The following is a 143,114-nucleotide window of genomic DNA, read 5'->3' on the forward strand; positions in this document are numbered from 1 at the left end:
GCTGCTTTAGTATGAAATGTTCTGAATATATCTGTTAAGTCCATCTGGTCCAGTGTGTCATTCAAAGCCATTGTTTCTTTGTTGATATTCTGTTTTGATGGTCTGTCCATTGTTGTAAGTGGCGTGTTGAAGTCTCCTACCATTATGGTAGTACTATCAATGAGTTTCTTTATGTTTGTGATTAATTGATTTATATATCTGGGTTCTCACACATTTGGAGCATAACTGTTTACAATTGTTAGGTCTTCTTGGTGGATAGACCCCTTGATTATGATATAATGCCCTTCTACATCTCTTGGTACAGTCTTTATTGTCAAGTCTAGATTGTCTGATGTAAGTATGGCTACTCTGGCTTTCTTTTGTTGACCATTAGCATGATAGATGGTTCTCCATCCCCTTAGTTTCAATCTGAAGGTGTCTTTAGGTCTAAAGTGGGTCTCTTGTAAACAGCATATAGATGGATCTTGTTTTCTTATCCATTCTGTTAACGTATGTGTTTTGATTGGAGCATTGAGCCCATTGACGTTTAGAGTGCATACTGAAAGATATGAATTTACTGCCATTATGTTGCTTGTAGAGTTGGAGTTTCTGGTGGTGTTCTCTGGTCCTTTCTAATCTTTGTTGCTTTTGGTATTTATTTATTTATTTATTTATTTATTTATTTATTTATTTTTTCATCTTTTCTCCCCTCAGAGAGTCCCCCTTAAAATTTCTTGCAGGGCTGGTTTAGTGGTCACAAACTCCTTTAATTTTTGTTTGTCTGGGATACTTTTTATCTCTCCTTCTATTTTGAACAACAGACTTGCTGGATAAAGAATTCTTGACTGCATATTTTTTCTGATTCCGGACATCAAATATATCCTGCTACTCCTTTCTGGCCTGCCAAGTTTCTGTGGATAGGTTTGCTGCAAACCTGATCTGTGTTTCCTTGTAGGTTAAGGACTTTTTTTTCCTTGCTGCTTTCATGATTCTATCCTTGCCTGAGTATTTCATGAATTTGACTATGATATGCCTTGTTGATGGTTTGTCCTCAATATCACTGATTCTCCGTTCTGCCTTATCCATCCTTGCCGCCACGGCATCCATCTGTGATTGAAGCTCAGTTATAGCATTTTTTATTTCATCCTGACTAGTTTTTACTTCTCTTACCTCCACAGAAAGGGATTCTAATCTATTTTAGGCTCCAGCTAGTATTCTTATTATCGTGATTCTAAATTCTGGTTCAGACATCTTGCTTGTATCTGTGTTGGTTAAATCCCTGGCTGTCATTTCTTCGTGCTCTTTCTTTTGGGGTGAGTTCCTTCAAGTCATCATTTTGAAGGGAGAAAAGGAATTAATGAGGTAGAGAAAATTAAAATTAAAAAAATTAAAATTAAAAAATATTAAAATTAAAAAATTAAAAACACACACAGAAAAAAAAATCTAATAAATGGTGGTCGATCCTGGGTGTGTTTTGGTCTGGGTGTTGAAAGTTGCTTGGTAGATTAGAGAAAAAAGTGGGGAAAAAAAGACAAAAAAGGATATCATTTGAAAATTTGAAAAAATGAATACACTGTAGTAGACTAAAATGAAATGATGGAAGTAAAATAGAATTTGAAAAAATATACACACTAGTAAAGAATATAGTAGAAAAAACTTAAGGAAAATATTTTTAATATAAATTAAAAATAAAAATGAGCTTTTCTCCTTCTGTATTCAAGAAAAAGAAAAGAAACGAAAATGAGTAAAAGAAAAAAAAGGAAATCATTTGAAAATTTGAAAAAATGAATACACTGTAGTGGACCAAAATAAAATGATGGAATTAAAATAGAATTTGAAAAAATTTACACAAAAGTAAAAAATTTGGTAAAAAATATTAAAGAAAAATATTTTTAATAAAAATTGAAAATAAAAATGAATTTTTTCTCTTTCTGCTGAATTCTGTGGTTCAGGTTGTGCAGATTGCTGTGTTAATCCTCAGATCAGTTTTTTAGGTGTGCAGGATGGTTTAGTGTTGGTCTGGCCATATTTCATGGATGGGAGACACATAAAAAACTTCCATGCTGTTCCGCCATCTTGGCTCCCTCCGAGAAGCATTTGTCTTTTTAAAACACTCTGAAAGCAGATGTATTTATTACTGTGAATAGTCCCAAAGAATTAATCACTAATGACTGAATTCCAATATCTTTCGAAATATACAATAAAGGCATTGTTACCGAAGACCCCATTCAGCTGCTGTTTGCTGGGACTGAGAGGAGATTTGGGAATATTGCATCAGCAGGGTGGTTTTTAGTCTGGAACAGCAAGTGAAATCACTAACTTCTGTTTCCTTGAAAGGAAAAACTTGGGGGCTGGGCACACTACCTGTCTTGTGGGGGGCGGGGAGAAGGAAGTGGCTCAAAGTGGCACACAGCAGACCCAAGTCTAACACAGTCCACGCCTCCTGTTTTCCCAAAGCTTGAAAACTTTTCTCAGCACTGGAAATTTGCATAATTAGAAATTCTTTTGCAGACTGGGTCTAGAAACGAAGACATTTTCAATTAATAACGATGTCGCATGCAGCCAAGATCAGAAATTAGGAGTTTGGATAGAGAAGTGTTCTTTACTAACAGTTCTACGTGTAATGAAACATGTTCCATCATTTGTACTGGTCCGGGCTCAATCAGGGAAGTTGAACAGGGTGAAGATTGTGGAGTAAGGACCTTGGAGAAAGTAGGTCTTTTCCAATTGTGGGAGATACTGGGAGAGCACGAGCCTGGAAAGGGGATTTGAGGTATCACAGAATAGTTCCTAACCAGCCCTAGTGCTGGTAGATGAGCTGAAACTTGCAGGGAAATCTGGAGGCAGGGCACACCCCGAAGCTGGAGTTGCCCCATGGTGGGGGCTGGTGTAGGAGTGTGTGGAAGGTAGAGAGTTCAGCGTGGTTATTGCTGTGCAGGTTTGAAGCAAGGTGCCTGGTGGTGGGAGGTGGCATCACTACTGGTCCACAGGACTGGCAATAGGGACAGAGAGCTACAAGAGAAGCTGGTCGCGGAGTGGGAAAGCCGCCGGTACCTTTGTGGGTATCTCTCACCTCTTCTAAGAGATGAGGCAATGGCTGCTGCTTCTGCCCCTGAGACCCATGACCAGATCGTCAGGAAATTTTGTGATACAGAGTTCCCAGCACACCCAGATTGATGACAGAACAATCAAGTACATGTGTCACCAAATGTTATTATTCTTTAGAGTTCCTTTTTTTTTCAATCATTCAAATGTGTAAAAATTCTTAGCTTGCCTATAGCTGTACAAAAACAGGAAGCAGTTGGGGTTTGACTCATGTGCCATGGTTTGCCGACTTCTGCTTCAGATGATCCTCCATAAAGAGTAATTTTTAACTGATTAAGAAAGTGAAAGGTGAAGGGTTTGAGGTTAGTTTGGAGAACACTAGCTATAACTGCTATACTGCTAACTATGATTCCCATAACAGAAAGCCTTCAAAGTCTCCGGCTTACCAGAAGTGTCTTTCTGCTACTGTACTGTCCAAGCAGGTGTTCCTAATGAGTGGGCGGCTCTCCTCCAAAGGGTGACTCAGGGACTTGAGCTCTATCCACTTGGTGGCTCCACTCCCAGGCAGCAGATGGGGGAAGACAAGAAGATGGTGCACTTCCTTCTCAACCACAACAGCCCAGAAGGGGCACACACAACTGGGCCACATTTAGACACAAAGGGTTGTATAGGAGAATGCTGACAAAGACAGTGGCTTTGTCATTTGTCTGGCAATGACGCTCTGTTGTGGAAGAGTGTGAGAGTCTGTGTTGGATTATTAGCAGACCCTGCCACATGGATGTTCTTGGGCAATATCTTGAGTGTAGATAGGGAAGCTGATTAAGGGTGATTCTGTGAGCCAAGCTGAGGACAGAGAGGACATTCTTCTGTGAAATTTAAAGCTACTAATCAGGCCATATGCCTGCCATACAGGGGGAGCCAAGATTCCCCTCTGAGAAGTACCCGCCCAGGACAGGCTCCACATGTAGGTGGAGTAAGCTTCAATGTTCTTCACACAGATGCATGACTGTAACATATTTTGTCTGGAAAAGCTTCAAAGAGATGTGACCAATTGCCTAATATAGCATTAAAAAAACATCAACAAAGAACTCAGGGAACTTATAAGTAATGAAACCTCCTGTTGAATCTCCCAAAATACAGTCATCGTAAAATGTATTTCCAGGTAAATCAAGGATTTTCCACATTGGCACTCTTTACGTTTTGGGCCAGATAATTCTTTGTTGTGGGGGCTGTCCTGCTCACTGTGGATGTTAGTAGCTTCCCTGGTCTCTACGTACTAGATGCCAGTAGCATCCTCTGCCCCTTTCCCCAACTGTGACAGCTAAAAATGTCTGGACATTGTCAAATGTCTCGGGGGGGTGGGGGTGGGGGCAAAATTGCCCTGGATTGAGAATCACTGAGTAACTGAATGATAGAACTTACTGAATACAATTATTGAAAATGAGCCAACTAAGTGTAGGAGTGCACATAAATGACAATGTTGATTCTGTTTGGGTCATGCTTTCTGACAATAATTAGGAATTGGGCTGATTTGGTAAGACCTCTCTTGGTAAAAGATCAGCAGCATAGACAAGAATTTGTTGCCTTCAATTCTCAGTAGCAGGAGGGCATTCAGCTACACATCCCAAAGTGGTTTTGTGTCAATAATTTAAAGTAAATAAAATAAAGGGTATGGAATTGGGGCTAAAATATGCCAGAATTAACTCGCTTGAAACTATCTTATACTCTATGAATTTGTTCCTACCAACTCTGACCCTGGAGGTGGCTTTAAGTCACAGGTTCCAAATATATGAATACTGTTCAGAGCCCCTGACCTTTATGATTTTCTGGCTGCAATCTCAAAGGCCAAGATATGATTAATAAAGGCTGAAAGCTGAATCCATTTCTGAGTGCATGTGCTATAGAATGATGGAGAATGCACTTAGCCTCATAGCTGAAACAAAATAAAAATGGTTAGTTATCATTGTCATTATTATTATTATCATTATTGTGATAACAATGGCCAGTCACAGAGTGGCTTTGCCAAAAGCTTGCATGATGGATGTGTAGACTATCTCCCTTGTCTCGCCCTGCTCTTTCCCTGGCTCACCGAACTCCACCCCCTGGGCTTTGTCAAGCTCCCTCCAGTTTTGCTGATTTGGCTTCAGGAGGTTTGAGGTGGGTCCAGGAACAGATACTTTTTTAGGGTCCCCCATTGGTTCTGATGGGACCGACAGATCTGCAAGTTGTAAACACGAGTTGTGCTCGGCTCACACCTCACCTGGCTCCAAAGCCAGGTAACTGCTAAGTAAGGTAAAAAGCAGGTGCCCTTTGAAGCCAGGACTTTCTGTCCACGGATGGGGAGGCTGGCGTTAAGTAGCAACATGGGCTAAGGTTGGAGTTGTTGAGTGAGGGAGGCAGACGGGACATGCCCCGGAAAGGCAGAGTCTCTACTGGGCAAAGCGAAAAATGCAGTTTCCCCTCAGGACATCCCTCTCCTAATTGTGAGGGATGGGGTGAGCTCAAGGCACTGGCTCAGAGCCAGACACTCGGAGTAGGGAGTGGAGTCTCATGGGTGGGGGGTGGTTAGCACTTAAAGTAAAACTTTCCTGCTGTGAAAACACCTTGATAAGGCTGTTGTAGGGATTAAAGAGAGAGTTAATATATGTGAGGCTCTAAAGCTGTACCTTACACATAGTCAACTCTTTATGTGTGTCTTTTGGATTAAAATCCTTTGACCCATTTGACTCCCTCATTCCTTCTATAACCTTCTGGCATCACTGGTCCCCATCACAAACTCTCTTTCAGTTCCCTTTGGGGTTGCTTCCATCCATCCCCTGTTTCTTCTACTTCAGAACCTCCAACATTTGCTCGTACTGGGCCCTGGGAAGGCGCTGCCCCATCAGCCTCCCTCCAGTCTCCTGCTGCTTTAGTGGGGCTGGGGTGGAACCCGCTGCTGCTACTTGAGACCAGTGCATCTTGCACTTGCTTTTGGGCTTGAACTAGCCACGGACCTGGAGAGCCCAGTGGGCGAATGCATGTTAGTAATGAAAGCAGGACTTTAGTGACTAAAAAGCCATAGGCAGGGGAAAGAAGAAGAAAAGAAGGAAGGGAAGAAGGGATGAATTAGAAGTGTAGCTGAGGCTGTGGAAAAGGCTGGTGACAGTGGCAGAGATGCAGCGCTCAGAGGGCCTGGGAGCCAGCTCAGCCAGAGACTAAAGCAGGTCATTGCCACCCGATGTCCTCTGGGACCTTCTAGGGCATGTCAAAGGAAGCTCAAATGGGGGTCTAAGGTGGGTGGGGAGGAAACCCATTCTGCAGGGAGAATGATGAAAGATGTCCTAAGCTAGAAGGAGACCAAACACATAGTCACTGCTGCTCAGTGGGACCAAGAACCGTGTCTCACTCCTGACCTGGACACTTGTACTGCAGTGTGGTCTTGGAATTGGCACCTGGGAAGCTGTCAGCAGTGCAGAACCTCAGGCCTTGCTCAGACCTGCGGAATCACAAACTCTGGGGTGGGGCTCAGGAACCTGTTTTAACACACCCTCCGGTGACTCTGATGCTGCTCCTGTCTGAGAGCTTCTCAAACAGCAAGTGAGGTGTATAGAAATGTAGGGCCATCTCTCGACTTCATGATTCTTAACCAGTGTCTGATAGCAAAATACAGAAAGAACAGTTGGGGAATGAATGAGCTGTTGAACAAAAATTACTGTATGATTTATTCATTTATTTAGCAAATGGTTATCGGGTCAGGCATTCTTTTAGCACTGTGCCAATAACTGTGAACAAAATAGACAAAAGTTTTTGCCTTAATAGAGCTTACATTCTTGTAGGGGGACTTAATCATTAAGATGAGAAATAAAATATGTAGTATTTAAAAGATGAAATATGCTAAAGAGAAATAGAGAGCAGGGAAGAGAAATGGGCAGTATGTGGTGGGGGCAGTGAGAGCCTTTGCTATTTTAGACAAACTGGCCAAAGAAGGCCTAAGTGCAAAGGAGCACTTGAATAAAATCTTCCAGGAAGCAAGTGAGGAGCCATGCGTATATCTAGAGGAGGATCATTTCTGGCAGCAAGGAAACAGCAGGTACTATGTGTGCATGCCGAGGCGCTATCTGTGTGTCTGTCTGCTGGGAGGAGGCTGGGGGAAGGGAGCAGGGACATTTTATAAGTAGAACAGGGAGAAGAATGTATGACATTGTGACACCTGGACCCAAATCGCCTCGGGAGTGTTAAGGGCCTGCTGATAATCGGTTATCTTTAGCTCTGACTACCTTCATGACCATTTTTCCCCTGTGACTCCAAAGCCTCTCCCCTGTCACAAGCTTATCCTTTCTCCTTGGTCTGTAAAAATACTAATGAGAGTTGCTTAAATCTATTGCATGCTTTCTCAATGTCACACCCTTAGGATTATCCACAGTGTACAGATAAAGAAACAGGTTTCTTGCCTCAGATTACTCACTGAGTGGGGGGATGGCTTCCAGGCCTCCAGCTCCAGGGTCCCTGGGGCCAGATGGTCCCCATAATTTCCCACCACCCCTTGCTACCTGGTAGTTTAATCGTGACGACCTATCAAGGTGAGGAGGAAAATGGTGGGAAGGAGAGAGGGACTGGCAACAGGGCACAGAGGTGACAAGGAGATAGTGTCTTGAAGGTGAGGATTTTGACCTCCCTGCAGTCTCTGCAGTGGGGACAGTGGGGACAGAGTGGGGGAGGGTGCACTTCTACCAGAGAAGAAACTTCTAGAAGTGGCAGAGAGTGTGTCTGTTGTTGCCAAGAGACCACCCCAGGAAATGGTCGACCATGCTGTGGTCACAACTGTGAGACCTTGGTAGGAAATGTCACCGTGGAAGAGCAGATTCTGGAGCCAGAAGACCAGAATTTGTCTTTTTTTTTTTTTTTAAGTTTATTTATTTTGAGAGGAAGCAGAGAGAGAAGGAGAGAGAATCCCAAGACTCCATGCTCAGTGCAGAGCTGGATGCGGGTCTTGATCCCATGATCATGAGATCATGACCTGTGCCAAGGCAGATGCTTAACTGATGGAGCCACCCAGGCACCCCAGAATTTCAGTCTTGACTTCTGTTTGTTAAACCTTGAGCAAGTCACGAACTGTCTCAGCAAATCTTTAACCCAAATAAGACAACATATGCTGAAGTGTTTTGTAAAATGCCACACAAGAACAAGACATTATTGCAAAAATTGGCAGACCTTCATTTAGGAGGGCAATCCTTGTGAAGTGAGAGAATGTCTTATACCACCTTTCCTGAGGCAATGGTGCTACTGCTTATGCTTGAGCATTTACAAGCAGGCACTTGAGAGATTTATTTGTAAGATTTGCTCCAAAGTAACTTGCTGGCAACTCAATTTTGTTTTCTTACCAGACATACCCAAAGGTCTGTGGCAGTTATCTCTGGGTACAGAATTAAGTTGATTCTTACTGTATTTTTATATGGTTCTGCATCTTTTAATGTTTATTTATTTATTGTGAGAGAGAGTGAGTGAGCAGGGGAGGGGAAGAGAGAGGAAGAGAGAGAGAATCCCAAGCAGGCTCCACACTCTCAGCCTAGAGTCCATTGCAGGACTTGATCCCACAAACTGTGGGATCATGACCTGAACTGAAATCAAGAGTTGGACACTTAACTGACTGAGTTACCCAGGCGCCCCTGTATGGTTCTGCATTTTATAAAACACAGGCATAGACATCTGACATAGTGAAGAGGGTTTGGGTAACCAAAAGATGTCAGGTGTGGCTGGAAGGCAGGGTGTGTGGGGAAGTCATAGATGGGGCAGGAGCCTGATGATAAGAGACTGTGTTTGTAGAATCATTTTGCCAAAGGCCCTATACTGTTTTGCTCCCAGTTTAAAGCTGTCAGTCTCAAAGTGTGCTCCCCAGACCAGCAGCATTGACCTCACTTGGGAACTTGTTAGAAATGCAAATTCTTAGTCCCATCCCCCAGATATATTACATCAGAAACCCTGGGGATAGAGCCCAGCTCTGTTTTATTAACATGCCAGGTGATTTTGGTGCATGTTGAAGCCTGAAAACCACTGGTTTAAAGTGGTCCCAAGTTGGGACAAAGCTCTCTGCCCCCAGTGATCTAGCAAAAAAGACCCAATTTCTTTGATTATCGATTAGCCTCTTGTGCGGGTCCCCTGGGTTGGTTGTCTAAGCCCTAGAGAGGTGCTTTTCCTTGGCATGGCAGCAGTGAGGTGAGGACTTGGCTCTGAGTGATTAGTTAAGGTCTTATTTACCGTCAGAGAAGCATCTGGGAGGAACAGGTTCACAGTGCTTGCTTAAATGAGTTGCTTCTCTCTTTGAGTTAAAAAGATCTAGAAGTTACCCAAAAGAAGTCCTCCAAAGGCACTGGGTCATCTGGTTCTGAGGTGTTACATTGTGTTTCCTGATGGTTCTCCAGACTCTGTGGCTGTTCTCTGCTTGTTCCCATTATCCAAGGACGTAGCCTCCCACCTGGCCTCCCACAGAACAAGGAGGCCAGCAGTGTTTTGAAGTGCTGACTCACTCAGGGACAGTCCCAAACTTTGGACTCTCAGATCCCTCACCTGGAAGGCATCTCTGCTTCACCTATACCTACTTTACTCCCAAACTACCTGGTATTATAACCATCTCTGTATGTCTTGTCTTCCTTATAGTCTGGAGTGCTTAGCAAATAATAAAAAGCTCATTAAATAATACTATTATTATTTTTGCTATTATTTTGTATTAAATAGGAGGAGAAGAGGGGAAAAGCATCCCAGACAGAGGGAACAGGGTTGTAGGCTATATAGTTTTCAGATCTTGGTGCAAAGTGAGAATGTGAGGTCTGGCTAGGGAGCTGGGAAATCAGTCTTTCCTTCCCATGGGCTCACTGGCCCACCCCATGTTGATGGTGACCCCCTCCCCCCACTCCCAAGAGACTGTGATCTCTGCACAGGGCCACGTTTGAATCCTGGATCAAGGATAGGTGAGAGACCCCCACTGAGTTACCTGCCAAAACTCAGCCCAGGGCAGGGATGGCTGCTTCCATGTCCTGAAGGGATTATGCACCTGGGCTCTGGCCGAGGATGGAGGGCAATGGAGGAATGACTCAGTTGTCACCCAGGCAGAGGGCAGCAGCTGCCATGGAGTGGGAAGGGGGATATCAGACTCCAGGGGCAGAGAGCAGGTGGTCAGAGAGGTGGGATCACACATGAACTGAGGCTCTAAGCCCCTGGCGTACTTTTCATTGCCTCGTTTGGCTTCCCTTATAAATTCAGAGACAATTAAAAAATTTAAGGCAGCACTTATAGAGCATTACACTCCAAGCACAGGACCCTCTGAGTGTGGAAACTTGTGTGACGACACTGGTCCATGTGCTCATGAAGACAGCCCTGGGGGCCAGAACATGTAAAGACATGGCATGTTAGAAGAACTGCAAAATGACACTTTGCAAGAAAACAGTAAGAGTTAATTCTGAGGTGAGGAGGGGTAGGCAGATAAGAACACAAAATTTAACAGGTAGGCAAAAGGAGAACTATAAAACTTTTATTTTCAAGTTAAAAGAGTTATATATAATTGATACAGAAAAATTTGAAACATGGGACTGGATCAGTTTCCTAGGGCAGTCATTACAAATTACCACAAACTGGGGAGCCTAAAGCAATAGAAATTTATTCTCATAGTTCAGGAAAGCCAGAAGTCTGAATTCAAGGTGTGGGAAGGTTTGGCTCCTTCTGGAGTTGCTGAGGAAGAAACTGTCTGATGCCTTTCGCCAAGCCTTCCCAAGTCTCCTTGTTGCCTGCAAGGCTTGGCTTTTGTTGGCTTGTAGATGTGTCACTCCAATCTCTCTGCCTCTATTTGCATGACCTTTGACTTTGTGTCTCTGTCTCTATCTCTTTGGCCTACCCTAAACCCAGGATGATTTCATCTCAAGATCCTTAACTATTTACATCTGCCAAGACCTTTTTTCCAAATAAGGTCTCATTCTGAGGTTTTGGATAGACACAAATTGGGGAGGCAGGCATTATTCAACTCGCCAAAGAATAAAATCTCCCATGCTTCTGCTACCTAAAGCTAACATTGGTGACTACTTTAGAGTATATCCTTCCAGTGCATTCTGTGTATAGATTTAGTTTGTATATTTGTTTTGTTTAATGATGATCCGGTGTGCAGACTTTGCTGAGAGGAATTTTTAAGCAAGGAAGGTGATCTGCTCAGGTACAGTGGTGTGTTGGAGCAATTCATCCTGGCTCCCAAGAAAAGAATATGCCCATCTCGTCTCAATTTCCTTTTCAGTGAACTCATGTGGGTAGCTTGCAATCAGCCATGGTGGGAGTATTTATACTACAGAAATCAGGAAAAGGTACAAGTCAGGCCTTATTTATTTTTAAGAGAGCCAATTTACCAGTACATCAGTAGATTCTCATCTGTCAGAGTAAAGAGAAGAACATTCTAGGCAGGAATTATGAGAGACAAAGCAGGTAGGTATGGAGGCACTGGCTTGTTTGGGAAAGCCAATCCTCTGCTGTCCTACAGGGCTGACTAGTCAGTGGCAGGCACTGAGGCTGATGGAAGGATGGGTGGCTGCATTGAGATGGGCCTTGTGAGTCATGCAAAGGTACTGGGGATTGTATTCCAGGAAAACAATAACTGGTAGGAAACTAGTTGGTGGATGAGCATGCAGTGGGACTGGTGGCAGGAAGACTGGTTAGGAGATACCTATGAGAGTTCACAGAGCCTCACCAAGTCTTTGCTTGTGTGGGTCAAGACTATGTCCAACAGCACGATTTCTCTTTGGACTCGAGCCTAACTAGTCCAATCAAGCCTCAGATGTCTGTTAGACTCAGAATTCAAGTCCCATTCCAACATATCTCTGGAACCCTTAGTTATGGTAAACAAACCTCCTTATGGCCCAAATCTCTTTAAAAACAAACAAAAACCTTCCCATGCTTCCCTGATATCTGGTTCTTTCTGGAGAGCACTGGGCTGTTCATTGACCAATTCCCATTTAGGCGGTGGAGGCAGGTTGTCAGAATTCTTCTAGTGTTTTGCTGCTTTTGCCCCCAAATTTTCCTCTACCTTGTCTGGAACTCTCTGTCATTTGGCGAAGTACCAACCTGTTTTTCCTGCGTGCTCTGTGGATCTTCTGCCTAGTCCTCGAGGTCCTAGAAACTCAGGTCAGTGTTTTTGCCCAGTTCAAGTTCTGTGTCATCCTGGAAAACTTTAACTATGCAGTTGATCTACCCTATATCTGGACTCAAAGTTTCCTGATCTCATTATTGATTTAATAGATCTGTTTTAAATTTTGTATCTTACAGAGAATGTACTGTATTATCTGGCATTCCTGGGGGTATTTACCAGGAAGCAGAAGTTATCACTGTTCTTCAGACTCTTTCCTAACATAGCACTCCTCCATTGTCTCCTTTGTTTTTCAGAAACCAACTGTTTATTTATTTATTTTTATTAAAATTTAAAAAAAAATTTTAATTTACATCCAAGTTAGTTACCATATAGTGCAATAACGATTTCAGGAGTAGATTCCAGTGATTCATCCCCTATGTATAATACCCAGTCCTCATCCCGACGAGTGTCTTCCTTAATGCCCCTTACCCATTTAGCCAAGTCACCCATCAACAACCCCTCCAGCAACCCTCAGTTTGTTCTCTATACTTAAGAGTCTCTTATGTTTTGTAAACTTTTTATGTTTATTTATTTTTGAGAGAGACAGAGACAGAGACAGCACAAGCAGGGGAGGGGCAGAGAGAGAGGGAGACAAAGGATCTGAAGCAGGCTCTGCACTGACAGCAGGGAGCCTGAGGTGGGGCTTGAACTCATGAAGTTCAACATCATGACCTGAACCAAAGTCGGACACTTAACCAACCGAGCCACCCAGATGTCACTAAAAATTTTTTAAAAGTAATCTGTGTTTCTAATGTGGAGCTCAAACTCACATTCCCAAGATCAAGAGTTGTGTGCTTTTCTGACTGAGCCAGCCAGGGGCTCCAGAAACCAACTCTTTTGAGGATCATGCCATCTGATTCTGCCACTTTGTCTCATCACTGACATTGGTGTGACCTGGGTAGTCACCCAGGGCTCCACACTCAGAAGAGTCCCACAATTGGTTTAATGCTCTACTGTTGCTATCTTGAAGCTTTGGTTTTTGTTTTTGTTTTTGTTTTTGTTTTTGTTTTAAGCAGGCTTTACATCCAATGTGGGTCTTGAACTCCCAACCCCGAGATCAAGAGTCACATGCTCTACTGAATGAGCTAGCCAGGCACCCCATCTTGAAATTCTTAATAATTTTGTCTTTGAACTTGTGTTTAGCAAGTGAAGTCCAATATGTGAACATGCAACGTGTGGGTCTGCCATTCCTCACTGCCCCATGTGTATTGCACTCATGGTGCCGCATAAAAAAGGAATTTGGGGGACACATGATGTGTGGGAGTTCTGTGAGACTTAAAATGAATACTAGGTAAGTCTTATTTCTGTGTCTGAATAAGTGGGATTTTTATAGCCTCACAGGCCACACTTCCTGTTACACTAGAACTTGCTTCAAATGCAGGAAGAAGGTACTTTAGGGAGCAAAAACAGTCAAGGACCCCTAATCATATCCTTTCTTATTGTATCAGCCAGCCACTTATTCTGCAAATGATGACGCAGAAGGAAAGGGAAAGATCAGGAGACCCACAGTTCCTTTTCTTTCCAGTCCTTCCTTACTCCTTGGGAAGACTAAGGTAGAGAATGTTGGTAGATTGATATGTACATTAAGAAGTAAAATAAAAATGGGTAAGTTACTTTTATTCTGGTAAGAATGTGTTTGTGGGAGGGTTTGTGTCAGGAAGGACGCATGGCAGAACAGGGAGAGCAATGAATACAAACTTAAGTAGTTTGGACCAGATTTTGTGGGTAGTGAGTCTTGATCAGAACAATGGTATGGTTAAAGCAAGCAAGCAAGCAAACAAACAAACAAACAACTTCAGGTGATATGGGTGTGGGAACAGTGGCTCACATTAGGACATCTGAGGGTGGGGGAGGATTGGAGTAGGGCACTATCATGAAGGGCTTTGAGTGATAAGCTAAAGGTTTTAAGTGTTATCTTTTCAGCTAGCATTTTTTTCAAAAGGTTGTAAAGCAGTAGAACCCTTTTTACTAAAATAATCTTAGCAGAAGTCCAACATATCAAGCAGCCACAAGCAGCCACCAGGTTTGCCTATCTTGGAAGCCACTGGTGGAGGTGACGGGGATCCAGACTGGAGGGGGAGAAGGCGGAAGAGCTGGGGTCAGGGTTAGAAAGAGATGATGAGGGGTGCCTGGGTGGCTCAGTTGGTTGAGCATCCAACTCTCAATTTCGGCTCAGGTCATGATCCCAGGGTTGTGGGATCAAGTCCTGAGTCAGGCTCTGCACTGAGCATGGAGCTTGCTTGAGATTCTCTCCCTCTCTGCCCCTCTCCCCTGCTTGCATGCACTCACATGTGCATGCTCTCTCTCTAAAAGAAAGAAAGAAAGAAAGAGAAAGAAAGAGAGAGAGATACTGGCTTATGGAGGAGGCAGCAGAGATGAAGGGAACAAGGTGGACTTGAAGAACTTAGCAGGGAGAGGCAATAGGCAGGGGAGGGGAGAACCCAACCTCAGCAGGATGGAGGAAAGAGGGGTTTTGGTGTGGTGGGATGAGGCTCTTGGCTGCCACCAGGGAGCAAGACTTAGAAAATATCTGGTCCAGCTGTGTGACCACTGTCACAGATAGTCATTCCTGCCTGTACCCCTAACTTTGTTCAGTGCTGGGACTTTTTTGACGAATTTGTGGAATAAACTTTCAAATTTAGAGTCTTATGAGAATTGTAATACTATGTTCATGCAGTCTGACAATCTGCAGAAGTAAAAGGATCCCTCCACTTGGGCTGTTGGGGAGTTGGAAGATCCAACTGGCCTTGAGTCCTATTACATACACCATGGGTGCCTGACTGTCAAGAATTGTGAAGGGTTTGAGATTTTACTTTACCTGCAAGCTAATAAGCCTGCCTCATGGATGCTGGCAGAAGACACAAGATTCCTGTGTCAGAGATAAAGCACAGCTTATTACTTATAGCAAGAGCAGTAACTCAAGTAACATCACTTTTGCATTTGTTCCTCAAACCTCAGTTTCCATAGGGTAATACATGAAAGGACCAGGTAATGCTTGCGCAGGTAGGGGACTACATTATAAGAGAGGAATCCCAAGTTTGGGGAACTTGAATATTTTATAACGGACCCTAAGCCTACCTGAACTTTGCCCTGAAGGGAGATGCTATCTTTATTACACCAAACAGTAAACTTGCCAGTGCTCTAGAGGGAGACATTATCTCTGTCTTCCAAGGTGGTTTGCTATACCAACATCCTTGAAAAGATAGTCTCAAATAAAGTCAGGTAGTCCTCTGACCCCAAGATATGCAGAAATGCCAGAAAACTGTGGAGAGTTATTTCCTAAAATGACAAGGCTCTGATAATGGTGACCTGGAGGGATGACAACATCCCTTCACTCCCTAACCCTTTCCTCCTGGACACTATTAGGCAGTTGAAGAGAATAACCTTCCTTTAGGAAGGTTTAGGTTTAAAAGGTCCTTCTTTTTTTTTTTAATTTTTTTAATGTTTATTTATTTTTGAGACTGAGAGAGACAGAGCGTGAAGGGGGAAGGGTCAGAGAGAGAGGGAGACACAGAATCCGAAGCAGGCTCCAGGCTCTGAGCTGTCAGCACCGAGGCAGGGCTCAAACTCACAGACCGTGAGATCATGACCTGAGCTGAAGTCGGAAGCTCAACCGACTGAGCAACCCAGGTGCCCCTAAAAGGTCCTTCTAACCACCAGTCTTGTTCCTTTATAACCTAGCCAGACTGAAGATTCATACTTTGGCACTTTCAGATGAGGATGAATTGTGGCAATAGCCTGCAAGATGGGACCTGGAACTGTAGTTACTTCAAGCCAGTTCTCTAAAGGGTATATCCTCAGCTCCTTCAGAGGCTGGAAGACTCAAACAGAGGCTGTATTTGTTGTAGTGGTTCAGGCCTGTACACTGAGGGAAACTAACTAACCTCATTTCCATCACAGTGACTGGCTGCAATGGGGATCATTATCCATTACTATAGGCAACTAGGTATAGATTGGATGTCATGGAGCTCAACTTATGGCAGGTTGACTAGAGAAAAACTTAGCTCAGGACCCATATTGGGTGTGACAAACCAGCCCAAACAAATCCTCTCTATTGAAGAGTATGAATGTCATATCCACAGACAGATGCTGGCATACCCTTGGTAAGCAAAGCTATGGGTCATCCAAGTCCAGGATTCACTGGAACCCAGGAAAACTAAAGAGTTAAGGATAAACAGATCTTGCATGCCCTCACATTCCCTTGTAACGTCATCTCTGTTTCTGATCTATCCTTAAAATTTTGTACTGTAATATCGTGTCCTAAGATAATTAAGAGGCCTTTTAATCAGTGTGTGACTAGACCCAGAATCAGAGGTAGGGAATAAATGAAGGATTCCTACATGTGAATGAGCAGAGATGCTGGGAATGAGGCATTATGCTCTAGCCAGGACACCACAAATACTGAGTTGATCAAGCATCTGCTGGTAAGGAGAGAAGTTAGCTTCACTGTCTGCACTGTTAGAGACAAAGGTGAAGACGTGTTGCTAGCTGCTCCTGAAAAACTACGTGGTGTGGTCCTCAATGTATGGGAGACCTTGAAAAATTTTCAAGCACATTAGAAAATAAAACTCCTTTGTGCATACTCCCTCACTAGGGGATCTCACCCTTTCCCAAGGCTTTAAATGCAACCTTATATTGGGGTACCTGAGTGGCTCAGTTGGTTAAGTGTCTGACTTTGGTTCAGGTCATGATCTCATGGTCTGTGAGTGCAGAGCCTGCTTCAGATCCTCTGTCTCCCTCTCTCTGCTCCTCCCCTACTAGCACTCTCTCTCTCTCTCTCTCTCTCAAAAATTAATAAACTTATTTAAAAAATAAAATAAATGCAACCTTATGCTAACAAATCCCAAATGTATCTCCAACCACATTTCTGATATGAACACAAACTCATAAAACTGGCTACTTGCCATCTCTACTTAGATTACCATAATTATTTCAGCTTAGCGTGTCCAAAATGGAACTCAGGATCTACCCACTAATCCACTCTTCCCCATGTTCCCCTGTCTCAATAAGTGGTACTGCCCATTTGCTTAAGTGAGAAACCTGGAGTCATTCTTCGCCTCTCACATCCAGCCTACTAGCAAGTGTTCTCACTTCTATCTCCAAAACGTCTCTCTACTCCATCTATTTGTCTCTCTTTCTGCAGCTGTCATCTTTGACCAAGCCACTTTCATTGTTGGCCTGGTTGACTCAATGGCCCCCTAACTGGGTACCCACTTCTACTCTTTTCCAACCCATGCTCCAGATGGTAGCCAGAGTGGCTTACAAACCTTATACATTGAACCATGTCACTCATCTGCTTAGTATTCTTTAGAGTCTTCCCACTCAATTTAGAATAAAAATTCCACTTTCCTCTCATGGTCTCCCGTATTCTCCATGAATCTGAGGCTCATCTCATGCCTCCCTTCTTCTATGCTGCCCTCATCAGTACTTCTTGCAGTGGCTTGTGCTTGCCAAAATGTTTCCTATTCTCATGCCAGTGAGTATGCTTTCCCCTCTCCTGCAAGGCTTTTTGGTCCCAGTCTGCCTGGTTGATATCTGGGGATGCCAGTGTTTTCCATGTGCAATGTCCCCTAGAGCTGTACATCAAGGCAGCCCTCTTTCCTGACCACACAATTATATTGGGCTGCCAGCTTCTCACTCTCAGAGCACATTTTTTTACCCTCATAGCATATGTTATAATTTGTATCACATACTTATTTGGATTTTGCTTTTTAACTGTCCATTTCCTCCCCAAACTGTAAGCTCCATGAAGGTAGGGATCATGTTTGTCATGTTAACCACTATCTCTCTGGGCTTGATATAGGGCTTGGTGTTGAATGAATAAATGAATGAATGAATGAATGCAAGTCTATAGGGCAAGTGGCACAGGGTGATAGGGGGCTGGGTAAAGACAAATCAAGCAGCAGCACGGCACCAATACTGAGGGAAGCTTGAAGCTAGAGGGCACGGTATGCTGAGTGCTGCTCTGAGAGTCCTATCCCTGAAAGCTCTTAGAACTGTGTGCTGATCGTTTTCTAAGTGGGGATAAATATTAACATGCTATCATTACCCTGAATGTGAACTCAAGCTATGCAGTGCGAGTTGAAGGCTTTATCTCATGACATGATCATCAAACACACAAAATGAAGAGAGATCGGTAGTCTCTGCCTCAGTCACATTGAACCCTTGCCTTTTCACCCACTCCTTACGCCCCCACTCCAAACCCTGATATTCTTTGCTTTCTCAAGCCACTGTGTTCTGCCTCTGCTTTTTATCTATCTTTTTTTTTTTTTTTTTTTTTTTTTTGGTGCTCCCTTCTCAATGCCCAGAAGGCTACCCTTTCTTTTCAGTAAACTATATTCCATAGGGGTCTCAGACATTCTGGACCTTGACTTGTTGTTGAGTCGACAGCCTCTATGCTCCCATCTTTCCCTTTGGTCTAGCCAATTATCTTGGCTAGAGAGCCCCTGCTGTCTGCCTGCCCCCACTAATCAGCACGGACTCTCACTGATCCCTGCGTCATGTTGGCAATCTGACACCTTCTCTCAGAGGCTACACATAGTGATCTCTCAGGAGGGAGGGAGAGCCACTCCTCATGCTCCTGTGGTTTCAGAACATTACTTCATTAGTAAATACCTAGAAAAACCAAATTTCTGGTTTAAAACAGACCCTTTCTCTACAGTTTTTTTCTACTTCCTTTTAAACTTCCTTTTTTATTTGTTTGTATATATAGTCAACAGATGTTAGAACCAAAACATTTCTGCTGAAAAAACGTAGCATTTGATATATTTATTTGTTATTGTTATTTAAAATTTTATTACATTTTATAATGATGCCCATGCTATAAAATTGAATTGGTATGAAAGGTAAACACAAATGTTAAGTTTCCCTCCCATGTCTGCACTACCCCACTTCCCTCTAAGTTTCTTTCTTAGCCTCCTGGAGATCTTACATGCACTTGCAAGCAGGCATGTGTTTCCACTCTCCTCCTACCCCCACTCTACCTTGTTCTCTATCTTGCTCTCTTCTCTAAGTGCCGTATTCTGCATCAATAATCCAAAATCTCCACCACTTTTTATAGCTGTGTAGTATTCCATTACTTGGACAAATCATAATTTACATTAATAAAATACACATATGATGTCACATATATTCAAGTATATTTGTGAACACATTCCTAAAAGTCAAAGGACATTTTTAATTTGATAAAGGTTTTCAAATGATCCTCTGGAGAAATTGGTGAAGACACCTCTTTCCATACATCTTTGTCAGCTTAGTTTCTAAATCTTGCAATGTTGTCAGTCTGTGAGTTGAAGAATGCATTGCCATTGTGATTATCATTTTTCTTTTTGTAAGTGATCTCAAGTATTTTTTCATATATTTAGAGCACTTATGTATTTTTTTCTATGAACTCTTCAGATTCTTGCCCCCTCCTTTTTTTTTTTCAAATAGGAGGATGGTCTTTTTCTTATTGATTTGTGATTTATTATTTATGTTCTAAGGTAGTTTATTTATGGTGGGTTTGTCTTGAGGAATTAAAATTTTTTTAATGTACCTAAATTCATCTTTCTTTTGAGGTATCTGGGTTTTTGTGTGATGCTTTTAAGCTTTAATTGGTGATTATCACAAAAATTTTCCCAAGATTTTTTTCTAATAATTTAATTTTTTAACATATAAATCTTTGCTTCATCTGGAATTTATTTTGTTATAAGCAGTACGATAAGAATCCAAATTAATTTGTCTGCCCAGATGGTCACCCTGATGTTGAACATTTACTAGTTAATCCATCTTTTCCTTGCTAATTTGAAAAACCACCCTTAGCATATTCTAAACCCTTCGATGTCTCTGGGTCTGTTTCTGGGCTTTTTACTTTGCCCACTGGGGTCTGTCTGTCTAATCAAGTCTGGCTGCGTGTTTTAAGCCTTTTTACTTCTATCTTTATGTCAAAGGGGTTGCAACAATATTTTAGGCTAGTGTTAGGGGTGTTATTCATATCTGGCAAAACTAACTGGGCCATATGGAGACTGAATCCTTAATCCTGGCCTAAATCATTCTTTATTTAGTCCATTGCCAACTATAACAAAAGAGGTTCTGACATTAAGGGGCAATGGGCCTGGGAAGTCTAGATGCCACATTTTGTTCTCAGTTAAGCCTCACAACCACCCCATGAAGTAAGGTGTTCCTTAGGTTATTTTGGTTGCAAGAACTGGGGCTGGTTCAAATAATAAGGGATGCTTTATTTTCCTATATAAATAAGAGGGACATAAATGTCAGCCACCTCCTCAGGAGAAGCCACACCATAAGACCGTATAGGAAGCTCTTTTATTTTATTTTTTTCCTGTTTCTTTCTCTCTTTTTTTGATAAGTTGCTTATCATTTTTGTGATTTAAAAACATAAGCATACAAGGCTCATTTTACAAGGTTGAATGCATGCGTATTTAAGGACCTATGTCAAACATATTAGAGTGCTGACTTATGACAAGGGTTGGGGAGGAAAAAGAAATCAGTATCAAGGTTGAAGGGTTACAAAAAATGAAAACAAAAAGAAATAAACCACGAGTAGAGGGGCGTTTAATGGGCTGATGAGAGTGTGCTATGCAGTGAAGATCAGTGAACCATTTGCATCTGAGATCCTTTAAAAACTTAAAAGTCAAAATGTAAGACTCCAGGCAGAACTCATAGTTGCGTGGACTCCCTGAGACAGGGCTCGGGTTGTTGGGTGGGTTCCGAGGGGACTGAAGAGAGCTCGGAGAGGCAGTGGCGGGCTCTTCTCAGAGGAAGATTAGGAAGCACAGGGCAGCCACATCTCATGGACACTTCACTCATGTGACTCACAGTGAGGTCCAGGGGCATGGCCATTGCCTGGCAGCTAGTCAGAAATGCAGAAACTCAGGTCTGACACCAGATCCGCTTAATCAGAGTCTGACTTTTCACAGGATCCCCAGGTGATTAGACTAAATCATTAAATTTTGAGAACCTCTGCTCTAGGACATTGTTTGGGAAGTGGAAGGTTGCTTCGGATCCAGTGCAGTTCAACCTCCTGAGCCACCTCACTGTCCCTCCACTGTGGCCATCACAGCTTTGACTGCAGAACGGAAGCAGTTCTCAGTGGTGACAAGGTTTAGGATGTAACCTCAGAGCACAAAGAGGGTGGAGACCACTGGACTTGGAAAAGTCAGGAAGCTGGTGAGGCTAGGGCATTTTGTAATTGTCCCTAGGGTCACTGAAGTCTCCCAGGATTCTGTAGGACTTGGAGAAGAGAGGAAAACTATGATCCAGGCACCCAAAAGGGCAGTGAAAGAGGAGGAGTGACCAGGATGTGAATTTCACAATGAAATGTGAAAAGGCCTGGGGTGATCCAGCTGGTGGCCATGAGTCTTACAGGAATGGACCTTTTGCTTAAGGATAAAAGCAGAATTGACACTGGGAATACCAATATCACCTCCCAACCCTCAGGTCTGAGGTGTGGGAGAAGAGAGGCCTCTAGAGGAGAGCCAAGGTTCAGGTAAGGCCCAGAGGTGAAGGGCACACTCTGTGGAGAAGCTAAGGATGCAGGGTAATTTGTTTGGTGCAAATCTGGGGCTCCAGAAGGCACGATGTGTTGGGATGTGAAAAGAGAAATAGAAAGTTTGGTTCGAGAAATACAGGAAGGAGATGGAGGACACAAATGACTGGACAGGGGTCAACATGTGGGGAATTGTATCAGTCAGTATACAATAGGCTATCCTGCTTCAACAAATGACCCCAAATCTAAGCGGCTGAAAGCTACAAAGGTTATTTCTTGCTTATACTACTTGTCCATTATAGGTTGATGTGGAATCTGCTCCATGTCATCCTCATTTAGGGATCCAGGATGACGGAGGCTGTGTGTCTGTGCTTCCATGATAGCCAAAGCTCAATTCTTTTGTGTGTGCGCTTGCTGGAGTTTTCATTGACCAAAGCAAGTCACGTGACCACATCTAAATTTAAAGGGACAGGATTGTGCAAGTCCATCCTACCATGGACTTAGAGGGAGAACTAGAAATATTGGGTGGCTAGACTTAATGATTACCACAGGTAGTGACTAACTTATAGGGATATGAGCCATAGGGTGAATTAACCTGACTTTAAATTTCAGAAGAGAACTCTGGGATAGTTATGTTCGCGTGCAGACCTGCTGCTATCCACTGGAGGGTGGCTGAGTCCTGATGACACCAGAAGTCTGTGCCCATTCCATGGGCATGAGTTAGTTCTCAATATATTTCCAGAGGCTTAGTAATCAGAAATCTACACACATATATACGGTTCTTGGAATGGCATGTCAACCCTGTTCTTTGCTCTAAAAAGTTGGTCTTTGTAATTAATGGTTTTGTTTTCAGGCCAAAGAGATATTGGATAAATAATTGTTTCATCAAAAAACAAAGAACAGGGATATATTGTTCTTCTGGGTATTTTAGCTGATACTTTAATCTTGACTCCCTGAACTCCCATGTCTCCTTCAGATACCAACCAATGTTGTGAAAGGGAGCAGCCAGCCTCACATTTTTCCTGATTGCTAAAATCCATCTGAAAAGATTTAGAAAAGTTCATTTAGAATGTTCTTCCATTGGCCAGTGAGCAAGTATCCTGTGGCCATTTTGAGTGCCTAGCCTTCTAGTTCTGCAGAAACATGCATATTAAATTAAGAATGTTAGGGGTATATGGCAGTGGGTGAAAAGGGTGAAGAAAGTCAAAAGGTACAGACTTCCAGTTATAAAATAAATATCATGAGGATGTAATAAACAGCATGGTGAAATAGTTAATAATATTGTATTATATTTTGAAAGTTGCTAAGAGAGTGGATCTCATCACAAGGGAAGAAATTGTGTGTGGTGGTGGGTGTTAGCTAAACTTATTGTGATGATCATTTTTTTTGCAATATACACAAATATTGAATCATTATGTTGTGCACCTGAAGCTAATATAATGCAGGAAATCTATGCTCGACCCCAATACCTATGAAGCAGCAATGTAAGGAAGATTGTTAGCTGCCTAGCACATCCTTTCTTCTCCCTAAAAAAAACCCTGATATTGTTTGTGAGCCATCAAATAACTAAGGGAAGGGGACCCCATCCTCAGCTCTAGGGCTGGGCCCTGATTAGTCTCAGCCAGGCTGTTTCAGTCCTGGCAATACTGACATTTGAGCCTGGTAATTCTTTGTTGTGAGGGCTGTCGTGCGTGTTATAGGATGTCGAGCAGCATTTCTGCCAGTAGCACCTTGACTACAGTTGATACAAGCAAAAGTGTCTCCAGACCTTGTCAAATATCTCCTGGGAGGAAAAACCACCCCTAACTGAGAACCACTGGTGTGAGCCAACCATGAAAATCCTATTCTTCTTTCTAGATAACTAGTGTAAGAGTGGGTGTGTGACCAGGCGCCTGGATGGCTCATTTGGTTAAGCATCTGACTCTTGGTTTCGGCTCTAGTCACGATCTTAGTTTGTGGGATCAAGCCCCACTGTTAGCACAGAGCCTGCTTGAGATTCTCTCTCTCCTTCTTTCTGTCCCTCCTCTGCTTATGCTCTCTCTCCCCAAATAAATAAACTTAAAAAAAAAAATGGGTATGTGACCATTTGGCTAATGAGATTGGGGGAAGGAAAGCTGCTGAGGGTGGTGGGTTGAGGAAATGTTTTCTTCCTTACAAAAAAGACCCAAGAGGAGATAGTCCCTTTCCCTTTCTCTGGATCTTGTAGTTTGTGGCTGAAACCCGGACATGTTTGTAGCCGTCTTACTACCAGCATGAAGATGAAGCCAACTCAGGAAGCGAGGCAGAGCCAAGAGATTCTCAGAGAAGTATGGCCAGAGCCTTGATGCACCCAGCCAGGAGTCCAGTCCACCATTGGGGTGGCTTTTCATTTGACCAACAAATATGTTTTTGTTGGAGTCAGAGTGTTCTGTTCCTTGCACCTGAAACCATCCAACTGGCAGAGAGAGAGGTAGGGCCCTCACTCATTCCTGCTGGGACAAGGGCTCTCTTAAAAGTAATACATTTCCCATCACTGAAGTGACAGGAGGTTAGGAATTTAATTGGGTTTTGGCAAGTTGATAAGAAGAAAACTGAGCTCCTACTGTCTAGAGGGGAAGAAATGAGGCATCTATAAAGATAAGGACCAGATACCATGGGGCCAGGAAGGAACAGATAAAAAGATCAGAGAAGTAAGTGCAAAGAGATAGTGCTTAGTAGGTGGAGGAGTCAGATTTAGATGCAAAACTGATATAGGTTCAGGAGATGTTCCAAGCACTGAGACTAAAATACCCAGAGCCACGATGCAGTCATGGTTTTTGCGATTGGCTGCACATTGGAATCACCTGGGGAGCTTTAAAAAATACTGATGCCTGGGTGCCACCCCTGGACATCCTGATATAATTGGACTAGGGTGTGGCCTGGGCATTATTTTTTTAAGTTAAAATTTTTAATTTTTTGGTGGGTTCAGGTGTCTCACCCCATGTCATTTTTACTCTATTGTTCTGACTTTGATGCAGGCTGGTTGGGTCTGAGGACCTAGAGTGCAGTCTCACAGAACCAGCCAAGAGGGTCCTCGGCTTCATGCAGGATAGAAATCAAACTCAAGCCAAGAGGAAGTGAGAGCAGAGTTTATTGAATACATAGAGAGAGCTGATGCAGACAGGACATCTGGGAGACTCAGAAAGGAGAGTGAGTCTCATCTCTGCTTTGGGTCTGGGGTTTTTATTGAGGACTGTGGTCCAGTTCGTGTGTCTTCTCAGGCATCCAGGGACACAGATGAGTATTTAGGTGTCCTCCATAAGTCACTTATGCTCTGGAGCCAGGGGTCTTGGTGAGTCAGTGGTCTAGGAAAATGTTCCTGACAACCCTGCCTGGTCACTCCTTAGATGTTATCTATTGTGCTGGAAGCCTCCAAAGAAGTCATTAACCCTTTGATGTTTACAAGGAGGACATACATTACCTGTTTCATAAGGTGTGTGTAAGGCAGGGGTGCAGGTCCTAGGAAGAACAGAATCAGGAAAAGGAGAAAAAAAAGCAGTTTTTCATGATGTCCCTTTATTTTATTTTTTTTTAAGGTTTATGTATTTATTTTGAGAGAGAGAGAGAGGCAGAGACAGAGAATCCCAAGCAGGCTCTACACTGTCAGCATAGAGGCTGATATGGGGCTCCATCCCACGAACCCAAGAGATCATGACCTGCACCGAGATCAAGAATAGGACATGCAACCAACTGAGCCACCCAGGTGCCCCTCATGGGGTCCCTTTAGTTTCCCAGTAGATTCTTTTCTTAACTTCATCCCATTTTTTTGTGAATACTTGTACCCGGTACAGATGACTACTACACAATACAGTCTTCTCCCATGCTTGTCTTCCAGTCATTCAGTTCCTCTACCTAGAGGATAGTTTAGAACTAACACAGATAATATGTTTATTTTATTTCCTATTCCTTTTTATCTGAAAGGACTTTGTATGCACACTTTTCTACATCTTCCATTTTGACTTAACTGTATCTTACAGATTATTCCGTTTTAATACTTAGGGAGTATCTTTTTCTTTTCTTAATGTGCAGCCAAGTTATTCTATTATCTGGATGTGCTTTACTCTACTTAACCAGTCTTCAAATGATAGGATTTAAGTTGGTCCCAGTCTTGTTTTGACAAATGATGCCCCAGTGAATAACCTTACACAGCATGTGTAGGTATAGTTGTAAGAAAAATGGGCTCTCAGGGTCAATGGGCAGGTGTACTTGCAGTTGGAGAGTGTCAAGCAGACCTTATGGAGGCTGTGTTTTTCCATTAATAATATGCTGGGTGAAACAGCATCTCTTTCCTCATGGTAAGGTGTATTATCATTATTTGATTTTTGCCAGGCTGATGGGCGAAAAATGGTCTAGCAGTGTGTTTTAACTGTGTATTTTCACCATTTGGAGTGAAGTTTATACTTTTTTCATATGTCAAATAGCCATGTATTCCTTTCCTGTGAACTCTGTCTGTATTCTTTACCCAAAGGTTTTTTTTTTTTTAATTTTTATTTCTTTTTCTTATTAATTTGAAGAAGCTCTTTATACAGTAGAAAAATAAGCCTTTTGTATCTGATATGTATTTTTGTCTTGGTTGTCTTTTGACTTTACTCAATAGATACCCTTTTATGGGTCTTTTCGCTCATGACATTTAGATTTTCAGCCTTTCTCAGGAAGGACTTCACTACTCTGACATTAAAAAAGCAAATGAACAAGCTTCTTCCTGTGGTTTCCAGAATTTGGAGGATAGTTTTGTTTATGTTTCCATATGATGCTAGAATCAGCCTGTTTATTTTTTTAAAATCCATTACTTTCAGTTGGATCACATTTAAAGGCTACAAGTTTACCAGAGGAGTTGAAATCCAGGGAAGCAACATTAAGCCTCCCTACCTGTTCTAGGCATCCTGAATTCCTTGTAATTTTAACTCCTAGACTTTTTGCCTTTTTGTTTACTATTACGACAGAGGAAAAGTTGCCATTAACATCTGTTGATTGTTTATATGGCATCAGGATTTGTAAAAGCTTTCCAGATGACTCCAATAGAGTGGATATATAAGGGCAGGAAGAGGGGTTGCAGGGAGGGCGGTTAGCTGTAATCAGGAAGGCATACTTTGTCACTGCCATTGTTTAGAATTGCCAGCCCATGGAGATAATAAAAACCCAGACAGGCTAAAGGTTTATTATTATTTATATACTCTCTACAGCAAGGTACCCCTTGTTGTCTGTCCCCAGGGCCAACGGCCCCCACCCCTCAGCATACCATTCTTCCAGAGAACAGCCAAGAGTGAGAATGACCATTTTAGAGTCTTTCTTGTCCCCACCCCTTGCATTCAGTTATCTCTCATGTTCTATTTGAGCTACCTCTTACTTTTCTCACTTCTTTCACTTCCCCAACCTTTTGCCATAAACAGCGTAGAGGCTTTCAGCATCTTTCCTCAGGACTCTGGTCTCACTCCTCACCATCTGTCCTCCATGTTGCTTCTAGGCCAGGTGCTCTGACTTTGAGTGCCAACAGGATTCTAATATTTTCCTTTTTGTTGAACCCTCCTTGCCTACCTGCCCAACTTTCCTCCTGTCATTCCCCACTGAGATCAGCTCTTTAGACCAGAGTGCTACATACCATTTGGAACAAACCAATCTCTCCCATGTCCCAGAGACTCTGCATTCACTATTCTTGACGTCTGGATTTGTTTTTTTAATGTTTGTTTGTTTATTTTTAAAAATATTTACTTATTTACTTTAAAATACTTATTTACTTATTTACTTATTTATTTTGAGAGAGATAGAAAGAGAGAGAGAGGAGGGGTAGAGGGGCAGAGAGAGAGAGGGAGAGCGAGAATCCCACTGTCCAGGCAGAGCCTGATGTGGGGCTCGAACTCATAAAACATGAGATCATGACCTGAGCCGAAGTTGGATGCTTAACCAACTGAGCCACCCAGGTGCCTCTGGAATATTTATTTATTTATTTATTTATTTATTTTAACGTTTATTCATTTTTGAGAGACAGAGAGAGAGAGCGAGAGAGAGAGAGACAGAGCATGAGCGGGGTAGGAGCAGAGAGAGGGAGACACAGAATTCGAAGCAGGCTCCAGACTCTGAGCTGTCAGCACAGAGGCCAATGCGGGGCTTGAACTCACAAACTGTGAGATCATGACCTGAGCCAAAGTCAGACACTCAACTGACTGAGCCACCCTGGTGCCCCACCCCTGGGATTTTTTTAATCATTGAACTCTTCTTGCGTAGAAGACTTGATTATTATGAGTGATGTGTTTAAGAAACTGGTATTCAGGATCTGCTGTGTATCAGTTTCTGAACTAGAGTCTTTGCATATTCTATCTCTTGATTTCCACTTTGCATATGAGGAAACTGGGACCCAGAAAGGTCCAAGGCCACATAGTGTTGTCATGCGAGCCTCAGCATGTCCCCATGCTCTTCTCAAACTGTTTGGGGGATATATAGCTCTATGGCTTTCAAGATGAGAGCATCAGACTCCATAGCTCTCATGTTTGGGATGGCACTGGAGGGGGGCCTCCTGGCAATATTTCCTATTTTCCTTATTTGCTGGGACACTGAATACATCTGTGGGCAGGGACTGAGTTGCAGAATGTGTGTGGAGAGGGTGAATTATCCAGCACATGTCAATTTATTTATAATTGTTTTCCTGGTGCCATTTGGCCTACTACCTATTTTCTGTCTAGTTTAACTCCCGTCCAGTACAGATGTTCCATTTTTTAATTGTTTTGATATATTTTGGACTTTTAGGAAGCCAATTTCTCGAAGGGTCCTCTAAACTCTATCATGTAGCATATTCAGTGACTGCTGGGTGTGGTGGATATTTATAAAGTTTTGGGCCCATCCAGCCCTTTTCTCAAAGTTAAGATTCCTGACCCTCAGGGCTGCTTTCCCAGCTTCCCTTGCAGCAAGCTCTGACAACCAGCTGCAAGATGTCAATTTGGATGCAAATTGCACCAGAAAGGAGGTGCTGTGCAGAATTCCTTCTAGCAAGGATGCTGAGGGACAGACATTCAATTGTCAAAGATGGCTGTGGCCTGTCCTGGCTAATCCTGTGCCCAGCATCAGGAGTGTGGGCAGAGATGCCTGAGCCCAGTGGCCAGAGCAAGAACATTTCCACTAGCAGAGTCTGATGATATAATTTGGGCATCACTCTTGAATGTTAAGAGCTTGATTCTCTGGCCCTCCAGAAGATCCTGAAAGGGGCTAAATATACATCAGTTAACTATTTTTCTGCTTAAACTAGCTTGACTAGGTTCTTTTTGTAAATCTGACTGATAAAATGAGGTAGTTGTGTATCTTGTGGCTTACATTTTTCTGTTTTAACTGCTTTCAATGCCTTTTTTCCCTAATCTCCCAAATTCATACATTATAACTACGAAACTATGAACTATGAAACACAAGCGATTATGGAAATAATTAGGGCCCAAAGTTAAAGACAACACAATGCAAGGTTCCAAGTATTTACATTCAGGGAAGGACCACCCTCAGTCTTAAAATCCTCTGCATAACCTCATCACTTATAACTTGCTGCAAACTTGATAAATCCTAATAAGAAAAAGAAATATTTGGGAGATAGAGATCTTTTGGCAAAGAGGTCCCTTCCCAGGACGGCTCCCTAAAGGCTGATGGCCAGGCTTGGGTCAGTCCTATGTGAGGCCTGATATAAAAGCTGACATTTGTGTCCATCATACCACCCTTGGCTGACTCTGTCTCTGTATTGCAGCTCTGTCTCTTCCTCTTCTGAAACTCATATAGAAACACATACATGTTTAGCTCTCAGCAATCAACCTTTCCATTCTGCACTAATTGTTTTATGTGTTGGTTTTATATCTCTGATTAAACAATTAATCCCTCAGGGGCAAGGACCATGTCTTGTGTTTCTTTTATATTTATTACAGCATCAAACAGACTGTCCTGAACATTGTAAGGGTTTGCTTAATAAATATTTGCTGATTGATTTCTCTCTTGGAGCTGTGGAGTGTAAATTAATGGATATCTCATTATTCTAAAATGTCTGTGAGTGTATGTGTGTGTCTGTGGGCGTGAGAAGGGGAGAGAGAGAAAGAGAGAGAGGGGTCTGAGAGTCAATAAATCATAAACTCAAGGCATGGATTTTGGAGCTAGAAAAGTCAAAGACACAAGTCTTAGCCTTGTGAGAAAACCACCATTAGTTTGTCATGTATAAATTGTGGCTTATAACAATACCTACTCTAACTACCTCCTGGGATTGTGGGCTTCAGAAGAGATAGTTTGTATTTGAGACACCCTGTGATTATTACCTGGTCCACATGAAGTGGGACCAGAGAGGGGAGTTGAGAAGAGGCTCTAAAGTTAGTGTATAGAGAAGGGATCAGAGCTGACTTGACCCACTGGGTTTAGTCCCACTTGCCTGGGGCTAACAGGTTTTATAACACTGGACTATTGGGTTTCCAAGTATTTCCAGGTAGCAGGCATCCTCCTCTTTATCCTCCACTTCTAGCCAAAGGCATCAATTCTACCTCAGACTTTAAAACATCTAAACCTGTAGCCTGTTACCTTGTATCACTCCCACCTTGGTTCAGGCCCTGGTCCTACCTTACAGCTTAGGGCTCTTTCTGCCTCTGGTCTCTAACCTCCTCCCCCATGGCCCCCACATGGAGGACAGTTATTGGCCTAAAAAAGCAAATCTGATCACATCACTTCTCTATGAAGCTTTGTTGGATGTCTAAACCTATGTTGTTGGTTTTTTTTTTTTGTTTTTTTTTTTGTTTTTTTTTTTTGGTATTTCTATATCTAAAGAGGGAAGCCCAGTTATGAGGCTGTTTCAGTCAGGTGAGAGATGTTGGGTGTGTGAACTAGGAAAGATCTAGAGGTAGAAAAGATTAGACAAATAAATATTTAAAACTATAAACTCTTTCTGTGTATGCATGTGTGTACTGTTATATAAAACATGAACAATGGTTATTTCTAAAATTTCTTCTATTCATTTAGATATTCAACAAATATTTATTGTGTGCCCACCATGTGCTGGGAACCATTCTAGGCACTGCAGATATGAGGGAACAACATAGATACAGGTCTTGCCTTCTAACAGCTCACTGTCTAGTTAGGAAAGAAAGAACACACAGAAAATCAATAGGAAATCCATCAGGACCATGTGAGTGTGACTGGGGGAACCACTTGAGATAAACTGGTCAGGAGAAAGTCCTCTGAAGAGGTGATATTTAAGCTGAACTTCAATGAGGAGCAACAGTCAGCTAAACACAGATCTGGAGAAGGATATTCCAGATAGAAGAAAAACAAAGAGTAAAGGCCCTTGGATGGGAAAAGAGTTTGGCATTTTTGAGGACAACATGCCTGTGTGAATGCCAGGCAGTGTGCTGGGGAAAGTATCATGGGATGGGGTGAAAAGGGAGCCGGGGGCTATATCATACCATTGTCAGGATTTTGAATTTTATTCTAGGGTTAGAATCCATTAGATGGCTTTGAGCCAGGGAGGGAGAGACACAGAATGGTTTATCTTTTAAACAGGTCACTCTGGTCCCTGAGTAAGAAGACTGTGTAGGGGTCATGATGGAGGCAGGCATAAATGGAAGCTGCGACAAAATTGGCTGATGTAGTGTTGGCACTGGCTGGGTTGTTGATGGCTTGGCTAGGAGGTATCCAAGGACATGGAGAGAAGCGATCAATTACAGGGTTTATTTTATGGGTCAGACTGACTGCTTGCTGATGGACTGACTGGATATGAGGGTGAGTGGCAGGAAGGAATTAAGGATGACTTAGGGTGGATGGTGATGTCATTTGCTGAGACAACTGGGAAAGGCATAGATTAGGGGAAAATAGTTGTGTTTGGCTTTGGACATGTTAAGTGTGAGATGTAAGTCATTCAGTGGAGGTGACAAATGGTTGTTGGAGAAATGTCTGGAGCTCCTGGAGAGCTATAGATTTATATCTGTGAGTTACCAGCATGTAGATAATGTAACAGTCATGAGGCTGGGAGGGATCACCCCGGGAGAGAGCAAAACCAGATCAGAGGGTGGAGGACAGCCCTGGAATATTCCAGCATTCACCAGTAGAGAAAACAGGGTCTGAGGAGCTGGAGGAACACCAGGAGGGCGGAGCTTCCTGAACTCCCACAGAGGAAGGTGTGTCCAGATATCTGGAGGATGTGGTCAACTATGCACAGGTATCACAAGAAGTGCAGTAAGACAAGGGTAGAAGTGAGATAAGAACACAGGATTTGGCAACATGTAGGTCGTTATGATGAGAATGACAAAAGCAGTTTGGGACCCAGGCCTGAAGTTGGCAAGGGTACATAGCTTTTAAGAAGTTTTGCTGAGAGGATGGATCATGGATGTTTTTGTTATTTCTGTCTCTGTATTCCAACCATGAACATTTATTACCTACATAATACTACAATAATACATACTTTGCAGATAGCACCCCACTCTTTGGGAGAAGGAGAAACTCCTCAGTACAACACGGAAGCCCTTCATCTCCCCTCCCTTGCTACCTCTCCAACCCCAGGCTCGCTATTCTCCACAAGCACCAATCTGCTGTCTGCAGCAGTCTATATTTCATTCTCACTAGCTGCCACCGCGTATATGACCTCCCACTCCTCTCAGCATCTGTAAGCCACCCCATCCCGCCCCACACACGCATTCGGTTACACACGAATCACCCACCCAGTTTCACCCACACGTCCGTCCCACAGATGCAGATAAAGCTCCTTTCCTGCTTTCTCCTTCCCCAGGCCCCTTAGAGAGGTAGGATAGGAAACTAGGGAAGAGAACTGGGCCTCAAAGTCAGGCGGGTGTGGGTTCCTTCCTGCATCTGCCACTTACTAGCTGTCTGACTTTGGGCAAGTCTCTTAACGGCTCGTGCCTCAGTCTTCTCATCTGTAAAACGAGGTTAGTAAAAAACACACCCTATCCGTTTTGCGATGCCTGAGCAGCAGCTACGGTGCCTCATTTTGCTTCACCGTTGCTCCCTGTTGAGCCACAACAGGTGAGGACTGAGATGCTTCAGAAATGTGACCCGGCAATGGGGGCCCCTCACACGAGCCCGAGATACCAGAGGTGTCTCTCTCCCCGAACAAGGCACGTGCGGGCCGGGTGACCTGTCTTTCCAGTAGGCCCACACTCTGGATCTGTGATCACGCGCCCCCCACCCATAGCTGAGCCTGACGCGGCGGTGGCTCATGCGCCTTTCCGCCCCAGCCTCTAGCCACGGACCACACGTCCCATCCCTGCCGCCCGGCCCCGCCCCCTGCCCCGGGCGCGCCCCTCCAGTTTGCTGGCTCGGGTGTCGGAGGGGCCGCGCCCGCGGGCCGCGGGCGCGGATTGGCTGCGCCGCGGCGGCGGGCGGCCCGTGGGCGCACACACCCTCCCCGTGCAGCCAATGGGCGTGCGCGCGTCACTGACCGGGAGGCCCGCGAGCCGGCAGCCCCTCAATAAGCCACATTGTTGCACGAAACTCCGGAGCAGGAGTCCCGGGCCGCCGCTAGCGCCGCCGTGTCATCAAGCGAAGATCCGTGGGCAAGAGCAGCACGCGTGTTGAGCCGGAGAGGCCCGCTCGCCCAAGTGAGGCCGGACTGAGATTCTTCCCAAGTTGAGCCTTTGGTGATTCTGTGGTGAAGTTAGCGCCTTGGCGGCGGGGCCACCCCGACACGTCGCCAGGAGTGATTTTTGGGCTCCTTCTGGGAATTCGGACTCCCAAAACCTGTTTCTGGAGACCCTAGACTCTCCTGTCAGGCGTGCCATCGCCTTCTTTTTGTGCCGCCCGGATTCACTGCTCCCGGCCGGGCCGCCAAGCCCGGATACAAAGCGGTCGGACCGCGCTGCCCTCCGCCCCCGCACGCGCTCCAGCCTCGGTTTCCCAACTCGGCGCCGACGGGCCGCGGCACGATGATCGCCTCACATCTGCTCGCCTACTTCTTCACGGAGCTCAACCATGACCAAGTGCAGAAGGTAGGCAAGCGCGTGTAGGGGCGGCTGGCTCGCTTCTGACAAAGTTGTGCGGTCCCCGGCCGGCCGCGGGCTCTCCGTCTTGACCCTGCGGGGGACCGCTTCCTCCCCCATTCGGGGCCGTGGGTGCGGAAAAAGTCAGGGCTGCCGGGAAACTCCAGGGCTCGAGGAGCCACGTCCGCTAGGCACCGGCAGGCGTGTGCGCGCGTGCGAGGCGCCTGGGCTCGCGCTCCGCGCGGCTCTCCGCCTTCCTGACACCCTGCGCGCGCTCGCGCTTTTTTCTTTTCTTTTCTTTTTTTTTTTTCCGCTGGAGGGGCGGTCAGCCAGCACGTAGTCTGAGACTGAGGAGTCCACGTGGGTGGAGCCCCCCTTTGGCCGCCGGAGTTCCGGCGAGAGCACGTGTGGAGAATCTTGGCTGCGGTGGGGGAGGCTCCTCTGCCACGTGGGACTGCCAAGGGGCTCCCGCGCCGAACGAGCGCGTCTGGGGGACGTGCAGTTCCCCTCGGCGTTCCTCATGGCCTCGCGCAGGTGGGCTTGGGGAGAGGCCCCCTCCCCCGCCAGAGGGAGTTGGGACGGGGCCCAAGTAACTCCGCCCGCCGACCCCCCTCCCCGGAACTGAGGCGCCCGGAACTGAGGCCCCGCGAGGGGCGTACATCCCCCACCGATCGGCCTGTGGACCGCCAGGCCTGGAGTGGCCGGGGCCCGCCTCCAAGAAGGGGGCCAACTTTGGTTGATACTTCTGGTGCTCCTAAAACTTGCTCGAGGAGGATCTCTTCCCCCCCCCCCCCCCCCCCCCCACTTTACCGTCTTTTTAAGAAAAGTTTTTGTTATGTAAACGAGCTTATTCCTGCCTTAGGCTCCGACAGGTCTGCCTACCTAGTTCTCGGCAGGTTCATAGTCTCTCTCTTCTCTCTCTCTCTCTCTCTCTCTCTCTCTCTCTCCCTCCCTCCCTCCCTCTCTCCCTATCCCCCTCTCCCCCGCCCCCCCGTCTCTCGCCAGGTCATTTCCATAAGAAAGAGCTTCTGGCCCCGCCGGGACCAAGCTCTAGGTGCTGCGGGATATGGGGTGGGGGTGGGGGTGGGGGTGGGGGTGGGGCCCGGCCCAAGGTGCAATCACTCTAGGGAGTATTGAGTTTCTGAAATCCTGGGGATTTCTGGAGTGGCACCTGACCATGCACCTCAGCTAGGACTTGAGAAGAGGGGATGGGCTGAGGCGGAGGTAGAGGTGTCCAGACCTGTGAGGCAATGACAGCGTTGCTCAATTGCATACTTGAAGCTTCTGTGTCTTACAGGGAACACAATTTTGGGAGAATGTCTTGACATAAATTCGGTGCGGGGACCTGCTCTTACACCCATTCTGGGGATTGTGAGAGCAAAGGTGGGCTGCCATTATGGTGCTTTCAGAGCAGAGACACATGAACCCCCCATATAAAACATGGCTATACTCAGCCTCAGACTGGAGTAGCAAGCAGCGAGAGGCTGGTTTAGTTGAGTTTTACTCTGCTTATAAAACGGCTGTTGCTCTCTCATTCCTGGGATGTAGCTCTGCTTTGCACTTTAATGCAGTTTATTTAAGAATGTGTCTGTGAGCCGGCAGGATCTTGGCAACTTCTTTCGGCTTCTCTGCCCAAGAAGTGAGTTAACCCTTGGGGAAGACTCATCCCTTGGCAAATTCTAAAGCAGGAAGCTGGAGGATTATTAATCCAGGGGAGGTCTTCTCGGATGCGTGAATATCAGACCAGGACATTTTAATTCTTTTACAAATTGTCTCCTACTCCAGGGGAGGGAGGCTAAGACCTGAACCGTGTCATGGAATGGTTTGGGGGCCATCTCTTTGGTCCCAGAGTGGAGAGATTATTAGCCAGGGTATCTGGAAATGAGTTCTAATCTCTGTTTTATGGTTTATTAACCTCAGGACCTGAGCAAGTCACTTTGCCTCTTTGGCCTGCTGATTTCTTTTTGTGTCTTCAGCAGGCTCCACGCTCAGTGCAGAGCCTGACATCATGACCTGAGCCAAGATAAAGAGTTGGAAGCTTTAACTGACTGAGCCATCCAGGTGCCCCTGGTTTCTCTTGGTAAAAGGGGAATGACAGCAGTGGTCCTGTCCACTTTAGAGTTGTGATGATTAAGCACAGTAATGTAGAAACGTCTTTCTTGTAGATTACTCTTATCTACACTCACAACTTCCTTTTACCCTGTGAAGTATGGGGCGGGGGGGGGGGGGGGGGGGGGGGGGGGATGGGACAGGTGTATTTCCTCTAAATTACCAATGGGGGCAGAATAGAGTCAGGCCCTTAATTTACCAGGTGTCAGAACCTGGGGCTTGGCCTCCTGGCTTAGGTGAGCAAAGCTGTTTGATTCCAGCTGCAATTAGATAGGAAGTAGGAAGAGAATCAGAATATTTTGGAAGCATCTTTTCAAGTTGCTGCTACAAGGATGACTTAGGAAAGAAGGATGAAGCTTGAGTTTAATTTTAGAGTCTTTTGAAAAGATCTTGATTTGGACTCTTCTGAAATCCCCATTATCTTACATATTCTGGGTTGTGGTCTGAGGCATGGAAAACAGATTCACCTGCCCAGAACTGTCACCCGCCTCCCTTCCCCCACCCCCTGCCTCCAATTTGTATCCTGATGGACAAGCCCAATGTTTTGTACCATTAGGAGGAGAGTAAGCGTCGTTTGCTCACTTTTGCCGATTAATGCTTTGAAACTCAAGAGCAAATACTTACAGCATCTACTGTGTACCAGGCACTGGTTTAAGCTCTTTACATTTGTTAGCTTATTAACATTCATAACAACCTCACAAAGTAGATGCAATTATTGACAGCATTCCTGTTTTACTGGTGAGGAACGAAGGCACAGTAACTTGTCCAGGGTCACTAGCTTTTTTGTAAAACCTGGGAATTAAAGCCATGCAGTTGGGCTCCAGAGTCCCATGCTCTTGACCACATTCACCTGCTTCTGGGAACAATATTGGACTCCATCCTAGCCTGTGTCTGCATTCACTCTTGGATGCTGGCAGCACCCTCACTTAGCATGCCCAGAAATGCAACTAGCTCTTCTCTTGGTTGCATTAATGGCACCAGTACCCTCTGGCCATTCTGGCTGGGAGCTTTGGACTCATTTCATTGACTTTCCTTTCTGATTGCTACACATTTGTCAACCGGTGTCTGGCTTACTTCAGAGGCCTCCTAGGGTTTCTCTGTTTCCACTCTCTTTCTGGAGCCAGACTGGAACATTTCGAAGCCTTTTAACACCGCATGCTGAATGCCCCCTGACTCCTTCATATTCTGTATCTTCACTCCCTGAGGACTTGCCTGGCCATTCCTTTGAATGCCACACTCTTCACACTAGGTGCTTTTGCCTTATCATGGCATTTTTATCATCCCACTATGCATCAGAGTTGGTAGTTTTCAGTTCCAGTTCCTTCCTCAGGACAGGGAGAATCCTGGCTGTTCATCTTTGTAGCCACAGTTTCTGGCTACCAATGTACTCAATGAGTGTGAGGATGAGGGAGGGGACCTTCCTGGAGACAGCAGCTCAGCAAGGGCTGTGGGAAGGGGAGGAGGGTGAGAGGCAGATTGGGGGATGGCTAGTTCTGAGCTGAAGGGATGGGTGGATGGGGAGACATTAAGAGAGAAAGGCAGTGGGCTCTTCCTTCGTCAAGGCCCAAGTTGATCCTGAGAAAAGGTGGGGGGGCTGGGGGGCACCGGGAAAAAGGCAGAGGGTAAGGGTGTTTCCTGTCTTCCAGCAATCAAGGCTTTATGCTCTGTCTGTGGAGAGATAGAGGATTCTTTTTATTAATTGAGGTATAATTAATATTCAAGATACAGGGTTTTTGCCGCTTGGGAATGAGAATCAGTTTTAACCATGGAAGTGAAATGAAGTGTGCATGCCTGCCTTTAGTCATTGGCCAAATTATTTAACATGCACAGACTGGTGACATATTTTCACTCCAGTTATGGAATATAGATAGCTCATTCGGGCTTCTTTCTGTGTGAGTGAAGGGTGGCTGTCAACTCTGGACTTAAGAGTGGGAGGAATATCTTGGAAGCAGAAAATTCAGCAGAGCCCCTAAGAGTCAAGATAGATAAGAGTTTTAATGTTTTCTGAGAACTTATTGTGGGTACCAAGCCCTCTGGCTACTACGTGGGAAACTGAAACTAAGACCCCTTTCACTTGTCTGGTGAGATAAGTTAGTAGTGAAGAGAGGGTGCCTTACCATGGGGTGAGGAGTTAGAGACCTCCAGAGAACCTTGATGGGTATGCCTTGAGCACCTGCTATGTGCCACTAATCACACAGGAGTCAGTACTGATCACAACCTTACTGAGATTAGTTTTGGCTGAGTTAACTAACATTGACAGGTACAGTTTTGCGTTTGTTCAGCTTGTATGTACCACTTAGCATCCTAATACTGTCTCTTCCCTGCTCAGGAGCAGTTGATGGTGGTAGGAATATTTTGTAACTTTTGCTAATCATCCATTTTTTTTGTATCACCAAATTTCTATTTCAGAGAGCTCTGGGAAGCACTTTTCTTTACCATTGAACTAATTAAAATTCCCTTTGAGGCTCCTCAGATAAAGCTAACTTTTTTTTTTTTTTTTAACATCACTTTTCAAAGTTGAACTTTTCCAGCACTGTGAGGAGGGTGAGGGCAGTTAGGGGCCCTTTTCCAAGGGGAATCAAAACAACACAAACTGCAACAGTTTTCTCAAAATCTGGCAGCCAGAGTAAGGAGATCTGATGTACTAAAAGACCTCAGGAACCCCAGAAAACTGGCTTCCTTTGTTCAGATACTTCTTTAAAAGACGGCTCTAGATAATGGGTTCCTCATTATCATTGTTGAGTTTTGCAGTCAGCAAGTTTGGTTTGTTTTCCAACACTGTGTGTTGTCTGTCTTTTCCTTTCCAAAGCAGTGGGGGGCTGGGGGTTGAGCAGATCAGATCCCAGAGTTCATTGGCTGAGTCTTAATATCGCACACCACAGATCACAGGCTATGCTTTCTTGTACTGGAGTGGTTGTTTCTGCTTGCTTCTCAAGCAGGTCTTTCAACTGCAGGGCTGTTGGCATTTTGGGCCATGCAGTCTTTTGTGAGGGGTGATCCCAATCTATAGTAAAGAGCAAGGATTCCCACTGTACCCAAGTTGACAGGGGCAAAGCCTGTGTTTTATTAGTTTCTTTGTTTGGTTTTGTTTTTGTTACTGCTTCTTTTGAACCATAGTTTTCAACTATTGGTGATTTTGCCCTCCAGTGGACTTTGGTAATGTTTGGAGACATTTTTGTCTGTCACAGGTTAGGTAGGTGAGGATACGTTATTGCATCTAGTAGGTAGAAGCAAGGGAGGTGCTCAATCCTACAACACACAGGACAGCCCCCTTGCAACAAAGACTTTTTTGGCCCCAGATATCTGTAGGTTGAGAAGCTGTGTTAGAAGAGCATAGTTCATCCCCTCCTTCAGTTTTATAGCGCATTGTTCATGGTCATAGAGCTACTTAATAGCATCTGTAACTAGGACCTTGGCTGTCAGCTCTCAGGGTGCCAGGACATGGGACAGTCATGGTAGGAAGTGGTCTTTTACAAAAGTTGAATTTGAGGTGAAGTCTGCAGACCATGGCAGTCAGCAGATGTCCATGACCCCTGGATAATGGGTAGGTTACCTGGGTTACTGTTTTTCTGTATTTAACCAGAAGAATGTGGTCAATGTAAGCACTCCAGGAAGCCCATGGGAGAGAAGTCTGCTCAGTTATCCACAAGAGAATCTCACCCTGGTTGTTGCTGGGATTTTCATGGAGGCCAGGCATCCATCAGGCTTCTGAACAAAGCAGGCGGATGAGCTGACAGAACATGAGTAAAGGAGCTACTATAGCTGGGGGCAGAAGAGAGAGGCCAGTGATACCCACCAAGGGCCAGTCCAGCAGTCATATTGGGAGAAGCTGTGTGGTGAGTGATAGAGCCAGTCTCCTAGGGTTGAGTCCTGGCTTATGTAACCAGCTTTGTGAACTTGGGCCAGTTAATTTAACCTTTGTAGGGCACTGTTTCTTCCTCTTGTAAAATGGAGAGTTTTGGGATTAATGCCTTAATAGGGTTATTGTAGGGATTAAAGAGAGTTCATATATAGGAAGCTCTTGGAGCTGTGCCTGACACATAGTCAGTTCTTCATGTTTTAAATATTAGTACATAGAGAACTACAAGCATATAGTACTACACTCTTAGATATCCTACTGTGCTGTCATCTGGGCAGGAGCAAAAGAGGCCCTTTTTCTTTTTTCCCCGAGGGCTTTTAGGGCATATGGATTCTGGAACATTGGTGCTTTCTGTCAGATGTCGGGTTGGAGTAGAAGATAGGGAGGGCAGAAGGATACGAAGTTCCTAAATATGAGGACTAAGGAAGCATCCTCACCTGCCCTCTCTGCCATCTAAAACTGTGTCTTTCCTGGGCATAGGAGAACCATCCTTAAGTTCTTTGTCTAACTTGGTTTCCTCTGGGAAGTAGCATCTCCACTGGAGGGTCTCGGGGATGCCATGGCCACTGGTGAACCACAGCTTGAAGCATCCTCCGTGGAAGGCATGACTGATCACAGCATCAGTTCCACCCTTTTCACTGTAGAAACCTAGTCCCCTCCTCTTTAGTCCCTCCCCCAAAGGGCAGAGGCTCCCACAGCAGTTGCTGAGACCACTTATGCTGCAGTTGGCCAATGAGATGCTTGTTTACCCTTCCTTACATCTGCCCCAGACTCTGACTTCCCACTGGGAAGCCGCTTGGGGTGGGGGATGCCCTGGGCTGTTGAGTCATGGTAGGTTTTGGTCCCACTGATCCCTGGAGTTTCACTGAAAGGAACCATCAATCTCATGTTATTTTGGCACATCAGGTAGAGGATCTGTGGCCATCTTGGGTCTCAGCAGAGAGCTCTTTGCCCCTCATATACAGACTCTGGGCTGTCTAGTGTGGCCCTTCCTGACACTTGGGTACCCAGGGCCCTTTCTTGACAAAGCCCAAGGCAACCTTCTTTGTGGAACCCACACTTGCCTTCCCCGATCCCTGTATAGGCTTTGTCTTGTCCAAACCCAGTTGGGAGTCTTGGCCTTGTTGCCCTGAAATGCTGCTCTCTTTTAAGGGTGGTCATGCTTTTTGCACTTTTGTCTATGGGTCTCTAAGCATTTCCTTGATGTTCCTTCCTAGGAGTGACCTTGGTTAAAACTTACCTTGGAGTTAACCAAGAGAGTGAGTCAGGGCTGAGACCTTGGCCCTTGGTGCCCACCCATCCAGCCTTCCTGCCTCTTCTCACCTTAGCTCAGTGACTCCACCCTGGAGGTGGTTCATGTGCTTCAAAGGCCTTATTCGCAGACTCTTCCTTCTGGCATCTCATATTGTCTGATAGAGGAGTTAAGCCAGATAAGCCATCAGGGTTAAATGAGGGCATGTGAAGTTACACTTTTCCTTTTTCCCATTTGAGAGACTTCCTCCTCCTGCTTCCTCCCAAATTTTCCTGTCTCAACCCCTTCCAGGGAAGCTTTCTAGCCACGTCTCATCAGTTCCTCCATCAATACCTAAAGCTCCTAAAATAGCAAACATTTCTAAGTGCTGGGCTTTGTCTATGCACTCACACTCAGGCCATCCTGAAGCAGCCCTCTCAGGTTGACATTATTATTACCTATTGTTCAGATAAAGACAGCAGGGTACAGAAAGGGACAGCACCTTCCTTGTTCAAGGGCCAGCCAGAATTCAAACCCAGGCAGCCTGACCCCAGAACCCAGACCCTTAAGCCCAGCCTGGGGCTGCCTGGAACAACTGGAGATGGCCACTTGTGTTTCAGTTTCATGGGGCTGTGAGTCAGGTGTCATTTGGGACCTTTGGATCATCTAGTTCCAGTTCTTCATTTTATAGATGAGGAAACCAGGTGCTGTGTACCGAGTGACCAGCCCAAGTTTATATAGGACAAGCCCCAGAGCAAGAACCCACTTTCTTGGTCCCTGTTTCCCTTTTGGCACCAGTTGTGCAGCATGAGCTCTTCCCATCAGTCAGGCATGGGCTCCTCAAGAACAGAGGCAGGATTTGCCTTGCGGCCTGTACCTAGAGTAACCCTATAATTTATTGTCCAAACTGGGCCACTTTGGGTAAAAGGGGACACTGTTAATACTTACGCTGCTACCTCAGTGTAAACTGAGCTCGTTCTAGGCTAACTGGACATATGGTTGCCCTGTCCGTGGTGGCTGTGATTGTGGGGTGGGCGGGCAGACTGGGAAGGTCTGGGGCAGGACATGGTGCGCAGGGACAGATCCACAGGGGCTCAGTGCAGCAGGTGGACACCTGGCAGCAGGCAGGAGTAGGTCGTTCAGACACGAAGCTCAGGGGTAGACTCAGGTCCCTGGCATGGGGCTATCCAGGGAAGGCAGAATCTGACACTTCGGGGACCTGGGGGACTGACCAGGGCAGCCAGGTAGCTGTAGAGGAAACCATGCTGCTGCCAGGGTCATGTGCCGTCAGGGCTCAGGTGAAAAACAGGGTTAGGCTCTGAGCCCCTAGGCATTCTAGAATGGCTAGCTCTCCCCTTTACCCAGGTTACTCTCCCACTGCTTCGGCACACTGTAGCCCCTTGTATGTGACTGTGACATATGATTTGAACACCTAGTGTATCTCAGTACTGAGATAACTGTTGGCATCACAAGTGTGAAGTTGGGAACGTGTGTGAGTGCCCTTAGTCCTCTGGGACCAGCGAGGGTGGAAAGACACAAGGTATCAAAAATGTGTTGGCAGCTGGGAATTTGGGGAGACGCCATTTGTTCTGGGCCCTGAAGGGCAAGTGGGAGTTTGTTAGACCAGAGGAGGAGAACATTCTAGGTGTGGGGTCAACATGTATACCTTTGTAACCTTTTTGAGGCACTCCTTAGAATTCTATTGATGTGTGCATGATTTAAGGGATTGTAAATCTGTATTTTATTACGGTGAAAGGAACTGCCTACTATCTGCCCTTACTTTCAGTTTGTAATTACTTGCTGACATATTTGCCTCCCACCAATCGACTGAACCCCTTGCGGGCAAATACTGGGGTCTCCTTTCCCCTGGCGTCCTCTGCCCCTAGCACACTCCATTTAGCGCTCAATTAATGTGTGTAAATAACTGTGCCAGGGTCATGTACACCTGGGACATATCATCACCATGCTGCCCAACAGCTGGAACAGAATGTCTGAGTACAGGAAGGTCCCGAGACCCATCCATGTCCCAAATCCCATCTCCTGGACCCCTGATGGGTGCTGTTGCCTGAGGTCTGTCTGGCTGTAACTCCAGGCAGCTGAGGCAAGAACTGGAAGAACAGGAAACCCTGTGACTCACACGGAGGTGCAGCAGGATCCCGGAGGAGTGGCCTATAAGCCTCTAGGTCAGCTCCACACTTAGTCTGGCGCCCCAGGCTTGTGAGTGCGTGGTGCGTCAGCTGGAATCTCCCTGAGGTGGCATGGTGGCCCCAGTGAGGTTCTGCCTTGTCCCATCCTGAAGAAAGTGTTTTGGCAGATCTGTTACTTTTGGTTGGCTGCCTTTCAGAGGAAGGAGCCTTAAAGAATCCAGGATCTGCTGTGTCTTTGCCTCCTCAGTTTATCTTTTTTTCTTTTCTTTTCTTTTCTTTTCTTTTCTTTTCTTTCTTTTCTTTTCTTTTCTTTTTCCTTTCCTTTCCTTTCCTTTCCTTTCCTTTCCTTTCCTTTCCTTTCCTTTCCTTTCCTTTCCTTTCCTTTCCTTTCCTTTCCTTTCCTTTCCTTTCCTTTCCTTTCCTTTCCTTTCCTTTCCTTTCCTTTCCTTTCCTTTCCTTTCCTTTCCTTTCCTTTCCTTTCCTTTCCTTTCCTTTCCTTTCCTTTCCTTTCCTTTCCTTTCCTTTCCTTTCCTTTCCTTTCCTTTCCTTTCCTTTTCTTATCAGAAACATCTGGCCTTGGCTTGGCAACATTACAGGATAAACTTGCTGCTCTTTGCACAGCCTTGGTCCTCCCAGGAGAAGTCTGTGAAGGCATTATTATTAATGAGGTCACTGACAGTAGTTACCTGGGTTTCCCAGGATGGGCACACCTGTGCCCTAGGTTAGGGCACTCAGCTGACCACTGGATGTTGTGGGGCCTGCCAGGGACTTGGCCTGTGGTTTGGGGAAGCTTCTCCAAGCCTTGGTTTCCTTGTCAAAGATTTGAGGTAACACTGGCAAAGAAATAATGCAAAAATAAATTCTTTTGAAAACTAAGTTGCAAGCCTGTGTCAGCATGTAGAGTCACTGGAAGGCTGTGTGTGGCTGCATTTAGATTATGGCTCCCCTCTCTGGTCTGACCTCTTACAGACTTCTTTGATCTTCTTGGGCCCTCTTGACCATGAGTAGGGGGTAGACCAGGGCCTTGACCTTTATTCGTCCTGTATTTTAAAATTGTAGTATAATATACACAAGAAACTGAAAACAGCAGGTAACCACCACCCAGATACAGTAACCGATCATTACCAGCACTAAGTATAATCACTGTCCTACCTTCTGTCAGCATGGATCTGTTTCTGTACTTCATATAAATGGACTCATAAGGTATGTCCCTTTCAGTGTCTAGCTTCTTTTGCCCAACTTTATTATTTTTTTATTTCTTATTACAAAAAATTTTTTAAATGTTTATTTTTGAGAAAGAGAGAGAGAGAGAGAGAGCTCGAGTTGGGGAGGGGCAGAGAGAGAGAGGGAGACACAGAATCTGAAGCAGGCTCCAGGCTCTGAGCAGTCAGCACAGAGCCTGACACAGGCCCAAACCCGAGAACCGAGAGATGATGACATAAGCTGATGTTGGATGCTTAACCGACTGAACCACCCAGGCACCCCTCTTTCACCCAACCTTATATTGTGAGATTCATCTATGTATGTTGCTATATGTGTAGTAGGTGGTGTTTTTTGTTTTTGATTTTTTAATTTAAATCCAAGTTAGTTAATATATAGTGTGATAATGATGTCAGGAATAGAATTTAGTGATTCATCACTTACGTATAACACCCAGTGGGTAGGTGGTGGTTCTTAACAATTGCTGTATAGTATCCCTTCTCCTCTACCCCCAACCCTGTTTCAACTGTCTGATTTAAAGCAGATGAGACCAGTCAGAGCCCTTCAAGAGGGTGCAGACTTTCTGAAATTTCTTTTCAGAAACTTGTATATATACAAATATACAGGTCATCTGTGTAGATGGCCTGATTATATCTTTGGGACAAGAACGTGAGTGCTAGGAAAGTTAAAATTCAATCAGTTGGTCTGCTTGGGGTCTGGAAGAGGCTAAAGAGTAGCAGTCAGCTGCTGTCCCTCCAGCACCTCCTGGAGCCTGGGGACAGAATGTCCAGCAGTGCTTCCGGGTGGCCCTGACGTTACATGCCTGTGGAGTTGCTTTCTTATCCATTTTGTTCATTTGAATTCACACTTCTGTTGAAGAGGATGTGTCCTGTAGGGATGGCTGATGAGCATTTGCTTGATCATGTATTACTTATTATTTCTGCTTACTAAAAGGATTAGGTGATCTAGTTCAGCTTTCAGTAAAAGGAATAGACAAGGGTGACTACCAACACGCATGGAACTAGGGACGGTTCACTGGAGTGGAGAGCAGAGCTCTGAGTTTCCTGGCAGTCTGGGCAAAAAGGACAGCTGTCCTTGAGGCAGTTGTTTTCATTTCATGGCCTGTGTCAGGAAGCAGTGACTCTGGGCAGCCAGACTTTCTCCTGGCACCAAACCCTACAGAAATGTAAATGGTCAGTAAATAACACAGCAACTTTACACAGTGGGGTGACCTTTATGATCCTTCCTTCTCGTGATCCCATGACTAAAAGTGGTAGGTTTAAATCATACGAAGACATTGTAGTAGGGAGTTAATGTAATACAGTGAGGTGAGTAGTTTTCTGGTCCTAGAATTCATAATGTCTTTCCAAGATCTTGGCCCACACCTTCTGAGCCTTTTCACATAATATCCCTACTCTCCAGGTCAACATCTATCCACTGAAATGTATGTTGGATATGTGTTCTTAGCCCAGAACAGTCTCCCCTGCATGCCAGTCTCACCGGCCACTTACTCACACCTGTGACACTTCTGGGGCTGCCTTGCATTGTGCTCCCTTTGTTATCTACTGGGATCCATCCTCCATTCATTTCAGAGACATTCATTTGTTGGGTCTAAAATACGATTTGAGTTCTGTGCTATCTTGTAAAGTCTTAGAGAATAGGAATCTTGAGTTCTTTTAAAAAAATTTTGTTTGTGTGTGTATATATGTAATGTACCATTCAGTGGCATTCAGTACATTCACGTTGTCAAACAACCATCATTACTATTCATTTCCAGAATTGATTTCTTCTATTAATTTACTTATTTTTTAAAATTTTTTATTCATTTTTGAGAAAGAACGTTAGTTGGGGAGGGGCAGAGAGAGAGGGAGACACAGAATCCAAAGCAAGCTCCAGTCTCTGAGCTGGCAGCACAGACCCTGACGTGGGGCTCGAACTCAGCGAACTGTGAGATCATGACCTGAGCTGAAGTCGGACGCTTAACCGACCAAGCCACCCAGGCGCCCCTGATTTCTTTTAAAATCATGTTCCTGTACACTGTAGTGCTTTGCATGTAACTGGGTTTCATCACAGGCTATACAATGGGAGAAACTGGGGTTGAAGCAATGGCCAGAGTTCTGGGGTTGAATGATACAAATCTTACAGAGACAGATGTTGAAATTTAAGGTTTCTTCCACACTTCCCTTTGAAACCTCTTAAGGTATTCAACTTAGGATTTGTAATACTTTGTATAATCAACTGTCAAAATTAGAATATTGTTGTCTTCTGGATCTGACCAGTTTGGTCAGGACTGTTTTTCCCACTGGGATCAGACAGGGCGGCTTTAGGATGTAGGCAGTGGCCACCAGCCATTCAGTTGGAATTGGCCTGCAAGATGACATGGGCCCTTGTGGACCAGCAACAGGATTGTCATTTATTGTTTTTGACAATAGAAGAAAGTATCTGGGTGATTCAGATCGTAGTCTCGGCTGTGTGACCTTGGTCAAGTCTGCCCCCTTGGCCTCAGTCTTTCCAAGGTCCCTTTCTGGCTTCCACCTGTAGGCCTTTCCTTTCAGGACTTCCCCATGCCTGACCGGGGCTGTGTCTCCTCCACCCAGGACACTGCACACTTTTTGGTGGATCTTTTGTGAGGGTGACCTGCTCTCTCCATTCTCTGCATCATTGCTGTGCCATAACTTCCCCTCCTTTTAGGGCTAGTCTGGAGGAAAATGTGGACACTGAAGGAGACAGGCTTCTCATTTAGAGTGTTACTCATTTCATAAAGAGTATGGTATTAATTTCTCTTTAGAACTTCTCCTGCCTCTACTCACAATCCTCTAGAGGAAACAGGGATGTTGGACTGGTGTGTTAGCGGAAGAAACTGACCAAAATTGCCCAATGAGGAAGTTCTAGTCTCAAGATTGCTAAAGAGATGTCATTTAAAACTGCTATCAGGGCGCCTGGGTGGCTCAGTTGGTTAAGCATCTGACTTCGGCTCGGGTCACGATCTTGCGGTTTGTGGGTTCAAGTCCCACATTGGGCTCTGTGCTGCCAGCTCAGAGCCTGGAGCCTGCTAAGGATTCTGTGTCTCCCTCTCTCTCTGCCCCTCCCCTGCCCGTGCTCTGTCTCTGTCTCTGTCTCTGTCTCTGTCTCTCTCTCTCTCTCTCTCAAAAATAAATAGACATTAAAAAAATTTTTAAACTGTTACCACTTTTTCTTTAACACACGTGCTTGCCTCCAGGCAGGGAGGTGGCCTTCTAATACCTCAGCCAGGCTTTGCTTTCAGCCTGCCTCTGTTTCCCCAGTTTCTCCTTTCCCTCTTTCTCCCTGCTAGAGTTTTAAAGAGAAGCAGCCCAGTGTGATAGGTCACACATCCACCACAGAAAGAGAAAGAACAGTTTGGGGAAACAGCCTCTCCTTTTGTTAATCCTGAATGTGACTAAGGTAGGGTTAAGAAGTGTCACTGATTCGCTGACAGTGCCACTGGCCAGTGGGGAGTCTAGGAGAAAAAGAGAACGGTTAGATAGAGCTTTAGGTCCATCATAAAGCCATTTATGCCAGTGACTGCTGTGTGGCACATTCATCCCGTTTTACAGGGAGGAAACTGGGTCTCAGAGAGTGACTCATCCAGTGTTACATACCTGTACATATGCTACAACCAGGATTTGAATGATTTTTCTGATGCCACAGCTTGGCTAGACCATTTCTAACCATGAAATGAGGGTTGGCCTGAGTGATTCTGCTTTGATAGTTTCCAACCACCTGAATGTTTCCAACAAGTATACAGGGTTTAATCTTTCCAATTCCCAGCACCCAGGATCAACACAGGATTATTTCACACTTGGCCTAATGTTCTTATTAACTACTGACTTCCAAAGACTACAGGTAGAAAAATGGTAGAAATGACCTTAGGCAGTATTGACCAGAATATAGTCCACCATTCTCACATTATTGGCATGGTAGTACCAGCCTAAGGAGAGGGGAAGATGTTTGAACTTCTAAAGGTATCAGTCAGTTTGGTCAGTCTGGAATGAATCTCTGGAATTCTTAATGTTTTTAAAAAGCTCCTCATGTCAGTCATGCTGATGTGTCACCAAGTTTGGGAACTCTTATCCCACGTGGTAGAATGGAGACTAGACAGAAGTTCTCAGAAAGTAGATTTCTCTCAAATTGAGGAAACATTTTTTAACACCTAGAGCTGACCAATAGTAGCAGCTAACCACCTTAGAGTACTGAGCCTGTCATGCTTGGAAGCATTCAAACCTAGGCCTGATGGTTGTTGGGGTAAGAGAGACAAACCTGACAAACTAGACAAAACAACAACAACAACAACAAAAACCGCGTGATGCCCCAAGGGCATTTTTAAGGGTACTTTTTAGTTGCAGTCCTACTGCCCTGCGTCCATCTGATACCTCTTAAATGACTTTGTCCGTGATTCTGGGCCTGGTGCTCCCTCCCTTTGGCTGCACAGTGGGAGAGGTTGGCAGGATCTTGCAAAGTTGCATTCACTTTCTTCCCAATCTAGGAAAATCGTCTTTGTATGGAAGCCGTTTCTTGTTTCTGGCTCTTAGCTTCCCTTGGCCACCCTTCACCCAACCCAGCAGTGCCAGCCAAGGCTGGGTGGGCCCCGCAGAGTGTTTAGGAAACTGTAACTTTAGGCGATTAAGCATTCCTTCCTACTAAACTCAGGGTGGCCATATCATCGTGCTGTGAAGAAGAGGAAGTTCGGGCCAAGGTGCTCTTGTTGCATTTTTCAGAGCTGTCCCATTTCCTTTCTTTGGTCTCATGTGTTAGAGAGGAAATCAAGACCCCAGGGTCATCCAAGAAACCACAGGACAGGTGAAGTAAAGGTGGTGGTCCCAAGTGCCTGGCTTTAGAGCCAGATGCACCTCAGTTTGAATCCTAGCTCTGCCCCTCACCATCAAGTGGCTTGTAAAACAGGGGTGTAGAAGTTTTACAAAAGGGCAATGGCAGTCAAGTCAGTAAAGTCGTAGGATGGTGTCTGGTAGGTAAGAAATATTCGGTACGTGTTTAGCTACTGTAACAATCATCGTCATTGTTTTCATCTGTCACCGGACACTAAAAGATGACTATACTCTTAGGTAAAAGGCAGTGTGACTTGAATTAAGGCTGTTTACTTGTTAGTCTTTGAGGGTTAAGGATGAGAAGTATAGACTGGATTTCCAAGCAGCCTGTCACAGCTGAAGCATCAAAGTTAAATGAACAATGGCTGCTGTAGAACTGTGGCCAGTCCACCTTTGCTCTTTCGTGTACATGACCTCGCCCTCCGAGGTCGTGGCCATGCAGCCTCTTAATAAAGCAGTACAGGCTTTGCTTTCCTGGCTGGCTTCCTTTGTAACACCCAGAGCCATCCGTGCTGGCGGTGGGGCCAGCTGGGGCGGGATGGGGAGTAGGGGAGTGGGTCGCAGTGAAGCTTCTGGCACTCTACTTCTCTCTTTGCAAAAGTAGTAATATGGGAGCTCCAGTTTTATCATGTGGCAAACTCATGACAATGTCCAGAGACATGTCTGCTGCCTCTACTGCCCTCTGATCTGCCAGACCATTCCCCTGGGCCATGCTCTTTGCTGTTTGACCTTTGTATCTGCATCAGGGGATGACTGAATAGAAGATGGCCTTTTTAGTGGGCATGGCACTGTAGTGCCATTCGGCCTGTATAGTCTAGTCCCAGCCTGGCCCTTTGCATCTCTGTGACTGGGCACGTTGCTATCCCTTTCTGGTAGAGTGGAGGTGATAACATTGCCTACCTCACAGGGTTGCTGTGAGGGTTACATGAATTCATGGATGTAAAACCTTGAGAACAGTGTCTGTGCCACATATGGGTTTACTGTTATTACTCAGGCTGCTCTTGGACATGGCCCGGTGTTGGTCCCTGGTCTGGTGGCCCTGGGTTATGTACATTAGCTTTATCAGCGAGGAGGCAGTGTTCTGGGCCAGCCCAGGTATCCCCGTATCTGGAGCAGGAGGCCTCTGGGGTGATTAAAGTTGTCCTGGGCCCAGGGTCACCGGGGATTTGCCTCCCACCAACAGGGAGGGGACTTGAATGGTGTAGGGCTGAGGTTGTGCCCTTTTACCTCCTGGGGAGCCTCAAACATTGTGAGGGAGGCCAGGTATCTCAGGAGCACTCTGGCTGTCCAGTGTTATAGGATACCCGGATCAGTGGTGGGGCTGGTGTCCACACAGCCCTGAGAGGCTGAGGCTGATGGTGGGCTCATGGCAAATGACGTGCCAGGGGCCTGAGGTCAGCAAACAGAATGGGCGATTGGGTTCTTCCTGATATAGACCGATACACTTGGATAGTCTGTGGTGGCTTTTCAATAAATGCTGGCCACAAGCATGTTCTGGGAAATCCTCATTTCTGCAAATTTGAAACCCAGCCTGACAAGCTCAGTTCCTCTCTGTTGCCCGGGGAGGGAGAGAAGTGGCTGACTGCTTTTCTCTACTCCTACCTTGCTCTTGCCCACCCTGTGTAGGCAAGGGTCGCGTCTCAGTGTTGTGTTTTAACCACATGGTGGTTGTGGAGCAAGGTGGGCTGACTCACCAGAGACTCTTGGCCTGGCTTGTGGCTGTTTTTAGTGTTTTACTCCACACTCTGATCTTTCACCTTTGGGGATTTTATTTATTTTTAATTTTTCACCTTTTGGGATTTTTGAAGAATGATCAAAGATGAGTCTTGAGCAGGGTATTTGAAATGATCCAAGGAGGGCCAATCTTTTTGTTCTACAGGGGCAGAAAGAGGCCCAAAGGGGAGGATGTGCCCCAGACCCCATAGGGAGTTAGGATACAGCCTGGAATAGAGAAGACGTGAGTAGGGGGACTGTCTCTGCTGAACAGACTGAGTTCTTTTCTCAAAGGATTAAGCACCTTTTGCTGTTCCTCTGGAAATCTTAGGCTGCAAGTTTGGTTAAAAAAGAAATTCTAGACGGCCCAACAAAAAAGGCTGGAAACTGTAACAGGCTATAACGCTAACAAGCACATTTGTCTAGAAACTCTAATTATAAAAATGTGTGCTTCTTTGTCAAAGTTGAGCAAGGGCAGGGGCAGGCAGGTGCTTACTTGTCTCCCACAGGAATAACAGGGGCAGTGGTCATCAGCCAAGCTTTGCCCTTGGGGACCCTGACATTTCAGAGCAGGGAATAGCAGGGTTGCTTGAAGTCTCTCAGTTTGCTGATGATGCTGAGAGGACTGTAACCTTCACCCCTTGAGGGGGCAGCTGGGGCTTGACCCGAGGTCCCTGATTGTGTGTGGTCTACCCTTCCATGGACAGCAGTGTCACCTGTCCTGGACACTGCTGCTGAGGATAAGGGTATTGAGGAAACTTGTGTGCCTCCTTGGATGGAAGTCTATCAGACCTTTTCCTGATAGGAGAAAACTGGGACCAACCATGGCCAAGGCAGACTAGAACTTCCAAGGAGGAAACTGTGAGAGGGACTCCTAATGCCTCTTTGAGTAGTAAATCAAGTACATGTAACTTTATGTTGGGAATAAGATCAATGACATAAATAGGGAGAGCTGTCTCTGCCTCTGAGGACAGGAGAGCTTGTGTTGCTATTTATGTAGAGGCTCTATTCTGTGTCAGCCACATGCCAGGGATGCAGGGGTGAACACACAGATGTGGTTCTTCTTGGCCTTGGTGCTTATGGTTTGGACACCAAGAAATTCATATTATGGATGGTGTTGTGAAGGGAAAAGTCTGAGTTTTTGGAATAATGGGAGGCCTGACTGTTTCATTAGAAGGATGGGAGGCCTCCATGGAGAGAGGTCTGGAGGGGGCTGAAGAAATGGAATGGAACAAAGAGCTGTGAGGGCCCCTGTGCATGGGTTCCGAGGCAGGGAAGGACTGAACCAAGGGTAGGGTTTGCACAAGGAGTGCAGAGACATGCAGTGAGCTTAGGAGGTGGCGAGAGGCCAGATCATGTGGGGCCTTGGAAGGATTTCAGGTTCGGTTCTCATCGGAAGCCACTGGAAGGTTTAAGCAGAGGAATGGTTAGAGTCTGGCTAGGGGTAGAAAATAGACGAAAGAGGTAAAGGCAGAATTGGGGATTGTGTAAGTGAGGCAAGAGGAGCCGGCTGCTCGGCCTAGGGTGGGGGATAATAGGATTGCCATGACTGGCCTCGAGGTGTGTGGGGAGCAAGGAGGGTTAGTAAAGAACCCCAGCTCCCAGGATATTGTCACAGACCCTTAAACTCAGCCTTTCTGGAAAGAACTCTTCCTCTTCTCCACTGTGCCTTTCCCCTCAACTTCACCACTCTCCAGAAATAAAGTTAAACCTATTTTTTTCATTTGAGAAATTTGAGTTTAGTATTTTTTTTAACAGTCTTGTCAAATAGATTCCAAGTAAATGGTCTTTAATAATAATTTTCTGTACATAATAGACTTTATTCTTTTGAAGGGCTGAGTGATGTTCTACCACATAGATGGCAGTACCAACTGATTTAAACTACAGGTCTGTACTCTTGTTTCCCCCTTTGCAGGTGGACCAGTATCTCTACCACATGCGTCTTTCTGATGAGAACCTTCTGGAGATCTCTCAGCGGTTCCGCAAGGAGATGGAGAAAGGGCTTGGAGCCACCACCCACCCCACTGCTTCAGTGAAAATGTTGCCCACCTTTGTGAGGTCTACTCCAGATGGGACAGGTACTGCCCTGGGGCAGGGGGTGTTGGCTCTGGGTGCTCCATTGCTTGGGGAAGGTTTGGGTGGCCTGGCTCAGGGTCCCAAAGAGCGATGTGTCAGTGAAGGTTCTTTGGTTTCACGCATCAGAAACCAGCCCTGGCTAGGTTAAGCATACAGGAAATTTAGTGAAGTCTAGGGTGGGGTAGACAGGAAAATGGGGCAAGCAGGCAACCATTTGTTTCCTGTCCATGTGCTGAGACAGGCTGATTGGCACACTCTGTCCTCAGGGTGATGGAGGACAAACACATTTAAGGGGGTCACAGCCATGGGCCAGGGCAGTCACTCTACGTGGCACATTCCACAGCCTTGCTGGAGAAACAGTACAGTACAGATTGTCCTAGATTGTTTCTTGAACTCTGTGAGAAAAGAATACTTGAGGTCCACATACACTTGGGACAACGTGAAGAGCCACGGTGCAGCTTAAGGTATTAAGGGCTCTGAAGGTGTGCGCATGACCCCGCCAGGCTTTGTTTAATCCCCTTATTTGGATATAGACCCTAGCTTTCATGATGCAGCATCCAGGAAACCAGAGTAAAAGGTCATGGTGAAGGTAGAAGTTGGAAGGTAGGTTGGGCTAGATCACAGAAAGCCTTGCGTGCACACCTGAAACCATGTTTTTCTTCAGGGAGTAACCAAGTTCTCGAGGGGTGTGGGCAGAACGGCAGCAGCAGCAGTAGATGACGGGCAGCTGGTAGAAACAGAGTGTGGCCCTGGTGGGATGTGCTGGGCAGACACAGAGGACTCAGAGGTGATGCTGGGATGTCGAACCCTGCTGTCTAGGGGCGGCAACATCCTCAGAGAGGGGACGCAACTCAGTTGTGTCAGCACATTCACACTGCTTGTTTCACTTACTGCTCACAGTATCCATTCGTTTTAGGGATGAGGTACCTGTGGGGGCCGCGAGGGGTGAGCAGTGTGGGATAACTACCCACATGCGGAGGGTTGGGAGAAAGAGCCCCAGGGGCAGCTGCCAGGGCAGTGGAGGAGCCAGCAAGCACAGATTCCCGAGAGCCTGAGGGAGGAGAGGCTTATCCATGCACCATATGCCTTCAGATTTTCTATCCCATGTGGGCCGTTGAGGCTAACCTGCCTGAGAGCCTCTGGGGGCCTGGTTTGTCTGACAAGACTTTGTACCTTCCTACGATTTGTAAAACAAGTATGTTTACCCTGGGACTCAGCCTGGACCCGGCACTGAGGGTGTGACCTTGTTCAGGGTTGTTCTGAGTATATGTCTCAGCCCTTCCATGAGTTCCTTGAGGTGAGTGGCCTCCTCCAGTTCTTGGGTATCCCTCGTATACCCTCCAGATTGGCACTGTTTACTGTACCTGCCACTCCCTCTGACCCGCAGCCACACCCGCTTCTATTGTTTTATTTGACATTCTGATAAATTTACTAGCTCCTTCAGGCCAGGGACATTGTTTTATTTCAGATACAACCACAAGGCAAGTACCCTGAATATTTACTAAATTTTTGTGGGCTAAGACCTTTTCTGAGCACCTACATGCAGTAACTCATTTACTTTTGATAAAACCCTATAAGGTAAGTCCAAATTTTGTCTACTTTTTTTTTTTTTTTTTTTTTAAGAGGAGGAATTTGATGCTTGGATGGTCAAATAACTTGCCTAAGGTCACACAGCTAATGAGAGGCTGAGTCAGGATTCAAACTCATATATGCCAAAGGTCAGGCATCAAGACTGCACCCAGCCCATTGTGTGTGTGCGTGCACGCGTGAGCCTGTGCACTCAGCACCAGAGAACACAAGCGCAGCTGAAATTGTTTGAAATGTGGTTGGGGCTGGATGTCTGGCTTAAGTATAAGTAGGTGAATAAATTTGCTGAGGAGAACTAGGTTTGGGACCGGCGTTTAAAATTCTCACTGCTTTCCTGAGCTTGGAGGCCTGGACACCTCCCTCTGCCTCAGAGTTTGCATCGATTACTGTGCTATGTGGTCAGTGACTCTTCTTCCCTGACCTCAGGCTGGAGTCCTGGGAGTCCCGTCTGCGTGCCAGGCTGAAGCAGCAAGCATGTACTTAGCCTCCGTGAACGTGAGGTGCCTGGACTGAGGATAAGAGTCAGAGGCTGACTCTCGCAGCCTTCTGGAGCAGAAGGATCTAGGGCAAGATCCGTTTTGCCTGACCTCCTTTCCACACGGAAACAGAGATTTTACATGACTTTTGTGATACACAGAGTGCCTCTTGATAATGTCAAACTCTACAGGGTAAATGGGGATGACGTGTATTGGAATGTTTTATTCACTTAAGCAGAAGCAAGTTCTGCCTGAGAGTGCTGGAGACCAGACTGTAGGAACCCCAGCCCTCAGCCCCTTCGTTTCTCACTTGCTGGGGTCCTTGGGCCAGCTCCTCACCTTAGCTCTCCAGGACTCGGCTTTTTCTCCTTTGTAAAATTAAGTGGTGGATCTGGCAATCCCAATCTGTTCTACATTTGTACTAGAACCAGTGTGCTAGTTATCGATGTGCAAAAAAAGTTCTCTGAAATACTGTGATTGGGGAAAACCCCTTAGTGTCCATCAGTTGGGCTCTGGTCAATTCATGCAGAAAATAGTCCTTTGCACCCATTATAAAGCATGAGATAGACTTACCTATATTCATACTCTGTAAACTCACATATATTTATGTGTGTGTGTACAGGTACATAAAGTCCCAAGGACGCACACTGAACTATTAATAGTAGTTTTCCTGGTACACGAGGTTGGCAATAACTAGTCAAGTTGAAGGTATGTGTATTTGATAACTCAGTAATACTATGTCCAACTATATTGTCACTTGAACAGACTTCCATATGAACCCAAGGAGGCATGTTCAAGAATGTTCATAACACTGTTGCTTATAATGACAGCATATTGGAAACAGTTTATGGAATATCCCTGTGGATGGAATAACTATGTGGCATGTTACATAAATGAACATATATTAATACAGATACTTCTAAAAAACAGTGAGTGAAACATTGGGGAAGGACACACATCTCCTCCTAGTTAGATGTAACTTGAAAAAAATCCCTCAATGTCGTGCATTGCTTATGGACAGACACACATCATGAAATTATTAGGCTGTAATATGGAATATATACACAAGATGAATGATAGGGGTTGCTTTTGGAAATCAAGAAAGGAAAATGAAATTGGGGAGGAGAACATGAGGGAATGCAATTTAAAATGGTCAACATCAAGGTTTTATGCTTTGTTAGTGCTGGCTCAGAGTTATGGAATGTGGCATTAAGGACTGACTTCTTCAGTATGTAAAGCCTATGAAAAATGAAATTTCTGGGGGCGCCTGGGTGGCTCAGTTGGTTAAGCGTCGACTTCAGCTCACATGATCTCATGGTTCGTGAGTTTGAGCCCCATGTCGGGCTCTGTGCTGACAGCTCAGAGCCTGGAGCCTGCTTCAGATTCTGTGTCTTCCTCTCTCTCTGCCTCTCCCCCACTCATGCTTTCTCTTTCTCTCTCTTAGAAATAAATAAACATTAAAAAAATATTTAAACAATGAAATTTCTGCTTTGTTATTGGCACCCCAGTGAAGGGCTGAGAGGGGAGACCTTGGGGTCAGTTGTTTACAGGGATCTCTGCCTCTCCCCTAGATTGGTCACACAGCCCATGGGGCCTTGCTGCTGTGTTTGCTTCCTGGCCCAGGACACAGCCTGGGTTCTGTTGCTGCTACTGGTGGTTATGTGTCTCTCCCACAGAAGGCTAGGGGCTTTACTCAGGTGATGACTTTTCCACAATGTCCTTCCACAGCCTGTTCCTTGCCAGTATTATTTTTTGAATCTGGGTGATTAAACCTGGGATCTAAATCTCTGATCTAGAAGGACCTAATCTTTAAGTCAGTGGCTGTCTAACTTTTCTGGACTACAGGCTCATACCAAGAAACACATATGTATAATTATTTATGTACAGCTGGAACAAGTTTCAGGGGCCAATGTCTACTGTTAAGTGTGATGTAGTCAAATACATTGCAGTCCATTCTTTAAAAAAAGCTGCTAGTCAGGAGCTGCTGAGTTTTTTCCAGCTTGCAGTTTGAAAGCTACTGCCTTAAAGGCTCCTCACCCAGTCTTGTCCTAGACTGGCATTTGTAAAATTGACTACTTGGTGGGGAGGGAGGTGGTTTCAGGGGAGTGTGTCATGAGGGGTGAGGATAGAATTCTAGTTTAAATGGGGTTGAATTCAAGCTGTGTGCTTTAGAGCAGCTTAGAACAGGTTAGAGCAGTGTGTGCCCTGGTCCTCCATTTTCTCACTTGTAAAAAGAACCATCAGGGGGTTGGTGATCCATGAATTAAGGGGGATTGGATATGTGACCGTCTCATGTTCTGTAAACACGATTCTGTGTGGCCACAACCCACCTCTGTGAGGCATGGCCAGCACCAAGTTCACTGAGAGAGGGCCCTGCATTTTGGAGCGAGGACCAGGTTCCACCTCTTGTTTGTACGGGCCCCAGCTGTCTAATGGTAGTGAAACTCATGGTAGAAAATGTGGGAGAGACTTCAGGAAGTTTCAGGCCATCCATTTATGATGGAGGCCTCCATTAACACTGAAGAAAAATGAACCTCCAAGTCATGGTTTGAATTCTGTGTGAGAAGGAAGGGAATGCTAGTGGCCAATGAGCCCGTGGGGACCGATACTAAAACATCTACACTTCATAGATTGTGTGGACCATGCAATGCAAAGAAACATAGATGGCACAGATAAAGATGAAATATATGTAGATGGGCCAAGAATATCTTATTCACATGACTGTCAGTCAGAGTGTATAAAAAAAATTCTCCCTCTTCCTCTGCCTCTCCTTCCCCCTCCCCACCCCCACCTCCCATAAATAGTTGAAAGATTTCTATAACAGACATCTATATACGGACTATCTAGATTCTTCTATGTTGGTATTTTACTAGATTTGCCTTACCACACTCCTCAGTCCTAACCCATCAGTCCCTCTTGTTTTATTTGATGCATTTGCAAAGTAAATGACAGAAATCAGTTTATTTCAACCCTAAAACTTCAATATGCACATTACTAACTAGATTTCAATATTTGTTGTTTTTAATGTAAAATTTACATACAATGAAATGACAAATTGTAAGTATCATCTGATGAGTTGACAAATACATAATACTTGTAATACAGTGTATATATCTAATACAACCTCCACTGAGATAGTGGACATTAGCATCAGCCCAGAAAGTTCCCTCGTGTTCCTTCCCAGGCAATCCCTGTCCTTGACCCCAGAAGCAATAACGTTAAAATTTTCCATGTGTATTAGTTTTGCCTGTTGTACAACTCTCCATAAATATAGCCATTCGGTATTTACTCTTTGTGCAAGGCTTCATTTATCCATTATAATGTCGGCTTTATCCATGTTGTGTAAATCAGTATTTCATTCCTTTTGGTTGCTGATTTCATGGTATGATTGGAATCCTATATGACATGCATACTGATGGACACCTGGGCTGTTTCCAGGTTTCGCCTATTAGAACTAAAGCAGCTGTGGACATTTTTGCACGAGCCTCTTTGTGGACTCACGTTTTCATTTTCTTAGGTCAAAAACTAGCAGTGGGATTTCTGGGTCGTAAAGTTTGGTGTATATTTAAGAAACTGCAAGACCTTCCCCAAAGTGGTTGAACCCCATTCCATTTTATATTTTACACTCCTACCAACAATGTGAGAGTTCTGCTTTTCCCTTATCCTTACCAATATTTGTTTTTTATACCCTTCCCCTCCCTTTTGTTTTTTGCAGTACAGCATTGAATAAAGAAAGCATTCATTTGTATCTGCCAGGGACCTCATCATCTCTGACCTCTCTGGAGGCAGCTCTAACCTAAACTACGGCTGTGCTTGTGTTGTGGTGCAGCCCCACCCGCAGTCCTGTCGGGGGGCCTACTGCATACATCACAGGGATGTGGCTTTCAGAGGACAGTTCCGTCTTAAGAGTTAACGTATGAATAATTGATACCATTTAATGAGTATCCACAATGTCTGTGATACGCTATTCACATAAATAATCAGTTTTATTCTCCATGCAAACTCTGTCAGAGAGACATTCCAATTTAAAAATAAGGCAACTGAGGCTAAAAGAAGGTTGGTGATTGCCAAGGTCACACATGGCCAGTGAATGGCAGAGGTGAAGAGTTTGGGTTTAAAGATTTAAGCAGATGTAGTCTTCACTCCGTGCCCATTAGGTTCATAATTTACATCAGCTCATGTTGCTGAACAAAAGTTTCTAGAGCAAATTGGACTAGCATCTTTGTAAATACATCATAAATACGGGTTGGCTTTGTACCGTCAAAATAAGAAGCTCAAGTACAACCCACACGAGAAGCTACGAATTTTTCAGATGCAAGTCCCAATTTAGAAATAAAATATCTTTGTAGTGTTTTTATCACCCTCTTGTTAGGCAAGATTGTTTAGATATAAAAATGCCTTGTAAGGCAGAGTGAGTTGAAGGCTTTGCTGTATTGATCATCTGATACTTCCCCACTTCCCTAAATTGTTAATTATTTTCACAGGTGACTACATCTTTACTATCTAGCCAGATTGAACTCCTTGGAGAGTAGGGGATGATGATGATGACGATGATGATGATGATGATGATGATGGTGATATTATAACTGTAGGCTTATTAAATGCCAACTACTGTGCTAAGCACTGTATTTGAGCAATCCCATTGATTCTGACAGTGACCCAGTGGGAGGCACTATGAACCCCATTATATGGAAAAAGAAACCAGATTTGTTTGATTAGCCAACTTGCCCAAAGTCACATAGGGAGCAAATGGAAGCGTTTGATTTTAAGCCAGCCAGCTGTGTGCCAATGCTTGGGTACTTAGGCACATCCCAAGCGGTGAATTTTATGCTTATCTGCCACCTTCACCCTCCACCCCCTGCTAGCACAGTGCATTCATTCTCCTAGTAACTCAGGTCTATCTCTTCAGTTTGGCTCCAAAGAGTCCCCACCGAGTCTGGTCCTCTGTGAGGCAGCACTGTGCTAAGCTGCCTTGTGCCCTGCCTCTGAAGAGTGAAAATCGTCCTTGGAGAGGTAAGGCTTACACAGATGAAATGATTATAGAATGATACTCAGTCATGTAATGCAAGCACATGATATGATAAAAACTAGGCTGCTGATAGGTTGCACAGAGGCTGTTAAAACCCGAAAGGAGCCCTTATCTTGGTTGCTCAGCATTATATCAACAGGCGTGCAGTGGAGTCAGATCAACCAGCACACAACACAAGTTAGTGGATTTTTATGGTAATAAGCCAAAGATTGTACTGATAAGAGGCCTTCATATAATATAGTAGCTAGAGTTTATTGAACATTTACATGTGGCCGGCATTGTGCCAAACACCTCACACGTTCATTGCATTGAATCTTGGCCCAGAACTGTGTGTGTGTGTGTGTGTGTGTGTGTGCATGTGCACACCCCTGTGCCTTGGGGAGTGGAGAGGTGGTGCTGGCTAGAGAGAAGGTTATTGCTATTCCATTTTAACAGATGATGAAACTCGAGTGTCAGGTTTCTAATAATTTACTTGGAATTGTATGACTAATATACGTTAAAACCAGATTTGAACCCCTGGTCTGCCTGCCTGAAAATCTTAACACACTCAGAGCCTACAAAGTATTGAAACATGTTTTAATCCTTTGAAGGGTGGTTTCACATCTATGGAGTGAATGTAACACTTCTGTGACTGGAACATATTTCGAGCTTAAGAAACGTTTCCTGAGTATCAAAACACCAGGATGGTGCTTTCCGGTGGTGTTCTGGGAGGTTTGGGGGGCACCTAATGTGTTTATGTCCTCCAGCCCCTTTCCTTCAATTGGTGCAGCTCTGTTTTTCTCCAGTTTTACATTTTGGCATTTGGCATCTTATTGCTTAAATGATCAGAAGACCAATGGCGTAGAAGATCAGATTACCCCATTCCTTGATTGCTGTAGACCCAGCATTGACTGTGTCATTTGATACCTTTAATAACATGGAGTTACTTTATTTCTGAGCTATTGAGTGGGGTCCAGCATTGTATGGTAATGGGGTAGCAGGGATCTTGGGGCTTAAAAAAAGGCTGCCAGATGTGGTAGTGGCTGTGGTGGTTCCAGGTACATGGGAAATAACATGCCTCAAAACCTGTGTCTGCCAAAGATAGTTTTGCTGGATTACCTATCCAGGACCTGGGTTGGAGACCATGCCATACATTCTTAGAGCAGTCTATTGCAGTATGCTAGCAGGCCCTTGAAAACTAAAGAATAAACAGGATCTCCAACCCAGGGCTACTCCATGGAAGAAGATTGAATGTTCAGTGCAGTCATCTGGGGCCCCTGGAGGTGTTCTTGCTATGGCAGGGCAGGCAGGAGCTACTCCCTTTTGGGGCATTGAATTATGAAAGGGCCATTTCAGGGACTGGATGTGAAAGTGTGGATATGTGTCTTTGACCTACCTCATGGTTCAAGGCTGCATGTGTCTGGCATTAGATGACAAGAGGGGATGACCTTATGGTTGGATATAACATGACCCTGGGGTGACCAGCCATCCTGGTGTGCTTGGCACGCTCCCAGTTTTAGCACTGAAAGTCCCATGTCAATCTTGAGCAAACAGAGGTGGTTGACTACTGTACATAGTCCTGGAAACCAGGGCTTCATCATTGCTTGGCCCAAGAGTCTTGTGGCATCCTCCTCACCAGCTCTGGTTCTAGACCCGTCGTCCACAGTGCTACTGAAGACCTTTTGAAAACAAAGCTAACCCTGTGCTTAAAATCCGGCGTTCTTGGCATTGGCATTTGCTACATGTATGTAGCCACGCTGTAGGATCCCTACGTTGCAACCACTCCTGATGTGCCATTCCCTGAACACACCATCAACTTCTGCACCCTTATGTATGTCCCCCTTTCCATGTCTGGCAACTTCATCTCATCCTCTCAGACCTGGCTGTCTTGTGTTGCTTCCCAAGAAGCTGTCCTTGTCCAAGCAACCACTCATTCCTTCTTATTGGTGCTCCTACCATGTACTAGCCACAGTGCATCTAACTACTTCCTTTCTCCCCGTCTGGTCAGGTACTGGGTTGCACACAGCACCAGGTAGCCGAGAAGCGGTGAGTGTTGTGTTCAGTGCCCAGTGTTGAAATAGCTAATTGCAGACTGGGAGGCACTTTGTTGGCAGGGCCTAGAATAGATTTTCAGTGTTTGACTCTCAACATAGTGATTTTTAAAATGTTGGTTTTAGTAGTGGACCCCATTCCCAACCTTAAACAAAATGAAATCTTATGTAGAACCCCATATCTAAGACAGTGAAAGTAGAGGAAAGAGATATAATTGGAAGTGAGGAGGTGGGAGGTGAGGTTGTACCTTGATTGGCCTTCCTTGACCCACCGAAGCCAGACTTCACCACCTTCAAGGATCCCAGAACTCTGGGAACGCTGCGTAAAAGCCACTTGTTCAGAAAGAGGCTTCTGGAGCTTGTGGTTCTGAAAAAGCTCTGGGGTGAGGGGACTGGGCTCTGGCTCCAACCGTAACCCTGCAGGGCACTGTCCCTTCTAAACGAATGTGGTTGCCTTTGACGAAGGTCACTGTTTCTTCAAAAGACAAAACCAAACCAAAGCTGTTTGCAAGTCACTGTTAGAGCACTGGTGGGCGCAGTGCTGCAAGTGCTGCTGGGAGGAACAGGTGGTGGAGCTATTTTAATTAGTGGCAAGTACTTAATGATTGAAAATAGATCCTGTTGGAAAATTCAGTTGGCCCTTGCCTTTCGTTCCTCAAAAATTGTGTGGACATTGCCAGGTACAGGCCACGTATTTGTGTGTTGTTAACAATGAGGGAGTTATGGCCTGCTTCGACGCATTCTGGTGTCTGATCCACCAACCTGATGGGGACTGTCACGTCACGTTCAGGTGGCCAGTCTAATGCCATTTTAGTTTTCCTCAGCCTTTCCCTGAGACAGGTGAGTTCCCAGGAGAAATTGAAACCCTTTTATCTTGCTGACCTTATGTATTTGATAAGAGCCTCACTGCAAGTGGGCAGAATGGTAGTCCAGGATGGGAAATGAGTCAGCAAACACACTCTGCCAGACAGAACACCTCGGATCTTAACTGTTGGGGCAATTTGATGGGGATTGGAGGGTGGTGTGACTTAATGCCCCTGTCGCCAGTTCCTCTTCACTGTGTGCCAGCAGCGCTTCTTTGAGTCCTTGTTTTCTTTCAGAAGAGGGTTGGTATCTCTTCTCTTTTCTGGTTTTAGAGGGGAATGCTTTTAATTAGAAGGACCTTCAGCAGAGAGGGCCTGGTGGGAACAGAGTTTCTATGTGATTGTCTGAGATGGCAGCAATTTGTGGCTACAAAAAAGCCTGCATCAACAAGCTTTGGAAGGTTCTGGGCTCCTGGGGGAGAAGGACGCTTCACCTCTGGCCAGAGGATGTGTCTGCCAGCTCCCATTCAAGTCTGAGAGCACTTGGCCATCCAGTAGGCCTGGGGGTGGGGGGTGGAGATGGACTGTAGTCACTGATAAAAGATTAGGGTGTCTTTGCTTTCTTTTTCAGGCTTTCTGAGGCTTATTTGCCTCATCCTGGATTCTGTGCCAGGTCCTCCTCGGCTTCCAGGAACGAGAGACATGGGTATGGTGCAGTGGGATAGGCACGGGCTCTGAGGTCAGATGGACCCAGCAGTCATTTATCCCTGCGTGACCTTAATCAAATGACTCAATTTATGAACTACAGTATCGCTTCCTCTGACACCCAGGCCAGCTTGGAGGTTGCTGGTGACCTCTGGCATTATATACTTTTGGCATTATTAAAGAAGAATTCCTTATTTGAGGATTGACAACTTTCCCATGAAGGAACCTCCTTGCTCATCGCAATAGAAACTTTGCTAGAGAACCAGACCTGAATTATATGAATCTTGGTTTCAGTTACTTGACCTGAGTCTTGGTTTTTTCATCAGGAAAACTGGGATTTTAATGCCCCATAGGGTTGCTGAGGTAATTAATGAGCTAATGCTTATAAACAAAGTGACCATCACTTAACAAATGTTAGTTTATCTTCCATTAAAAACACCTACGTGTTGGGCTCTCAGTCAACTCAATTTCCCTTATACCTGCCTCTACCTTTCCATTGTTTCATTACCACAGTCATCCAGATGCCAATGATGAAGTCTGAACTCTGTCCCAGGGACGAGAGAGATGAAGACGGGGTTCTGTCTTCATTTTGCTATAAAATCACCTTAAAAAAAATAGAGCGGGAGCTGAGAAATTAGCTCAAATGGTAGAGTGCTTGCTTAGCATGTGAGAAGTAGCGGGATCAATGCCCACATTCTCCACAGCTGAATTTTATGAAGGGGGGTCTCCCACCTGGTCCAATTTACACGAAAATGGTGGCCAAGGGAAAATGGTGGCCATGTGGCGAGCAGCTGGGTGCCCCTAGCAATGTGCCTACTGTGAGTGATGGATGGGGTGGGGGAGCTTCAACAACAACAACAACAACAACAACAACAACAAAGAAATACAGAAGATTAATTTGATCTTTCAAATAAACCTCAAGTGGAACTTCACTTCCTTTATTTTAGCAGCGGTGGTGGCCACATTTAGGAGGAGTTGGGGGGTGTTAGAAAGGATGGGCCACTACTATAATCTTCAGAATTTCTATGGACAAAACCTAAAACCCAGAAACCACAAATACTTTGACAACATAAAAATTAAAAAGTTTCTGCATGCCAAAAATGCCACAAATAAAATGAAAAGACAGATATCCAACTGGAAAAAATAATTATAAATATACAACCAAAAAACTATTTTCTTTAATATACAAAGAGCTCTTTTAGGCTATTAAGAAAATAATGAATGTATTTTAAAAAAAGGCAAAAGATGTGACTAGAAAGTTCACAGAACAAAGAATTCCAAAGGCCAGTTAACAATTCAAAAAGTGTAACCTTACACAAAAGAAGGAAACCAAGTTTAAAAAAGGAGATACCACTTAGACCAAAGAAGTTGGCAAAGATTAATTGCCACATAACATGAGACCCTGGTGAGAACAAAACTTAGCTGTTGGTTTGTGTGGAAATTGTTGAGAACTTTTAGGCATGAACTTGTAGGCAATGTCTTCCAAATTAAAAACACAACATCCTTAGAACCAGCAATTCCAACCCCTTTCTTTGAATGTGTCTGTTAACAGCCTCCACTGTCTTTATAAAATAAATGTACCTAAGGACACCCAAGAAACATTAATAGTGATTATTTGGAGAAGAAAAGAGATTTGCTTTTTGTTTTTCCCACTTTTGTACTGTTTGAGCTTTTTTAGAAAAAAAATCAGATGTTCATATTTTATTATTTTTGGAAAGTTAAATTGCTTTCTAGACATAACAGCATGCTCAACAATGATAGAAACCTTACCTCTGACCTGATGGTCTCATGTATAAACCGGTTGGTATTCAGACATTTTGTTTAACAAATGAACCATCAACGAGTAAATGCAATAGGAGATGTTTTCTTAATATGTTGCCTCAAATATGTTACCAGCTATAATTCAGCAGAATGATTTCTCTGGACCTTATTGGGTCCTCTGTCACATGGCTGTGCACTTTAAGAAACCTACTGTGGGCATGTTTTCTGGCCCTAGAGCCTTGCTCCCACCCCCACCCTGTCTAGTCTGACGGTCCCAGGCCCATAGATGTGATGCTCCTTCATGCTCCATCATACACTCCTCTGTCTGCTCTCGGCTTCTGGAATGTCCTAGAAGGTTCACGGTGGAGGTGGGACTTGAGCCACTTGAGTAGGTGTAGGTAGGGATTGGAGGGCCTGAGAAGAACTACATAATCAACGAAAGAATAGAACAGTAGTTTTATTGATGAAAATAAATAGTAGGTTTTACTATTTCATGTCTGCCTCACGACCCCTGGGAGAAGTCAGCATTAGGGGCCATGTTCTGTAGGTGAGGTGACATGCTCAGAGGCCACATAGGTAGTGAGGAAGCTGAGCTGGAATTCAAAACAAAGCCTGTCTGCCCATCTCTGAAGGCCCAGCCCTTCACCACTGCTCTGTGGGGGCCTCTCATGCATGGTGTGGGGTGAGCACTAGGAAGGGTCTATCCACTGTCCCACGAGGTCACCTTAGGATTTAGCTCCAGGAGTCCTGGTGCTGGGTCTGCCTCAGAGACATTAGACCCTGGAAGGAGTACAGTCCTTGGCTGTGGTAGTTGTGATCCCATGTGTTTGCAGAAGGGGTGCCGGGGAGGAGGGATGCAGAGGAATGTCTGTTCCGGCAGAGTCTGAAAAGAAAGCAAGGGATGACATTCCTTCCTGGGAACGGAGGCTGGGCTGGCCTTGAATCATGACCCCCGTGGTCGCCGATTCAGCGCATTGCATGCATCCTAGGCTACAGAGTGCTGATGCAGGCAGTTCATCTTTGATTTTCCTTTTCATCCCCCATGACAACCACCACATAGCTTTTCCTGCAGTCTGGCTGGGTTCCCACTACCAGGGGAGGCTCAGAACTGGAGTGCCTGGAAAAGTCGCCCATGGCCACGAGAGGGGCAGAGTCACCCCAGGTGGGGTTGATGTTGCCCCAGCTATTTAACAGCTGTAGCTGGTGGGGTTGGGAGGCTCTCCAGATGCCAGAGAGGGGACTGAAAAGTAGCGCCCCAGAGGAGGAATGCTGAAGTCACTGGGGCAGGTTCCAATGGCTTTTCTTGGACAGGTTCCTTCTTGTCCCCGCTGGTGAGGGTGATTCTGCTTTTCAGTCTGAGAGGCAGCCCTAACAGTGGGCCTGGGGGACGCCAGTGTGGGGGTTGGGCAGTGTGTGGAGGCCTGGATGGAAAGTTTCTAGTACTTATGGAGTATGTCCTAAGTTCTCGGCACTGTGCTGGGTGTTTAAGGCACAGTGTCTAGTTTTTCCCCTCATAACAACCACCTGAACTATGATGTTCCCATTTCAGAGATGAGGCAGTTGAAGCTCAGGGACTTGCCATGGCCAACATGGCCAGAGTTCTAACACAGGTAACGTGGGCTCCAGAGCCAGGCTCTGTATGTTGCTACTCCCAGACCACAGTTGTGTGCTCTTAGGCTGTGGGTTGTGCCCTCAGGGAGCCGGGCAGAAGTAGCTTTTCTCAGGGCCAAACAGTTATTGCTGCTGAGAGGGCCTGGGCACAGAATGGATCCATGTTGGCTCATTCAGTCAGAGCTTTTCCCTGCCCCTCCCAATCCATTCTGCTGTACTTAAGTGGCTGTCACCCACCTGGAAATGGGCTGAGTGTTGACAAACATGCCAATAAGTGAATTCCCCAGGAAATAATTCTGTTTCCTTCGAGAAGGTGTGGGGCAGGGCAGTGGAAGACTGGTGGAGCCACTGCTTGTGGGGGAGGCTGCTGAGGGAGTGAGCCCACCTCCCCCAGCCCTTGCCTGCCCCGCCAGCCCCCAGCCCTGGCTCTGGCCTCCGCGCCTCTTCAGCACTTTTGTTCTGTGCCATACAATGGAGCGTGTCCCTGCAACCAGCTGTATTATTGTCTGGAATCTGGATGTTTCCTGTCGACACTGCTCGTTTCCTGGGGAGGAGGGACTGTGCCTTCCTGGTGACACCTGAAGATCTTGACCCACTTGTGTTTGTGGAGTCTCCCTGTCCTCCCTTTATCCCCGCTCTGTAGCCTGCCTGCGTGGATCAGCTGAGTGGCCTGACTCTTGTCTTACATATCCTTGGGTCAGCATTCTCTCACATTCTAATAAGCCTGGGATCTTTTTGGGGGGCACCTGATTGGCTGGTTTGCTAGGCCTCTTAATTTATAGCCATTGGATCTCATTCGCGTCATCACATGACCCTCTTATCCTGCCATAGGATATTGCTATCATTGTATTCAAACATTAAAAAGTAAATTTTGTATGGGGACCACAATTTGGCTGAAGACCCAGGGGCCCATAGGCCTATAGCAGTGTGCTGGGTGTCCTGGGGCACGAAGAGCAAAACTGAGGCGTGGACTCCTGGTACAGAGCTTGATGGGCCCCTTGAGCTTGATGGGGACTTGGCTGAAAGTCCCTGGGAAATAGTTAGCTCTTGTGAGGGAGTGGGTACCCTATCATTGGATGTGAGGCTGTGTCATTGTGTGAATTTTTATTTTTTATTTTTTAATGTTTATTTTATTTTTGAGAGAGAGAGAGAGAGAGACAGAGCGCAAGTGGAGGAGGCTCAGAGAAAAAGGGAGACACAGAATCCAAGCAGGGTCCAGGCTCTGAGCTGTCAACATGGAGCCTGATGCGGGGCTTGAACTCTAACTCTTGAACCTCGAGATCCCAACTTGAGCCGAAGTCAGACACCTAACCGACTGATCCACCCAGGCACCCCTCATTGTGTGAATTCTAAAAGTAATATAAAGGTGCATTAAGAAAAAGAATCAGATCATCATAATTGTTTATGGAAAAAAGTAAGACCCCTTGGCCACTCCATCACTGGGAGATGACCAGTGTTTATGGAGGGACTCATGGGTTTTGAGTCTTGGTCTCTGTGAAGATCTTGTCTTTCCTAAACTAATAGTGGCCGTTCCTCTCTCTATAGAACATGGAGAGTTTCTGGCTCTGGACCTTGGGGGGACCAACTTCCGTGTGCTTCGTGTAAGAGTAACAGACAATGGGCTCCAGAAGGTCGAGATGGAGAACCAGATCTATGCCATCCCTGAGGACCTCATGCGAGGCAGCGGCACCCAGGTATGACCCTTCTCTCAGAGCAGCCACTGGGACTCTGGACCCCACGGAAGCAGACCCTATTCTTCCTCTGTCTGGGGGAAGGAGACCCTGACTAAGGTTCAGGTTTCCTGGCGTATGTCTGCCTGGTGATCCCTTTCTATGCCTGGAGGTTGAGTGGGGCGCCTCCATCAGGAGAGGTGCATGCGGGCCAGAGAGCAGGGAACATGTGAATGAGGCCCCGGGGTCCAGATGTACTATAGCAGGTGGTGTTTTGATTTGCCATGTCTTTTGAGGTCTGCTTGCGTGGGCTGGTTACCGATGAAAGTCTGCTGTCAGGACGCTGGGCCCACGCTGCCGGACGCCTGTGATTGGCAGTGGTGCTGCTGAATAGCAAGTCAGAAGACACAGTTGTGGTTTGACACCGCCACCTGCCACTGTGGTCATTCTGCAGCCCTCTTTGGTGTATACTTGCTACCATAGCATCACATGAAAATGGAAGTTGGCCCTTTACCTTTGTGGTTATTTGCTCTTTCTCTTCTTGACTGTCTAAAACAGAAGAGGTTTTGCACACAGGGATGGAAGCCTATTGAGAAAGCATCAAAATCTAGCTTTAGGGTGTCTGTCCCACCTGGCACTGCAGTGGACACCGTGTGCTTCCATATTGCCCCAAATCCTGCTTGGTCATCCCCATATCTTTGTGGCTTCTAGAGCATCTAAACAATCAAAGGAGTGAATGCAGAAGAAATGTGAAATCCAAGAAAGAATCCTCTCAGTAACAGCCAGAAAAAAAGGAGCAAGGATGGAATTGCCACTGTGATAGTCTCCAAACATATATTGAGCTTCTACTATGCATTGGGCAGTAATGCTTGCTGGGAATTAAAGTCCTGGCCTCTCCCCTCCGGGGCTTACAGCACAGCTGGACCACCAGGTCACACACCCACCCCTCACAGAAGGTCATAAGTGGGTTGAAGTGGATGAGTGACTGTCAGGAGGAGGAGGAGCTGACACATGATGACCCATTGTGTGTCAGGCTGAGCAAAAGCTTTTTGTATGCATTTTCTCCTTTTGTCCTCATGCTGGCCCTGTGAGGCCGAGTGTTCATGTTATCTGCTTTATAGATGTGGAATTGCGTTTTAAAAGATTGAGTGAATGACTTGGCTTTAGATCATAGGGGTGGTTGGGGCCAGAGGCACAACACAAAGCCCGATTGATGACATTAGAACCTGCATCTGCACAACTCTAGGGGGCTCCGTCCACTTGGTAGGCCACACGATGTGGTCCATGTGAGTGGTGCTTCCTGGAATTAGGCAACATGGTGGTCCTAGATCCCGACTACCTGCCCTGATTCCAGAGTAGGAGGTGCCCCCTGGAGGGGCTGGTGATCCTACAGACAAGAAATCTTGTGGGGCAGGCCCTTTGGGGGCTGTCCCTCCCAAGAGTTCCCCCAGGGGATCCCTTCTACAGAGGGGACTCTCACTGCCACCACACCAGAAGTATCTGGCCAGGTGGTGGGTATCAGCCACGGGTCCAGCATTATTCTCTGCTCTTGGGTGTCCAGGGAACCTGGTCTCCCCTTTCAGCTGCTCTGCAAGAACCTTCCTTGGGGTGTTCTTCCTGCTCCTTCTTCAGCTTCTCTCAGTCCAATCACTGAAGACATTCTTGGATGATAGCACTGCTATAGGGATCACTCTCAGCTTGAGCGGTGGTTATTCCTGTTGTATTTTCTACCCAGCGTGTACGCAATAAAAGAGTGAATGGAGGAAATGAAATCCAATAAGATGCCCTTCCAGTGTGGTCACCTTTTCTTAGGCCTTAGAGTTTAGAAGAGGTGGGGCCTAGTGTATGGTTCTCACCACACTGGGCCACCTCCTCAGAAGGAAATTTCAGACCACAAGTAGATCATGTGGGGGAGATACTTTTAGACTCTTTATTTGTCCCTGGGTACAGCTCTGAGGGTAAATCTGCTTTCCTTGTTTTAATGCTGGGGTTGGACTAGGGAGGCAAAGTCCTTGAGACTGAGATTTGAGCTCTCACATAGCTCCAGGACATACAGACAATGTCTATTAAACATTTGAAAAAATTTGAAAAAAAAAAATTTGAAAAAAAAAATTTTTTTTGAAAAAAAATTTTTTTGAAAAAAAATAAGAAATCTGAGATCCACCGGGCAGAAACATAAAGCTATTGTGATATTTTAAAAGTTTTGAATAAATGGAAAAGTGCTAAATAAAAATGAAGCCTAAGAAAATTAGAAGAAAATATAGGTGTTTATTTCACCCTAAGGAAGGGAAAGAATACTATATGCCTAAAGCAGAAACCAGTTGGTAAGAAGATTGGAATGAAATTTATAGTGGATATTTTAGTGGTGGAATTGCTGGTGCTTTTTTTCCTCCCAATATTTTCCTTTTCCTTTTTTTTTTTTGGATGGTAGGTATCAGTCTTTTAATTGGGAGGAGAGCAAATGGATTTTAAACATAAAGTTTCATTAAAATCAAGACCAAATCACCAAACCCTAAACTTGCAAAGGTTTCTGAGGATCTGTGAACCTGGACAGGGCGGGTTCCTGGATAAAATCTGTCTTCAGGCACATGAACTTGCACTTGAGAGCAGTGAATTGCAAATTGTAATAGTGGTCACTTTAGATTTTTAAAGTGTATCTTATGGGAAGGGGAGTGAACAGATTCTCAGACCAATAAGGAAAAGGAAACCATTCTAACCTTATGAAATGATGCCCTTTGAGACTTTTTATGGCAGGAAGGTATTAGCTCTTTCTCCCAGTATCTTATCCTTAGATCATCAGCTAATAGAAAAGGAGATAGTCTTCCAATTAAGGAAGCCGATGGTCTGCTCTTTCTTGCTTAACCAAGTACTGTCTAGTAGAACTTTTTGCAATGGTACAACTGTTCTGTATCTGCCCTGTGCAATATCGCAGCCACTAGCTAGTTACCAGTGGCATTGAGCACTTGAAATATGGCTAGTGTTGTGACTCAAGAAGTAACTATTAAATTTTTTAACATTTTAAGTGATTAAGATAACAGGTGGCTAGTGGCTACTGTATCAGGCAGCATATAATTTAGTGCCTCTTCACTGCCTTTCCTTGTTGGCAACACAGTTGGAAAGGGAGCAGTGGATCGGGGCTGGATGAGGGAAACCATTTTGCTTTTCCCCCCTTCTAAAGCTCCCCCTCCCTTCATTTCTGATGACTAGAGTACCAGGAAGAAGGTGCTGGGAGTTGGTGATTTGTAAATTTTGTCTCTGATCAACTTCCCAACAGAAAATCAGAACTTGTTGAGTATCTATCTAAAAACCCTATGTCATATTAAAATACTTGGCTTCTGCTCAAGGTAATTAGCACTTGTGCATTGGTGATCCTCTTCATGAGAGAGCTTTGTCATTGCCCAATCTTTTTGCTCTTGAGAATGTTTCGGTTTGGAGATTGAGAGTTTCAGCATCAGCTGAGGTTAATTTTGCATGTGATTAGACAGAGGGGCAGGATCAATGCAGGACATTGTTAGAGCTGGCCACCTTCTAGATGGGGTTGGCCTTGTCTTCCTGGATCACTCCCACTGAGCATACCCCAGACATCTGGGGAGCCAGTGGGCCTCTCAGCCTACCCTGCCACCTGCAACCTCTTAATTCCTTTGTAAATGCAAATACTTTTTGGGGTTTAGGGCAGTGGTTCTCAAACCTGCTTCAGGATTACCTGGAGGGCCTCACCCCTGCAGTTTTTGATTCAGTAGGTTTAGGTTTGGGCTTCAGAATTTACATTTATAGTATGATGGTGGTGTTGTTGCTGGTCTAGGACCACATTTTGGGAACCTCTGGTTTAGTGGGATCTTCCTTGCTTCTGTCTAGAAAGGAAAAGGTATATTTTCATCCATCCCCCTTGGCTTTTAGATTTTGCCATCTGGTCAGCCTGGCCCGTGGCACCTATTTAGTCTCTTTGGCCTCTGCTTACTTTTTGTACCAGAGTGCCCCTGGCCTCAGCCTCTAAGCATCTGGAGGGAGTCACTGCCTCTCTTTGAGGATGCTGAGTGGGCAAGAAGGAAGCTATGGGGCTATGGGCCTTGGGACTGAGCGAAAGCCTGGATAATTGTAAATACAGCTTTTTCTTAGAAGCTGTGGGTCCTGCTTGGCATGGTCACAGTTGTGAGGCTGTCCATCCATAAAACCCTATACATTCTTCAGTGCTCTTCGTGGACTTACTGGGTTTTTCATTTTGAAGTTAAAAAACAAAGATGCTTCTTTGAAATGTTCCTAGGAAATTACTTTTCTAGAATGGAAGAAAAATATGGGTTATTGTTGTTATTATTATTATTATTATTTTGTTAAGTTCATTCTATGAATGCCAACCAGAGAATGTCCCACTCCCTCCCCAGTCACAAGAGACAGGGATGCTAGAATACTTCTTGGCAGTGGGATGGGCTGTCCTTTCTGAGACAGTCAGCTGTGCACCCATGACAAGGAGTGTTCTGGCAGAGCCACCAAAGGATGTTCTGTTCCCAGGGTATGTGATGACTTTCTGACTAGCTTTAGCTATGATTTCCCCTGCCTCACAGGGTTATTTTGACAGTGGTTTGGATAAATAGTTTGAGTGGAAGACAGTATTTAATCAGCACTAACTGCTGTGAAGTCCTTATATGTGTGACTCATTTAATCCCTGTGGTAACTCTGAGGGCAGGTACAGTTGTCACCCTCATTCTATAGGTGAGCAAATTAAGACTTTAGAAGGGATACGTATCTTGAACACATTCAGCTAGTTCCTTGCCGAGCCCAATGTGTATGTATGCTTTTAATCTCCATGTTATTCTCCCTCCCTTCTCATCTTCTTGTGTTGTGTGCCCTTAGCTGTTTGACCACATTGCTGAATGCCTGGCTAACTTCATGGACAAGCTACAAATCAAAGACAAGAAGCTCCCCTTGGGTTTTACTTTCTCATTCCCCTGTGTCCAAACGAAGCTAGATGAGGTAAGATGAGTTCTTTAGACCCTTGTTGCTTCATTCATTGGGCTGGGAGGTCTGGGATGAACTTTGAGCCAGTTGCTGCTGTGGTTTTAGAGGCGGCTCTGATGGTTGTTTGGATGAGGTTTGAGTATTAAGAGTTCTGTCCTTCTGGGTGAGTGTATGTAGGTCTGGGGGGGATGGTGAAGTATCAGAAGTGTGGGAGGGGGAGGGTCTTTATCACTCTTCCCTCAAAGAACAATATGAAATACATTATCTTTATCCCTTGTAGGGAAACAGGAATGAGAAATTAGGAACTCCTTTGATCGAGAGTATCATAATAAAGATCCTTGGAAGAAAGATGCCTGGGGAATTAATGATGAGAGTATCTTATTTTGGCATTTCTATAGCCTGTTCTTTTCAGTTCTTGGGGGCAGTAGGTCATGAAGGAATCATTCATTTAATCTTCTTTCTGGGTCTTTGATGAGGCCCCAGTTTCTTTTTCCTAGGCTAGTCAGGAAGCAGTACAAATATTTAAGCACGGTTGTAGTTTAGCTTAGCTCCATGGCAGAGGTCTCCACTCACTAATGGCTGTTTGAGTAGAGTGGTCAGTGTTCATTCCTTGGTCCTTTTCCAGAGTTTCCTAGTCTCCTGGACCAAGGGGTTCAAGTCCAGTGGCGTGGAAGGCAAAGACGTGGTTACTCTGATCCGGAAGGCCATCCAGAGGAGAGGGGTGAGTTGGGGAGGCAGGAGCTTGGTGTCTGGAGGCTCTTTACATTCTTATGGGTCCACTCTGAAATCTTTCCTAGTCTGTTCCCAAATCAGCATGAGAACCTTTTTGTGGTTCTTAAGGAGAGGTTTCCTCTTCCTTCTCTGCTAGGTTTACCTAATAAGATTTAATTTTTTTCCAGTTTTATTGAGATATAGTTTACATACAGCTAAATTTAAGACATGCCTCATAATGATTTGGCATCCATATACTGCAAAATGATTGCCACACTGATAATCTTACATATAATCAGATGCTTCTGGGTCTTCAGATTATCACGATGGATAAATAATCTTAGCCTCAGTACAGGAAAAACCCTTCAGTCTTTAACCTGAAGAAGACTTGAATATCATTTTCAAGTAAGAAGGTTGGGATGATGTTGGCATTAGGATGGAATGGGGCAGAGACAGAACAAGATAAAGGCCTGGTCACAGAAGTTAGGAGGGAGGGAGGGAGGGAGAGAGAGAAAAGAAGAAAGAGAAAGGGAAGGGGACAACAATGACAAAGTGGGCTCTTGTGGGTGCAGTGGTGTCTGTAAACTAGACTGCAGGGCGGTGGCTTCCATGGTGAGGACATGCAGGGTGGGGAGTAAGTTGCTGCTGTCAGACTGCATCTGAGCCCAATTCCCAGCTCCAACCTTCTTTGGCTTCAAGTAGGGTCAGTGAGGAGGCAGCCCTAATGCACTTGAGCTCTGTGCCTTGCTGCTCTTTATCTCCATCTTCACAATTGTAACCTTTCTGTGATGGTGAAGGTCAGAGCTCCGCTTTTATCCCTGTAGGACTTTGATATTGATATTGTGGCCGTGGTGAATGACACAGTTGGGACCATGATGACCTGTGGTTATGATGACCAGAATTGTGAGATTGGTCTCATTGTGGGTGAGTGAACAATGGGTGTGGGGGCTGGAAAGGGAGGAGGGCTCCATGGCCTGCATGACTCTTTGTAATTCATATTAGAAGAGAATGGTACAGTCACTTTGGAGGGCTGAGCCAGGATTTGTGGGTTGGAGGTGGTTGTGGACTGGACCATGTTGGGATACTCCAGGAGCCTGCACTGGGGAATCCCAACCACCCTAGGTGGTCTCAAGATGGGGGAGTAAGAGGGAGCTGGGGGCTGGAGAGAGGCTGGTGTAGGTGGGTGCTGAGCAGTCCCTTGTTTTGGCCAGGCACGGGCAGCAACGCCTGCTACATGGAAGAGATGCGCCACATTGACATGGTGGAGGGCGACGAGGGGCGGATGTGTATCAACATGGAGTGGGGGGCCTTTGGGGACGACGGCACACTTGATGACTTCCGCACTGAGTTTGATCAGGAGATCGACATGGGCTCCCTGAACCCTGGGAAGCAACTGTGAGCAGCACCCCTTGTGTGTGGCGGGCTTGTGGGGGGTGTGTGGGCCCAGGAGCTGAGGTGGGAGCCGGCCAGGGCTGGGGTGGGGGTGGTTCTCACTTTTGCTTTAGTCTTATATCCCCAAAAGGTTGCCGGGGCAGCCACTGGTTATGGGAATGGTGTGCTCATCACAAGCATTGTGACTATAAATTGCTGAGAGGGCTCTAAAACAGATAAAACAAGCAGACAAACCAGAGTGTAGGTAATAATTTGTCTACATCCTTTAGAGCTTTCATTTTAGAAGGTCCTTTTCTAAGTGTTGGCCCTGCTCTTCTTTCTGCCACCTTAAATTTGTAAGTTGTCCATAGAAACAGTCTGTGAGTCACAGAAGAAAAGTCATGTTGAGGTGGCCAGGGGGAGGGTCTCTGAATGCTGTTGTCGTAGCTTCCACCTCTGCCATTGCCCAGAGTAAGAGGCCAGACGGTCGTCTCCTCAATACTGGCTGAGGCTCTGAACTCAGACATATGATAGAGTTGCCTGCGGGCTGAGCTGGGCCCCATGGAGACCTAGGGTCTCCGGTCCCAGCTCTAGGCAAACCCAAGGCCTGTGGAAAAGCCAGCTAAGGAGACTCCTTGGCCGCTTCCTAGACCTGTGGCCCAGCAGGCATTCTTGGGTGGACAGGACCAGGAGGGCCTCCAACATTTTGCACCCTGAGTGTTATACTCTCCAGCCTGGCTAGACTTGATTTTTAGTTTCTTTTGACTGTTACGAAATATTTCACTCTCATTATTACACCAACATTGGCCCAATGTCCCCTATTAGCAATCTTGAAACAGGGATTGCTGTAAACTCCGAAGGCAATTACAAAATGTTTTGAGCAATTCAGGCCCCCTCTGGTCTATGCTATGTTGCTATGACTATTGCAGGAAAGCCGCTGGCATAGATCTCTGCTTGGGGAGGAAAGCCCAATTCTATAAGCCAGCTCGGCAACGGGGACCCTTTTTCTTTACAGGGAGAGTCCTTACTTCTTCAAAGTGTGGTTTATTTAACTCATAAGCTTCTCCCATGTATCCAAGCATGAGTCCACTTACTTGCAATTTTCATAGGCACACACTGGCTGTGACTGCCATGGCTGGTGAAAATTTATGGACCCAAAAGTCATTTATTCAATGTCTGCCTCTAAGAACAAGGCACACCCAAGCCATTCTGAGGAGCCATATGCCCTTTAAAGTGTCAGAAGACAGAATTGCCAGTCCGGCCTTGGGAGCACACCACTGGCTCAGACTTAGACAAATCAAAGGTTGGGCTAAGATACCAGAATGTCAGCTAAGGTAGCCCTGAGGTCATTATTGGGCTCCAGTAGGAACTTTTCTCACTCTTTATGTGTTTCTAAACAAATCTTTTTCTTTTTTTTTTTAAAGTTTATTTATTTTTGAGAGAGAGAGTGCGTGTGCACGCACAAGTGAGGGAGGGGCAGAGAGAGAGGGAGACACAGAATCCGAAGCAGGCTCCAGGGTCCGAGCTGTCAGCACAGAGCCGACCTGGGGTTCAAACCCACAAATCGTGAGATCATGACCGGAGCTGAAGTCGGGTGTTTAACCGACTGAGCCACCCTGGCACCCCTAAACAAATATTTTTCTAAATGTTGACTGAAACAAAGTGTTTTTAAAAAGCTGGAGTGAAAGCTTTTATAAATCACTCACACTTCGGAGCCCCACTGGACCCCTCCCATATCTCTGTCTCCTAGCTATTTTGGAAAAGGTGTCGAGGCAGACAGACACACGAGGTCCTTAGTGTTAGAGCCAGGCTGCCTCCCCAGGCAGTGTGCCTGTGCTGGTGCTTGAACCCTCTGCTCAAACAATGTTGTGAGCTCTGCACTTAGATCCAGTTCTGCTGTAGTACCTTGTCCTGGGTCTTCAGCCAGTCACTTCCTGAGGGCCGGGCTCCCTCTCTTGTGGGTTGTACCAGGTGACTTCAGAGTCCCTTCCACACTCTTGCTCTGGGTTTCCTCACTAGAGCCCAGCTTAGTTAGTGTCCGCTGGCCCTGGGGGCCACCTCTCTGGGCTCCGGATCATTAGATGCCAAGGAAGGGCCTTCTTTGCCACAAAGAATGGTGAAGCTTCAGTTTCTCTGACACAATTTGAGCTGGAAAGACTGGCTTCTAAAGAAAACAGCATCACCTAGTGTTGAAAAAATGTTAGCCGATTGCTTGGGGGCGGGCCTCTGCCTTTCTAAAACATGCATTTATCTGGTCCCCTCCCTGCTCAGAAACTTCCAAAATGTCCCACTCCCAGATTCCCAGACCATCTGACATTTAAAGCTCCTAATCTGGCTCAACCTGCCCATCACCCCACCCCTGGGGTTGTGGGTTGTTTTCCAGAAATCCACAAATGATCTTGCAAAAGGAGGACAGTATGAGATGTTGAGTTGCTGGGCCTGCACCCCTGATTTAATCTATTGACCTTTTTTTCCTCTTGTATATAAATATTGAGGTTCTATGTAAAGTTTCATCTTAGAAAAGTGTTTCCTGGCTAGAGAAAAAAAAAAATGTAAAGTCACTTTTACTGCATGTAACTTACTTTATCTAAAATTCAGTCTGTCCCAGAATATGTCGCACATCCCCTGGATGTTTAGTTTGGCTGCTAAAGGCCTTTTTCCTCCATAGTTCAAGGCCCCCCTGGCCTATAGAGATGGCCCAGATGTCCCAGATCCTGCAGCCTCCCCTGAGCTGTCACCTGTCTGCACATCTTACTTCTAGCAGTGCCATCAAGTTAACATGTCATTGTGCCTCTGCTTACATGTACTTATTGTTTGGTCTGTATCTCCCTGCAGATTTGAGAAGATGATCAGTGGGATGTATATGGGTGAACTGGTGAGACTTATCCTGGTGAAGATGGCCAAGGAGGAGCTGCTTTTTGGGGGGAAGCTCAGCCCAGGGCTCCTCGCCACTGGCCACTTTGAGACCAAAGACGTTTCAGATATTGAAGGGTAAGCTTCCTGGTCCTTCTCTCTCTGTTCACTGGATCCCCAGAAGAGTGGATAGGCTGTTGGGGAATGAGGAAGGGGCACTGACCCTTGACCCTTCAGATTTGGACAGCAGGAGGGCCTTGCTCAACATGGGCCATGGCGGGCCTATAGCTTGACTTCACTTTCCAGATAGTCTCCACTCTTGTGCACTACCTAAGTGGCTCATGGTGTTGCATGGGTGGGGGTCGGTCCGGGCTGAATGCTGGAGGCTCCCAGGGAGCCCCCTGATGACTCATATGCATCTACTTTCTTTCCCTTCAGAAGCTCTGACATTTATTTCTCTGTTGGTGATTCTCCAAAAAGGCTCTCTCTTGACACCTTCTTCATAACAGAAGGAGAGGTCCCTGTTTAGAGCCCTGCATGGCTTTAAAATTTACCCATTTAGTTCCAATAGGTAGATCTGAGGCCTGCATTTCCCAGAGCGACATGGGTGGGAGTGAGGGTGGCCTGATTTTTGTTTTTTCAGTTAACAGTATCCAAAGAGTTGGGTCTACTTTCCTGTTCTAGAGACTTCCACTTGTTGCTTGAGCTGGCCCTGTAGTTTCAGGGACCAAATGATGGAGAGGTGGGGATTTGGGTGCTAAAGGGAGCAGTGAAACAGTTTCCTATACCTTCAGATGGAAACTCTTGAGCGGATTGTGCCTGCTTGTTAAGCCCTGAGGGGATGGAAGGATGTATACTGGTGAGGCACTTAGTTTCCCTGAGGAGAGTGCTGCTCACTGCAGCAGACTCTAGCACAGTCTCTCGCATAGATTAGAGCAGTGCCTGCTCCCTCGTGAAAGGCAATGAGCTGAGTGCTTCACAGAGAGAAAATGGGGTGGGCTCCACCGCGGGACACTGTTCCGTCTACCCCTAGATAAGCAAACACAGCATGCACTCACACACACACACACACACACACACACACACACACACCCCTTGATGTGTGAAGCCATGAGAGCAAGGCCTTGTCCTTACATCATATACCCATAAAAAATATTACTTTTTCTCAGTGGGAAAAAGGGGCACTTGAGCAGTATGTGTGGTGTGTGTGTGTGTGTGTGTGTGTGTGTGTGTGTGTGTACGTGTGTGTGTGTGAGATGAGCCTCATGTTGGCTCTGTTGTGTTTTCCACTTTCTCTACCCTCACTGGGAGATGGTATTGGCTGGAGCTGAACGGTTTCCTTGTCAGCTGACATACCCCCTCCCCCTGGCCACAGTGGGTTGGACACATGCCCACACACTGTCCTTCTGTTTCCTAGGGAGAAGGACGGCATCCGGAAGGCCCGTGAGGTGCTAGTGCGGCTGGGCATTGACCCGACGCAGGAGGACTGTGTGGCCACTCACCGGGTGTGCCAGATCGTGTCCACACGCTCAGCCAGCCTGTGTGCAGCCACCCTGGCAGCCGTGCTGCGGCGCATCAAGGAGAACAAGGGCGAGGAGAGGCTGCGCTCCACCATTGGGGTTGATGGTTCTGTCTACAAGAAGCACCCTCAGTGAGTCAGCGTGCTGGGACCCATAGTGACAGGGCCCCCAGAGCACTTGGAGACCACTGACAGGCCTGAGAGAGACCCTAGTGACTGCCCAGCCAACTCTGGTTTGCATTCTGGCACAGTGGGGAGGGACGCGGAGTTGAGAAGCTCTGTAGAATTAGCTCCCAGCTGGGCATGTGAGGATCAGGAAGGTGTGTCCCTGGCAGGGGTTCAAGCCATCTCTGAAGGCTCTTGATGACTGCAGCTCTATCCAGGGCCCCCCTGGCTGGCGGTGGGGGGCGGGGGAGGGGGAGTGCTCTTTCTGCCACCCTCCTGTTTAGGAGTTAGGGTTTCTCTGTACTTGTTTCTTTGACTCTCTCATGATTCTGGGTGGGCTCTGCGGGTACTGTGTCTTCTGCCAGGGGACACCCTAGTTCAGCCTCTCTGGCTGATCTGGGTATTGAATTCATCCTGCCTTTCCCTCCATGTTTGGATCCCTTGGGTCCAAGATATTCAAATTGCAGTTGGGACCTGGCCATCTCTCTATTGTACTTACTCATTATCTAATCATTTTTATCTAATAGGAGCGCCAGGTCAACGGGCCTTCATTAACTGAATGGTTGATGCAGAAGGTCTCAGGCCTAGCATTCCCTGGTTTTCTAGTCTAGTGCACATGAATCACCTGAGGATCTTGTTAAGAGGCAGATTCTGATTCGGAAGGGTTCAGCCTGAGATACAGGGTCTTACTACATTACTTACTGTGATTGTGTGCAGTGGGTAGTGACTTCCTACAACAGTCCTTCCCTTCACCCAGCCACACAGTTGCATAGCTGAGCTTTAATTAACACGGTGATGACCCTGACTTGGGAGAGTGGGGAGAGGATGATCAGGCCTTTGAGCTGAGGCGGTGAGCCCTTTGCACCATTGATCCTAACCGCGGACACCCATGTCTTACCCTGTCTTGGTGACTGCAGTTTCGCCAAGCGTCTTCACAAGACGGTTCGGCGCCTGGTGCCCGACTGCGACGTCCGTTTCCTGCGTTCCGAGGATGGCAGTGGCAAGGGGGCAGCCATGGTGACGGCAGTGGCCTACCGGCTGGCTGACCAACACAGAGCCCGCCAGAATACCCTGGAGTCTCTGAAGCTGAACCGTGAGCAGCTGCTGGAGGTTAAGAAGAGGATGAAGGTAGAAATGGAGCGAGGTCTGAGCAAGGAGACCCACGCCATTGCCCCCGTCAAGATGCTGCCCACCTACGTGTGTGCCACCCCTGATGGCACAGGTATGCGGCAGGCTGCCTCTCAGCTCGCGGTGCTGGGCCTGTTTCATGGTGTTGATGCCCAGGAGGACTCCCTTAGCCATGGCGTTGGATATTTGGACCAGAACATGTTTCTTCAGCTCTAGCACTAGGCAATCCTAGTGTTCAGTAAGCTCAGGCAAGGCATTCCCCTGCTACAAACTGAATAGTAATAATGATAAACACTTACTGAATGCTTACTATGTGTCAGACACTTCTGTAAGCGCTTTACACATATAAACTTAATTTTTAACGGTTAACAGCAATTAGTAATTAATTTTGTTAACAAACTAATATGCTTGGCACAAAACTGAGACACTGAAAAATTAAGAAACCTGCCCAAGTTCACACAGCTAGAAAATGGCAGAGCTGGGATTCAAACCCAGGAGTTTTTGGTTCCAGGGCCAGTTCTTATAAATCCTAGGTCAGGGGTTGGCAAACTAACGCCCATGAGCTACATCTGGCCCACTGCCTATTTTTTTAAATAAAGTTTTCCTAATACACAGCCATGCCCATTTGTCCACATATTATTTATGGCTGCTCTGCACCACCATGACAAAGTTGTGTGGTTGCAGCAGGGACTGTGGCTCACAAGACCTGAAATGTTTACCGCCCAACCCTTTGTAGAAAAAGATTGCTGACCTGTGGTTTAGGTCTTACAAATTAAGAAATGGAGATCTTTTCCCAATTCGGAGAGAACTGACGTTGAGTAAGCCAGCATAGCAGTTGGGCCAAGACTGGACCTTGGTCCCTGCTCTACCCTCTTCTGGCTCTGTGGGCCTGAGCGAGTGACTCAGCCTAGGTCAGCCAGGTCTCCCTCCTCCATCAGAGGGAAATGCAGTGCCTCTTTCTCATGGCTGCCTGAGGGCTGCGTGAGGAGTATGTTTGAGGCACGTAGCACCTTATGATTGCCCAACAAAGGAGGGTTTTCTCATGTGAAAAGATTTCCCTTCAATTTCCTTTAAAGAGTTGAACTCTGCTATTTTTTACTCTATTCTAGAAGCTAACATAAGGTGGCCTTTGATTTAGCACAAATGACAAGTTTAGATATTTTTGAGTATACTGTATCACAATTTCTGGTTTCCTGCAGAGCTCATTGTGACCTCTGGGACCCACCTGAACTCATCTGAGAACTGCTAAGGAGACAGCATGGCTCTGGCCCTCAGGGGTCTTACTTTTCTTTCCTGTTAGGTGGAGCACACAGTCCATCATCCCTGAGGGTGTTGAGGGGCTGCCAGGAGAGCTCCCCATTAGGGGAAAGTGCTTTAGACTGTCACCCTCTGCTGTGCCCCAGTGCATCATCTTCCCGGGTTTATTTTGCAGAGAAAGGTGACTTCCTGGCCTTGGACCTTGGGGGTACCAATTTCCGGGTCCTGCTGGTGCGTGTGAGGAATGGGAAGAGGCGCGGAGTGGAGATGCACAACAAGATCTACTCTATCCCACAGGAGGTCATGCATGGCACAGGGGATGAGGTGAGTCAAGGTGGCTTCTGGGAGGGGACCCCAGCAGACATTCACTTCTCACCCTGGAGGACAGTGCTTTCTCTGCTCAGCCATGGTCCCAGGGAAGGCTAGGTGGGCCAGGGCCCTGGCCTTGTCTTCACTCATGTTAGTGCCTGAGCTTGCATTTCTCCTGAGAGGAGCTGCTGGGGGCAGCCTGCCCTGGCCAGAGCCCCTCCCTCAGAGCCTGTCTTCTCCCTGCAGCTCTTTGACCACATCGTCCAGTGCATCGCCGACTTCCTTGAGTACATGGGCATGAAGGGCGTGTCCCTGCCTCTGGGTTTCACCTTCTCCTTCCCCTGCCAGCAGAACAGCCTGGATGAGGTAACCACCTTCCCAGAGGGCTTGCCTGTGGGCTTTATGGACTCTCCACCAGCCAGAGTTTGGAGTGGGGCAGAAAGTTGAGCTGAGAGGAGGAAAAGAAGGGCATGAGTAAGCAGTTATGATGAGGGGCCTGTTGATGGGAATGATTCAGTTGGAACTGGTAGAGGTAAAGTAGGTAAGAATCTTAGGGATGATGATGATGCTAACCAAATATTAGCAACGAACATTTTTAAAGTACTATCTGCCAGGCACTGTGCTAGGCTGCCTATGTGCATTATCTTACTTAACGCTCACAGCAACTGTGTAAGATAGGTGTTCATATGCTCATTTTGCAGAAAGGAAAACAAAATCTATAGAGATGCCAAGTATTTTGCTTCAGATCAGAAGGCTTGGGAATAGCCAAGACAAGATTTGAATTCTGGTTTCCCGATACCCAAAGCCATGTTTTCAGTGATGCTCACCTGTCCCTGAGGCCTGTTTTGGGCTTGGGGCATTTTCATTAATCTTCTGTTGTTTAGATGCTCTGGTGCTTCTCTAGTCTTAGCTTTGCTTTTCATTCCCTTTCAACTTGCCACGCAGGAATGAAGCAGGTGGGCAAAGAGCTGGTGCTCTCACATATCCCAGACATGGTGTGTTGAGAATGTAGGAGAGCTGAGTAGGTCATGCTTGGGCTTATTCTGCATTGATTATCAGCATATTAGATGTTAGAATACTGTTGTCTAAGCAGTTGTTCCTCTGTCTCCATTGGTCTTCTAGAAGCTCACATGCGTGTTTACAACTGGTCAGTATGTGGTAGACAGAGTGGCCAGGGTACAAAGGGCATGATTCCTACTTGAGGTGCTTACAAACAAACTGTGATGTAAGCAAGCTCAGGAAGGCATGAGCTGCTGTTTGGAACGTGGTACTGATGGGGTTCTGAGGCCCTGAGGATGCGCAGTGTGATATTACCCGAGCACATACCTGGAAGGCATGAAAAATACTTGGATCATCTTCCAAGTCCAAAGCATGAGTTGATGGGGAAGAAAGGCAGGCAGGCCTGGCAGTGTGGAGGAGGGCATGTAGGTGGGAAATGTCACAGGTGTAGGGAGGTTGGTCCAGTAGGGAAGAAAGGCCAGCATTTCCCACAGGATCCCCGGAATAGCAACCCTCCTGTTGCTCAGCTGAGTTTTGTAAATGCTTCCTCCTCCTCCCCTCTGAGTTAAATTCATGTGCACCAGTACAGTGAAAGTTTTAGGATGTCGTGCAATAAAAACCCTTACCTAATCCAGTATTTCCCAACATGTGTCACCATTTGTCCAGTGTTAAGGGTACAGTGTTGCTTTTCACTTTTCTGTTCCTTTCCAGTTTTATTGAGATATTAACATGCACACTGTATAAGTTTAAGGTGTACAGCACAGTGATTTGACTTACATATGTTGTGAAATGATCACCACAAATAAGTTTACATCTGTCATCTCCTACAGATACAAAAAAAGAAAAAGAATAAAAGTGGTTTGTTTTCCTTGTGATGAGAACTCTTAGGATCTACTCTTAACTTTCTAATATACCCTATGGCAGTGCTTGCTGTTGCCATCATGATGTTCATTCCATCCTGAGTACTCACTTACCCTGTCACTGGAAGCTTATACCAATTCCCTCTCCCCAGTTTTTCTGATTCCTTTGTCTTTTCACATTATGTTTCTCAGTGTCAATGCACCGGGTTTTCAAAGGCTACTCCATTTACATCAATTTACCAAAGGGAATTACCAAACGTGCAGAAAAATATTTACATGTTTCTTAATGAAACATTGCTTATTATAATGAAAACATTAGAAACTAACCCAATTGTTCAACAGTTGGGAAATAGTTAATAAGTTCTGAGCCATTCACTGCCGGGTATCAGCAATGAATGTTTTTGGAAGAAATTTCAATGATGTGGGAAAAAACTGGTGGTAAGACTAACAAAAATGTTTTTAAGAAAAAGATAATCTCTATAGTATAGAAACCCACAAAAAATACCTTCATCATCAGAAGATGAGAACATAGGACTCCAGTGTGTTTGCTTCTAGGATTTTCCTGCTGAAATATTTTTAAATAGACATGCCTTACTTTTCATGCCAGCATGTATCTATCTTTAAGAGTTTATCAGGTAACCCAACAACATATTCACTGTTTCTACCTGCATGGTAAGATTCCAGGTCATTGTGTTAGATTTCATTCTTTATGTTCTAAGTTTCTGTAGGGAGTACGTGTTCCGTCTAGCACTGTGAAAATTAAGAGCAGATCAAACAGAGGCTGCGTTCTCTCTGTTGTTCAATCGGTCTGTGAGCCGGGATCTGCTCTGGTAAGATTGTCTTATTGAGTGGAAAATCAGCAGGTGCTGAGGCCCAGAAGCCCCAAGCTGCCTTGACCACCTCGTGGCCCTGGGCAAGTCTCCCCAGATTCACGGGCCTCTCTGCGTGTCTTATTATTAAGGACCACCTGAAATAATGTTATTTGATCATTCTGTAAACTTGAAAGTGCTAAATATAAAATTTCATTAGAGATGTGAAACTAATTTGTAGGCAAGACAGCTAGAGATGAGCACACAGTTGTTTGGATGTAGGTATGTAAGCCAAGACACTGCTGGGATCATGTCTTATTTTTCCAAATCTCCTGGGATCTGAACACAGCGTGACACATCCAGGTTGACTTGTGACTCTAAACTCCTGGGCCATGAAATGCCAAGCAGGGGTGAGGCTGAGCAAGGCCTGGAGAAACCATGAAAGAGGGTGGGTAGTGAGCACACAGTCCATTTATGGATTCTGGCCTTGCAGGGAGGTGGCCCAATAGTTCTTGATGCTGTTTTCCGATGGGTTCCAGCAGCAAAGAGGAAACCAGGGGACAATAACCGAAACACTTCTCCCACATGTAAAATCTCCATGTGTGTATTCCCCAGGGGGCCCTGTGACACGGCAGACGGCCACATTAAAGACGAGTGGCTTATGGGTGACTCTGAAGAGCCTAGAGTGCTTCCCTCACTGGGATGATGTGAAGCCTAGCTGTCACCCAACTGTCACCCAAGCAAGGCACTTGTTCACACCATCCTGGAATTTGACAATGAAGAGACAGACTCTGACCCTTCTGATGTGAATATAGGACAGGGCAGAGCAAACTGCTTTTCCCAGCAAAAGAAACACTTGTATAGAACTTAGCTCCCTGCAGGGACAGTGATGTGGTACTTAGGGGCCCATGGAGTCAGCTGGCCTGGGGGTGAGTCCCGCTCCTCTCCCCTAAGCTTCAGGCCTTGGGCAAGTTACTCCAGAGCCACAGTTACCTAGAAAATGGGCACAATAATGATAACTATGTCACCAGTTTGCTGTGAGGATTAAACAATGGAACACACGCATAGGGGGTATGCAATCATTTGTGGGAGGGATGATTGGTCATTAAAGGGAATCTGTACTACCTGGTGAGGTTGAGAACGAGAGGCATAGCCGGGCCCCGGGAATGACACAGGAACCCTCCTCTGCTGTCCTCATCTGTGCTCTTATGTGACTTTTAGAGCATCCTCCTCAAGTGGACTAAAGGCTTCAAGGCATCGGGCTGCGAGGGAGAGGATGTGGTCACCCTGCTGAAGGAAGCCATTCACCGGCGAGAGGTGGGAGAGGCATGCCACGAGGCCCAGAATGACCCGTGTTCGGAAAGCGGGAAGTGTTGGGTGTGGTTGCGTGGGTTAGGGGGAGAATTAGCGTGGTCCTTCGGTGGTGACCGAGTGTCCGCTGCGTGTCGAGCCCTGCTCTTGGCACTGGGGATTCAGGAATGACCACAACAAACTCTGGTACTATAAACAAACCCGTGAGCTAATGTCAGGTGCCTTAGAGCTGTGAAGAGACATGAAGTCAGGTGAGGACAGAGTGAGTGGGCTGGAGAAGGGCATTCCTAAATAGCACAACCGGGAAAGGTCTCTGAGGAGGTGACATTTGAACAAAAAGTGAGAATGAGCCAGGCTGTATCAAATACACTTTCTATACATATCAGTCTCCCTTGCAAGGGTCTGAAAGAACATGTTGTGGTTCTTTGGTGGACTGGGGATCTGCTTTTGCCCTCTTAGGAGTTTGACCTGGATGTGGTCGCCGTGGTGAATGACACAGTTGGGACGATGATGACCTGTGGCTATGAAGACCCTCACTGTGAAATCGGCCTCATTGTTGGTAAAGCCCCAGCAGTCCTTCCTGCGCTGTGACCCATGGCCTCAGACGGGTGTGGGGACGGTGCAGAGTGAGGCCCTGACGCGTTTGTGATTGGCAGGCACGGGCAGCAACGCCTGCTACATGGAGGAGATGCGGAACGTGGAGCTGGTGGAAGGGGAGGAGGGCCGGATGTGTGTCAACATGGAGTGGGGGGCCTTCGGGGACAACGGGTGCCTGGACGACTTCCGCACGGAATTTGATGTGGCTGTGGATGAGCTTTCTCTCAACCCTGGCAAACAGAGGTAGTTACCCCAGTGCCTGCGAGTCCTGGTACATGTACCCCAACTGCACTGTAGCAAGTGGTCAGATCCTCTGCAACAGCAAGTCCCAGGACACCTGTTTCTGAGACGTCAATAGAAGAAATTTCCTTGGCAAGGGTTTTCAAATAACATCGGGGAAGTACTACCGCTTGGACTATGACACCTTCAAAATCCAGTTGGGAAAACAAGAGTTGTGTTTTGAGGAGCATTTCTTAAAGGGAACTGGTGACACAGGTTTTAGAAGGATGAAAAGATGTAAAGGGGACACTGAGGAACACAGAGCTAGGAAATGTCAGAGGCAGCCTTCCTACCACTGCCTGTGAGAACAGGAAGGGATGGTGTTAAAACCTAGGTCTGGGACTGTGAGGAAAGACAGTTGAGTCATCTGCTGATAGTAGGGTAAAGAAGCTGGTGTAACAGAGAGGAACAGGAAGCAAACAGGAGTCTCTTCCTCCTCCTCATCCATTCATTATGTAGCATCCTCTATAGTCAGGACTGGACAAGGGCCAGCCCTAGCCTCACAAAGCATGATGGGGAGGTGCTCTGAGCTGCGAGCACACTTCCCATTGGGGAGATGTTGTGTGTAGTGTTTCCTAATTGGATTAATCAGGGACCATAGTTCTGCAGAATATACTTTGGTCAAGAGTACAAGTCACAGACGAAAATGCCTCTAGGGGCCAGATAAGTGTCATTAATGAAAGAAAGGGTGGGACAAGATGGAGTGGGGATGGGGGTCTTGGTTGCAACTGGGGGCCTCAGCTTTTTTAAAGGCACTATTGAGGGCCAAAAGGCCCTCAAGCCACCGAGCTGTCACATCAGTTCTGGTGGCCAAGACCGGGCTTCTCCAGTTGGCACTCAAGTAAAGTGATAATGATTAGTTTGGAGAGAAAACATGCTGAATGTCTGATGAAGTTAAGGATTAAGACTCAGCATCCTGCCGTTTTCTTGGAGATGGGGTTTGAGTGTGTTTTCCTTCTTGGAATTGGGAGTAAGCACCAGAAGGGAGATGAGCCCAGAAGATGGAGATGATCCCAGGGAACCCCATGGGCCTCAGGCACTGTAGTCAGTTTTGCCGAAGGCTGTGGCTCAATGTATGCAGATACCAGGAATCCTGCCCAAGTGAATCAAATAGCACTTCCTTTCCCACCAGGGGGAACCTGCATGCCCTCTACTTTCTAATGTGCTGGGCATCTCACCTTCCTGCTTAACTTCCATGCACATTATCTGCATTGCAGGTTTGAGAAAATGATCAGTGGCATGTATTTGGGCGAGATTGTCCGTAACATCCTCATCGATTTCACCAAGCGTGGGCTGCTCTTCCGTGGCCGCATCTCAGAACGACTCAAGACAAGAGGAATCTTTGAAACTAAGTTCCTGTCTCAGATTGAGAGGTGAGAATTTAGGGCCCGAGGAAGGGTGGGACCGTATCCTCCTTCTCATGGACAGACAAGCTGAAGGATTTCCGTAGCTCAAGTAAGGTCGGGGCACGGCTTACATAAAGGTCAGTTTAGTAGCAAACACATTTGTTGTCTATAGTGTTTATTTAAAGTTATGGATAGTTGGCATTTTAAGAGCAAATATATAACATTCTCATGAAAAATCCTGCTGAGCTGGCACAAGGCACCCCCTCACCCCCCATGCAAAGTAATGTGGGTGGGTTTTAGATCAACTATCAAAGGTAGAAAGATACCTGCTCATAGGATATAAACTGGAATGCACAAAGGAAACTAGCCTATTAAAGTGCTTGCACCTGGCGGGAGGGTGCTTCTCAACTGCTGCTGTGGTAATAAGGCAGCCAGGATCGAGTGAAGATTGGCATGCCAGGCAATGGCAATGCAGAAGAAATCAGGCCATGTGGTGGCTCATTAAAGCAAAACCCCCCTCCTCCAGTCTAATGGGAGCAAAGACCGTTCCAAATTACCATAGTGAATTTCGGAGCCCTTTAATAATTAATGCTATGCATTACTGTCAGGTGTATGGGAAAACAGGAACTGGATGACTGGCATGAGTGGGGCTCCAGGACATCTGCACCAGTGAATAGAAAGAATATGTTCTAGTGTGCATGTCTGTCTGTGTGCAGGAAGCTGATTCCAGGGTTCTAAAACAGCTCCCTTTATATAATATTTATTTTTTTACCATTGTATTTACATTTGTTTCCTGAGCCGCGAGTAGTTATCAGACCACCCCGGGTGGGGGAGCAGAGACAGAACAGGGTCTCTGCTGGCAGGTGATGCTTGTCCTGCTGACCTGTGAACAGCAATAAGAAAATGGATAAGAAAGCTGAAAATGCCAACTACAAGCATTGTCACTGTCTTTATTCTTTCCAAATGAGTGGAATACATAGATGGTGAATTTCCTTTTTTCTTGAGTGCCAGTGGTATGGTAGCAGTGCCCTGCCTCGCCTGGGCAAACTGGAATAGGAGCTCGTTTCTTTACGTTCCCGTCACACTCAGGTGGGCTCTGTGTGGTCCAGTGGGATGAGCATGGGTTCCTGAACTGAGTTCAAGAACAGGATCCACCTCTCAGGGAGCTCCTACGTGACCAGTCCCCTGGAGTGGTGGGTGGGCCACCAGCCCCTGGTGTATGTGACTGACCACTCCCTGTCTGTCCCCTCCCCCCCACCCCCCCAGTGACTGCCTAGCCCTGCTGCAGGTCCGCGCCATCCTGCACCACCTGGGGCTCGAGAGCACCTGTGACGACAGCATCATCGTCAAAGAGGTGTGCACGGTGGTGGCACGGCGGGCGGCCCAGCTCTGTGGTGCGGGCATGGCCGCCGTGGTGGACAAAATACGAGAAAACCGTGGGCTGGACACCCTCAAAGTGACAGTAGGCGTGGATGGGACCCTCTACAAGCTACATCCTCAGTGAGTGCCTGACCTCCACTCTCCTTGTCCAACTTTCTTTCTCCATCTGTTCTTTCCTTGCTTTTCCTTCCTTCCTCTCTCTTCTTAGTTTATAGCAAAGCACCTGACATTCCAAATGAGTGTCTATAATATATATGCTTTACTTTAAAGGTTAAGAACCAGAAGTAGGTCTGTGTTTTACCACCCAGCTTGGAAGACTCAGGTGCTATGCCCCTGTCCCCTGCCAGGGAAAGTACTCTGGTGACTTAGTCCCTTGCTTCCTTTCCCTGCTTATCTGTGTATGCATCGCTATGGTTCCGTTTTACTTAATTTTGAACCTGCCATAAGGGGAGTCCTATGGCATCTCCTCTTTTGTGACTGGCTTTCTGCACACAGCATTTATAGCTTTGAGACGCATCCACATGGAAGAATGCAATTGCAGTTCATTAATTTTCAGGGCTGCATAGCATACCTTTGAATGAGTATACTATAGTTTACTGTTCTGCTAATGGATATTGGGTTATTTCTAGATTTTGTCTGTTACAAACACTGCTCCTGTGAACATTCGAGGAAATGTAGGGGAACTCTGGAGCGAGATATTTTCTGCAGTTTGGTGTGGGGGCTGGTAGATTATAGCCATGACTGTTTTTGTAAACATGAGCCATGCCCACTCATGTATATGTTGTCTCTGGCTGCTTTCACTCTACAATGGCAGAGTAGTTGCCACAAAGCTGAAAGTGGATCTACTGTCTTGCCCTTAAATTTTTTTTTTTTTTTTTTTTTAGAGAGAGAGAGAGTGTGCACAAGCATAGCATGGGGGAGGGGCAGAAGGAGAGAGAGAGAATCTCAAAACAGGCTCCGCACTCAGTGCAGAGCTCTTGGCAGGGCTCGATCTCAGGACCCTGGGATCACGACCTGAGCTGAAATCAAGAGTCTGGATGTTCAACTGACTGAGCTACCCAGCCTCCCCTGTCTGGCCCTTTTTATAAAGCGTGTCCTTCAAACTTCCCCAATGTGGAAGCACTGAATTTTCTTTTCTTTCTACACTTTTTCCTGTTTCTCCATCTCTCTTCTTCTCTCATCAGCCATTGTTCCTCTCCCTTCTTCACTCATTTGCATTTGTTTTGAATGAATCATTTTTAATTTAGGAAGTACCCCAATCCCTTCCCCCCGCCCCTCCCCCCTACAAGCTTTTCAGCTCAAAGTTAAAAGAACAGCGCTGTTACCCTGGTCTGGGCAGTAGGTGAGGCAGAGTGAGGAAAGAGAGACTCCTCTATTGAAATGTTGCCTGCTCGCAGCATGACTGTTTCTCGAGGAGTTGAGAGACTTGCCCAGAGTTTACACAGATAGTTAAAAGAGGGAAACTTGAGAAGTCGCAAGTCCCTTGTCTTGATGGTCAATGTCACTGAAGAGTAGGAATCTTGGTCCCAGAGGAGAGTTGGGAGGGGGACAGAAGCCAAGCCACTGGCACTGAGGCTTGCTTCATAGATGAGGAGGACTTCCTGACCCTGCTATGTTGGGGTACATGGGGACCATCTCTTTCTCTAGTCCCATATTGAAAGGCTCTGTGATCACCGTAATGGGCCTACAGCCACCCATGAACCTGCTCCTTTTATCTTTAGTGGCATTTTGGATTAGATGTGGATCTGATGTGAGTCCATACCCCTGGAAAATGAAGTTTCAAGTGCATGGGGCTTTATCTTCCAGAATTTAGGGACAAGATATGCCCTTCTGCAGGGTATACTTGTGATGCCTATGACTGTTGAACTTCTCTTCCACTGATTACTTTTTTTTTAAATTTAAGTTTATTTTTATTTATTGTTTTTTAATTTTTTTAATTTTATTTTTTATTTTTAAAAATTTACATCCAAATTAGCATATAAAATCTTTTTAATGTTTATTTTTTGAAGGAGGGAGAGAGACAGTATGTGAGCAGGGGAGGGGCAGAGAGAGAGACACACACACACAGAATTCAAAGCAGGCTCCAGGCTCTGAGCTGTCAGCACGGAGCCCGATGCGGGGCTTGAGCTCACGAACCGCGAAATCATGACCTGAGCTGAAGTCGGATGCTTAACCGACTGAGCCACCCAGGCGCCCCTGATTACTTTCAAGAACACAGCTTCCAGAATCTCCGATGATTGTCTTACAAGGATCTCTGCTCCCCACTTGCCTGCTATGACATAGAATTTGGGCATGTTGCCAGCCTTCACAAGCCTTGGTTTTCAGATACACGATACAGAGTGTTTAATACATGGTAGCTGTCGTCCTCTTGGTCATCTTAATAATTCTTGGGTTTCCAGCATAACTTCTTAGGGTCTCATCTCTGAGGACACAAATCAATCATGACTAAGGAAGTTTTTTTTTCCCTGTGTCTTCCTCCCCACGTTTACAGCTTTGCCAAAGTCATGCATGAGACGGTGAAAGACCTGGCTCCGAAATGTGATGTGTCCTTCCTGGAGTCAGAGGATGGCAGCGGGAAGGGGGCAGCTCTCATCACTGCTGTGGCCTGCCGCATCCGTGAGGCTGGACAGCGATAGAGTCCTGAAATTGGAAGGGACTTCCTGGAGTTCCCTCTCTTCCCTCCTTTAAATTATAAGATGTCATCCCCTGTGTCAGAGACAGACCCCTTGGGTTTTCTTTGGCAGAGGAAGACCCATCGGACTGGGTGTTGTCTCTATGTGTACTCACTGCAGAGTTCAGAGCCCAAGACTTAGCCCTCCTGAGATAAATAGGTTTTGAAGTAAGGACTTGTTCATACTTGTCACAACTCTTCCTATTGGTTCTCTGAAAACTTAAGAAGGCAAATTTTAACCTTTAGTAATCCCCCTGGCCAAATTCCATGTCCCTGTATAATCTCACAGAATGGGGACACTAATGAAAAGATACGGTTGCTTCACCATGGACCCTGAACGTGACATTTCTAGGTAAAGAGCATTCCCCAGTATGGAGGTGGATGTCATTTCTGCTCTGAGATCTGTGGGGATCTCCAATAACTTGAGCCTGATCCTCCACAGGCAGAAGTGGCGGGGTGGGAGAAGAGGCAGCGATGGAGGGAAATCCATGGATAGCCATATGACGGCCCCTCTTTAACCTCACTTTTCAAGCATGATGGGTTCCAGCGATGCTCTTCCTGGAATTAAAGCATCCCGAATCTGAGCAAGCAAAATCAAAGCCATGAGTTGACACATCCTGCAAGTGGGCTTGTCATATCTCCTTGTGGGTTCCTGAGTCATCCATGAGCAATGGACCTTTGGGGGGATGGGGAGACTTTTTTGGTCTGTTTTTAAAATTTTTCCTGCAGAAGTGGAAACAACCCTACTTTCATTTTAATTTATGTTTGAAATTTATTTACTTCATGAAGTACATCTACTCCTTTATCTTGACACTGTATGTAACGATGGGCTGTATGTAATGTATTTATATGTCAATTTGTTATGTGTATAAATACACAGGGTGTCTTCAGACTTGGCCTCTGTAGTAGATGAGCGTAATTTCAGGATGGAAGGTGAAGATACTGACAGGTTACTAGAAATACCTCATTCGCCTGCGGGAAGAGAAGGGAAGCCTCTTCAAGGTGAGTGAATGGCCAAGTAGCTCCTTCCCGGCTCCTTTTTAACTTGCAGACTCAGAAACGTGGAAGGCAGGGAACAGTGAGGGAAGCTGGGTCTATGGACTAAAAAAAACCATAGCGACTGGCTGCTCTGTCTAGACCTTCCTGGGGCAATATTACCCAGGCTCTTAACCAAAGGAAACAGGAATCATTTCAGACAGACTCACTGCTTAGGAATTATCATTCTTAGGGCAGTCAGTAGTATTTTTTAAGCTCTCCAAGAAGATAAAGGAAGCCACCAAAAACATTTAAAAAAAAAATCTGTTAATAGCAAACCAAAACTGAACAATGAAACAATCAAACAAAGAAAACCTCAGGGACAACACTTTTGGTGGATTTGTGCCCTCCTAGCAAAATCGGTTTGTTTCATAAATGTTTTATGAGAAGCATCGTCCAAGGGCTTCTCTAGGCTGAGCTGTTTTTATACACAGTATTTATTTCAAACTGTTGGTGCGGTTGGGGGGAGTGGGGTGGCATAAAATCTTGTATACTCTTACTTTTCAGGAGTGCAGTTAATTCTGAGTCCAAAAGCCCATTTCTTCCCTAAAATATGCACCCACACACACTGCAACTACATGGTAAAGAGGGAATGGCCCCATAACACTATTGAGTAGGAATCAAGGATGAAAACAAGGAAGGAAAGACACGACTCAGTAGCACCCAGTTTTTGCACATCTCTCACACTTGTACTGAGAACAGTGTTTAAGTTTGTGTATCACTAAAGAATGCCCAAGAAGTAGAGATGATTTTTAACTTTTAAACTTGAAAATTAGGCACTGTGTATGAAATTGCACCTTTTTTAAAGGTAGTGCTGTGTGTGTGGCTATTACACACGTGTTGTTGGTTTCCAAAAAGGAATGCTGGAATATGCATTTTGAATGTTTGTGTTCCCACAGTTAGGTGACAGTTCCTTGCTGATGCTGCTTTGCCTGATGTAAATATGGTGAATCTCAATCTTTGACCGGGATGTGTTGAATCTCAAATTATTGAGCACTCAGTCTAGTAAAGATGTTGTCATGTATAATAAGGAACTAGTTGAATTAACTATGTGATGTTAACTATTAATAAATTTTAACATTTTTCAAAATATTCAGTGTGTGATTCCTGAGAATTTTGAAGAATGTACTCATCTTTTGAGCATATGAGGATGTTCTAACTGGTGTGAGTAATTAATGAGTATCTTGATTTTGACTGTATGTGCTTGCTTGACAGGCATGTGGCCAAGACTTGGTCTTGACCCCAGATATTTCTCTTCTCAGAAACTCTGTTCCAATGGAACTGGAAGATAGATGACCTTTCCTAGGCCGTTTTTGAGCCTGTAACTTTCAAGCATCGGTGAAGAACCATGACTGGTGCAGCAGAATACTGTTTAGGGAGTTTGGCCGAGATATTAGCAGAGCCTGCAGGGGCCTGTGGCTGGTCTCTGTAGGCATGTGATTCACATTCAGGATATAAAGCCCTTACTTACGTGAACATCTAAAAAACATGCGCGTCTATTCTCTCCTTACCTTTCCTCTCTCTCCAATAAACAAAATGCAGACCTGGGCAATCCATTCCTCACAAGACCCTGCTGACATCCACTGACATGGCCCTCCCTGATTGACAGTGAAATTATGGAAGCATCCCATACACTCTTGTTGCAAGCGCTAACTGGCACAACCATTTAGGGGGAAACAGGCAACATACAACAAAAGCATGTTTTGTGTAATTTTCTAGAAATTTGTGCAGAGGAAATGGATAGTTAGAGACCAAGATTTCACTTCGAGGGTATTGGCTACTGTGTGATTTATAATAAAAAAACGTTCACTCCATACAGTGGGTCTGCCCACCCTGTGTGAGGGTCTGGTCAGGAAGACAATCTATTCCAGTTGGTTATACAGGTGATGAAAGAGCTGAGGAGCCAGAGTATGCAGAAGCAACCCAGAGATTAGCAATGTCCAAAAGATCCATTTCCATCCCACTGGATCCCACTGGCTGGACCAAGTCCAAAAGCTGCGGGTGCGGGGGGGGGGGGGGGAGGCGGTACAGGAGCTGGAACCACACACAGACTAGGGAGGAAGTCAGTTAGAAATACCCTGGCTTCTCCCTCCCATCTTCTACTTTTTTGCAGTGTCTCCATTGGCTGAACCCGGCAAGGAGCCAGCTGGAAAGGGAGACTGTGACCCGTGGAGGGTGGGGCCTGGACCTGAGCAATAAGTAACTTGCATGGACCCCATAAAACCATGACAGTGTTGTAGAAGGGTATTTAATATCATAGAAAATGTTGACAACATGCCGTTTCATGATGCAAGTGTGTTACACAACAATATATTATGATCCTGTTTTTGTTAGGAAATTATTATCTACAACAGGATTAATGTGTTACCCTGAATGTCCCCTCTGCCTCGCTGGACAGGGGACACAAATGAGGCCTCCACCTCTGTGGTAACAGCTGTAGCACCCCCTCAGCTGGCCCTCCACCCCTCTGGGATTTGGGCACCTCCACTTGGAGACCTCAGCAGTCCCCACCCCCATGCTCACGCTGCTTCTCTGCCCAGCTCCTGCCTCTCCTCCAGAGGGTCCCTTTCAGCCGCCCGGGAAAACCATTTCCTTCAAACAATGGACAGTCTGCACCCAAGTCGCTTGAAGCTGGGAAATAGCTTTTCCAGCTTCTGTCAAGCCCATTGCACCTTTTTTTTTTTCTTTCTTTGCTGCTTTGTTTTCTGTAGGCCCCAGGTGCAGAAGGCTAAATTACTCATACTCCTCCTCAGCTCAGCACATTTATTTTCTAGGCTTTGCAAGGACTTAGCTTTTTAAAAAATCTACTTAGTCCCCTTTATCCTCATGTCTCTTTCCCATTCTCCACTCATGACCAGCGATCGTGTTATTGTGTTGATGTGCACCTTACTTGTGTGTCTTTATGAAGCATCTATTGCTTTGTGAGCATGCTTTTTAATTTAAAAATGTTGGTTATAAGTCTTTTTTTGCTTTCCACTAGGCATCACGCTTTTAAAGACCCATAGATGTTGCTGTGCATACAGCTAATCCATTACTTACAGTTACTGCACCACCTCCCATGTGCGCATGCACCGTTTTCCCACCCAGGCTCCCAGTGCTGGGCGTGTGGCTTGACCCCGCTCTGGCAGCACAATCATCACTGCGGGGATCATCTTTACACATGTCCCCTTAATCATCTTTGGATGATCTCTTTGGGCACATCTGCAGGAGCAGGCTAGCGGGATCCCAGGTGGTGCATTTGCTTAATCTGATCCCATATTGCCAGGCTCCTCTCCTGAAAGGCTGCCTCAGCTTCCAATCCCCCAACAGCGAATCTCCCGCAACCCTTGGCATTATCCAGCTTCCTAATTTTTATTAATGTGCTGAATGTAAAGTGAGATTGTAAGGTTGTTTTAATTTACATTTCTCTACGATAAGGGTGAGCATCTCTTTATATCTTTCTTAGCATTTTATGGTCTTTTTCAGTTAACTGCCTGTTCATTCTCTGCTGATTTTTTAACCAGGGTTTTTTTTTTTTCCTTGATTTACCAGAGTCCCTTGTTTAATGTAGATATTAGTCTGTTGTTGCTTTAGGTGTTACATATATCTTCTCCCAGTATGTTATGTTTGTTCACAGCATCCTTTGGTGATAGGAGTCCCTCTCTTTTGGTGTAAGCAAATCCACCCATCCGTTTTGCTGTATGGCTGGTACTTCTGACCTTTCTCACCCTTAGCCCACTAACATTGTCTTCTGTTAATTTTATGTATAGTTTTACTTTTTACTTAAAAGGTTAATGTAAAAAAAACCCTGTGGTCATCCATCTTCCCTGTGGTATCAGGTAGGTTCTAGTTTTGTTTGGGTTTGGTTTTTCATGCCGTTAGTGTTCGTCTGCCCTTCCCCACTGATTTGTGGCAGCTTTTCTGAAGTGCGTGAAGTTTGCAAGGGTCAGTCTCTGAGTGCTCCTTTCTGCCCCGTCGATCTCTTTTGTTTGTTCTGGAGCCAGTAACACTTTTTACTACCATGACTTTCTAGAGTGTCTTAATATCTAGCAAACCAGTCTCTCTCCCTCTTTTCTTTTTCAGACTCGACTGTGCTAGTCATGGTCCTTTATTCCTCCACGTAAATTTTAGAATAAGCTTATCAAATCTCTGAAGAAAAATCGGCTCAAAGTTTGATTAGGGTTACAATGAATTTAGCGATTTTCAGAGTGGAACTGGCCTTTTTGCACGTTCACAGGAGCATAGAATGTCTCTGCGTATTCATCTAATCTTTTCTGCCTTTTCTAAGAGTTTCAAAGTTTTCTCTATAGTAGTTTTGTGAATTCTTTGTGAAATTAATCCCCAGACAGTTTATACTTGCTGGACATGGTCCTTGATTTTCATTATATTTTCTGGCTGGTTATCTCAGAGTGTCTCAGCCTCAGCACTATGACATTTGGGGCTGGATGATCCTTCGTGGTGAAGATGGTCCTGTGTGTTGTAGGATGCTAGCAGCATTCCTGCCTTTCACTCATCAGGTGCCAGCAGCACCCCTTCCCCAGTTGTGCCAAAATGTCCTCAGACATTGCCAAATGTCCTCTGGGGATGGGGCTGTCACATAAATAACTGACACCCAGTATTTTATCCCCAATATTGCACGGGCATGTCTTACTACGTAATTATTTATTGCTTATCTGAAATTCAAATTTAACTGAGTGTCCTTTTAAATCTTACTTGGTAAATTTGTCAACCCTACCTGAGAGGCACAATCGCTCCTCATTGAGAACCACTGGTGTAGATAAGCATTAGAAATTTGTGTAGGTTGATCTTGTTTCCGATAACCTTGCTCAGTTTTATTAGTTATGATAGGTTCTTTATTCTTTTGGTTTTTCTATGTAGATGACCATATATTTTATAAATACTTGAAATTTTATCTTTCCTTTCAAATTGCTCTACCTCTCTTTTTCTCTTCTTACCACATTAGTTAGGACCTCCAGCACTGTTTGTTAAACAGTAGCAGTAATAGTATATATTTGTCTCGTTCCTAGTCTTCAAAGGAACATGCCTAAATTTTCTCCATTAAGAAAAATGTTTGGGGTGCCTGGGTGGCTCAGTCGGTTGAGTGTCAGACTTTGGCTCAGGTCATGATCTCACTATTCATGGGTTCGAGCCCCACTTGGGCTCTGTGCTGACAGCTCAGAGCCTGGAGCCTGCTTTGGATTCTGTGTCTCCCTCTCCCTCTGTCCCTCACCCGCTTGTGCTGTCTCTCTCTCTCTCTCTCTCTCAAAAATAAATAAACATTAAAACATGTAATTTAAAAAAAAGGAAAAATGTTTGATGTAGGTGTTGGGTATCGATTTAAGGAACTTTTTCTATTCCTAGTTTGTAAGATTTTTAATTATGAAATCTTAAATAGATGTTGTGTATACTAAATGCTTTTTCTGTATCTATTGAAAAAGATGCATGGTTTTTCTCCTTTGGTCTTTACTGTGATGAATAACATCAATGCATTTGCTGGCAAATCTTTTACTGCTTGGATAAAGTATATCTTTTTCCATCATTGTTGGATCAGTGCAGTTGGTATCTTATTTTTTGCATTCTCATTCATAAGTGAAAGAGGCCTGTCATTTTTTACCCTTTGTATCATCCTGATCTGGTTTTGGCTCGAGGTTATATTAATTTCGCAAAAAAATGCTGGGCGGTCTTCTCTCTTTTCATTTACTGGAACAATCTGTGATGGGATAAAGATTATCTGTCTCTGGAAAGTTGAGTGGAACACATTACTTATAGGTCTAGTCAAGTATTCTATATCTTGACGTTCATATTTCCCAAGAAATTTATCAATAACGTCTAGATTGTTACACTGTTTAGAGAACACATGTCCATAATGCTTTAAAGACTTTTAAAAAATATTTTTAAAGATTTTATTTTTAAGCAATTTCTACACTCAACATGGGGCTTGAACTCACAACCCTGAGATCAAGAATTGCAAGCTCCACAGACTGAGCCAGGCACCCCTATTTTTGAAACTTTCAAACATATTCAAAAGTAGAAGGATTACTGGATCCTTTGTGCTTCAATACTTATCAACTCCTGGCCAACCTTTTTTCGCCTATAACCCCCCACTCAGCCCCTCATATTAATGGGAGGCCAACATCTGACACTGTATCATGAAAACTGCAGATGCTCCCGTATAAATCTTCAAAAGACAATGACTCTTTTTTCAACCAACCCATGATGCCATCACCTCCTCTCAGAAATTAATAAATAATTTCTCAACATCAAGAAATTGCCAGTGTTTAAACTTCCGGTTGTTTCATAAATGTCATTTAAAAAATTTAAATCAGGGGGCACCTGGGTGGCTCAGTTGGTTTATCGTCTGACTTCAGCTCAAGTTGTGATCTCAGGGCTCAGGTTGTGATCTCATGGTTCGTGAGTTCCAGCCCTGCGATGGGGCTCTGTGCTGACAGCTCAAAGCCTGGAGCCTGCTTCAGATTTTGTGTCTCCTTCTCTCTCTGCTCCTCCCCTGCTTGCGCTCTGTCTCTCTGTCTCTCTGTCTCTCTGTCTCTCTCTCTCTCTCTCAAAAACAAAAAGAAACATTAAAAAAATTAAATCAGAATCAAAGCAAAGTCTATGTATTGCACTTGATTGACCTGTCTTCTAATCTCTCCATAACAGGCTGCTCCCTCTGCTCTCTGTTTTCCTCTCATGTGAAAAAATCATGTCATTTGTCTAGTTTCCCATGATTGCCTCTCTGGTCTGTCATGTTTTCCTGTCCTCTGCATTCCTGTAAATTGGTGATGTAATCTCAACTCTTGATTAGATGTACATATGACATGTTAGCAAGCCTACTTCAAAGAGGTCATTGCATTATTCTTTACCTTTGTTGTGTCTGGACTTATGCCTTCCCTTCCTTGTATATTTGTTTATTTCAGTGGATAATTTCTCTTTCTCATCCCTTTTCTTGACCAGTCTTGCCAGAATGTTATTTCATTAATCTTTTCAAAGGATTAGCTTATGAAAAAAAAAGAAGAATCAGGTTATGAGTTCTGTTAATTTTTTTTTTCTTTCTCCCCTTCATTAATGTTTGCCCTTTTGTATTTCTTCCTTGTTACTTGAGCTTGCTTTGCTGCTCCTGTTCCAGCTTTTTAAGTGAGTTGTGTAGTTTGTCTTTGAAGTTAAGTTTCCCTCTGTCTACATATTGCATTGAAATTTCTTTTTTTAATTTTTTAAAATGTTTATTTATTCTTGAGAGAGAGGGAGAAACAGAGTATGAGTGGGGGAGCACAAAGCCTGAGTGGGGCTCGAACTCATGAACCGTGACATCATGACATGAGCCAGTTGGATGCTTAACCAACTGAGCACCCAACCCAGGCACCCCTACTGCATTGGAATTTCTAAGTAGTTAGTAATTTGGCAAATGGGTTTTTTTTTCCAACTTTTAAAATTTAATATTCTTTTCTTTAGTTTCCAGTAATATATTTTTTTAAACTATCACTTTGTTACTTGTTTCTGATTTTTTGGGATGATGGTCTGAGAAATGGTCTGTTTAATACTGAGTCTTTAGAATTATTAAATCATCCTTTGTGGTGTACTATATGGGCAATGCCATAAGCTTTCTAGATGTGTCTAAGAAGTTTTCATTCTCTGGTGCTGGGCCAGAATTAGTGAGAGGGAGTTATAAATATGGATATATTCTACAGCATTAACAGAAGTCATTTTTGAGCTTCTTGGTGGAAGTACAGCGTTATTTTCTTCCTCTTGGACAGCAGTTGTTTTTGTTTGCCTGTGTTTCCAAATGTTCTTGAAATCGATGTCAAAGATTTCACACACTCCCCCCCCCACCCTCAGGTAAGGGCACTGATAGGGACAAAGGGTGACATTTGCCCCTCTATATCATGTGGGTGGCTCACGTATCCTTCCTGGCCTGCCATCTTGGTCTGTAAAATGAAAGGATTTAAGCTCCCACCCAGCTTGAACATTTATGCTGTGTTGTTTGTAAGCTCCATCTGCTGCTGGCATGGTTACCTGAAAATCCTGGCACCATGGTCCAGGCTCAGATGCCAGCATGGCTGGAAACCTCACGAACCTGGCCCTCGAGGGAGAGCATGATCCCACCCACAGGCGAGGGATGAGGCCTTCCTCACTGCAATATCAGGAGATGATGTGGCCTTTTCCCTTTTTTCACTTAGTGATAAATGTGTTTCTTTCTTCATCATGTTCTTTGTTTTCCAGGCTGCAAGCCTGTTTTCAGGAAAAGGAGGCACGAAAGATGCCATTCAGAATGCTGAAATAAATAGCTATCAGCACCCTTGGCAGTGCTAGGACTTCAGGCCTGCTGAGGGACAAACGTGTGCTCTCTGTTTTATTAAATGTATTCCTTCTTAATAAGCAGTGGGAAATGTCAGAATGATCTGCAGCCGTCTGCTGACCCTGGGGACTGAGGAGGGTGTTCTAGTAGGCCTCTGAGCTTCTATTTTTCTATTTAACTCAGTCAGGCCAGGCAGAAATGTCCTCACCTTGGGATTCCAGAATTGCCCCAGGGGTCAGCTCCTCCTTCTATCAGCAAAACCAAGCCACCCTTCCTGGGAAAATTTCTACACATCTCCAAGCCCCAAATGCTGCCCTAAGTCCATTTTCTCACGCTCCATAGAGTGAATGTGTGTGTGTGTGTGGGGGGGGGGGGCAGTTTGTGCGCATGGGTATTATTCAGTTTATATACATTATACATGAAGAGCGTATGACTTTGCTTCACAACACCTGGATGCAAGAAATGTCACAGCACTGAAATTAGCTCTGAGCCTTCCCTCACCGAGAGGATGATAAGTCTGATATTGGGTATTATTGGGGTGCCCTTCCCCCCGTCAGGATGGAGAGGGAGTCCCTGGAGACGACACAGTCCAGAAACACCTGAGAAAGGGGCTTCAGTTTTGAGCACATAGAGCACCCTGCTTTCCAAGCCCAGGTGACCTGTTGGAGAAGCCTTAGTGCCTGCCATCCTGCCAGGGAACCTGCAGGAGTATCCACCTCACTTGGCACCAGAGGCTGGCCCAGAGCCTGCTGAGGGGATGGTACCCCTGGAGGCAGCACCCATGTGCCATTTAGCAAATACCCATCCTTGTGCTGTCAGCAGCTCTGCCTCAGAGGCGCCCTCGTGTGGTCATGAAGGGGAACATTTCCCCGCCCCCAAGGGACCACCAGAGAGTCTGTGTCCTGGTTGTCCTGGTCCCCAGACTCCTCTCTGGGTCTGCTACTCACCTTAAAGACTGAAGTTTGCTCCAGCCTTAGACACTGGATGAGTATTTAGATTCCCTCCCAAACCAGCAGATTATTTTATTTTTTATTTTGTTTTTAAGTTTGTTTATTTTGGGGGGGGGGCAAGCAAGCATGGGGGAAGGGGGAGAGAGAGAGGGGGACAGAGGATCCCAAGCAAGCTCTGCACAGTCAGCGCAGAGCCCAACGTGGGGCTCAAACTCACAAACCATGAGATCATGATCTGAGCAAAAATCAAGGGTCAGACACTCAATGGACTGAGCCACCCAGGTGCTCCCAAGCAGATTATTTTAGAATCATGCATGTTTCCTTTGTGTCCATATAGACAATATTTCAAAGGAGGAGAGGAAAGAAAAAGGAGGAGGATGGAAAAATCGGTAAGAAGGCTTGAACACTCCAGAAGATGGACTGGTAGGTAGGGATGAGGGTGGTGAGGTCTGAGGAGAACAGGCATTCAGAGCCCTGTCCATCCCCACCTCGCTCCACCGTTACCCCAGTACTTCTGGGTCCCTGTCTTGCAGGTTCTCATCCTGCACAGCTGGCCTTTACAGCACGAGTCCATGACTAGAGAGAGCTGATTGTCTTAAAGAGATAGTCAGACTTCCCAATGCAAGTGGTCTACCTTGGACAGTCTAAAAAGTCAGTTATTTACTGTAAATCAACAATGTAGTAAATTCATATTCAGTTAGGTTTATTGTAAATCAATACTTGAAATTTCCCACCTGAATGCTGTGGTGGGAGTTGAGAGCAGACTGGCTGTGGAGAAGTGCGCTCAGAGAAATTCGCATCTGCACGGCCCTGGGCCTCTCACTGGGACGCTTCCAAGGGCCTCGCCAGCTTTGTTTGACATCTAGCCAACACGGACACTTCTGGGCTCTCTTGCTCTCTGGTGTTTATGGAAATTCAGGAGTGTTTATTTTTTCTCTGGCTCACACTGTTTCTGTTGTCTTTGTAGCATTGTTTCTTCCAGCTCTCTGGAATAAATTTTTTTTCTTATGGTTCAGTGCTGAATCCTGACTTGTCTGTAGTTTGGATGAGGGATACTTTCGTAGAAGACCACGAAGGGACATTTTAATCAGAGAGTCTGGGACAGTGGAGAGCTCTGTGTTCTTTCCCGTTAGCAACACCTCACCAAGTAGAGTGAGATCAGGAACGACACCACAGCCACCAAAGGCTAAAGCAGAGGTCTCCAGGCCCCTCCCTGCACAAGTTCACTGTCAGTGGGCAGAGACACCCGATAGAGGCGAGAGTCAAATCTTCTGTCCATTAGCTCCAGCATCTTCCCTGCTTAGGGGCAGTGGGAAAGTGGACCCCACATTGGAGGCCTTCCCTCTCCTACATCCCCAACATCCTCAGATCTGCAGTTTCATTCTCTGGCCTAACCCTTCATTCCTTTCACTTCTCAACCAGCAAATTACCCCAGATGCCCAACCTTATCCCCAGATGTTCCCTCCTCTCTCCTGCCTTAATTCACTCATTCAAAAATATTGACTGAACAATTATTAGGACCATTGTTTTTGATACTGAGGATACAGCCATGGACAAAATACATAAACTCCTGCCTTACATCCTTGTAGCAAGAGAGTGAGCACCTACATATATTATGTCACATGTGGTTTGTGCTATGAAGAAAAATACAGCAGGGTTAGTGGATAGAGAATGATGGTGCGGGGCAGTGTGACTATTCTATACAGAGGAGAGAAGAAAGCCTTTTAAATAAAGGGGGAGCCACGTGCATATGTGGGGAAAGAGCTTCCCACACAGAGCCAATGGCAAGAGCTGTTGAGGAGCATCAGAAGGGCCAGTGTGGCTGGCAGAGTGCATGGACGGGCGAGTGGCAGGGGACACGGTAAGATGGTAACTGGAAGCCAGGTCAGGTGAGGCCTTGAAACCATTGTAAGCCTTTTGGAGTTTGTTCCAAGTGAAACAAGAAGTCATTGGAATGGTTTTGAGCAAAGCAATGCCAAAATCTGAGTTATGTTTTTTCTTTTTTTTAAATTTTTTAATCTTTATTTTTGAGAGAGAGAGACAGAGACAGAGTGTGAGCAGGGGAGGGGGCAGAGAGAGAGGGAGACAGAATCCAAAGCAGGCTCCAGGCTCTGAGCTGTCAGCACAGAGCCCAATGCGGGGTTTGAACTCACGAACCATGAGATCATGACCTGAGCCAAAGTCAGACGCTTAACTGACTGAGCCACCCAGGCGCCCCAAGAGTTATGTTTTCAAAAAGAGCACATTAGCTGCCATGCGGAGAATAGGCAGACATGGAAAAACCAGCTGTAAGTCTACTGCAGTAAACCAGGTGAGAGATGATGGACCAGGCAGGCAGCAGCACCAGTGGTGACAGCTGTCAAGCCGGATATGTTCTTTTTTTAAAAAATATTTTTACTGTTTATTTATTTTTGAAAGAGAGAGAGAGAGAGAGAGCTCAAGAGGGGAAGGGCCAGAGAGAGAGGGAGACACAGAATCTGAAGCAGGCTCTGTGTTGTCAGCACAGAGCCCAATGGGGGCTCGAACTCACGAACTGTGAGATCATGACCTGAGCCAAAGTCGGACGCTTAACAAACTGAGCCACCCAGGTGCCCCAAGCTGGATATGTTCTGAAGATAAAGTCACTAAACTTGTTAATAGAATGGATAGGGGGTGTGAAGGGAAGAGAAGAAGAGAAGATCAAAGCTGACTCCAAGGTTTTTGGCTTGAGTAACTCAAAGAATGGAGTTGTCATCCACAACCCTGGGACAGGGGTTGGTTTTGAAGACCAAAATCAAGAGGTCTATTTTAAATCAACTCAGGAGCAACAGATTGTGGTCTTGAAATACCATGTTCCAGGTTTGCTGGTCCCAGATCTGGGGCAGGAAATTCACCACATGATTCCAGAGCATCTTAAAATACCAGAAAGCAAGGAATAGCAAAGATAATTCAGGGCCTGTCAAAAGGACTAAGCCACGTGCTAAAGGTGGGATAATGTGAGCACCAATAAAGATAAAACTGCAATGGACCGAAACATCCTCAAAAATGTTTAAATCCAAAAGTTTATGGTGACAGTAAATTTGGTCACTTCATTGGTCTCTGGTGGAGAATGGTAAGGAGCCAACTCATTATTTTGAAAACTGGTTCATACAGGAAAAAAGTCAAGCATTTATACTGCCTTTCCTATGCAAACGATACCTTGGAATAACCAAATAGTAGATGAGGGGACATTTCTCTCTACAGAAGTATTCCAGCTAATGAACAAAGAATTATAGAACTTAAAATTCACCATTTGGCAATCCTAATGAAGTAATAGACCCAGACAGTGAGCATAAACTTTGAATATGACAAAAAGAGAGAGAAACAGACATTATGTGCCTTCTGATGGAAAACTATACCACCACATATAGAATCTCAGTACCAATTTGTAGGTAATACACAGGTGGGACATTCAGCAAAATCCTAAATTAAGGAAACTCTGTAGGACAAATGGTCTTATTTTAATAAGTACATTGAAAAGGAAAAAGAGAGAGGGAGGGAGAAACTATAGATTAAAAGAGACTTAAAAGGTATATCAAACAATCACACTATAGATCTTTTTGGGATCCTGATTCAAATAAGCAATCTTACAAAAAATTGAGTCCATTGAAAATTGGAACAGTGACTGGGTATTAGATGATATTAAGGAGTTGTTATTTTCTGTGATTGCAATAATGATATGATGGTCATGTTTAAAAATGGGGTCTTATCAGGGCGCCTGGGTGGCTCAGTCAGTTAAGCATTTGACTCTTGATTTCGGCTTGTCATAATATCACGGGTTCTCGGACTGAACCCCACATTGGGCTCTGTGCTGACAACACAGAGCCTGCTTGGATTCTCTCTCCTTCTCTCTCTGCCCCTCCCCTGCTCCTGTGGGCACTTTCTGTCTCTGTGTCTCTTTCTCTCTCTCTCTCTCAAAATGAATAAACATTTAAAAAAAATTAAAATGATGTATTATCTTTTAGAGACACACACTGAAATATGCACAGATAAAATGATGCAGCCTGTATGTCTGGGACTAGCTTCAAAATAATGCAAGGTTCAAGGGGAAGAGAAGCAAGATTGACCATGAGTTAGTCATGTTGAATCTGTGTGATGGGTATATGGGAATTCATTAGACCAATCTGTCTATCGATTTTGTAGGTGTTTGAAATTTCCCATTATAAGTAAAAGAGAGAGCATATTTAAAAAGTAATGAACAGAGGAAGGTAAGGGAGAAGGGAAGGAGAGAGGAAGAAAGGAGAGGAAGGAGACAGTTGTGTTTTGGGCATGTGAAGTTGGAGCTGCTAATCTGATGTCCTGACAGAAACATCAAGTTGGTAGTTGGGTATGTGGGCCTGAAGTTCAGGAGAATATTAAAGTTTGAGACAAAAAAAAAAATCAAGGAGTCCTAAACTTAAATATGTGTGAAAATCATGGAACTGGGTGGGATCACCTTAAAAATGAATATGAATAAGAGAAAAGAGATGTTACAGACTAAATCTTGAGGATTTCCGAAATTGAGGGTCTGGAAGAGGAGGCAGAAAAGGAGGTGCTCTGCTGAACGTTGCATTTGGCAGAGGGTGGCCATCACTGACCTGGACCAGAGCAGTTTGGGGAAAGTTGCGGTGATTTCTGGAAGGCAGAGAAGGAGACCAGAGGCAGTGAGCATGGTTGAATCTTTAGAGGAATTTTGCAAGAGAGCAGCAGAAAAATTACACAGATATGTGAGCAGGGGTACAGGGATGACAGGTTAGTTTTCAAGGTGGGAGGAGTTACAGTATGTTTTTATTCTGATGGGAATCATGAGTAGAGAGAATAAATAATGATGAAGGGAGGGGGCAGTTACCAGCAGGATGTCCTGAATCACCCCTGTGGGTCTGAAACAGGTTCATGATCAGGTTAACTACAATGCATTTGGTGTTATGCACACACACTTCACTGTCTGAAGCCTGAATATCAGCCCATGGCCTTCTCAGGGGCTCTGTAAAAGTGCTGATGTAGCTTTGATGCTCATATAGCCATTCTGGAGCTGAGTCCACAGTGGGGGCATGAAGTTGGGGGCCCTCCAAGCGTAGGACTCAAGGATCAGCACAGGGTGCTTTGTGAGGTTCTGCATCAGCCCAGGTTGAGTACATTTGGAAATACTTTCTTGGGCAACCTGTACACATTCTTAGCAAAGTCCTTTACTCCTGCAAACTGGGTGGAACTGCGAAGGAATTGATGACTTTTGATTCCAATTAGGCTGTGTCCTTGCTGTGCTGCTCCTTGTGGCTGTCTGTGATGCAGGACACTGTGATGAGGCATGGCCAGGCCATGTGCTGCAGAAAGACCTGGGGAGAGTCAGCTGGTCAGCACTACAGTCCATGCTGAGGCCAGGCTCTGCTGGCACAGGAAGTCGAGATCCTGCTTCTGGGTCTGAGGAGGAAGCCAGAGATAAGGCTGGGGTTTACCTCTGAAAGCTGAGCTGAGACCAGAGCAGGTGCTGGGGATGAAGTCACTGGAGGAGCTCTAGCCCTTGTGGATTTTTTGGCAACACACCTTTCCCCCATAAACACTTGTATTAAGTCCTCTTTTATTAGACTTATTTATTACTTACCTTACTGGAAGGGTCTGAGAAGAGAGGGGGCGTGTTTAAAAGAATCACTCAGGTGATTCTCTGTGCTGAGAATAGACCAAGGGGAACAAGGGCAGAAGCAGAAAGTTCAGTAAAGAAGCTGTTGCAATGATCCAGGTGAAGGATGTGGGTGCCTTGGCGGAGGTGTTGGAAGAGGTCAGACTGGATTATTTTGAAAGTAAGGCCAGGACTGCTGGTGGATTGCAAGTGCAGTGCTGGGGAGGAGAGGGCTGGAGGAGAGTGGGGCTGTGCATGGTATTTGGGCTGTTTTCTTTTTTTGGCACATAGATTTGCATTTTCACCCGTTGCATTTTCAAGCCACACGACTTGCTTTGGACAACAAGATATGAGCAGAAGAGATGTGTATGGCATTGAAGTGTGAGAGGGAGACCTTGCAACATGCCTTCTCCTGCCTCAAAGACTGTGGAAATATTTGGTCGGGTCCCTAAGTGAACATGAGGTGTAGAGCTCCGACAAACTTAGGCTAGACATGAGCAACAAAATAAACATTTGTTGTGTTTGCCCCTGAGATTTGGGGGTCTTTGTTATTGCAGCATAACCGAATGTATCCTGACAAGTTCAGATAACAGGATGTGTTCTGAGCAACCGCAAGATGAGTTTTTCATTTCTTGAGATAAGAGGGAGTGTGGGAGGAGTGGGTTTTGAGGGGAGAGTTCTGAGCTTGTTTTTGGACACACTGAGTTTGAACTTCATGTCCTGCATCAGGCATCCAAGTGCAGACGTTGAATCAGCAGTTGGATACACGGATCTGATTTCTGGGGAAAAGTCAGGCTGGACATTTAATACACTCGGGAGTTGTGAGCAGGAGGCCAGGTAAGATCACTAGGAAGTGGGCGCAGGTAGAGAAAAGTGTAGACAGCTTTAAGGCACCAAAGGAAGACTCACAACTGTGTTGGATGCTGCTGACAGGTCACCAAGGTAAGAACTCTCAACTGACTTGAGATTGCAATGTGGAGTGATTAGTAACCTCAACAAGAGCAATTCTGGTGGCATCAGGAGAATGAAACTGATTGAAGTGGGTTCAAGAAAGATTAGGAGGAGGGAAAGTGCAGTCTGAGTATAAACTCTTTTGAAGAGAATTGATGTAATAGAATGATGGTTGTGGGAGAAGTTTCGGGTCAAAGGAATTTTTAAATTAAAAACTTTTTTTCAGATGGAAAAAATTATAGTACATACACATGTTTTGGGAACACGTGCATGTTTCCTTCAGTAGAAAAAGAGAGAGAGAAAATTGTTCACGTAGTGCGAGAGGAGCCAATGGATGAAGTGGTGTCGCATAAGGCTGCTGATCCTGCAGACGCTTGCACTTCGGAAGGTTCAGGGCCCCTGCCTTCTGGGTGGGGGGGGGGGGGGGCTAGGGTGGAGGGGTGGAGGGGTGGAGGGGAAGGAGGAGGTGGCTCAGACTCCCGTGCATTGATTCAGTGCCCGAACGGAAGGCAGAACAGGGGGTTGTTCTGGATGAGCAATAAGGTTTTTTGCAGGTCTAACAACTTATTATCTCAAAAGCGAACTTTTCCTAATAATCTAGCCATCAGCTCTTTGCTGTTCTTCATCTTGCAGACTGGACAGTCGTTACGTAGTGTTGATTGCCCCCACTGGGCGGGAATTGGCTCTAGCCCTCCGCCCCCTGGCGCCGCTGACTCTGCTCATAGCCCGTAGAAGAGTTCAGGCCCCGCAGCTGGCCCATGAGCTTGAACCTAGCTTCAGGGCAGCCGGCACTTGATGGATACCTGTTTTTTCCCATTGGTAAAATTGGAATAATAATAGTACTTACCCCATTGGTGCATTTAGAGGGTGCCAAGTGCTCAGCTGTTTCTCGGCACCTGAGAGTTTGAGCTGCTAGTACCCTCACCTGCCCTCACTTCTGCGTTTCGCGCTGAGCTTTCCACAGCGCAGGTCTCTGCTGTAGAACCTTGGGTGGTCTCTGTTGTCCTCTGGCTCTGATCCAAACTTCTTCACTTATCAAATGGAGCCCTTCACGATCTGGTTCCAAACTCCTTTTCTAGTTCCGTGTCTCAGCACCTCCCTTCCACGCTCTTTGTAGTTCAGACACAGAAACTTGCCACTCTCCAACCCATGTCTTTTCTTTTTGCTTCCACAATTTCACAAAAGATACGCCGCCTTCACCTCCCTGAGAAATTCTGAGAAATTCTGCCCATTCTTTAAAATTCAAGTTAAGTAATACGTTTTCCTGGAGGATGTCCCTGACCTCACTCTGCACACCTCTGATCCTGGGCCGGCTCATTCTTTTTTACTTTGTTAAAAAAATTTTTTTTAGAGTTTACTTATTTTTGAGATAGAGCACAAGCAGGAGAGGGGCAGAAAGACAGGGAGACACAGAATCCAAAGCAGGCTCCAGGCTCTGAGCTGTCAGCACAGCTCATTCTTAGGTCTGTCCCCTACCTCTAAGTTTGCCTGTCTGTCCCTCCCGCGATGAGCTCCTCATGAGCAGGAGCTTGTTTTGTTCCTTTATTTTTAGTGCCTTGAACGGCCTCTGGCACTAATAAACACCTTGGGGATGGCCACTTATGTTATTCCCTCCTTTGTATCTATCTCTTTCCCAGCCCTTAGTGATGCACATTGAATTATTTGTTGGGGGTCTGTCTTCTCCATTAAGCCACAAATGTCGTGGGAGATGAGACGTTAGCTTTTTACTACCCATGTTATCACAGTCTAACACACAGCAGTGGCTCAACTAAAAAAAAAATAATAATAATAAATAAATAAATAAAATTGAAGGCATGGACTCTGCCACCTTCCCAAGTGCCTGAAGCATCCCCGCATTTCTTGAGACGGCCTCCAGGTGGCGCCCGCCGCCCAGAGGAGCGGGCACTTGGGGCGAGGCCAGGTCCCCGCCTCTGGGTGGCCACGCTGCCTTTTCTCCACAAAAGTGCAGCCTGTGTCAGAGGTGCATGGCCTCCCTGTGCCTTTGGGTCTCCTTGCAGATATTTTAGGAATGTTAACTAGGGAGGGAGGAAGGGGCTGCTGCCTTCCGGTGCCTCTTGGGTGTTATCTAAGCCTCCGGTGTAAGCAAGTGAAGGAGGCACATCTCTGCCCGTGGCTAACAGCTGCAACATGCACACACGCAAAATGTTATTTATTGGTCAAAATAATGACAAGTGCATGACTTGTCCAGCACACTTGCCAGGTGTCAAGCACTGTTCTAAGTACTTTACATACATTAATTCAAAGGCTCATTGTAAGATTTAAAAAGTTAAAATTTACATTTTATAGTGAGGAAACTCAGGTATAAGAGGTTAAATAACTTGGCCAAGATTGCTCATTTAACAAGTAGCCCAGGTAGGGTTAGAACCCCGGCCGACTGGTACCAGAATATGCAGGCTTTTCACTCTGCAAGCCGGCTTCTCTCTCACTATTGAGCTGAGTGGCCATCTAGCTGTCCAACTATCTAATGCCCAGCCAACCAGACTGCATTTATTCAGCACCTACCATGTGCCAAGTACTTCCTTTGCCTTAGGGCTAAGCGGGTGAATGAAACAGAGCATCTGCCTTTCAGGAGCCTCCTGCTGTCAAGGGAGACCAAAGTGTTGGGAGGGGGATGTGCCAAGTAGGTGCCCAGGGACAAGTAGCGGAAATGGAGATGCCAGCCTTTTCCCTGTCTTCCCAAGCAGCTTGCCTGGCTTTTTTCTGGTGTCCCATTCCTATTATTGGTCTTTTTTTTTTTTTTTTGGTCCATCAATCTTGGCACTGGAAACCTGTTGGGGCTCAGGCATTCCCCTCTCCAGTTTTGTCCCAGAACACTTGCATAGTGCTGGGCCCCCCGTGCTTACTGATTAACTTCCCCAGAGCTGCCTGCTGCCTAGACTTCTGGATATCAAGGACTCTGCTGCACTTGATTATTATACAACCAACTGACACACTGCCCCCATTCTCCCCACACTTTCCCATCACCATCCTGACCCCATCATCTACAGCTGCAGCTTGCCTGGTCCTCCACTAAGCTCTGCTTTCTGAGGCCGCAGCCCAGCCATACCATCTGCTCCACCTCTGAAATCTTTAAGCCCCAGCTTGAGTGCTGGGTAGGTTTTATTATCAGTAAATAATAAAATCACTCGTTCTGGCTCAGTCACACTTCTACTTCACTCCAATTGGTGGTGTCTATAAGACCTGCAGACTCTAGACTCTTTCCTTTTCTTCTTCCTTTTTTTAAAAAACAATTTTAATGTTTATTCATTTTTGAGAGACGGAGAGAGACAGAGCACGAGCAGGGGAGGGGCAGAGAGAGAGAGGGAGACACAGAATCCATAGCAGACTCCAGGCTCTGAGCTGTCAGCACAGAGCCTGATGTGGGGCTCGAACTCACAAACCGTGAGATCATGACCTGAGCCAAAGTCATACGCTCAACTGACTGAACCACCCTGGCGCCCCACTTTCCTTTTCTTCTAATACATCAGTCCCCTGCTGGCTTTGCTTCCTTCCCCACCCATCCTAGATGTCATGGGTGATCACTAGAACCCTGTGATGGTCCCTCAACTTTTCTGTCTCCTCGTCAACACCTGCTCTCCAAGTCTGCCAGGCTGGATCAGCTGGAGTCTGCTTTCTTTCTTCCCTGGGAATGCTGCAGGAGTTCACACAGCTGGAAGGTTGGTGGCAGGTAGGACTGGCCACATGATTTGTGCAAAATGAACATGTGGGGTCCCTGTTAAGATTTTTAACAATTCCAAGATGGTGACAGCAAAGCATTAAATCAAGTGCAGGCCCTTCCAAGCACAGGACTGGGTGAGACTGTACAGGTCACACTCCCTTGAAGCTCTGTGCTAGGTCTTAAACATAGCTCCCCGCTTTGCAGAGCTTCCAGGGCTATCCGATCACCCTGATGCCTCAGATCTGCTGCCTCTCCTGCCCTCTCCATTGGCCAGCCACCATTGCTGTCCTCAGCTCTCCCATAACATCCCAGTCCCAGACGACGTTTCTCCAGCCTCGCTTGCATTCTGGAAGGTTTTCTTGAGTGGAGGAGAAAGGCCGGAGTTCCCACCCGTGTGAAAGCCATCTGGACCACACGGCCTGGTAGACAAAGACATGAGAATCTCTGTCATAGTGAGCCCTCTCAGAGCCTGGCCTCCTTAGCTACCTGTGTGACTGCATCTAGACATCAATGGAAAAAAGACAGAGGATGGGGAAGAACTGACAGGTGGCTGTGCTCTCCCTGGCTAAGGGTTGATGAGGCATTTCACATGTGTTCCTGGATCTATTCCTTTACGGGCCTTTTATGTTCTAAGATGAGGGAATAGCCTCAGAAAGGTTAAGTAGTTGCTCCAGGTCACACAGCTGGTAACTGGCACACCTCTAAGCCTAGGTTGGTGCGAGGACAAAGTCTACATGCTTTTCCCTTTATGTCTCCCTCTCCAAAGGGGCAGTGTTAGGTCTCGACACTTATTCACTAACCAAATCCAACACTTCTTTCTGCCCTGTCTCCTCCCCAGCACATTGGTTACCTCCTGAGGAAATTCAGTTTTATCCTCCGAACCTGCCAAGATGACACTTATACACTTCTCTTCACTGATAATAAAAACTACCCAGCATTCAAGGAGAAAAATTCACTTGGTTATTCTCTCACAACCCTTTTTTCCTCGAGTCCCCCACCACCCCCCTGTCCATTGGGCTGGGAAGGAATGGGGGAGAATTCCATCTCCCTCTGCTCGATACTCGCCTATGGTCCTCATGCGACATCTCTCACCATTTCCTCCCCCATTCAAACCTTTGGCACCCACGTGGTCTGGGCCACGGCCAGGTCCACTGCTGTCCTGTCACAGATTGTGCTTCTGCCAGTGCCCTTCCCAAAGCACCATGAGTGGTACTTAGTAGATATGGAAATGAGAACACTGGCTGCATATTTGATGATGTTAAGGTGTTTTCTAAAATCTAGATGTGGTAAGAGCATCGAGGTCATATTTTTTTAAAGGATCATTTTTAAGAGACATACACTGAAATATTTATTGATGAAATCAAACTTGGGCTTGCCTCAATATAGGAGGGGAGATATAGGTGGGAGTTTGGCCAGAATAAGATTGACTCTCAGCTGATGGTACTGAGCTTTGATGAAGGGCACATGGCGGGGGTGGGGTGGGGGGAGGGAGGGCGTTCACTGTACTCTTCCATCTGCTTCTACATTTATCTGAATTTCTCCATAGGAAAAGGTTTAAATAAAGAAATGTATTAGGTATTAAAATGAAGGGTAGTAAACTCAAGACGTCTGAGTATAGGAGAGGGGATGGTGGTGGGCAGAGCTGGGAAGAAGCCTAAAATTAGCGAGTGCAACAAGGTGAAGAAACATCACATTTGGGCTTTTCTAGAATTAATATGTAACCAGCTGTCTCTTCACCTGCCCCCCTCCTGCCCCTATCATCAGCCAAGACAGGGCGGGGGGCCCAGTGTTCATCTCTGGAAGCCTGCCTCCTTCACATGTGTTGCTGGAACACTGGGGGCCTGTGCAAGTCTGAGCAGAGCTCCCCCAGGCTTCTGTCTAAGCAAATGTGCCCTGGCCAGCCTGCAAGCTGCAGCCATTCTTGCCCTCTCCGCCGCAGGATGCTGCTATAGAGCACTGGCCCCATACCCTGACTTCTGTTGCTTCTCGAACTGGCTAAGGAGTGCTTATTTGGGTGGGGACTCCAGAAGGCTGGCTGTATGGTGACCCCCAAAAAGGAATGGACATTCCTTATGTGAACGAGACTGTTTTTCTTGTTCTTTCCATGTCTCCCTGCCTTTCCTCCCTGTTGGTAGTGGTACCTGGAAGCAGGAGTACAGGCAACCCTGGCTTCTAAACATGCAGTGATTATGGTCTGAGGAATTAAAGAGAATACGTGGTTTGAAGACACATTGTTCTATGCTAATACTGTAAAATTCCAATCAGAAAATTTAACATAATCAGAAAATGGATTATCATTCATATTTTCCTGCATTTTCTGGGTAAGGCTTGCAATACTTGGTCTTCATCAATGAAGCACAGAAATAGCCTTTGATAGAGTGGTTGGAAGCCGGCATGCACAGCTGCCATGATGGATGATGCAACGTCATAAGTAATGAGGCAATCAGCATTAAATAAATGGTATCAGAGAACTGCAGAGGCACAAAAGAAAAACAAACAGCCCAAATCCCAAACCATCTTGTTTCAATACAAACAAGTTTCAAAGCATGACACTGTGAGCAGTAACAGTGTTGCTGTCTTTTTCTTGCTGGTAGAGATAGAACATTAGCCAAAAGAGCACAAAGAGATGTTTCCTGCATCTGAACAGAACCACTTGGTGCCTGGACTCTATGAAGAATCTTCACATGTAGTGATAGAACAGTAAACAAATATGTAAATGCCTCTTTGCTACTGATGATTCTAAATCTTCATTGATTGATGTCAACATCTCACATGAGCCAATAAATTTTGAAATACATTTTAAAGGCAAATTGTTTAGGTAGACAAGGACCCCGACAAAATGCTTTTCCAGGGCTCTGCACAGCAGGGGTGCCCTTGGTCACTGGTGGTCTTGAAAATTCTTGCAGTGGACTGGTGGCAATAAATACCTCATTGGAGTAAGTGCAAGAGGTACTGAGGAGACAAAAATTGGAGACAATGAATATAGACTAAGTTTTAAAAAGACTTTTGCTGTAAATAAGAGCAAAGAAACGAGGCAGAAGTTGGAGGGGTGTGTGGGGTGAAGAGTTGCCTTTTTTTAAGTGTATGCTGAAAGGAATGGTTCAGCAGAGGGAGGAAAAGTTGATGTTGTAGGAGCGAGAGCAGTTTCCTTGAGTAGGAAAGAAGGGATGGGAATCTAACAGAGAGAGGTTGTGGGGCTGGCCATGGAGAGGGGCATGGGCATCTCAGCCTGGTAGCAGGTAGGAAGGCAGACTATGTGGGTACAGGTGCTACCCGGTATGTAGGTGTGGTGGTGAGTTGGCAGAAGCTCTCTTCTCAGTATTTCTATTTTCTCCATGAAACAGGAAGTGAGGTCAGTGGCACAGTGAGTGTATGGTGAGAAGGTGATACAAGTTTGAGGAGGTGAGAGTGAGGAATCATCATCTGGCTGAGGATGTGAGGGAGCAGGCCAGGGAAATGTGGTAGGATTGCTGGCTGCCCTGACACCCACTTGAGACTGACAAGCCTAGTGAGACCAGTTTGGTTTTTGTTATTGATACTGTTTTCTCTATTCACACACAACTGCATGAGTGTCAGCGTAGCATAGGCATGGGATTCGATCTAACCAGGGTTAATGTGCTGTTATTGGTCTGTTGCCTCTCAGCTCCAAATCCAACTTCACTACTTGATGGTGATGTTGGCACGTTCCTCCTTAGCCAGATGATATGATGTTATGCTTCATCAGTAGAGGGAACTAGAGGAAAAAGGGGGCATTTCCTGGTTCCTATGAGCTTTTTTTGGAGGAGGCTTTTGTAGCACACAGTGGCGGGGCAGTGTGCAACACTTCTTCAAAGGCATCTTCCCAAAGCACCCAAAAGGTGAATTGCCAGCAAGTCTTTCCAGCAGACACGTCAATGACTTCACTGCTCATTGAGTCATAGGTCTGCTCCCTGTCCAACAAGGTTTCAATTTCAGGTCCAGTGGTAAGGGTGGTGTCCCATGTTCGTTCCACCCTTGGGTTTTTTTATCTAGCCCTGGGGGTAGTGACTCCTCCCTATACATGCAATTCATCTATTCTTTACACTTTCCTTTTTTTTTTTTTTCTTTTTTTAAAGTAGGCTTCATGCCCAGTGCAGAGCCCAGTGTGGGGCTTGAACTTGCGATCCTGAGATCAAGACCTGAACTGAGATCAAGAGTTGGAGGCTTAACCTACAAAGCCACCCAGGCACCCCTAGGTTTCTCTTTACTCCTTAATAGTCAATCCCCATTAGAGTTAGTAATTTTTTATAGTAAGCTTTCCTTTCCATTCTTCCCTGGTACTATCTTAGTTTCAGAAACAAAGAAAAGCACTTTTGACTTTTGGCTCAGAGGAGGTGAGGGTGCAACAGTCTTTGCTTGTCCTGAATCTAGGTGTATCCTACACCAGTGGCTTCCACCATGCTGCCTAAGTTCAACCCCAATGCAATCAAAGTTGTATACCTGAGGTGCACCAATGGCGAAGTGGGTGCCACATCTGTCCTGGCCCCAAAGATTGTCCCATTGCGTCTGTCTCCAAAAAAGATTGGTGATGATATTGCCAAAGCAACTGGTGATTGGCAGGGTCTGAGGATTACAGTGAAACTGATCGTTCGGAACAGACAGCTCCAGACTGAAGTGGTATCTCCTGCTTCTGCCCTGATTATCAAAGTCCTCAAGGAACTTCCAAGAGACAGAAAGAAGCAGAAAAACATTAAACACAGTGGAAATATCACTTTTGATGAGATTGTCAACATTGCCTGGCAGATGCGGCACCGATTTTTAGCCAGAGAACTCTCTGGAAACATTAAAGAGATTCTGGGGACCACCCAGTCTGTGGGCTATAATGTTGATGTCTGCCACCCTCATGACATCATAGATGACATCAATAGTGGTTCAGTGGAATGCCTAGCTAGTTAAGAACTACAAAGGAGAATATTTCAATACAGGATCATTTGACAGCAACAAAACAAGAAAAAAAAAGGAAATAAAAGCAAGAAAAAAATCCAAGATTTCATTATATTTTCAAAACTTTGAGTCTCACTCATTTAATCCCTAGTTGCCAAGGAGATGGTAGTCATATGGACAGTAAGGGGAGTGCATTAACAACGAAGGGACAGCCATGGTGGAGAGAAAGGCTGATCCACATGAGGACTTTGAGAGTCCTGGTATATCAGGGCAGGCCTTAAGGAGTGTTGTTTACTTGAGTAAATTGATGGAGAGGATATTGATACTAAGGTTGGACCCTAGAACACTAGTGTATTCGTTTGCTAGGGCTGCCATAACAAAGTGCCATAGACTGGGTCTGGAGGCTAGACATCTGAAATCAAGGTGTAGCTGCGGTGGATTCAGTTGGTATTAATAATGTGTGTCCTCCCAAATTTATATGTTGAAGTCCTAACCCCTAGTATCTCAAAATATGACCTTATTTGGATATAGAATCTTTATAGAGGTGACTATATTTGGAGACGGGGTCTTTAACAGAAGTAATTAAGGTGAAAGGAAGTCATAAGAGTGGGGCCCTGATCCAATAGGATTAGTGTCCTTATAAGACTAAACACCAAAGAGCTCTCCCTCTCTGTGCATGCACAAATAAGAGGTAATGTGCACACACAGCGAAAAGGTTGCTGTCTATAGGCCCAGAAGAGAGCTCTCAGTAGGAAACAAATCAACCAACATCTTGATTTTGGACTTCACAGCCTCCAGAACTGTGAGAAATAAATTTCTGTTGTTTAAGCCACCTAATCTATGGTATTTTGTTATGGCAGCCTAATCAGACCAACACAACTGATTTAAATTATGTCTGCCCCGTCAGAAGCCAATTTCCCCAGTTCCATCTCTATTTCCCCAATATCACCAGTGCCTGGCATGGTGCCTCTCACATAGTGGGCACTCAATAAATATTTGTTGAATGAATGATTAGTAAATCAATAAGAAGTGTTATTATCCTCATTTTATAGTGGAGAAAATTGACAGATATGAAAAGATACTTAATAATTACAACCCAGAGATACAAATGGCATTTTGTTGATCAAAATTAACTAAAAAATCAAATAACATGTTCAGGCACCAATTACATTAGGAGTTGCTTTAGCTGGTTAGTGAAAAGGGTCGTTTTTGCTCTGAATTCACTCTAGTATCCTTTCTCTAATCAAGATCAGAGATCTGCCAATCCACATCTGGTTCCTTCCCTATAAATCAATGCTCTCAGAGTCACCAGACAGATACAAATCTTAGAGGAATTTCATTGCAAAGGCAATGCAGGGATATAAGAGGGTGAGTATTTGGTCATCTCCCAAGATACCTCACAGGGTGGCATTCCCTCTGTCAAGGGTCTGGTCCACACCCCACTGGTTTAGAAACTGGATCTGTCAACACACTGAGTGTGGATCCACCTCATTGTTCTCTTTTTAATTAAGCTCAGAGCTGATGCATGAAACCAGAATGTCTACTTATCAATTCACAAGAGGATTAGAACCACTTCTGTGTCTGGAATATTTGTCTCCACATGGCTGGCAGGTTCTTTCACTGAAGACAGACCTCTGAGGAAGGCAAATTATCAGCAGGTTGCTTCGTGAGCATGGAATCCAAATGAGGGGAACAAGTTAGATGATTGAAATTTATAGTGGCATTAAGCCGAGAAAGCCTGACACGGTCATTTTTTACTGTAGGTATGGCCATACCTATGGCACCAGAATATTTACAACCATTAGCTGAGAGGCCATCTCTAATGGGCATTTCTTAAAAGAGCTCTGCTGATGTTTGCCATCATGATGCCCCTTTTTCTATGCTTTCATTGCCAACCAGTCCTGCTTTGATGACCCTTTAAATCTTTTTCTTTGCTTAAACTTTCAGACTTATTCTTTTTCCTTAAGATGACTTTATATCTGTTCTGATCTGTTTTGTGTAGTTGTAGGGTTTAATTCTCTACAAATAAAGGATAACTTTATTTCTTTAACTTACACGTACTTGAGGGAGGCCTCACCTCACCAAATTCCTCAATAACCAAATAGGTATTTTCTGTTCTTGTATTTTTACCTTATCTTACTTCATTCAAAATATATATTTGGGGGAACTTCTTATCAGACACTGTCCCATCTTTGTACTAGGTCAAATTACTTATTTTCTCATTTGTAGATAATTTTCATCTTAATTACTACTTATTGATTTATTAATTGGGTCACTGATTATTTCTTCCTGGTCACATGATTACACAAGAATAGTGTAAATGGCAGTAAGAGCAATCCTGAGACATAGTGCTTTTCTTTCCATAATGATAAATCTTTGCTAGAGTCACCTTTAAGTTACATAGAAAATACATAAACACATGGCCTTATTCACAAAAGAGGTGGCAGGCTGGACTTGGCCCACAGACCACAGATTGCTGGGCTCTGATGTGTATTATCATCTTGGCCCAGGAAGGCACATGGGTTCACAATGTTTAGTATAGTGGAGGCAAACCTTATAGATGCAGGTTGCAAGCTTAGCATAGTTGTGTAAGGTGCTGCTTGTATGGATTTTCAACTGCACAGGGGGATCGGTGCCTCTAACCCCCATGCTGTTCGAGAGTCAATAGTACTACTACCTTTGGTAGACATTTCCAAATAACAATTCTTTCTCCAGGTTCTGACATGCTTTCTTAGGGGCTGGCAATTCCAGATGAGCCACAGTTAATGATTCATTCATTCACTAAATATTTATTAAGCACCCACTAAGTGCTAGGTACTGTACCACAGACTCAATGAACAAAAGTAGACAGAGACACTCCCTTAAAGGAGCTTATTGTGGAGGATGGGGGGAAGAGAGAAGTCAAATGTTGATCAAATGATCGCATAGGTAAATGCAGAATTGCAACCTGTGATCAATACTATGAAGGACAGGTGTTCAGTGGTATGTGTAACTTAACCTCTTCTGTGGGAAGATGAGTTGATAGGGGAAGACTTTTGCAATTTGAAGGAAGATGAGAAAAACTTCCATGGCAGAATTGCTATAGACTGGAAACAAAATCTGTATAGCTTGAGCACACAGATGAAATGGGACTAGAAAGGTTAGAAGAACCTAAATATGGAAAGTTTTGTAGATAGCATTGAGTTTTTATCATTTCCTTGTTTTGTTTTGTTTTTGATTTCATTTTTTTAATGTTTATTTATTTTTGAGAGAGAGAAAGAGTGTGAGTGGGGGAGGAGCAGAGAGAGAGGGAGACACAGAATCCGAAGCAGCTCCAGGCTCCGAACTTTCAGCACAGAGCCTGACGTGGGGCTCGAACTCATGGACTGCGAGATCATGACCTGAGCTGAAGTTGGACGCTTAACCGACTGAGCCACCCAGGTGCCCCAATGTTCATCTGTTTTGTATCTTGAATTCCACATATGAATGAAATCATATAATATTTGTCTTTCTCTGACTGACTTACCTGGCTTAGCATTATGCACTCTAGTTCCATCCACGTTGTTGTAAATGACAAGATTTCATTCTTTTTCATCGCCGAGTAATATTCCATTGTGTATTTATGTGTGTGTGTGTGTGTGTGTGTGTGTGTGTGTGTGTGTACACATACATCACATCTTCTTTATCCATTCATAAGTTGATGGACATTTGGGCTCTTTCCATACTCTTTCCAAGCTGTTGTTAATAGTGCTGATATAAATATTGGTGTGCATGTGCCTCTTCGAATCAGCACTCCTGTATCCTTTGGATAAATACCTAGTGGTGCAATTGCTGGGTCATAGGGTAGGGTTTTAATTTTTTGAGGAACCTCCATACTGTTTTCCAGAGTGGCTAAACCAGTTTGCATTCCCACCAGCAATGCAAAAGGGTTCTTCTTTCACTGCTTCCTTGCCAACATCTGTTGTTGCCTGAATTGTTAAGTTTAGCCATTCTGACAGGTGTGAAGTGGTATCTCATTGTGGTTTTGATTTGTATTTCCCTGATGATGACCAATGTTGAACACTTTTTCATGTGTCTGTTAGCCATCTGGATGTCTTTGGAAAAATGTCTGTTCATGTCTTTTGCCCATTGTTTCACTGGGTTATTTGTTTACTGGGTGTTGAGTTTGATAAGTTCATAGATTTTGGATACTAACCCTTTATATGATATGTTGTTTGCAAATATCTTCTCCCATTCTGTCAATTGCCTTTAGTTTTGATGATTGTTTCCTTCTCTGTGCAGAAGTTTTTTATTTTGATGAGGACCCAATAGTTCATTTTTGCTTTTGTTTCCCTTGCCTCCAGAGACATGTTGAGTAAGAAATTGCTGCAGCCAAGGTCAAAGAGGTTTTTGCCTGCTTTCTGCTCAAGGATTTTGATGGCTTCCTGTCTTACATTGAGGTCTTTCATCCATTTTGAGTTTATTTTTGTGTGTGGTGTAAGAAAGTGGTCCAGGTTCATTTTTCTGCATGTTGCTGTCCAGTTTTCCCAGCACCACTTGCTGAAGAGACTGTCTTTATTCCATTGGATATTCTTTCCTGCTTTGTCAAAGATTAGTTGGCCATACATTTGTGGGTCCATTTCTGGATTCTCTATTCTGTTCCATTGATCTGAGTGGTTTTTTTTTTTTTTTTTTTTTTTTTTTTGTGCCAGTACCCTACTGTCTTGATGATTACAGCTTTGTAATACAGCTTGAGGTCTGGGATTGTGATGCCTCCAGATTTGGTTTTTTCTTTTTCAAGATTGCTTTGGGTATTCAGGGTCTTTTCTGGTTCCATACAAATTTCAGGATTGTTTGTTCTAGCTCTGTGAAGAATGCTTGTGTTATTTTGATAGGGATTGCATTGACTATGTAGTTTGCTTTGGGTAGTATTGACATTTTAATAATATTTGGTCTTCCTATCCAGGAGCATGGAATATTTTTCCAGGTTTTTTTTTTTTTTTTTTTTTTTTTTTTTTTTGTGTGTGTGTGTGTGTGTGAGAGTGTCTACTTCAATTTCTTTCATAACCTTTCTATAGTTTTCAGCGTATAGACTTTTCACCTCTTTGGTTAGATTTATTCCTAGGTATTTTATGGGTTTTGGTGCAATTGTAAATGGGATCAATTCCTTGATTTCTCTTTCTGTTGCTTCATTATTGGTATATAGGAATGTAACTGATTTCTGTGCATTGGTTTTATATCCTGTGACTGCTGAATTCATGGATCAGTTCTAGCTGTTTTTTGGTGGACTCTTTTGGGTTTTTCATGTAGAGTATCATGTCACCTGTGAAGAGTGAAAGTTTGACTTCCTCCTGGTCGATTTGGATGCTTTTTATTCCTTTGTGTTGTCTGATTGCTGAGGCTAAGACTTTCAGTACTATGTTGAATAACAGTGGCGAGAGTGGACATACCTGTCTTGTTCCTAACCTTAGGGGGAAAGCTCTCAGTTTTTCCCCATTGAGGACATTAGTGTTGGGTCTTTCATATATGGCTTTTATGATCTTGAGGTATGATCCTTCTATCCCTACTTCCTTGAGGGTTTTTATCAAAAAAGAATGCTGTATTTTGTCAAATGCTTTCTCTGCATCTATTGAGAGGATCATGTGGTTCTTGTCCTTTCTTTTATTGATGTGATGTATCACACTGATTGTTTTGCAGATTTTGAACCAGTCCTGCATCCCAGGTATAAATCCCACTTGGTCATGGTGGGATTATTAAAATTATAAAATTATTAAAAGAATAATTCTTTTAATGTGTTGTTGGATCTGGTTGGCTAGTATCTTGTTGAGGATTTTTGTATTCATATTCATCAGGGAAATTGGTCTGTAGTTCTCCTTTTTAGTAGGGTCTTTGGTTTTGGAATCAAGGTACTGCTGGCTTCATTGAAAGAGTTTGGAAGTTTTCCTTTCTCTTCCTCTGTCCTCTCTCCACAAAACAGCTCCCTACCCTCCACGGCTTTTCTCTTCCCCAGTTCACCTCTCAGAACTGTGCACTTGTGAAGTTCTGTGGCTCAAATTATGCAGATGTTTGTGTTAATCCTCAGATCAATTTCCTATGTGTTCAAAATGGTTTAGTGCTGATCTAGCTGCATTTCAGGGATGAGACAAGCTCAGGGTCTCCATGCTGATCCACCACCTTAACTCCCCTCCAAATTATTATCATTTCAATCAAAGTTAGAAGGGAAGGATTGGGAACACTGCCTAAACAATATCTTTAAATACTGAATTAAGAGTAAACTATTCCTTTGTGTCTTTTAAAGATTTAAAACACTTAAATTTTTTTTTTTAACATTTATTCATCTTTGAGAGACAGAGTGTGAGTGGTGGAGAGGCAGAGAGAGAGGGAGACACAGGCTCCAGGCTTGAGCTGTCAGCACAGAGCCCGATGCAGGGCTCGAACTCACGGACTGCGAGATCATGACTGGAGCCGAAGTCGGACGCCCAACCGACTGAGCCATCCAGGCGCCCCAAAACACTTTTCCTTTTGTTTCTTTCTTTTCTTTTTCTCCATATGCTTTCTCTTTCTGATGAGTTGACTTTCAAGTGCTTAAGCGATTCCTGCATCCCAAGGTTTCTATGGCCAGGTTCATGATATTTTTTTCTTTCTCTTTAAAAGTCCTATGGATTTTTTTTTTACCTTGTGTTCCCTATGGTTTACTTAACAGCTGACCCTCCAGAAGTGTGTACACATACATATATGTAAAATACATATATGTATATGTTAAAGCAACCAGATTAGGTCCAGGATGGAGTTGCTCATGCTAAGCCCCATGTCAGCAAGTCAAAACTTAACTAGTTTCTATGTTCCGTTCTTCTAGAAAAGGAGGGCTTTTCTAGAAGCCCATCAATGCTTGCCTGCTGAACACAAGTTTTCTAACCTGGCTCTAAGACTTCTCTCTGCTCCATAGAGGGAAACTAACCCTGCTTTAACCAATCAGCAAATGTCCAGTATAACTTCCTTACTCCTGTTCACTTTGGTCTGTAAAAATCTCTCGCCTTGTACAGATCTTCAGAGCTGCTTTCTATCTGCTAGGTTGGATGCTACCCAATTCATGAGTTGCTGAATAAAGCCAGTAAGATCTTTAAAATGTACTGAGTTTTAACAACATACAACACACATGCAATTATTTTATTTTTATAGTTTATTTTGAGAGACAGAGAGAATCCTAAGCAGGTTCTGCATTGTCAGTGCAGAGTCCAATGCGGGGCTCGAACTCATGAACTGTGAGATCATGACCTGAGCTGAAGTTGGATGCTTAACTGACTGAGCCACCCAGGTGTCCCAATATGAAATTATTAAAAAAAAATAATTCATAAATGAAATGTATTTCCACAAAATATATATCTAATGGATACAACTCTTATCCAAGGAGGGTAGATGATAACTTGTCTTAAATCATTAGTTTATCACATAAAATGTTCACATAATATTTCCTTTTTGCATTAATTTTCTTCTTGTAGCCTTTAAAGATAATTTTAGCCTTTCGTCCTATATGGTTGAAATGCAAACCTTTTTGTGTGTGTGTGTGTGTGCATGGCTTTTTTGACCCCTGTTTTCCTGTTTCCTCTGCGCTTTTACCACTAAAATTCAAGGACAGTAAAACACGATTCCTCTTTTAACACGACATAATGCCTTTCAACACTCATAGTCATGAACTGCTGTGTGGTCTAAATAAACGTGTTCTTATTGTGATGGTAAAGCCAAGGAAAGGAGAATGGAACTAGGCCAAGTGGACAACTGATGGGGGGGGGGGGGAAGGAACTAGGGGAAGAAAGGGAAAGGAAGAGGAGGAAGTGGAAGAAGGTAGGGAAAATATGGATAACAGAGAAAACTGGGAAGAAAGAGGGGTTAAAGAGAATCCTCCAAAAGCCAATTTGCCTCTACCCTTCAGGAAGTCTGAACTAATTCCTGTCCCCACAGTGGTCAATTCATTTATTATGTTAACTCAGAATTTAGGCAGCCATTAGTATTTAACTACTTTGACATAGTTAGAATATTGCTCCATGGAGTGACCCACTGTAAGGGGACACAAGAATCTGGCTGTGCTTTTACGAATTTTGTGTGGAGCTTTCCCTGTGCAGGAGTGTCCACAAATGTAATCTGAAGGTGGACTCTGGACTGAGATCCTAAAGGAGATTGTAGTGAAATTTTCAGTGCCAGAGACTCCTTTCTGAAGGTTTTAATCTTGCCTAGCCTCTTGCTCTGCTCTATTGGAGCCTCTGCTAATCCAGTCATGTAGCATTTACTACATCATTGATGAATGCAGACACTAGATATTCTTTAATTCAACTGTATCTTGGTTTGACTACATCCTGCAGTGGATAAATTAGCCACTTCGTGTTTTAACTTCCTCAACTGTAAAATAAAGGTTAAAATACCACCTACTTCAAAAAGGGGATTACAAAAATCGTTACTCGATAAACACATAAATGTAAAGCACTTTGAACCATGCACATAGTAACCGCTAAAAAATGTGAGCTATTATAACAACAGACTTAGGTTAAAACTGTTATTGCAAACGTGAACTGATCTTTTATGCCAGATTTCAAACTTTGGTGTGGGGACTAATGGGGGGTGGTGTGTGTTCTGAGAGTCTCTCTGCAGGTGTCTGTGACGTCAAAACTATTTTCTTAATACTAAGATGCTATTTGCCCTTTTCATTCTCATTTTCTCAAGAAGATGCAGAGGAGTTTCCAGATCTATGTGAAAAGTGATAACGTGAACATACAGAAGCAGCTGGAGAATCCAACTGTCTTCTATTAAAGCCATACATTCAAGAGATTTTCCTCATTAAACTTTTTTTTTTTGGAAGCACTTTGTGCTTGTCATAAAAAATGTTCACTTGTCATGAAAAACATTGTTTGTGTTAACATGTAATGTATTAAATATTCTAAAACTGCTTTAATTTCGAATACAATAAGTATCAATATAACCTACAGAAACAAAAGCTCTTTGCGATCCTTAGTAACTTCTAAGAGTGTAAACGGAGCCTGTGAACAAAAACTTTGAAAGCCAACACTGTGGTGCAACTTGCGATTGAACGAGCGTGGACGGCTTGTGATCGCCACAACTTCATACTTTCCAGCCTCTGTGCTTTTTTCTTATGGTTTCCAGTCAGGACTGAAACTCTCCCATTTCTGCCTGCCAAGGTCCTACCTCCTTTTAGGGCATTTTGTTCTCCTTGACACTGGTCCAGATTTCGCGCCCTTCTCGGTACCCTTTTTCCCCAGTCCACTGCGCCCTCCCGAAAGCCCAGGCCTCGCAGGGGCATCTGCCCTTCTCAGCTTGCTATCACTTGCTTATCACTTGACTGAGACATTCTTGCGGGCCAGGTCTGGGTTTCTCCAGACCAAGGATGCTCCTCCCCCGCACTAGCCGGGCCCAACCACATTAGACCAGTAAGGGACGGTGCCTGGGCCCAACTAGGCCCCACAGGTTCACCGGTACCGGGAAAAGAGTCCGCGGTCCGTAGCGCAGTAGCGGAGCGGCGACGGCGCAAGGAGAGCCGCCACGCCCAGCCGGGAGTCCCGGGAGCTTCCAGCCGCGTAAGGGGCGGAGCCACGCGCCCACAGGGGGCGTGGCCTTCGGCGCGCGCGGGAAAGGGGCCGGCGTCGCATGCGCGCGCACAGTCGGCGGCCGCGCGCAGCACGCTTGGGGCCCGGATGGCGGCGGCGGCGGCTGGAAATGGGACACCCCGCGAGGAGGAGGGGCCCAGTGGGGAGGCAGCGGCCCCGCCGCCGCAGGCCCCGACGAGTGTGCCCGGAGCTCGTCTCTCGAGGTTGCCCTTAGCGCGAGTGAAGGCCTTGGTGAAGGCGGACCCCGACGTGACCCTCGCGGGACAGGAAGCCATCTTCATTCTGGCACGAGCAGCGGTGCGGCGGGAGCGCGAAAGCCACACGGGGCTGCGGGGCGGGGAGGTGGCGAGGGGCGGGGCCGTGGCGAGGGGCGGGGCGTGGGGGGGAAACCTTCCTGGGGGCGGGGCTTAGCGGCGTCTTGGGAGGCTTGGGGAGAGGGGGAAGTCGGGGTGGAAGAGGCTCTGGACTGGGTGTGCGAAGAATGCGGAGGTGAGGGGCCGGGGCCAGATTCTGAGATAAAAGTCTAGGAGGGAACACTAGGGGAAAGAGACACATACTTTCAGTAGTTGTATTGGTTTGTTAACACACCTGCCTCTTCATTAGGGCACGGGCAACGACTTTAAATTGCTTTTACAATGCCTGACACAGCTTGTGGGAATCTCAAGTGAATGAGTCTGGAGAATTTACAAGTGAGGGAGCAGGAACGTGTCACGTCCTACTGGGGTAGAGGGAATGGGAGCAGATCGTCATGAAGTCCAGACTGAGAACCTTTCCATGCACCTGAGCACCCCTCACCTCCTTCCCACCACTCAAATAGAAGAGCTCACAAGAATTGTGCTAGAACCCATTGCTACAACTCTCCCCTTGTGCCTCACAGGAATTATTTGTGGAGACCATTGCAAAAGATGCCTACTGCTGTGCTCAACAAGGAAAGAGGAAAACCCTTCAGAGGAGAGATTTGGGTAGAGTGTCACTGTGGTATTTGGTATCTGGGGGCAAAGAAGGGAGGGCTGGGGGAAGCCACCTCTGTAAGATGAAAGGTGCCACATCCCTTTGGACTGCCACAGTGATAGAAAGTCCTACCTTTAGAGCCCCAGTGCTTTGGGTGGCTGTATAGGTGGTGGGGTAGGGAATGAAAGGAGTCCATGTGTTGCTAAAGCTGATTATACCCCTTTATGCGGTCTGCTGTGTTGAATCAGACTTGACACTTCTTTTTCCCATAGAAACTGGGGGTTTGATTTGTTTCTTTTTAGTTGGCAACCCTTGTACATGTGTAAACTTTTGTGTACCTTAATTCCACTTTCCCTTCATTTTGCCAGACTCTTCTTTGATGACTTTCAGAGCAAAGGGTTTCCCCTTACCGAACAGTGTTTACCTAGGGTTTTCTACTCTTGTAGAGAGGCAGCTGATATGTAAGATTTAGTGGTGGAGTAGAATGGATTCACAAAAGCAAGGGACAAATTTTATAAATGCCCTCATTTGCATAAAGCCTCACGCCCTTCACTATGTGGGTTGTGGTTTTTTTTTAAGAGGTTGGTGTCCAAATGACCAGAGTTAGTCAGGTGTCCCTTTACATTGTGTTTCAGATAATGCAATAGAAGCCGTGGATGAATTTGCTTTTCTGGAAGGTGAGTTCTCTATGGGTGGATAATCATTTCCACCTGTCTTTCCCATGCTAATGAGCTGAGTTCAAAATCTTATAAAACTGCTATTTGGTTCTTCCTTGTCTGTATAGTGATAATTCTTTCTACTTCCCATTAAGATGGGAAAAACTAATATGTTAAATCTGGTGAGATCTAGCAATTCTAATTCTCTTGGGTCATTAGAACTTCTTCCTGAAAATTGCTAATTATAAAAAATGAGAGGCAATATAAGGACTCCAGTAGAGGTAGGTGCATTGAACAGTTTGATTCATACTTTAATCTCCATTCCTAGATATAATCTTCCCTGTATCATAATGCTAGAGATCAGAAACAATTGCCAACATTTAAAGGGTTGCTTCTTGTTCTTTTTTCTTCTTCAGTCTGTATAACATTATTTAAAAAAATTTTTTTAATGTTTATTTTGAGAGAGAGCTCGCATGCTTGAGCGAGAGGGGCAGAGAGAGGGGGAAAGAGAGAGAATCCCAAGAATCCAGTACTGTCAGCTCAACGCGGGGTTCAACATGAGCTGAGCCGAAATCAAGAGTTGGACTCTTAACCGACTGAGCCACCCAGGTGCCCTATAGTTATTATTTTGCCACTGGGAGATTATGTACTTGCCTGTTTGTTGTTAAGAATTTTGGATTAAGTTGTGTACTAAGTCTTGTCATTGAAATAGAAAATATTTGAGATACCTTATTTTAGCTATCTTCTTTCAGGGCTATTTCTCCTATTTAATTACTATATCTGATCAGCTTATTGTTCCTTGCACAAATTCTACTTGAATATGTGAAAGCAGTGCACTTGGAGTTCATTCTTGCCCTTACAATACCAGGGTGTTCTCATTATCTCTTTCAAGCCTCATTATCTCCACAAATCCTTTGTGGCTTTATTTATTTCACTAGTTTTCTCTTTTGTTCTGTGTCATATATATCACTATTTTTCTCTTTTGTTCTGCGTCATATAATCTGGGCCTCTCACCCTTTTGATACATTCTTTTAATGTGTTTCTTTTTTTTTTTTTTTTTTAATTTTTTTTTTCAACGTTTTTTATTTATTTTTGGGACAGAGAGAGACAGAGCATGAACGGGGGAGGGGCAGAGAGAGTGGGAGACACAGAATCGGAAACAGGCTCCAGGCTCCGAGCCATCAGCCCAGAGCCTGACGCGGGGCTCGAACTCACGGACGGCGAGATCGTGACCTGGCTGAAGTCGGACGCTTAACCGACTGCGCCACCCAGGCGCCCCTCTTTTAATGTGTTTCAAGATACATTTCCATAGCTAGCTTCAAGTCTAGATTATTGAGTATTCTTTCAGTTTGTAGGTCTGTCTTAACCCTTTTTTTGCTTACTCATTTTTCTTAGTAACTTGTTACCTGCCTACCTAAGGAAGGCAACTTCTTGTGACAGACTTCCCATCAGTTCTCCAAAAATGTTCAGAGCCTGCTTTACCAGCTCACTTTTAGTGACCAGTTTTTCAGAGTATATAATAAGATATGTATTTTAAAGAGATAACACTACAGACCTGTGGATGATGAATTGGAGGGTACCACAGAATAGAAGTGGAGAGATCTTATGTAGTTTTCCCCTCTATCCTCTTCCATGGCATAGAACTTAGCTTGGATTTTTATTTTTATTATTAATTTATTTGTTTATTTAAGTTTATTTATTTATTTTGAGAGACAGAGTGTGAGAGCACCTGCACAAGCGGGGGAGGGGCAGAGAGAGAATTACAAGCAGGTTCTGCACTGTCAGTGCAGAGCCTGCCTTGGCTGGTGGGGGGCTTGAACTCAAGAAACCACGAGGTCATGACCTGAGCTTAAACCGAGTCAGGGCCCTTAACCAACTGAGCCACCCAGGTGCCCCTCAGGTTGGATTTTTCATAAATGGTCATTTATTGAGTGGTGGATGTATTCATTTTCATCTTCTGATCCAATAATCTCAGTAGTTGCATTCCTCTGTTCTCTCTACATTAATATATCTGAATTTTGGCCATTTTAGCATTTGTAGATTCAGTATTCTCTTATTTTGTGCTTGGTAAAATAAATGTTCTTATGTCCTTAGATGTATATGTTCTAAGTAGAAAATTATTTTTTTTCTTTTTTAATCAAGGCGATATGTATCCATGCTTAAAAATCAAATATCTAATGTCTAACAATGAAATGCAGCTGCTGCTCCATGCCCTTTTGTTGTTTCTGTTTTTTAGCTTTTTAAGTGGTCACTTACATTTCTAAATAATATGGTTCATCTTTGGTTTTTCAACTATACATGTTATCTGTTAACTTCCTGCTGTGATAAATGAAGATTTGGGTAATCTGTACTGCTCCATAAATCCCTCTTCCCCCCTTCTGATTTTTGGTAGTTATGTCATTATTTTTATAATGTTGGATATTATAAAAGGAACAAATTGTTCCTTTGTTACCTTTACAGTTTATATAACACTAAAATATCTATTTTTTTGGTTAACTCTCCACTTTGGAAGGTATGACTATCAGTGAGCCTATCTCTTCCTTTCCCATTTTTTAACCCACTCTTAACTCTCACTTAGTGTCATTTATACTTATACTTTGACATTGTCAAGGCTAATAACATGTCTTCTTGTCATAGTTAAATCTCCCATGCTTTACCTGTAGGTCAAGTAGTTGAAAAACAGTAATGTGGACACTACCACTACCCTTCCTGTCCTTTAATCCCTCTTAGACATGTCTTCCCTGCAGGCAACTGTTATTAGTTTCTTGGGTAATTTTCTGGATGTTATATGCAAAGGTATTGATATATGTATATTCTAAGCCTTTCCTTATGAACACAGATAACAAATGTAAAGGCAATAAATAACAAAATGAACACCGTTGTAACCACCAGCTAGGTTAAGAGATAGAATAGTATCAGCCCCCAGAAGTTCCATATATATTCCTTCTCTGTGATAGATCTTCTTTCCATCCCCTTTGCTGACTTAACAGTATCCTGACTTTTTGGTAATTACTTACTTGATTTTTCTTTATAGTTTTAGCATATAAGCATGTATCCTTTAACAGTAGGATTTAGTTTTATATTTTTTTGAACTTTTTAAAAATGTAACCAAATCATCTATGTGGTTGTACATATCTCTTGTTTGTTTTTTGTGCTGTATGGCATGCGATTGTGTGACAGTATTACAATTGAGCCATTAAAAAAAATTTTTTTTTAATATTTATTTTTGAGAGAGAAAGAGAGAATGCAAGTCGGGTATGGCAGAGAGAGGGAGTCACAGAATCCAAAGCAGGCTTCCAGACTCTAGGCTGTCAGCACAGAGCCCAGTGTGGGGCTCGAACTCATGAACTGCAAGATCATGACCTAGCTGAAGTTGGATGCATAACCAACTGAGCCACCCAGGCGCCCCACAATTGAACCATTTTAATGTGGATATTTGGATAACTTTTTTTTCTGTTATAAACAATTCACTATGAACATTCTTACACATGTTTCTCCAGGTGTGTGTGTGTGTGTGTGTGTGTGTGTGTGTTTATGTATGTATGTATGTGGGTATAGATAAAATTGCTGGGATATAGGATATGTACAACTCCATCTTTTGTAGATACTGCTGTCTAATAGATACTGTTGTGTCTATTCCATGCCCATACTTCTTGCATGCCTGATTGACATTTCTACCAAGAGCATATGATAATTCCCATTGTTCCTCATTCTCACCAACACTTGGGATTTAATTTCTGCCAGTCTGGTGGGGATGTTAATGATAATTGCATAGTACTTTTAATTTGCATTGCCCTGATTACTGGTGACATCTTCTCATACGTGTGTCCCTTTTTTGGGGGTGAGGTGGTGTCTTATTTTTATCTTGGATATTTTGTCTTTTTCCTTATTGATTTATAACTATAACTGTAATTATATATGTATATGCTTTTTCTCTTTTCTGGATATGAATCTTTTTCAGCATATGGGAAGCAGGTATCTTTTCCTGGTTTAGACTTGGCTTTTCACTGTTTAGAGTGCTTTTTGATAAATGAGGTTATTTTTTTAAGTTTATTTATTTTGAGAGAGAGGGAGAAAGGGCATGCACAAGTGGGAGGGGGCAGAGAGAGAGAGAGAGAGAGAGAGAGAGAGAGAATCCCAAACAGGCTCCACACTGTCAGCTCCGAGCCTGATGTGGGGCTCGACCTCACTAACCATGAGATCATGGCCTGAACTGAAGTCAAGAGTCGGATGCTTAACTGACTGAGCCACCCAGCCACCCCAATAAATGAGTTCTTAATTAAAGATAGTCAAATGTGGGGGACCTGGGTGGCTCTGTTGGTTGAGCACCTGACTCAGGCTTAGGGCATGATTTCATGGTTAGTGAGTTCAGGCCCCACGTCAGGCTCGCTGCTGTCAGCACAGAGCACACTTCAGATCTAATGTCCCCATCTCTCTGCCCTCCCTTGTGCTCTGTCAAAAATAATTAAAACATTAACAAAAATAAAGATAGTCAAATGTATTAATGTTTTTCTTTATAGGTAATGCTCTTTGTTTTCCTGTTTAAGACTTTTTTCCCATCCATGTCATGAAGACATTCTCCTATATGCTAAAATTTTTGTAGTTTTCTTGTCTTTCATAAAACTTTAGTTGACTTTTTGTGTATCAGACTGAAGTGAGGGTCAATTTATTTTTTTTCTTATTATTTACATAGACACTTTTCCATATTATTTTCTTTGCAGTGCTACTTTTGTTAGAAATCAGGGCTGTTTCTGGGCTTTCTGTTGTGTCTATTCCCATGCCCATCGCAAACAGTCTCAATTATAGTTGCTTTATTTGAAAGAACAAATCTTCCCACCTTCTTTAAGTGTCTTGACTATTTTAAGTTCTTTGCACTTTCATGCGTATTTTAAGATCTGCTTGTCAAATTCCATGTAAAAAGCGTATCGGTGGGGATTGTATTGAATCTGTAGATTATTTAGGGGGAGAAACTATATTTTTACAATAGTGAATCTTTCAGTCCATGAACATGGTCTATTTCTCCATTTATTTAGATCTTTAATGTTTAAAAACCTTTTTTTTTTAATTCATTTTTGAGAGAGACAGAGACAGCGTGAGTGGGGGAGAAGCAGACAGAGGGAGATAGAATCCCAAGCAGCCTCCACACTGTCAGTGCAGAGGCTGATGCGGGACTTGTACTTATGAAACCATGAGATCATGACCTGAGCCAAAACCAAGAGTCAGATGCTTAACTGACTGAGCCACCCAGGTGCCCCTTTAATTAAGGTTTTTTTATTTTCTGGGAAGAAATCTTGATGTATTTTGTTAGATGCTTTTCTTTATTTAATAATTTTGATGCTCTTGTTACTGGTATCTTTCTAAGAAAAAATTAATTTTCTGAATGTTGATAGTATAGAAATATAATTGGTTTTCTGTGTTAATTTTGTGCCTAGCATCTTGTTTACCTCTAATTATTTCTGTTGATTCTTTTGGATTTCCTTAGTTACACAGTAATATCCACTAGTAGTGACAATTTTGTGAAATTTTCCCAATCCTTTTCTTTTTAATTTCTTCCTGCCCTAGAATCTCCAGTCTAATGTTGAATAGATGTGCTGATAGCAGTCATCTTGATTTCAAAGGGGAAGCTTTCAGTGTTTCCCCATTAATTATACTTAACTCTAAGGTTTTTTGTAGTTTAATAGATTGCAAATGCTCTATCAATGTTTATAAAGAGAGATTGGAGATTTTTTTCATATCGAATGTGAGCCTCATACAAATTAGTTGGAGAGTATGTATATCTTTTTGATCTGTTCTTTAGAAAATTTGTAAGATTGGAATTATTTCTTATTTGAATGGTATAATTCATCAGTGAAGCCATCTGAGCCTAGAATTTTCCTTGTGGGAAGATTTTTGATTGATGTTTTTGGATGGTATTGGGACCATTCTGATTTTATTTTCTTTTCTTGAGGTCATCTTGCCCTGCTTCCCCCCATAAGAGTTGTAGTTTTTCTAGGAATTTTACATTTTATCTAAATTTTCAAATTTGTCGGCATAAAGTTCTTCATAGTACAGCTGACCCTTGAATAGCACAGGTTTTTTGTTTGTTTTAAATTTATTTATTTTCAGAGAGAGAGCATGTATGTGCAGGAAGGGCAGAGGGAGATGGAGAGAGAATCCCAAGCAGACTCTGAGTGCTGTCAGCACAGAGCCTGATGTGTGGCTTGAACCCACAAACCTGTGAGATTATAACCTGAGCTGAAATCAAGATTTGGACGCTTAACCTAGTGAGCCACCCAGGTGCCTCTGTTTGTTTTTAAAGTTTCTTTTTCTTTTTCTTTAGTACTTTCTGTACCCAGCATGGGGCTTGAACTCACAACCCTAAGATCAAGAGCCATCTGCTCTTCTGACTGAGCCGGCCAGGCACCCCAAGTGGGCATTTTTTTTTTTTTTTTTTTAAGTACGCTCCATGACGAGTGTGGAGCTTGAACTCATGACCCTGAGATTAAGAGTCACATGCTGTATTGACCGAGCCAACCAGGTACCCTAAATGGTACAGGTTCGAGCTGCTTCAGTATATGTGGATTTTTTTTACAGTACAGCCCTATAAATGTATTTTTCCTTCCTTATTTTATTATTAACATTTTTTTCTAGGTGACTATATTGTAATAATACAGTATAGTAATGCATATGACATACAAAATATGTGCTAATCAACTGTGTTATTGGTCAGCAGTAGGCTATTAGCAGTTAAGTGTTTGAACATTTTATATTTATAAATTGATCATTGTTACTTTTGTTTGTGCTTTTTGCCTTAAAGATTATTTTGTTTACTATTTTTAAAACTTAGAAGCTTTCTTTTGTTAGTATTTGAATAGTGTGTATTTTTCTCATTTAAAAAATTTTTACCTTTCCATATTTATAAACGGTATAATTGGATTATTTTTAAAACTTTAGGCTGACAGTCTTTGGAGCACTTAGTTCATTTATGTTTAATGCAATTAGTGATATATGTGTATATATATATATGTGTATATATATATATGGGTTTAAATCTACCATATTATTTTGTGTTTCCCATTTGTCCTATTTTATGGTTTTTTTTTTTTTTTCAGTTTTTTGCCCTTGTTTTAAGTATAATTTGTTATTTCATTTTTCCCTCTATCCGGAAAGTATATACTCTCTCTTTTTTTTTAAAGTTATTTATTTTTTTTGAGAGAGAGAAAGAGCAGGTGAGCGTAGCACAGGGAGAGGCAGAGAGAGAGGGAGAGAATTCCCAGCAGGCTCTGCCCTGTGAGTGCAGAGCCAGAGCGAGACCTAGAACCAGAATTGGGGTTTGAATTCCTCTAGTTCAATTCCACATTGTTGCAAATGGCAAGATTTTATTCTTTTTCATCACTGAGTAATACTCCATTGTGTATATATACCACATCTTCTTTATCCATTCATCAGTCGATGGACATTTGGGCTCTTTCCATACTTAGGCTATTGTCAATAGTGCTGCTATAAACATTGGGATGCATATGCCCCTTTGAAACAGCACACCCGTATTCCTTGGTAATGCCTAATAGTGCAATTGCTGGGTCGTAGGGTAGTTCTATTTTTAATTTTTTGAGGAACCTTCATAGTGTTTTCCAGAGTGCCTGCATTCCTATATTTTACTTTGGTTTTTAAAGGCATCTTGCTGAATATAGAATTTTAGGTGGAAAGTTAATTTTATAATGTTGAAGATCTCATTCTGTGTTTCGACTTCATTGTTTCTGTTTAGAAATCACTGTTAATCTGTTAATCGTTTGAAGCTAATTTGTCCCTGTTTTGGATACTTTTAAGATTTTTGTATTTGTCTTTGATATTTTTGTAGTTTTACTTGGATGTATCTAGGTGCTGATTTCCCTCTATGTATCTGCTGCTTAGGCTTCTTAAATCTAGGGATTGATGTCTTTTATCAGCCCTGGAGAAATCTCAGCTTGTATCTTTTCAGATAATGGCTCTGCTTTGTTCTTTCTCCTTTCTCATTAAGATTTCCATTAAATGTTTGTTAAACCTCAGTCATAATTTTGCCTCTCTGTGCTGCATTCTGTGTAGTTTTTTTCTGATCTCCCAGTTTATTAATTCTCTCTCCAGTGAATTGTCTCCTTTAAACTTTTCTGTTAATTTTTTAGTTTGTTTTTGTATTTTCAGTTCTGTGAATTCCATTTGCCTGTTTGTTATTTGTATTTGCTCCAGGTGTTTTGAAGCTAGTCTTTTATTTGTTTAAACAAAGTAAGTGTAGTTGTTTTATAGTCTCCAGTCTAATTAATATCCAAAGCATTTTTGAGGCCGATTTATTTTATTTTTTTTCCTGACTTGTTTCTGTTGATATTGTTTCATAGTCTTTTTTCCTCTTTATGCCTAGCTTTCTTGATGTATTGGTCAATGTACTTGAATAAATTATTTTTTGGATAGTTTGAGGCTTGTATGATGAAACCTTTCTCCAAAGAAGATTTTCATTTGCTGCTGCAAGGCACCTAGGGGAATGTATTAATCTCCTTAATCCAGATCCAAGACTTGAGGATTCTTGGTTCTCTGTGGTAATCTATGTGAACCCTGATGGCAAGTCTGTGAAGGGGCTGATTTAATTCTAGTGCAGTGTTACTCTGAGGGTGCCCCTTTTTGGGACTGTAGCTTTTTAAAAAATCAGACCTTCTCTCTTGGGCACACTCTTAGATTTGACTCTTGATTTGCTCAGCCAAAATTTCTCAGCTCTATCTTTTGGACGGCAAATGATCTTAGGGCAAAAACAGGTTTGGAGGCTGGGTTTACTTTGTGTTCTTGCCTTCTCTAGATTTTAGATTTCACTTTTATTGGTGCCTCTTCAGTGCTTGAAGGATTTTCTTTTTAAAAATATTTCAATCAGGTTTATCAGTTGATCTCAGCAGGAATTTGCCTTTATCACAGAGGCTATTTCTTTTTTTCTTTTTTAACTTAGAGGTATTTTTGCTTGGTTTTCTTGTGTTCTTTTCTGAATTATCTGTTTTATTCTAGGGTTTTTTTTTTTTTTTAATAAATTTTAATTTTTCCTTTCTCTCTAGTCTGCCCAGTAATTTCCATTCCGTTTAGGAATGAGGTAGTTAAGAAGTCTGTTCGGAAGCTGTGTGTGTATGGGAAGGTGGTTTTTGCCTGGCACTTTTACTTTAGGGTGGGCTGGGGTGGGACCAGATGTTAAGCTGGGGTCTGGAAAGCCTTACTTTGGGGAGCTGGCATTTTCAGAGGCTCCTGTAGTTCTTCAGGTAATTCATTTAGTTTATTAGAAGAGAACCCCTGATTTTTTCCCATTTTGTTTTCTGGTAATGCTCCATGCTGGAAGGGTTGTAGGGAGATGGGGCCAGCTGTTTCTTATGTAGACCCTCAGGTCACTAACCTTTCTGACCTGTTTCTTTCTGTCATTCCTGGTGTCTGAGTCTGGCTGGAACTTCCCCAAGGGTCTCCTAGGCGATGGGCTCCCACCTCTGTTGCCCCCCTCTATTCATTCTAGGCTGATTTGTTTTTCTATTTATAAACATACTTCAATCAGATTTCTATTCAGCTTTTTGTTGAAATCTCTTAACTGCTGATGGGCCCCATTCTTTATTGTGGATTTATACCTTCTTAAAACCTTTTATTTCTTTTGAATGGAATCTTGGAAGGGAGGGCATACAAATTTGTGAGCTCAGTCTCCCATCTTGAACTGGAAGTTTCTCAAAAGGTTATGAACTTTTTGCTTAGAAAACCTTTCTCCTTTATTCTGTATTAATCACACTTTGTATGGAATCCCCAAATGCTCATTAACTAACACAACAACTTCTTTGCTCTGTTCCCCACATCTCATTCTAACTCTCTAGACCTGTATGCTTAACTCTCAGCTGCCCACTTTCTGTAGTGACATGTTCTTTCTCTGAGATCTTTTGGATGGATATTCCCCCAAATGAGTAATTTGATCTTAGAGAATTGCCAGTACCAGAGCAGCTTCTACTCTAACTTTGCCCAGTTTGTGACACTCATCCAGTTCTTGAGGCACGTTGCTTTACATGTTGCTCTTTGTTTTTGTTTTTGTTTTTGTTTTTGTTTTAAAGGAACTTTGGATTGATTGCTGAGCTGGGCAGTTTTGTGAGCCTTTGGATTGATTGCTGAGCTGGGCAGTTTTGTGAGCCTTCACCTGCGTCCTTCGGACAGCCCCTCTCCTGCAGGCCTCATCTTTGAAGAACGGAGTATTTGGAATATTGTACTTATATGCTTTTCCTGTCCTACCTTCACCTAAGCCGAGATAAGCAGAGATCCTACATGTTAGCTTTTCTCTACAAGGTCTTCCACCTATTGTGTCTTCCATTTAGGCTTGGATGCAGCCTATGCTGTTTGAGGCAGAGAAAAAGAAAATGATTTGTGTAGGTTGCTTAATGAATGATGAGGAACATAATAAAGGTTTCTGATCAATTTCAACATAGTGTGTTTTATAATCTTGCCTTTGTCCTTGTCGCTGTGACCAGAGGACCACCATGCCCAGTTACAGATCTTTCCGATCTTCCTTGCCAGCTGTTCTAAACCTCATTCCTTTGATTTATTTGCTTCTTTTTCCCCCAGTATGTCACCAGAATGTGATTCCAGGATTTATGGGATGCCACTTAAGTTCTTCAGAAGTTTAAATAAATGTGATCATAGTTTTAAAATCAGTTAAAATTTTAACAGCTTTATTGAGATATAATGTACATACTGTACCATTCACCCATTTAAAGTGTACATTTTAGTAGTTTTTAGTACATTCACAGATATGTGCAGCTATCACCACACTCAATTTTAAAATATCTTCATACTGATGGAATCATATGATTTATGGTATTTTGTGTCTGGCATCTTTCACTTAGATAATGTTTTCAGGGTTTGTTTATATTGTAGTATGTATCAGTACCCATTCCTTTTTTTATTTTTTAAATTGTGGCAAAATACACATCATGTGACATTTATTGTTTTAACTATTTTTAAGTGTACAGTTTTGTGGCATTAAGTATATTCACACTGTAGTGCAACTGTCACCACCATCCATTTTCAAAACATTTTTCATACTCTGAAACTGCAACTGTAGCCATTAAATAATAACTGCTCATTCTCCCCTCCTTTAGGTCCTGTTAAATTTTGGTTTTTAAGGGAAGGCTTGGGTGATCTAGCAGGAAGGAGGCAAAGTACTTGGAGAGTAGTGGTTAAAGAGAGCAGCAGGAAGCTGATTTAAACACTTGATCGTTTTTCAGATTCATCTGTGGCATTTGTTTAAAATGCCCATTTCTAGGACCCCTAGGCCTAATAAATTAGAATCTCAGGGGGTGGAGCTCCAAGAATCTCTCTTATTATTTTTTTTCTTTTTTTTTTTTCTTATTATTTTTTTTCAAACAAATTCCCCAAGAAATTTTCTTCCCACCACTGGTTCACAGACTAGTCTACAGGAAAATGTAAATCTCCCTCCTAAGGGCAGGGGGAGATGAAGTATGTAGAATGTCTAGAATAGAGAGGAAGTGAAGGAAAACAACCACCACTCTTTAAGAAGTAAGGGGTAGGGGGGACCTGGATGGCTTAGTCTCTTATGCCTCTAACTTGGTTTCAGCTCAGGTCGTGATCTCAAGGTTGTGAGATCAAGGCCTGCGGTGTTGGACTCCTTGCTGGATGTGGACCCTGCTTGAGATTCTCTCCCTTTTCCGTCCCTCCCCAGCTCGTGCTACCTCTCCCCCCCCCCAAAAAAAAAAACAAAACAAAAAAAGTGAGAGGGGAACACCAGATATTGTAGGTCACCCGGTGAAGGTCCTGTATCACGGAAAGGACTGGGCACACAAAGGTGCAGAGAAAGATTCAAACCAAAGGAGGGCCCCAGTGAGACAGTCTGCAAAGCTGTTTGTTGAATCTATTTAATGTATTGGTGATCTCTAGTACATCAACACTTCTTGTCTATACAGTACTCACGATGCGCAATACCTGGCCCATGAGTCCTGCATGCATGTCTTTTGAACTGATTCATCATTTATAAAATAGCCAGTGTCATGGTAAGAAGTGGTCTTGGAATGCTGCCATAAAGCCTGCAGGTGACCTAGGAATTCAGAGGCTCCTACATTCCTGGGCCATAACCAGTAGGAGGAGGCTGACTCCCTGAGCCCTTGGTAAAGGCAGCCACCATTAGACCACCATTTGGTAGATGTGTTCTCTTCTGCCAGATGAGGTTAAGGTTGTGACAGTTTTAGGAATTTTCCTTGGAGTTTCCTGAGAAATGACAGTTACACTTTTCCTCTGGATTCTGGCCCAGAAGCCTCCAGACGCTAAATAGTGTATCAATTGTAATATAGAATTCTTGCTGCTCTTTCATTGCAAGCTACCTGAACCTCAGGCATGTGTTGTCCCTGTATGCAAGATCTGGTGAAATGCAAAGGAAACAAGTATGAGGCTCTGCTCAGAAGTGCATGATCAAAGCCGTTTGCTCATAATAATATGCTCCAGTATGTGAGTGATGGTAGATCTCCCCAGGAATTTGGAAATAAGCTAGGAGGATTACCTTTTGAAAGTGGAACCTCTAAGGCTTTTCAGAGGCTAAATGGCTCCCAGACTCAGACCTGATCAAATACATCAAGAAGAATCTGCCAGTCAGTAGAGGGCACTGGTTAGTTATGAACAATAGGAAGGAGTCCCAGAGACAAATTGATAGGGCTCATTCTCCACTAGGTAGGGTAGCTTGAACCTTAGTGCTCCGAGGTGTTGACCAACTGTGTCATCCTGTCCCATTCAGGTGCCTTCAAACACTGTAGTCATATCCAATGTCCATGGGGTCATTGTGGGATCTAGGCTCCTTCCATCCAATTGCTTTGTCAGTCCCTTCTATGTTGTACTGTCCAAGAGAACTTTCTGTGATGATGGAAATGTTCTGTATCCATGCTGTAGCCACCTACCAGCAACATGTGGCTACCACACATGTGGTTAGCATAACTGAGGAACTAAATTTTTTAATTAATTTTTAATTTATTTAAGTTTTTATTTTGTTATGTATGTATGTATTGTCAAGTTAGCTAACATACAGTGTAGTCTGGGCTTCAGGAATAGATTTCCGTGATTCATCACTTTCATACCATAGCCAGTGCTCATCCCAACAAGTGCCCTCCTCAATGCTTATCACCCATTTTCACCATCCCCACAACCCCCCACCCCCATAACCTTCAGTTTGTTCTCTGTATTTAAGATACTCTTATGGTTTGCCTCCCTTTCTGTATCTTATTTTTCCTTCCCGTCCCCATGATTATCTAAAATTCCACATATGAGTGAAATCATATATCTGTCTTTTTCTGACTTATTTTGCTTAGCATAAAATACCCTCCAGTTCCATCCATCTTGTTTCAGATGGCAGGATTTCATTCTTTTTCATTGCTGAGTAGTATTCCATTATATATATATACCACATCTTCTTTATCCATTCATTAGTTGATGGACGTTTGGGCTCTTTCCATACTTTGACTATTGTGGATAGTGCTGCTATAAACATTGGGGTGCATGTGCCCCTTCGAATCAGCACTCCTGTATCCTTTGGATAAATACCTAGTAGTGCAATTGCTGGG

The 143,114-nt window shown here is 44.6% G+C and overlaps 3 protein-coding genes across 6 annotated transcripts; all 3 read left to right on the top strand.

Moving 5' to 3' along the window:
- Positions 1-33,076: 33,076 nt before the first annotated feature.
- Positions 33,077-95,094, top strand: HK2 (hexokinase 2). Of its 2 annotated transcripts, none has more exons than XM_019442834.2 (18): positions 33,077-33,607; positions 52,617-52,779; positions 68,325-68,473; positions 73,298-73,417; positions 74,028-74,123; positions 74,938-75,037; positions 75,325-75,508; positions 78,320-78,475; positions 79,755-79,988; positions 80,939-81,243; positions 82,582-82,730; positions 82,962-83,081; positions 86,605-86,700; positions 87,154-87,253; positions 87,351-87,534; positions 88,788-88,943; positions 90,183-90,416; positions 92,788-95,094. In XM_019442834.2, the coding sequence occupies exons 1-18, from the start codon at positions 33,545-33,547 to the stop codon at positions 92,930-92,932; spliced, it is 2,754 nt and encodes a 917-aa protein (XP_019298379.2). In that variant the 5' UTR covers positions 33,077-33,544; the 3' UTR covers positions 92,933-95,094. The 2 variants fall into 2 exon arrangements, with proteins under 2 accessions (XP_019298379.2, XP_019298386.2); XM_019442841.2 differs by lacking the exon at positions 33,077-33,607 and adding an exon at positions 34,014-34,132.
- Positions 95,095-117,599: 22,505 nt separating this feature from the next.
- LOC109264695 (60S ribosomal protein L12-like) lies at positions 117,600-118,544 on the top strand. Its single transcript, XM_053889969.1, has one exon. It carries the CDS (start codon positions 117,879-117,881, stop codon positions 118,374-118,376), a length of 498 nt encoding a protein of 165 aa, XP_053745944.1. The 5' UTR covers positions 117,600-117,878; the 3' UTR covers positions 118,377-118,544.
- Positions 118,545-127,730: 9,186 nt separating this feature from the next.
- On the top strand, positions 127,731-139,974 carry POLE4 (DNA polymerase epsilon 4, accessory subunit). Of its 3 annotated transcripts, none has more exons than XM_019442867.2 (5): positions 127,731-128,233; positions 128,814-128,898; positions 129,523-129,564; positions 130,006-130,152; positions 139,611-139,974. In XM_019442867.2, exons 1-4 carry the CDS (start codon positions 128,024-128,026, stop codon positions 130,107-130,109), a joined length of 441 nt encoding a protein of 146 aa, XP_019298412.1. In that variant the 5' UTR covers positions 127,731-128,023; the 3' UTR covers positions 130,110-130,152; positions 139,611-139,974. The 3 variants fall into 3 exon arrangements, with proteins under 3 accessions (XP_019298412.1, XP_019298400.1, XP_019298409.1); XM_019442855.2 differs by having other exon boundaries at positions 127,840-128,233; positions 130,010-130,152; XM_019442864.2 differs by lacking the exon at positions 130,006-130,152 and having other exon boundaries at positions 127,840-128,233.
- Positions 139,975-143,114: the final 3,140 nt, after the last annotated feature.

Source organism: Panthera pardus, unplaced genomic scaffold (assembly GCF_024362965.1).
Source record: "Panthera pardus isolate Hobbes unplaced genomic scaffold, ASM2436296v1 HiC_scaffold_25, whole genome shotgun sequence".
In the NCBI taxonomy this organism is placed as follows: Eukaryota; Metazoa; Chordata; class Mammalia; order Carnivora; family Felidae; genus Panthera; species Panthera pardus.

Excerpts from the sequence above, each read along its gene's own strand:
- HK2 (XM_019442834.2), top strand. The coding sequence starts at position 33,545 with ATGATCGCCTCACATCTGCTCGCCTACTTCTTCACGGAGCTCAACCAT. Across the intron at positions 79,989-80,938 it reads GTCTACAAGAAGCACCCTCA|TTTCGCCAAGCGTCTTCACA; the intron begins GTGAGTCAGCGT and ends TGGTGACTGCAG. Across the intron at positions 82,731-82,961 it reads TGCATGGCACAGGGGATGAG|CTCTTTGACCACATCGTCCA; the intron begins GTGAGTCAAGGT and ends TTCTCCCTGCAG.
- LOC109264695 (XM_053889969.1), top strand. The coding sequence starts at position 117,879 with ATGCTGCCTAAGTTCAACCCCAATGCAATCAAAGTTGTATACCTGAGG.
- POLE4 (XM_019442867.2), top strand. The coding sequence starts at position 128,024 with ATGGCGGCGGCGGCGGCTGGAAATGGGACACCCCGCGAGGAGGAGGGG. Across the intron at positions 128,899-129,522 it reads CCTTCAGAGGAGAGATTTGG|ATAATGCAATAGAAGCCGTG; the intron begins GTAGAGTGTCAC and ends ATTGTGTTTCAG. Across the intron at positions 129,565-130,005 it reads TGAATTTGCTTTTCTGGAAG|AGAGAGCTCGCATGCTTGAG; the intron begins GTGAGTTCTCTA and ends GTTTATTTTGAG.